Source organism: Hippocampus guttulatus, chromosome 10 (genome assembly GCF_054856545.1).
Source record: "Hippocampus guttulatus isolate MCC_2025c chromosome 10, RoL_Hgut_1.0, whole genome shotgun sequence".
Taxonomy (NCBI): domain Eukaryota; kingdom Metazoa; phylum Chordata; class Actinopteri; order Syngnathiformes; family Syngnathidae; genus Hippocampus; species Hippocampus guttulatus.
The window spans coordinates 6,152,834-6,297,012 of record NC_141270.1 but is presented as its reverse complement, the minus strand read 5'-3'; the positions used below and the strand labels follow the sequence as shown (position 1 = coordinate 6,297,012).

Below are 144,179 nucleotides of genomic sequence, written 5' to 3'. Positions count from 1 at the left end.
CTTCAAACAGTTACCACGCTGAGTCATTGGAAACCCCCCCAGAAACACTTGGCAGCTCCTAAATAGTCGAACAAGAATTATCGCACACATTTGGTTGCCTGTGATGATCTCACAGTTATGTTTTAAACCCTGTTCCAATTCTCAAGTAGGCTTTCGTCACTCTCGATTGGTCATGCGGCGGTGGGATGAATTTCTCTCAGAGTTAGTCAGTCAAGCCAGTGATTTTGCCCGTCCTGCGCCAGAGTTACGATTGCACTGGCCATTTGATTGAACTGGAATCGTAAGAAGGGATTGGCAGCTCCAAGTTGAAATATTTCAAGAATTTGGTTGAAGACAGTTTCAAACGTGATTCTTCATGTCTGACGCGCGAGAGGTGATCGGTAGCTTCCAGTTGATCTCACCGTGAAGAATGAAATTTCAAAAATTTGGTTGGCTGTGGCAATGACTTTGCCACGTGGAAACAAGAGTTACAACTACATTTTCCAAACTGCATCCCTTCCAAACCAAAACCTGATTCTTGCTGTCAGATAAGTCAGTGGCATCTCCTTGGTCAGAAATTTGGTTTGCTGCGACGGTGGTCGCGAACAGCTGAAGCAGGGTAACCAACTGGATTTCATCTACTTTGAGTCACTTCATTGTGCCCGTTTCAACCCCAAGGCGGTTTTAAACCCAATTTCAAGTGTTTGGACTTTCAAGAAGTTGAATGGCAGCTCCGATCGGTCTGAGAACAATTAGAAGAATTATGTTAAAAGTAAAAATTGTCAGCAGCAACAGTGATTTGGGATTGAAAGCAGATTTTTAAATCGATTCTAAACGGGTGGACAATCGAGCGATTGGCATCTCCAGATGAGTTCTACAGGAGGCTCGGAGATTGGGAAATCTTGTCCCACTCTATTTTAACCGTGCAAGATCATGATTGTGAACAACCACATTTCTGGAAGAAATACATCTTATTTCTTGGACGGCCAATCGGGAGCTGCCGGTTCCTTCTTGAGTCGGACGACTCCAGGATGGCAACCTACAAACTTTTTTCCCAAAGCTAGCTTTCAAAGCAGAGGGTGATGTCATAGCGACTACAACATGTACATGTCCGGCACAGTCTATCGGGACAGCCTGGGCTTTGTTTACGTTCTTATGTTGCGCGAGTCTGAAAGTTTTGCTTTTCTTGATCCGCCGCCCTTGTAGCCCTGCAGCATCTCTCTCTCTTCCCTCATAACTTGACGTGGTCAAGCCTCATTGCCCTCCGAGGGGCCGGCCAGCGCCAGGCGGCCACAGATGTGCTCATACGGCGTAACGTCCCGTCGTAAACACACACGGCCCAAATCCCACACAACGGCCAAACTCACACTCCGGCGTCTCTCGCCAGGTCCACCACCTGCCCTGGCCTCTGCCGCTTTTCCCCCAGCCAAGGAAGCTCATGCATGGGCACACCGGGCAGCGGCCCAGCCTCTCACATCCCGGGCCAGGGCCAGGAGACGACGGCCAACAGCTGGCCGAGTACAGAGGAAGCCTGGAGGCTTCCACAGTAGATGAATCACCGCGGATTAATATTTAACTCCAGACTCCTGCTTCCCTCCAGCATTTCTCTGTCCTCCCCCTCTTTTTCCTGCTTTCTCCCACCGTCCCCCCACACCCCCATCCCAACCCTGCAAGGAAGTTGGCTCAACATACCTTCACTGGAAATATCATACGGGGGGTTGTGATAAAATTTGGCTTCATGTAGCGTGAGCCAATACCGTTAGGATTTTAGCCTTGTGAGAACTTGATCTGCATTTTCATTTAATATACAGTGGTCCTCGGATAACGGTGGAGTTTCATTCCTATGGTGGCGACGTGACAGGAATTTGAGACTTTTTAAATGCTTGTTTCAGATTTTTTATTAATTTTTTTTGGGGGTGGGGGAAATTCCACCAAGCTGGCAGTTACTTATCATATTGCTTCTGTAAAAGTTTTTTTTCTCCAACCCAATATGGATTTTATATACGCTTACGGTGCATGTTTTGACTACAAAATGGAACGACTGCTGAAAAGATTTTGTTGGAATTTTGGAAAATCGCTCTGATCTATCATTTACAGAGAAGCATTTTTAAGCTTTTAGACGTTTTAGGTGAGGTGCTGTACTTATTTGATTGTTCTAGATTCATGTCCAGTAGATGTTCTTCGTACAAATATCACCTGAAATTATGACATTGCCAAATCCCTGTAAACTAGGGACCCCCTGTATTAACTTGCGACAACCGTAAAGGAATTTGGTTGCTTTGTGAACCAATGGCTGTTCTTAATGCCGGTGAAGGTGGTTTGACCAAATTTTGGTAGAAACGGATAAAAGTGTTGCATCCTGTGACTGATTATTTGTGCGTTTTGTCTATTTTATGGACCCTTAAGAAACCTAAAAGTCAATGGTGCGTTTTTTTATCAGTATTGAATTTGGAATGAACTGATGGACTTTGGATGTTGAACAGAGTAGTGTTTTTAGTTGTGAGCCATTTTTGGGTTTGGTTCGGTAGATATTTTATTGCTTCTCGGGGAATTTCAAAGTCTCATCCTGGGAACCAAAATGACCAAGAAAACTTCAACCATAAGCCTGACTTTCAAAGTGTGGCGGCTATTGATTTTGATGGATTTCTGGAACTTTGCTGATTGACTAGAGATCATAAACGGTTTCGCATTTTTATTTGTGAGATATTTCATGAATCCCGAAGGAAATTCCAGATGACCAAAGAAACTCGAGTGTCAGCGGTGAGCACTGTAGCAGCCTGGGAACCAAAATGACATAAAACTGTATTTTTTTGCAGGTACTAAAGCTTCCGTAAGCCCCATAGCGGTGACAACCCGAGCCATGCGGCCTCATGATGGCATTCCCAGATGGGATCTGCGTCGTGATGACTGCTCTGATTTTGCGATTAAACAAAAAACAAAGCAAAAAAAAAAACCCCCCAAAAAAAAACAAGCCTGCTTCTCTTCATCTTCCCTCTTCTGGCAGACCTTCTTTGTTTCTGCGACGCCGCACTTTCCACTCCCCCGCCGTCTTTTCCACTGTATATGTTTGCGAAGATATTTTACGTCCCCCCTGCGGTTGCCTCTCATTCACATGCATGTTCGGCGAGGCTTGTACATAAATCCACCTCTTTATGGCCCGGCATAAAAGCCAAAAGCGCGGGGTGGGGTGGTGGGGGGGGGGGAGCGGAAGACCTGATACTTCTATGTTTCGATCCCACTTGTAAGGGATCAAGCGCCCGTGTTTAGGTTTTTCACTTTCTCATTAGACTCGTAGTGTCCAAATTATGACACGTGGACCATTTGCAGCCCACTGTCTATTTTCTTTTTTTTTTAGAAGCCAATGTCATATAGTGGCAGTGTTTGAGTAAATCTCTTGAGTAAATTAACTAAATCTCTTATGGCAGTGGTTCCCAACCCCCGGGCCGCGGACCAGTACCGGTCCCTGGGTCATATGGTACCGGGCCGCACAGAAAGAATAAATAACTTACATAACTTCCGTTTTATTTATTTCAGAATCTGAAAGATGTTTTATTTTGAAAAATTACCGGATTCTCTATTACGTCCGTCTACAATATGTCACTCTTGACGCAGCTCAAGGTGCGCTTCTCGGTCACGTGATCGGTTACCGCTAAAATGAAAACCGGGAGCTCGCAAAATGAGTAGAAAACAAATCTCTTTGGGAAGGGGAAAAGACCCAGACAGATTGTTGAATAAGTTAATAGTGAAGAATATCAACATGGCCCTTGCATCGTTTTTTTTTTTTCCTTATGTAGCCCTCCAAAAAGTTTGGACAAACCTCCTTCAGATGGCATTGAACCCTTTCATGCACCCTGTAACCTGATAACATGTTAAACTGTCCACTGTAGTAACCGTTGTCCCTGAAAGGGTTAATCTGCGCTTATATGGATCATGTTGCGACCATGAACTAAAGCGTCTGCCTTCATCTGAATACGTAACCAACCAACGGGCCCGCCGGAATTTGCGGGAGATTCGATGGGAATCGCCATGGGGGTGGAGGTCCCGGCGGGGCCGCTTCCCGTCCGCCCGATTCAGGGTCGCTCGGCGGGTGCCGGTGCCGTCCCGCCACGCAGTCCCGGATGAGGCTTCAGCAGAAAATGAGTCTCTTTTGTGCGCCGAGGCGAGAGCACAATCGGAGAGGCCGCAGATTGTCTTTCAAAGGGGCTCCAAATATGAATATGCATATTCATAAGCAATACCCTCCCCCCTTCTCCTCTTCCTCTGCTATTCATTCCTCTCCTCATTTTCCATTCCAAACATGGCGCTTGGCAAATGAAAGGTTGCCGTGTCACACCCCTGAAGGTTTGACAATGGTAGAAAAATCCTAATTACATCCTTTTTTTGTGATTATTATGCTCTGATTATTATTCCTCCGCACCGAGAATGTGTGGGCCGATGTTTGGTGAGTCTCCACGGAGACAAAAGTACTTAACAGCTCCACTTTAGAGGCCAAAGCTGCGCTATTTTCACTGAACTTGACGCGTGAACACCAGTTTCCTCGTTAAATGCTAAACGGATGCCTTTTTTTTTCATAAAAAGTATGATGGGGGGGGGGTGACAACATTTGGATTGAATTCTGCCTAAGGCATTCAGTTGAGCGTAGACCTTCACCAAGGCCAAATAATCCTGATTTGGATCAGCATCTTCACAGATACTACAGTACAGTACAGTACAAAGTCAAGAAAAAGCCTACTAGAACAGCGTAGCTTCGTTTGGGATTCATCAGCTGCCCTTAAGTGGTGGCAGCTGTGCGCTAAAACAGGAGTTTGAATGGGAGTCGCTAATTCTGAACAAAATCACATCCCCAGTTAGAAGAAAGTATGCACACTCGTGCAATCTCATTATTTCAACCCTTATTTTTGTTCAAATTAGTTTTCAAACACATAAGCTACATTCACGGTGGGAAAAGTTCTAAAATGATTCTGCTTCATCTTGCGCTCGCTTGCTTCCGAATAAATGCGACTACGGCTCTCTTGCGCTCATCCTCCTTCTCGAACCCAAATCACGGCAGTGAGTATTTTTACTTGGTATGAAAAACGATACTTTGACTGCGTCCACAAATAATCGCCCTTTAGTGCCAAAAAGACAAAGCAAGTGTTTGTTTACAGGCGGTGCATCCAAGTGTGCAAAATAAAGTGGTATTTTCGGCGCGTGATGACTCACATGTGGCGTGCGTATGTGTGTAATCACACAGCGGGAGACTCTTTCAAGTGCTCCTGTTCGTCATGTTTAGTCAAAGTACAGGGAGAATAAAGAATTACTGCCCATCCTGGAAAGTGAATTCCAATTTTTTTTCTTTTAAAGATAATTGCTGAAAACATGCCAAGACTGATAACTACGGAGTATGGTGCCAAACTGTTTTTCACCATCTCAGTTATTTTTGTGGGGGGGAGGGGCGGTGGGTAAAACGGGGGCCCACTGGCACACCTTGGCGTAATCGCCCCGCCCTCGAATATAAGAACTTGAGCCCCTTCAGTTGCATCAGCTTTTATCTAATGCACTTGTGGCACACAGTTAGCTAGTTAGCTATGCCTACACCCTGGGCATGCATCTCCCCATTTGCTACGCATTAGAGTGCCTCGTTGTTCGCAGTGAGTGTGCTCACATAAACCAGGAGAAAGGGAGAAGAGCAAGGGGGTGGAAACAAAAACCCAACTTGACAACCAGCGACTTGGACCAGGGCTTCTGGCGCCGTGGCTGCTTTAGAGTGCCTCGTTGTCGGTCATGAGTGCATGCAGGTCACTGAGAGAAAGTGGATAAGTCAAGTCACAAAAAAACCCCCCCAAACAAACAAAAAATCCTATCTTCAATGTACTGATGGGGGTGTGTGTGGACCGATGCTGCAATATGCTCCGAGCGCAAAACTAGGCCAGGATTACTCTACCCAGCTTGTCCCCAGTGAAGCGTGTGCATCGAATGTGTGTGTGTACACGCAGGTGAATGTGTGTATGTATGTGTGTGTATGTGTTTGAGGGGCCCAGGAGAGCAAGCGAGCTTCCAGTCTGTCCAGCACAGCAGTGAGAAAAGTGTTGGGCATATGGAGGCTGGCTATTGGGCCAGCAGGTATTTTTCAACGTCTGCTCTTTCAATCCTCTTTTGTTTCAGACCTTCATGTTTTCACGCACGTGAGCCCGGCAGGGACCTGCAGCCGCCAAAGCTACAAAATCTCTCGTAAGAAACCCTGCAGGAGGTCATCAAAGATAAATGACAAACCTACTATTTTTTGATCATTGCTGCCTTTGTGGCATCAGCAGTTTCACGTGTTTAGGGGGCGGGATTTAGAAAGGAACGAGCATCCGTGTTGGATTTGCTGTTTTTTGCCAATCAGTTTATGTATGCACGGAAAGACCAGAGTAGTGATTATCTTTTGTGTTTTTGGCATATTACAGACCAACATAGTATTGTACCTGAATCAGAATTTGTTTGTGCATTTGCTACATTGTCTATTTGAAGGCCCTCACGCCCCTGTACAGTACGTACACAACGAAATATACTCTCAGTGAGTCACAGGAAACTGAAATCTCCAAGCATTTTTCAGTTCATGCAGTCAATATGTTGCTTTTTCTACAGAAAGAACCCATTTCATAATTTCCTTTTTTTTCTTTGACGTCTCATGTATTTTGTGATCCTGCAAAACATGTTTGTGAACCCAATGCTAATTTGATCACGTGTGGAGAACACGTGAAGATTTTTAAAAAATATATATAAATCAAAAAGTGACACACATACACACGTCCTATAATATCGTCATGGCTTCAAACTAAATTGTTCTCTTAATTAGGTTGCAGATCAGTGCTTATGGCTGCAGGGAACACCAGCATATCAAGTCATATCTCTGCGGGTACGCGTATAAAGTCCATATCAAATACAGTACATGCTATTTCCCGAACGCATCCATTAAGAGTCCTATACCGTGCGCTGTCAATCTTAATCACACACTTGCAGTATAGCCTCCTTCAAGACCCCCATGGAGACCATTTGTGGTCCACCACAATGGAACTAAACCTCACATAGGAGCTGTAGAAAAGGATGTTTATGTTTGTCAACTAGAATACGACCAATGAATGCCTGAATTGTTTTGTTTTTTTAGTTTGAGGCGTCATTGGAGCAAAAAATATTAGCTTCAAAGTCACTGTTCTGGTTGACATGTTGCCTTTCACAAAAAGCTTGTTTTATGGGGTTTTTTGGGGGTGTTTCTGGTGAAACCGACCCATGTCCTCCAGCTGATTATGAAAGAATAGAAAAAGGTAAAAACTAACTTTTTTTTTTGCCCGGTGAAAGTAGAGAGTGCACTCTTTGTTTTCGTAGGTTTGGTGCATATATTGTCACAAAACACAACATTTTTGGACTCTTGAAAGATCAGGGGGTGGGGGGGGGGGACATCCGGCAGTGAACTCTTTCGCTGCAGGAGTGGTCGCCTGCCTTTTTAAGGGGGGGTGCCACAACAGAACTCATTTGACGCCACTGTAGGATAGAAATCGCCACGAGTAGTTTTTGTCACGGAGCTCAGCAATGAAGCGGCAGCATTCGATATGGATATTTTACTTTTTTGTATGTGTTTGTCATCTTGTAAACAGGATGATAGACATGATAGCATATGATAGTTTTGTTCTTCCGTCGTGTTGCTCTTGTCATCTCTGCATTGCGATAGCCTCGATAAGTCTCAAATCACGTGTTAGTCAGTCCATCTCCCGTCCAAGCTGCTGCGTTGACATTTAAAGAGCTAATTCTTGTAATTCTGCCATCTGTAGTGGAAACAGCAGTCAAGTGTTCCTGTGGATTCCGCGTGTCCAGCTTGTAGCGTTTAGCTCTGGCGTAGCGTAGCGGCAGTGGTGGCTTGGCAGGTGAAAGTGTTTAGCTCAAGCGACCTCCTAGCTGGAGGGCCCCCCGCTTCTTGCAGCTGTGCGTCATTACAATCCCTCCTTCTCGCGTTCTTGATTACTTCCCCGTGTAGCATCAGATTAGCCAGAAAAAGGGGGGCGAGGGGGGCATATTTTTACATGACAACGTACAGTGCGCTCGTCTGTGTTATTTTTCTTTCGAATAGGGCAATTAACGAATGAGAGGTTTAACCACTCAAAACGATTGAATGGCGGACGTTTGGGAAAAGTTGCCTGTTCCGCTGACTGTCCTCGGATTGAAGCTAATTTCGAGTCTTTGTATCCAGACTTGAGCTCCGCTGATGGTGGGATAAGACGCTTTTTGTCAGGGGAAGGCAAGCGTGGCGGCTTCCAATCAACTGGGGCGGAAAACACCTGTTCTTGCTACAGGTGCGCAAAGCCAGCTCGTACGCCGCCGCTTCTCCCGCGAAACCCCCCCCAACCTCCCAAAGCCCAAACGATGACCTCCTCTGTTACAGTGTCCTTTCAGAACTCACATTCCAGCATGGGAAGACAAGTGACAGTAAAGAGAGAGAACAGACCAAACCCAGATAACGGCACAGAAAAAAAAATACAACAAGAGAAGCAAGAGAGAAAAGAAAGAACAGGGTAACAATAACACCTGATAGTTCGGAAGAGAGGACAAAAAAAAAAAACAAGAACAAAAGAATGCATTAGTGCTGCTTAAGTAACAAATCTGATGGTATCCGAGAGCTCCACATGGCTCTGCACAGTAAAGATAACGGCAACGGGCAGCAAATGAGAAAAAGACACTGCGCAGATAGATGGACTGATACCACCGACGCAGGAGATGGATGGATAAGCACGCTTGCAGTCGCTCGCTAGAAGATGGCTACAAGCCCTCCACCCTCTTTTCGTCTTCGCTCTTCATCAGAAGCAGGCGGGCTAACGCAGGAAGCGGCGCGTGGCTAACGCGGTTACGCCGCCACTGACGCATGGAGCCTCACGGAGCAGGCCTTTCTGCTTCTTGTCAAGACCTTGCCACCAAAGTCAATTTGTCCGTGCCCTGGCCGAGCCTAATAGTCCACTAATCGCATCAACCAGGAAATTACGTCGGCGGGTCTGTATTGATACCACAGGACATGATTGAACAATCATCTGGCGCATTACTGTAAACCCCGTAAGAAAATACAAAAAAAACGGAGATCTCATTACCTCGCATGACATGACGTCAGCCCGAGTCAAACAGAAGCGCACTTGGATTAGCATCTGGGCTAATGATGTTGATGATGATGATGATGCCATTATTGGTGAACAGCATCTGACAAATTTAACACGTTTGGTTGTAGTTGGCATGAAGACGCGTGCTTCCTCTGTAACATCGGTGCGCCTTAGTAGGCCTCACTTCAGCCAGCATCGGTTGACTGACGGACTTTTTCATTTGAAATAACGTCCGATGGTGTCCAAATAGAGTGAAATCTGCGATAGATGCAAATCTGTTTTGCCCCCCCCCCCCCCCCCCCGTGCTGAAAACACATTTCAAACTACTAAAACACACTGGGACTTCCGACGGACTCTTCAAAGTATGTTTTACTGTCGTCTGCTTTGACAAACACGCCGAAGAACATCAACACCAGCATCTAGCATGTACGCAATCATGCATCACATAACACATAAACGACTTTATTTGGTCGTTCAGTTATTCAGCACGAATAAACCACCTTCACATGAGGCTCATAAATAGTGTTAGCTAGCATACTAGACTTAATAAAAGCAAATAATGAAAGGGGGGGGGTTAAAAAAATCAAATAGGTGAATATGTGAAACCATAAAATGATCGCTTAATAACCTACGATATAGTGGTGGTTCGCTGTAATGTGAATACATCGGTCCTGGAGTGAAATTTCAAAGCCTTCAATGCGAAGGCTCGTTGAAGGTTCCGCCTCCCTCTCCTCTGTAGCGCCAGGAAAAGCTTGTTAAAAGTCTAATAGTTGCTATCAAAGGCTATTGATTAGCTTTCCCGCCCTGTTTGGGTGACAAAGTGAGCATTAAGCCCAAGCTGCACGCTGTAGCGCTTCCTTGACACAGCTCCTCGGGGGGGGGGACACACACCAAAACACCCCTCCAAAAGGGCTCCGTCCACTACACACATTGCGATCCTTTCACCATCCTGCCACCTGATAATCCATTTTACAGCCGGGGATCAAACACTGAGCCCTCTGGCTACCATAACACACACACAACACACGCACACACACTAAATAAACCTTCCCAGAGAAGTTTCTTCCCCGCCTTGTTGTTCATTTTGGCTCCCTGCACCACAGCCGAACATGACATTGCACCAACACAACAGTCAAGTCCTCCTTAAGTGCGTTTTGGGGTATCTTTAGCGGGGGCACTGGTGCAAACGGGAAGAATGGGTTATATCGGGCAAGTCGCTACAACCAAATTAATGGATGTCTGCTGAAATATTCATTTGATTAAACCCCCCCCCGCATTCAAATGTAGACACACACACACACTCACACACAAAAATCTGCATTGATGTGTTTGTGTCATTTTCGCTCGGCTGCACTCTAATGGGAGTGCGGACTCTCACTCTGGCTGCGTGGCTTTATTTGCTGCACTGTGCCACGTTTAAGGTGATTTTTTTTTTTTTTTTTGTGCATTGAGCGAAATATCGAAGTGCAAAGTCAAAACCGCGATTGAACCATGAAAAAAGAAAGGCAATTTTACACTGGGGTTAAAAATGACGGTGCTCCATTGTTTGGGGAGATTGTTGAGGCAAAGTGGTGGTAAATAAGTTCGATCGCAAGTTGAAGTCACCAAAAATTTGGAGGGTTTCGTTCGTGTTATTGAAAAAAAAAATTTGGGTTACTTTGAAATTTATGATAATTTTTTTATTTTTGTTTCAATGCATTTCTCATTCACTTTTCCTTTTTTTCTATCCAGCTGTAAATAGCAAGTAGCATCTAACTGTAGCTTGTGGAGCCTTAAAGTCTACTTTGGTGTGTGTGTGTGTGTGTGTGTGTGTGTGTGTGTGTGTGTGTGTGTGTGTGTGTGTGTGTGTGTGTGTGTGTGTGTGTGTGTGTGTGTGTGTGTGTGTGTGTGTGTGTGTGTGTGTGTGTGTGTGGGTGTGGGTGTGGCACAACAGTGGTAAAAATGTGTAGTTTTAATTTGGCGTTGACGTCGAGCAACAATTAGAAGTGAACTCAGACGATTTGCTGTTGCGTGACGCTGAAGCTGTATTTAGTAGCTTACTAAGAGCTTATTCAATTTATTCATGATCCACACCACACTGTGTGTGTGTTTAGCATGTGTGCGCGGATGCGTGTGTTTGTGTGTGAGGAGAATCTGAAGTGAACCATGAAATGAAAACAGCCTCCAACCATTTCAGCGCATCTCTCAATTAGGACATCGTCTTTGCCCAGAGAGTCTTCACCAGCGTGCTCACTGACTTCTTCGTCTTGATTCTTTTTTCGAATTGTCCACGATTTCAGGACTTTAGTCGGCATCGGTTCTTCCGCTGGATGCTGGCTTTCATTTATCTTCAGGTTCCATCTTCCGTCGGGGTGTAGGACTGTAGGGAGTCCATACCGTCATTGGGATGAACTGGTTCTTATTTGGTCCAGGGCTACGTTTCTGAGTTCTCATTTGGTCTTTATCTTGTTCTCACGTAATTCCTAAACTGAATTTTACCGAGTCTTTACCTAGTTCTGAACAAATTCTGATTTGGTCATGAACGTATTTTCATTTGGTCCGAAACATGTTCGAACTTTGGGACTCACTTGGTCATAAATCGGTTTCACGTAGTCTTCATTTGGTCCTGAATTGTCCTCAACTGGTCCAAAATGGTTTCTCACTTTGTTTTCACTCGGTCCTAAACTATTTCTTGCTTTCTCTTCAACTGGTTTCAATTTGCTCTTGAACTGGAACTCAGTTTCCTCGAAAGGGGTCCCCACTTGGTCCAAAATGATTTATCTTTTTGTCTGAAACTTGTCCTAACCCCATTCTGAACTGGCTCTCTCTTTTATGTTTTTTTTTTTTTTTTTTTTTGCACGGATAAATGTTCAAAAGATTCAGAGATTGAACACAAATTTAATTCTAATCCAGGGCCATTAAAAATGAGGTACAACCTTTGAATATTTTTGGGCTATAAATCATTCTATGATTTCGAATTTCGATGGCACTGAGCACGCGATCCCCCCCCCGAGCTCTCAACAAAATACCGGTGCCTCCCAAAACCATCAAGCATGATCATCTGTTGTGCACATAAACTAACTTTAAAGAATCTACTAGTCACCAGTGTCCCCCGTCTGGTCCAGGTGTTGATGTGTTCCAAAACAAATCCCAGCTGCGGCCCACTGGAGTCCTCTTTTGGAGCTTCAGGCCCACTCTCTCCCTCCTCTTATATTTTATACATGAAGCTTGCCACTTACAGTCTGATGAGCAAGGCCGGCTTATTAACGACATGGCGCTCAGCAAATACTCATGTAAAATTAAACACAATTTGTTTACACGGCGCCTCCGAACAAGCCACTCAAGGGGTTTTGTTGGAAAAAGTGTTTTGATTAGGCGTCAGGCGCTCTCCGCCAAGGGCGGTAGCCATTTGCTGAAGAAAGAAAAAAAAAATGGTGATGTTTGAGAAAGGCGATACTTGCTTGAGTGTTTGGGACGTTCGCATTTGTTCAAGGATGCGCCGCTTGAATGAAAGCCCAATGACTCGGTGATGGCTCCACTTTGGAGGAATTAGGCTGAGTATTATGATTGCTATGCTAAGTATGATGATTGCAGCTGGTTTGGCCTGGCGCAGGCTGGTGGGGAGCGATCAGTGTCGGTCACTTGTGTCAGATTACCACCGCGGCACCACTTAAACGCCAAAAAGACAAAGGCACCATCCAAGCAAAAATAGCATCCTTTGAATGGTCCTAAACTGGATCTCACTTGGGCATTAATGGCTTCTGGTTCTCACTTGGTCCTAAACTTGTACTCACTTGGCAAATGGATTGGTCCTAAACTGGTTCTGACTCGCTCCTTAACCCTTTCATGCACCCTGGAACCTGACAACACGATAAGCTGTCCACTGTAGTAACCGCTGTCCCCGAAAGGGTTCATTGGTCCCCAACTGGTTCTCACTTGATTCTTGATTTGCGCCAAACTGGTTATTTGTTAATTTTCACTTGTTCCTAAACCCTTTAACACTTGGTGTTCAAAGAATTCAGTGATTTAAAATCCACAGTCTGTCCATCCGGCATTGTTTCCCCCGGTTTTTGTGTCCCACCAGACGCCTGCTGTTTACCATCTTGATCCTATCAATGAGGCTCGATAGACGGCGATTCCACTGTGCAAAAGTAAAAGTGTCCGTTTGTCAGTTCTTTGACAAATTTGTCATGCTTGTAAAAAAAGATAATTACGGCATCTGGGGAAATGAAATGATAGCCACATTGTGCTTCTGAGGAGATAATTGCTGTGTGGACTATCGTATGGTAGCACCAATTAGACGCACCGATGACACCAACAACCCTTTCTACATGTACGCCAAGTCAGTTTGCGTGGCAGGACACATTTCCCCTGATAGTGGCAAATGAAAAACAAAATGATTTTTTTTTTTTTTTTTTTTTACGTGCTGCGTGTTATTACGACCAGCTCGGACCGGAATAGATGTGTTTAAAAAAAAAAAAAAAAAAAAAAGGAAAAAGATCCTTCACGAGGGAGCTCACGCCCGCCTTCGCAGGTGCTGAGGCAGGTTGTGATTTAGGTTGATTGACAACTAATCAGCAAATCAATTAGGCCTTGACCCAAAAAGCGAGACAAAAGGAGTGGAAATTCCTTTCTTCCTTTCCCTCCTCTGGCTCGTGCCTGTCTCAGCTCGGACCCTCCGGTGCCGCTGATGGCTCCGATTTGAATCCTCTTGGCTCCAGAACCTATAGTTGCTTTTTAATGGATCTATCTATCAAAATGTGCACTAAAAATTGCTTCACGGACGCTTTTCTTGATACGTGGGGGGTCTCTTCTGTGATCTGTGACTTTTGTGGCTTCAGTCTGAAGCAATGTAGTGATTCACATCGTCATTTTTTTCCAAGGAGGTCTATCCGATGTCTGCCGGAGACACTTCGGGTGAACCCTGTTCACCTGGAGAACGGGAATGCGTCTGCCTCCCGCCCGCCCGCCTGCTTCCTCCTTCCCCCCACGCATCTTTCAACCCCTCGGCTACGCCGGCATCTGCGAGGAACAGAGCATCCGTTGACAGCGGGCCTGCTTCTCATGCCCCCGTGGAGCACCCTCCACCCCTTGTCCAGGAGACCCCCCCCCCCCCCCCCCCGAACCGAACCCCTCTCTCTATCCAGTGCAATCAAAGAAAGCTTCATTACCTGCTGACTAATTTGCCCGCTGCCCTCGAGATGACTCGCAGGTAATGGCGGGGCAGGTTGGCCTCTTTCGAACCTGACAATGGGGCTCTCTCAGGGCCCTGCTACACCCCCCCCCCCCCCCCTTCTCCTGAATCTTCAATCCAGAGGAAGAAGGCAGTAGGGGGAAAAGAAAAAAAATCTCGGCATCGGGGAGCGAGCCAGCATCGGGACACAAGATTTGAATGCGTGGACCGGGAGAGGCGCCGTCGTGCCTCTCCAATGAAATTACCCAGTAGACAAAGGCGAGGCCCGAGGAGCTGACACTTCCTTTGAGAGTGTGTCAGCAGCTTTGCGCCGCAGCCACCATTTTCCATTCCCCCCCATAAATAAATAAAACAAAAGAAAGAAAAAAAAGCTTTGCTCCTGAGGGAAGCGACAATGGCAGGGACAATCCTTCTAACGCCATTCAAAAAAATAAAGAAATAAATAAAAATGGGGATGAGATTTAGGGATTTGGATCCTCTACTCGGGGAGTTGAGTGATAACATGTCTGACAAAATGGGAAGGATGAGTTATTTACAAGTGAAAATCACATCGCGGGGAAAATAATAAAAAACACTTTAGCCCGTCACCTCTGCTCAGTATGAAGAATCGTTCATCCTTGATCTTTTGGATTCGTGTGCGCTCATAAAGATGCGTTTAGGGTTGGGTTAAGATTTGGGCTAAGAGGTTAGAGGTTTTGGTTCAGGGGTTGGGGTTCATGATTGCGGTTAGGGTTCAAAGTTAGGGCTCGGGAGTTCATGGAGATGAGGGTTATGTTTAGGAGGTTTGGGTACAGTGTTGGGCTCAAAGCTCAAGTTTCGGGGTGGAGGGTGGGGTTAAAAGTTACAGACAGCGGCTTCAGGGTTTATGTTTTGGGTTTGAGTTTCAGTTTTAAAGTTGGAGCTTGCTTTCTAGGGTTTAGGGTTAGGTCCATACATCGGGTGTTAGGTTTAGGAGGTTTTGGGGGTCGAGTTATGGTGGGAGAAACATGATGCAATATACTGTATGTTTGCATCAATATATGTTTGCACCCCCTCTCCCCCAAAAGAAAAAATATGTCATCATTCCAAGGACTCTGGGGTGAGCTCCATCTCTAATCAATGAACCCCATCTATGGGGGAAGCCAGTATCCCTGGTGACGCCGTTGCCAGGACAGTTGTGCTTGGCAAGCAGCGGATTCACCGTGGAGATGACCCCCCCCCCCCCCCCCCCCCGATGCCATGTGGAGGCTCGCTGTACTTGGAGAAGATTTCCCATGAACAGCAATGTTCTATAACATCCGTAGGACACAATTATGTTTCCAGTACCCCTGGTAATATAAACATCAGCCATTTCAAACCAAAATGGCCAATGTTTGCATGTCCCCCCCCCCCCCCCCCCCGTGCTCACGTGGCATGTTTTGCCTATATGCAGTGTTATCACTGCCTATATGCAGTGATATCACGTTTTGCAATTTAGCCTCGCATATCTTCTTTGAATCAAAATCAGAGACTTGAGGCTTCTTGAAACTTTTTTATGGGTCTGTGATCATCACGCCGAGCATTTTCCCGCCTCCTAAATAAGATGGGCTTCAGGGGGCTGAATTTGTCGGTTCTTCTTTGAAATCTTTTGTGAACTCTCTGTGTAAAACAGGAAAAAAAAAGTCATGGAACTGAGTTTTTTTTTGCGAACATTTCTCCGTCCATTCTGCTTAATTTGGTTCTTTTTGCCGTAACCTCTCCTGTAAGATGGCGACAAACTTTATTTCTTCTCTGTCCCTGCCTGTTTTCCAAAAGCGTGGCTTTGACCATTTTGTTCTGAGAAGGGGCTTTTCCTTGTTTACCCCCACCGAGGACTCCTCTGCTGAAAAGCCCCCCCCCCCCCCCCCCCCCCAAGAGAGCTTTAAAAAAAGGGAAGTGCATCTTTTTCCAGCACTCTTCTCATTGATGAAATGTTTCCTTTTCCTCTTCAATTATTCAGAGCGTTTTCATTGGAGAAGTCCCAGTGGTGCCCCCGGTGAGATTTGCATCTTGATTTATTTGTCATATATCCTTTCTGGCGCTAAATTCTTTATACCTCTCGGGTGGGTGCCACCCATGCATCTTTCATGGGGGCAAACATGCCCACATTACACCTTTGCTCTTGTAGGCTGGATGAAAAATGCATTCGGTCATTAATTTCTTTTCTCCCAACTCCTGTTTTTCTTTTTTTTTTTTTTGTCAGGAGTGGCACTTTTCTGCTTTTCAGACGCTTGGCTCTGACCTGGAAAATGTAGCCCATGATGAGTGAGTGACACAATTAGGTGAAGACGACGCTACCCACAGGGCAAAATGCATTTATTTATCAAGCACATTCCGCTAAGTTCATCTAAAGTGAAATTTGCTATTCCCGAAACATTGCGATATCCCACACCACTAACGGTAAGCAAGGGGATGTAAACGGTATGCTTAACATTTGTGTTCAGTTAAGACTGTTTGGAATACTGTCAAATGAATGAGATGTCTTGAATTTGATTAGTCGTCTAATAAAATGTTTTAAAAAGTCTTAAGTTTAGTTTCCTTTAAACTTACAAGCATAAAATGAACTTTTAATTCAGTACATGGAATCATATCTCAGGCAATAAAACATTACCTGAGCTTACATCGGGGTTTTTTGCATGCTAACTCCTTGTTAGACAAACAGGATGGACAAATTCGCTCGAATGAAATTCAATCTCTTATATTTGATCATTTAAAAAGGTGTTAAAAGTCTTAAAGTTGGGTAATAGGTTCCCCGTTATGACATGAACTCGACCACTCGTGTTATAAACGCATGTCAAGCCAATTGGAACTAGCCGGTTGACGTTAGCGCAAGAAGCTAACACGGTACTCTTCATCAGACCCACCAAAAAGATACCTTTCAAAATCGTTTGTTCACAAAAACCATTGCTGTCGTACGCTGGCTCGACCTGAATCATATCAAGCCAACGGAAATGGAAGAAAAACAAAAAGTTGAAGCCTACCGAAATGAAGAGCTGAAAAATCTGAAAAACTGGCTAACATTGGATAAAAGGACTTTCCTGGCTCGTAATTTTAAGACAAATCTTTGGCCCAAACTGAGCACATTTAAACAAATACGTTTTAACATACACATTCAATAAATATTCATTACTATATTATTAACAAACACTATCATGTTTGTAAATGGAATGCAGTTGACGGGCCTTAAACTTGTATTGTGCTTGCTTGTCACATCGATGGACACGAAACGGCAAATTTCAGAACTTTGCGGCCGGCTTGCCAAGCGCGAAGCTACCGTTTTGCCCCACTCTAACTGTATATGATATTATTTTTAAAATCGGGGGCATTGTTGTGGCAGACCTCAAGGATTATTTCTTATTTTTTTTCCTTTTGTTGGGCTGACAGACAAATTCCAGTAAAGGAGACGAGCGGGTGACAAAGCTTTGAACCGGCGTCACGCAGTCAACACTTGAGCCGCAGGATGAGATAAACATGTTTGCCATGGCGTACATTTTATTCCCACATCTACGCCTCTTTCTCTTTCTCTTTCTCTCTCTCTCTCTCTCTCTCGCCCTCACCGGAGTTCGGCAATCCCGATGGACTAATTCCCTCTCAATTATCTCTCCCATCCCTCCGCCTCTTCCTCCGGATTTCTTTTCGTGCCCCCGGCCTTCGGCTCATGAGTCGGTGTGCAGTGCAGAAGGCAGATCGGGATGCGGGAATGCGCCGTCAAGCCTCACAATCTCCATCTGTGGGTCCAAGTTGGGGATGAACGAGGGATGGGAAGAGAGCGGAATGATGGAATGCGTATTAAATATACAGCAGACTGCTGAGAACATGTTGCGGGATGTTTATTTTTTTTTTGCCTTATCTTGGTGCATCGGGACTTTTTTTTTGTACTGCTATTGTCCTTTTCTGGTCTTTCTGAGGTTTTTATAGGGCAATGAGTGATTGAGAAAAATCAAGCTAAATATGTTGAATATAAATTTAAAATACTCGAAAATTAGTGCAATAACCTGGCAAGATATTTTTATGTTAGTATGTTTTCTAAATGTCATATTTATATTAATAGTCACTACATTTATTTTGCATGTGGATTAACTTTTCGTATTTTACTCGACAGAATCTTTATAGCAAAGTATGTTGGATTTTTGCTGCCAAATTTTTTGCCAAATACACAAACATTTGGTTGTAAAATATAAAATAAAATATATTCAAAGTGTGGCAAAATGTTTTTGGACAACATAAAAATTTTTTTTTAAAGGAAAATATAATATATTTGAGGGCAGAATAAACAGTTTTTGTGAGGCAAAATGTACCGACATGTTTTTTTTAACACTGAAATATAATTGTCCAGCACGCTTGTGCTGTTTTTGCTCCATGGATGGCATATTTTATTTTCTAATTTTTTTTCTTGCAGGCTTTCTTAACCCCGCTTATTGTAAATTGGTAGAAAGAACTAAAACAACAATATTTTGTTAAAAATCTTGAGGGTTGGGTGTGGGTACAGCGACGTTGCGCTGTGCTATCGCATCATTTCTTTTATCACTTTGTCTTATTTTATTGAATCCCGCCGCAGTGTTCCTTCTCCAAGTGGAAAGTCTCTCCGGATGCATGTCCTGTCTTCATGACAGCTCGCTAACGCATCTCCACATCTTTGTTGTGTTTGTCATCTGATTCACACGTCGGCTGAGAAGCTGCCTGAAGGAAATCGGATGGTAAAACATTGTGAGAACATCATGGGATGAGGGTGTTGCCGAGCGGGGGGCTATGTGGGTCACATATGCGTGTCCGGATCACTTTCTTTTTTCTGGTTGGAGGGACGGTGGGCCTCTGTCACGAAATACTGAACAATGTGTGTGTGTGTGTGTGTGTGTGCGTGTGTGTGTGAGTGTGTGCGTTTGTGTGTGTGTGTGTGGCGCGCTAGGTGAGCCTGACTGGAAAAGCATGTTGCTCTATTTTTAATTCATGCCGTACCACCTGGCTAATGGTGTTTTTGGATCCACCCCCCCTCTCAGAGCAGAACTTGCTTGGGATAATCAGACCTCCACCAAATGCGTCCAAATTATTCATGGCCATCCACATTATGCGCCGCTGATCATAATATCGGAATATTCAAGCAAACGCGGGGGGGAAATGTCAGGTAGCATTAGGGTGCACCGGTGACAAAAACAAACAGCCCGCGGTGGGCCGATTGATGGAAAAATATGTTTGTTTCTTATTGTCCTCAGGTGATTCCAGTGATTATAGTGAGCAAAAGGAATCAGGATTATCGAGATTATCATGATATTGCTTGAAAAAATGCAAAATGTGTGTGTCCTGCCCGGCAAAAAAAATGTGACAAAATATACAACATTTTAAAAGGATGTATTTGTTTGCGCGGCACAGTGGTCAACTGGTTAGCACGCCCACCTCACAATGCTGAAGTGCTGGGTTCGATTCCGGCTCTGGCCTTCCTGTGTGGTGTTTGCATGTTTTCCCGGTGCCTGCGTGGGTTTTCTCCGGGTACTCTGGTTTCCTCCCACTTTCCAAAAAACATGCATGGCAGCTTAATAAAACGCTGTAAATTGGCCTCAGTTGTGAGTGTGAGCGCCAATGGTTGTTCGTTTGTGTGTGCCCTGTGATTGGCTGGCAACCAGTTCAGGGTGTCCCCCTCCTACTAAGGATCAGAAAATGGATCAGAAAAGGAATGGATGGACAAAACGTGTGGCAAAATCTACTCAATTTTGGTGTCAAAATATACAAAGTCTTTTAAAGCAGAATATAAAAATGTTTGTGGCCAACTATAAAAATAAAATATGTTTTGCTGTGGCAACATTTCTAAAAAATGTGTCAATGTTTTTTGTAGCAAAATATGAAGCCGATTTGTGCACTTCATTTTGACTCACTTGGTTCAGGGCACAATTCCACAGAATTCTTCACGATCGCTTTTTATGCCCATTCCTAACGGTGACTTTATAAGCTTTGCGGGAACTGACGCAACAACGAGGCAGTCACGTTTTAAAATCCAAAGTTGCACTTTGCCTAAATGCTGACAGTGACATGTGGGCTAATCCTCTTAGCACACACTGTAAAGCTTTGTTGGTAAATAGTGTATCAAGTTTGTTGTGTTGACAAGGCGACATTTGCGCGTGCATTCCATGGAAGAACGCTCGCAAAAGTTCAAGCCTTGTTCAAAAAAACAAACTGCTCTTTGCCAAGTTTGCGAGACTCCAACAATGCGTCCGTCGTGCTCGCAGGTTGAATCATTTTCCCCGAGATTTGCATGCGTGCTTTCGTTGAAGCACGACTAACAGCTGTGATAATTGCTTTGACAGACTTGGACTGATAATTTTATCTTCACGTTCGTCTCATTTTACATTCTCAGGCAGCGTGAATCAAGATAAAGATCGCCGATGAGGACCAGTTAATTTTATGATAAAATACTTAAAAGAGGGTTCAACAAAGCACCAACTGTGTTTTTACTCATATTTGTTGTGTTTCATTTTGTATTGTGGCCAGTTTAATTTTGAAAAATGAAATTTAGTAGGCGTGTTTATCATGAGCAGACCCCACAAAAAAAGTCTCAAAAAGCCATGTCTGAAAAGACAAAGGAAGTCTTGAAATGATTTTTGTCCATTTTTGCAGATCCAAACTTATTTATTTGGAAAAATTCAGCCACCAGGGCCAATTTTATTTTGCATAATGGAATTTGATAAATACTGTATGTCTTTCATGAGGGAATATACCCACAAAAAATGTCTCTAGACCCCATACCTGAAAAGACACAGAAAATAGCTCCTGAACCCAGTTTGCCTTAGCAACATAAAACTTGATGAACTTGTCTCTAATGTGTAGACTCACAAAAAAGACTCGAGGAACCTTGCCCAAAAAAACTCAGGACGTATGCCATTTTTGTTTTTAGCGCCCAATTTGGTGTCATTTCCAGGGCTCCTTTCATGATGAACTTGTCCGATGGAAATCTTTTGAAAATTCAGCCCCCGAAGTCAGTTCACTTTATGAAATTTGGTAAACTTGTCGATCATGGGAGGACCCACAAAAAAGTTTCAAAACCATGCCCAAAAATTGACCATTTTGGTTCCAAGCAGCCAAATGATTGTCATTTCCCAGGGATCCTCCAGCATTGAACTTGTCTAAGACATTTGTTCAATTGCAACCACATTTGAACCACGCAAACTCAACAGATCATTTACATTCAATTGAATATTGTATTTTTTGTCATTGCCTAGTGGACAGAGCATAGTGGCCAAGTTTGATGACTCCTCCTAAAAACACAAAAATAACAACTCCACAACCAGAACAGCGGTCTGGACGGCCACAACTGAAGCGGTCGGTTGTCCATTTACTTTTCCAGAAGACCGCTCCTATCAATATTTCATAACAAGGTCATACCGTATACCGCGGCTCAATGCCGCTTAATGCTCTCATCTTATGTTAAAGCGAAGCGGTCAACGAGTGCGGGCTTGTTTTCGACCAAGATGACATTACCGGAGGACTGTTTGCCATCACCTCATATTCATGATAAGAGATTATGGCCATTCAATATTGAATGGTGTGATTTAAAAATGATGAAGGGGAAGCTTGTGGAGTTTCTCACCTGAAGGCAAACACGTTTTCCCAGGAAGGCCTTCTTCTTCTTCCCTTTTCTTCTTCTTCTCTCCCCTCTCGTTGATCCATTATTTAGCACAATTAGCCTGTGCCGAGCTCTTTTTACAAGCATCTATAAGGTAGACTCGACGTACATAACAATGTGCATTTCACTGCTGGGTTATTTATTTGGCTCATTAATGCGTAGTTGGATTGCTATCGACATAGCTTTTATAGCTTCACTTATTGAGTAGGGCTTCTGTTGCGGAAGCACTGTTATCGTCAACAGCAAAAATGACTTAATTGGATCTTCGGACCCCTCACGTCCCGAGAACTCACTTCATAGTGCTCCTTTGGAAAATGTGAAAAATTCCACTCCCAACACCAGTTTCACTGATGGATACGAAATTGGGTCGACGTGTTTATCATAACGGGCTGCGCGAAATAGTCTCAAGAATCCATGCCCAGAATTGAACAGGAAATGGACTGTTTTGTCTTCAAATGTCCAAAACAGCTTTTCAATAGTTGTCTTACAGTTGTTGTGACTTAAGTGCTTGATTGACATCAACATACACTTCGAGAAAGAGAACAGCTTTTGAAAAGCTACCGATGCGCTATGTAACGTTCTAGAGGTCATCGCTGTACACCCTTCTCAGTTACATATTGAAATTGAAAAAAACAAATACGACTTGAGACGAAAACAGCTTTTGAACAGCTGTCCACTGGAATGACCACTTAGCACAAAAGGGTTAAATCCCCACTCTTGCCTCGGAGTATGTCCTCCCCCGTGGGGAGCCCCGGAGGCTTTGATCCGGCTCCGCGCACCCCCAGAATGCACCCCGGTTGTAAGGCCACATGAGGGGGTCAGATGAGAGGCAAAGAATGAAAGAGAAAAGGGAGGGGTGGGGGGTCTTGTAAAGATCAACTAGGGTTGACTAAAGGGCTGGATAAGTGGAAGGGGGTGGGCTAATGAATCCTCTCATACCACCCTAACACCCCCCCCCCCCACACACACACACACACTTTAGTAGCCTAATTACCTGCCTGATTAGGAGCGATGACGGCACCTGCGAGGAGGGGTCAAAGAGCACATGTGCGAGGTGCCAAGCGCCACGCTAACGAAGGCCTCATGCTAATTGAAGCTAATCACGCTCCGCGTTAGCACGGTGCTAATGCGAGTCAGAGAAGATCACAAAACCGTCCTTTTTCATCTTGAAAGTAGCGCGCCGCCGCCGGCCGGGACCGTTTCAACAACGACAGCTATCGGGCCAGCGGACCATACCGCGTAGAACACGCCGGTTCGTGCGCCGCAGCTTCAATCAGGCTCGTTTGCATCGGCCGTTGGGAAAGCTCCACTTGAGGTGCATGCATCTGCTCTTGAGCTTAAGGGTTGAATTCTTACAATACAAAAAGCATTTTGGACTTCTTGCTAACCTGTGTTGGGAAGTAACAAAATACACATGCTTTGTTACTGTACTTAATTAGATTTTCCTGTCATTTATACTTTTCTTGAGTATTTCTTGTATTATTAGAAATATACAGGTATATTTTTAACTTTACTCCCTACTTTTAAACACTTATCTGTACCCACTTTATACCTTTTCAAGATATGACCCACCACCTTGGCACTTTTGTGTCTTGGCTTGTGAGCAAAGTACCGTCAGTATTATACTGCCCCCTTGTGGCCAGGAAATGCACACCAGAAGGAGCAGCACAATGTCAATCTGTATTGAAGTATGAAATCGTGGCGCAGAAACTATTTCATTCTTGACATTGTGTTGTTTTTTTTTTAAATTTTTTTAACTGTATGATACAGTATAGTGTCATCCTTGCGTTACTGTGCAATAACATCGAGCAGTGGTCTCCAACGACGGCGCCGCGGGCCATCTAGTACCAGGCCACACAAACTCACTGTACTTCTGTTTTTACGCAAGTATCTCTCCATCCGCTTCAGTAGAATGTGTGTCTATTGTTTATTGAACATATCAGGATGCGCTTTGGGGTGTAACGGGAAGTGCGAGGCGGCTTTTATCCGGCATTATCAATGCATTTCTCCGATAGCGGCACGCGCCTCTATCGCATCAAATCAATGCTCACTCGGATAAAATGGCACTTTGATAAAAGTGCGTGTGCGTATGTGTGTGTAATCCTTGCTTGAAGAGCGGGGAGAGAGGAGGGGGGGGGGCAAGCAGTGCCTGAGGCCTCACCAGAAATGGAGGCCAAGTTTTAAAGAGGGGAAGCCAAGTGAACGTCATTAGGGAAAGTCAAAACATTAGGGACACCTGCGTGCACATCCGTTGATACCCAATGCAAAGATTCTGCTCCATTTGAATTTCTTTTGTACTTGACTCATCATGTCAAATTTGCGTACTTTTTTATACAGTGGACCCTTGTGGTGCGTTCGAACCAAAGAACGGGGAAGCCCCTCAGTCTTTAATCCCCCTAATGAGGAAAATGAGGACCACCTCCTTACCCCGCCCAACCCCACCTGTGGCTGCTTTTCTCTTTAATGAGGTTCGTATCCCTTTTAAAGCCATTTTGTTAGTTTGCTTGTGGTGGATTTGTGCGAGTGGCGTGACGTGTATTCAAGATGACAGAGGCATCCAAAACAACAAAGTGCTCTCTTGAGGCTAACAATATACTCTATGTCTCTGTCGGTGTGTGTGTGTGTGTGTGTGTGTGTGTGTATATGTGTCCATGAAGACCATGTAAGTGTGTGTGCATGGGGAGGGTTGGTGGAGGAGGTGGGGTGGGGGTGGGTGGTTGACAGGCGCAAACGCTGATACTCTGTGGCGGCAGGAGCACATCTGAGAGCACATGGGCGGCGTCCAACTGGGAGCAAAAATGATATTCATTGGTCTTAAACGGCCCAGGACAGAGGGAAGTGTTGCCACCGCCTGTGTCATGTTACATTATGACCTGACTGCAAGGGAGACCAGGAAGGACGGCAGGGGAGTGCGAGGAGCCAGATGCTGACAAGACCAAAAAATAAAAATAAAAAAAATAAAATAAAAATTGGAAACAAAAAACCCCCAACCTGTCACTAGTAAGAAATATATCCATATTTATGAAGCCATTTATTGTTACATATTTCATAGAATAATATATAAAATGACAATGCAATTAAACACATATTGAAAGTGATAGTACTCTATCTTTACCATCATGCAAATAAATGTCAAAAATGTTTGCCTTGTTCATCATGTAAATTTTTCGTACGGAACCCCCCCAAAATTGTGACATATAACCGTAACTCACAAGCTTTGGAATTGCCATCGTTACAAGCAGCTTGTGATCAATCAAAGTGTTTGCAATGTTAAACTTAGGACCAAGAGTGTCACAAAAGGAGAGAGAAGATGACAGAGATGAGTTAAATTTCGAAGTAGAAGCGATGACGCCGACATACAAAAAGCTTGCTCTCTGCTTTTTTTTTTTTTGCTCCAAAATAGGCGATTTGCATGACACCAACTCATTTTTTTTACCGCTGATTACATAAAAAAATGCAATAAGGTGAAAACAACTTTTTTTTTGTGATGGAAGGTGAGTCTAATCTTTCATTTGGTAGTTTTCTGTATTTCCATAAAACACCGTCGTCTGTAAGGCTTGAAAGATCAGTCAGAATGCTCAAGACCTTCTGTTTTTGAAAATGGCCCCCCAATGAAAGAGTTCATAGTTTCCATTGCTTGATTGTGAATTGCTCCAGTGTGCCACAATTTTGCATTTTTGATGGTTCTTATAGTTGGGACACCCTGCATGCACCAAATGCAACAAGTCTTGCGCCTACTTTTGATACACACTCGTGTTATCTTCGAATGCGACACACCGTTTTGCAAAACAAGTTCAACCGAGTTTTTTTTTTTTTTTTTTTTTTTGATGGGGATGGGTGGGAGCAAACAAAAAGCTTGAGCACAAAACAATCAAATCAGGGTAAAAACAAATGCTGGTGTTTATCGGATTGCGTGGCATTGAGCGGCAGACATTGGATTGGGACAAAGAACAGCTGCGCCGCCCGAACTAAGATGAGACAGCACAAGGCCCTCCATTGTCAGGGCACACCTTGACACCTGTTGTCTTCATTATGTCGTTGGTTTTGAACAAGTCAATGGATTTGTCGTCAGATGTCCATTGTTTTGCCAAGTTCGCATCTCTCGCTTTCCGCCAAGCCCTTTCATCATGTCACAAAGCGTTTTTTTTGGCAGGGTTTCTCGGAATTACATTCTCACGAATGGAAAGCCTTGATTCTTAAAAACAATAAAGAAAAATGACACAAATCATTATAGATGCTATTTAAAATGCCAAATATCTTGTCCAGTTGTGTTCCTTTTTTTTCATTTATAATATAGAAAAGATAGATTCATGTAGTTCACTTTGGAAAATATTACTAACCGCATGAAAAATTACTTAAGATATTGTTTTATTATTTTGCCCACTCTTGGTGGTGGCATTTAACAGAGCAGACATTTTCAACTGAATGAGAAATCTTCCTTAAATCGTCGAATTCCCTGATGTAAAAAATATTTTATAAAAAAAAAAAAAAAAATGTTGGATTACAATAGCAATCCATTTGCATCTTCACATGTTTTGTGGCTTTAAAAAGTCATAAATGTCGCTTCCTTCAACTTGCTGTCTCCCTGCTGCAGAAAATATGAATTCAAAAATTCTTTAACTATCTTAATGAATCCATATCGGCCACTCCTGGTTCTCATCTTTACTGAAGGAGAGGTCTTAAATTTGATCCGAAGTGCTTTTTTTCCCCCAAGATGGCGCCCGAGTAGGCAGCCTTCGGCAAGTGCTCTTCAAGAGCCTTGCTTTTTGTTGTTGTTTTTGTTTTGTCACATGTTGTTTGTTGTTTCATCGTGTGGACCTGATATGGACTGTTTTCAGCGTTTTTTGGCCACGACATTCATCAATGGAGAAGTATCTGTGCTTGGTGGTTGTGCCTTCTCGGCCTTCTGTGTACCAGCACAGATTTTGATTGGGGAGGGATGTCGGTGCCATTGACTGTCGGTGCTGGACAGACCTGGGGCGCTTGTGTTTTTTGTGCCTGTAATGGGCAGCATTTGTCACAACCCCGTTTTGTTCAGTGGAGATGGGGCTGTTGGACAGTCGGCGTTGGTGCGGCTGGATGGATGGCTGCTGAAGTTGAGGATGAGGAGGGAGGAGCGTTGGCGCAGAGCGCCGATGCGTATTTGGAACCGAGAGTCACCACTTGGAATTGAAATGGATTTCCATGGGACAGGAGAAGTGAACCAATCTCTTTTTTCGTCAATGGATGCTACAGCTTCTTGTTGACTTTGAAACTTAGCTTGTAGCCGACGTGTGCACATTTTGAGCATGACGTCTCTGATCCATTGGTTAAAGGACACTTTGATTCTCTCCTCTTTCATCTATAACTGCTTCAAACAACAAAGCGTGTGACGGAAAAGTGGTTAGGACTGCACGACTGTCTGTGTTTTATGTTATGTGTTGTGTTTATTTTACTTTATGTTAACTGTTTTGTTAAGTGCTTTGTTACAGCTGCCGCTGTTGTGAAAGCGCTATATAAATCAGCATGTATCAGCATGTTTTAATGAGTCTAAAACCAGATTTCCTTCAACATATATAAATACATCAATATGTTTCATATGAGGGCGGCCCGGTAGTCCAGTGGTTAGCACGTCGACTTCACAGTGCAGAGGTACCGGGTTCAATTCCAGCTCCGGCCTCTCTGTGTGGAGTTTGCATGTTCTCCCCGGGCCTGCGTGGGTTTTCTCCGGGTGCTCCGGTTTCCTCCCACATTCCAAAAACATGCATGGCAGGCTGATTGAACACTCTAAATTGTCCCTAGGTGTGAGTGTGGGCGTGGATGGTTGTTCGTCTCTGTGTGCCCTGCGATTGGCTGGCAACCGATTCAGGGTGTCCCCCGCCTACTGCCCGAAGACGGCTGGGATAGGCTCCAGCACCCCCCGCGACCCTAGTGAGGATCAAGCGGTTCGGAAAATGGATGGATGGATGGATGGATGTTTCATATGGTATAGCAAAAATTCTTCTAATGGTCATCTAATGAAGGGAAGGTCTTAAATTTGATCAAAAATACCTTGAATTAAAAATAAATCAAATTTCCACTTTTTTTTTCTCATATAATCTCGGCCATCTATTTCCTCAGTTGATCAAATGACTATGACATTTAATACGTTTATTAAGGGGGAGGACTTTATTTTTCCAAGTGCATTCTTATAATTGTACACAGTACATCGGCTGTATTTCCTCCATCCGCAAACACAAATAAACTATATGGGGAGGGGGAAAAAATCCAAGCGTTGGCTTCCATGGTGCGCCTCCCCACCGTCTCGCTCGTCTTGCGTTAGCATCTTGGGCGCGCTCGCAGCTGTGCTAACATCTGTGCACCTGTGTTCTCCATCCGCCCCGCTCCCTCCAATAAGGTACCGGTGCCATGACGGGTATGAATAAAGGACGGAACAATCTGGAGCCTCAGCTTGCACAAGCGGCCGCCAGGACCTGGAGCGACTCAATAAACCATGAGGCCGGCCGGGTTCACTTTTTAACTCGGATTCCATCGATGGACCACTTGGTGAGTTTTGTGAGGCCTTTGTTATCTCGACTGTTTTGGTTTACAGAAAGCTAAAATTTCGTGGCGCAAGGTAAATCTTGAAATCAAAATATACTGCAGCTTTAATTAAAATACAACCCTTGTAATTGGTCCAAAATAGCAGTATTACTATTGTAAATAGTTGAGTTTTTTGGCCATAGATTTTGATCTTTTTTTGGGGGGGGGGGGGGGTCAACTCATGGTAGACATGTCAACCAAATCCTATGTTGGTTAGTGAAAGAGCCTTCAAGGCTTTGAATGACCCTTGAAAATGTCCATAATGGCATCTCTAAACCAAAGTGGGAGACTTCCTGTGTCTTCTTGACCATGGTTTCTTGACATTTTTTTGTGGGTCTTCTCATGATGACCATGCCAACAGAATTCTACCTTGATTCAACGGTCATTTTGACCATTTCCAGGGTGCTTTTAGATGACAAATTTTCCCACCGGAATATTTGGAAATGTCAGTCTCTGGAGCCAGTTTCACTCAGCAACATGAAATTTGGTAGGCATACCGATCATGAGTTGACCCACAAAAAAAAACCCCTCAAAAAGCCATGCTAGAAAAGATATCAGAAGGCTGTCATTTTGACCATGTCCGGGGTTCATTCAACTGATTTTGTCACTGAATTATTTGGAAAATTCTGACCCAGAAGCCAATTTCATTTTGCCACAAGAAAAAATAAGTTTAAACCTTGGCGGAGTTCTATAATATCAGCAATTATGGGTTGCTGGGCTTTTATTGCGACATTAACGCTATTAGTGCCAAAGAAAAGTGTCTATTTGTGTGTGTCGGGAGAGGCGTTTGTACAATTGGGCTGGCACTGGTGCTCGCCAGCGTGGGTGGGCGGGGCCACATTAATATGGTGCGAGCCCGCTAATGGCTTTATGATTGGATAATTAGAGGTAGGTGGGTAATTAGGAGTGAGTTGTGTGTGCACGCTTGGCCCGGCGCACTGTAGTGAGTGGGAACAGGATGACTCCCCGCTGGCTGCTCAAGGGTGTTTATGTGTGTGTGAAGGGGGTTGTGTGAATGTGTGCGTGCGTGCATGTGTGTGTGCGTGCATGTGTGCGTGCCTCTCACATCCAACAGCTTGTAGAATGGGCACTTTTGGAGGTTCCGCTATAGAGTGAAAACCACCCACATTTTATACCTTTAATGGGTTTGTTAAGAAGATATTCATTCCTTAAATTGGGGGATTAAATATGTCTGCATATTTTTTGGTTCTTGCAATGTCACTCAATGGAGTTGCGATACGATTCACTCTAATGGGGATATGATATAATGAGAGATCATGTGCTACCATCCAATGCAGTGCAAGATGAGTCACTGGAATTATGTGATCTGATCAATTCCAACTACGATATGATCTGATAGAATGCCAAACAATTCAATGCAAGACGCTAAACTTAATGAGGATGCAAAGTGATACAATGGGATACCAGAGGATTCAGCACCATTAAGATACAACGTGATGCAATATGACTAACTCCAACTATACTTTTATGCGATACAATAATGCAATCCTGCTCTGCAATTGGCTGGAAAACGGTTCAGGGTGTCCCCCGCCTACTGCCCGAAGACGGCTGGGATAGGCTCCAGCACCCTTGTGAGGATAATGGATGGATGGATGGATGGATGGATAATGCAATGTGATATCAGGCGATTCCCTCCAAAATACAATGTAACAAAATTCACTTGGATTCTGGAACACAAATTATGACACAATAGAATACAACATGATACAAATACGATATTTAAATTACCATTTAAAATACTACGCCCCCCAAAAAAATCGGAATATTGATCCATATATAAGGCACACCGGATTATAAGGTGCACTGTTGGCTTTTGAGAAAATGGAATGCTTTTAGGTGCGCCTTATAGTGTGGAAAATACGGTAGAATGAGATCTGATATGAGGCAATACGATATGATCCGAATCATGACACCATTTGCAATGACAGTGTAGTATGATAAAAATGAATTCTATTATGATATGATATGATCCGGAACAATTTGCTCCAATCATGATACAGCGTGGGAGCATGTGGTCTGATGTGATATGATTCACTGCAACTATGATTCGATGTGATACGACTGACGTAGCTGAACTGGCAATCTGGCACTGCAACAGCATAGACAACAATTTGAACTGAAATGCACATTTTTTAGATGTAATACTTTTGTTCAAATGAAACATATTGCTTACTGAAGCACCACTTTTCATTTTCACACTTTCCGTCATTCGCCCGTATGCCTTAAAAAAAAAAAGATGCGAGTCAACGACACACTGATGCTAACGACGTCTGCCCTACCTTTACGTCCCAGTCCAGCGTCTCCAGACATCATTAAAAGGCGATGCTGTAGCCGTGGGCTTCGTGTGAAACCCTCCTTCAAACTGTACACTTTATCCATAATTTAGCCCCCTTCTCCCGCCTGAATTATTCACGCAAATAGCGAGGCAAATAATGGAGTTCACAGAATCTTACGTACACATCAAACTATTTAAATGTTGATTTGAATTTTTGAGGCACTCTGATGCGGCTGCAAACGACTAAGTGGAGGTGTGGGGGGCTGAATAAGTCAATCGCACGTATGAGAGAGATAAATGAATAGATTAAAGGTGCTATATCATGCTATTTTAAGCGTGTCACTGTTAACTATAGGCATATACTTGTTTATTTTTTTACTTTTGGCACAATGGCGATCTAATTTCGAATGAAATAAGAGTTATTTTGCTGGCTATTTTTCTAACACGGAAGAAAGATGCCTGCTTCACACAAACCCCGCCTCTCCGAGTGTGTGGCTGCGCACCACCCACTAAACGGTAATGAACAGTTGCGATCACAAGGCGGACTAGTGTCGCTTTTCCATTCCATTATATACATATATATATATATATATATATAAAGAAATAAATATAAAACATGAAGAAAAATCTTTTTATCCATCTCAGAGGCGGCCATTTTGCTCCTTGCCATCGATGAAAAATGACATCACAATGCCGTTGAGAAAAAAAACATGCCATTTGCAAGCTGAGTCCTGAGCAACTGTGATGTCATTTTTAGTCGATCGCAAGTAGCAAAATGGCCGCCTCCTGCGATGGATAAAAAGAGCTGGGTTTTGCTGCTTAATTCATATCCCACAAACACAATATATCAGAATACCATGTTTAAACTAGTGGGGGCACATAGAACCTGTTATTGTAAAGACCATTTTTTTTGCTTGAATCCCCCTTTAATTAAGACAATTATGCTCTTAGGATAACGACTTGTGGGTTACGCTCCACATCGCTATGCGGACTCAACACTGAGGTGATCAATAAAAATGTTAGTTCCACCTTTAAACGTCGACGCTAGCGGCACATCTCACCACTTCCTGCATGCTCACGCGAGGCCTCCCCTCATGTTGAAGAGGTACGGGAGGCTAAATGTAGCTGTGGCCCTGACTTGATACCATATCAGCAAAAGGCTGAATTAACACGAGTTGCTTACTTACCATATCGTGAATCATTTACTCCCCTCGGAGTCCGGGAACGGCATGCAAGTTTTATGGCGGAAAAAAGAATCAGAATTCCCGGGATAGCGGCGCAGGGGTGGCTCATGCATAAGTCAAACTTGCGCGCTACATGCTAGCACTATAACCTTGCTGGGGGATTTGGCTGCCGGCGTATGAGAGTGCTTCACTCAGAGCTTTTCATGCACCGTCTTGTGCGCCGGAGAATATCTGTGGATAAAAAAACTGTGCTGGGAGGTAATGAAGTAAAATATTTCATTGTTCTTGCGTAGATTTTTCAGTTATTTGTTTTATGCGTTACTCCCTAGATTTGTACGATGGTACCTTGATTTGCCATCATACAGTATATCAAATTCACTCTCCCTACCCAGTGTTTTCCTTTCTGAACCCTGACTGTAAATTTCCCCATTGCGGGACAAATAAAGGATATCTTAAATCAATGTTCCTCATTGAAATGAATTGAAATGCCATTGAACCGTTACAGCCCCACTATCAAAAGACAATTTTTTTTCAGTGTGTTATCAAGAAAGAAAAATAGAATGGCATTGTAAAATATAAATATAAAAACATAACAAAATAGAAAGGAATTGAACTACACACACATGCGTTCACATTGTAGTACATTCATGTGTTGATGTGTGCCTTTAAAGGGCTGTGTGTCCAGTTGGGCTGAAAGTGCATTGGTGGGGGTTTTTTTCTTGTGTTTGTTTTGTAAGTCACTCAAGTGACGTATGTGTGATGTATTTTTGTTTCGTATTTTTAATTTGTCTATTAAAAAAGACGAATTTATGAAAGTTGTTTCTTTATGCCCACAAATAGTACAAAGACATTCGAACACATTGTTTATTGAAAGAGAACAAGAGCAAAACTATTGTACTGATCAGTGTGTTTACAGGACTGTGAACAATTATTTTCAAAGCTCACAAACTTAACAGATCATCTCACAAGACTTAAAAACAAAATTTATCTGTACTTCTACATAATTACAGTGTGAGTACTTTTGCCACCTCTGGTCATACACACAAACTCACTCACTCCTGCTTATTCCCTGTTTTGCGCCATCCTCGTGGCTTGCCTGTCTTCTTAACTGTCTTTGATACAACACACATACACACGTGCACTGCGGGGACGACACGCGCGATGAAAGCATCTGGGTATCATGTGAACCCAGCACTTTAACTTCATGGCTCATCCCAGCTCAAATGGACAAACTGGAGTGAAACACTTATTGCTCAGGCGGCGCTCTCATTAAAACTCCAGTGGACTCGTTACATCACTCTGACCGCTTTAAAATATTTCAGCACTCCACTAAAGGAAATAGAAAATGGGAAATTTTTGTTTGTTTTGTCTACATGGCAACAAGCTGGAAACCCAAACAATTATGATACGTGTGTCTCAAAATAGAAGTTTCACTCCAATTACGATATCGTGCGATACCATGTGTTAAAAAAATGCAATGTTGATCAGAGATGATTCGTTTTCATTATAATACAGTCATGCGGCACAATATAATACGGTGCGGTATTTAACAACACCATGCAATAAAATACGTTTGCAATGCAATGTAACGTGCGAAACGGAAGACGTATATGAAATGAAGCAATTCGGATTTGAGGAAAGGACGCGGTGTAGGTCGCGGGAGGCGACGAGGGGGCGTAAGGAGCTAAAGATCACAGCCAAGTGGAGAGCAAGGAGGCGACAACCAATTTGACACATCGGGACAGAATTCCAGCAGCGTCTGCCACCATCAACACGTTTATCCTCCTCGACTCATTGCCGCCGGAGAGACGGGCCTCGCCGTCTGTCGGATCAGTGAAGACTCATACGCAGGATCAAAAAGCCAGAAGAAAAGCGTCCAACTTCACGAGAGATGGCAGGAACGGGATCCTCTAGTCCTCTGCTTTAGGATTTTTCCAATCGCAAGTGCAATTTTAATGACAAAGACAAAGGCATAAACCTTAATATGTATAAAATGCATCTTTATTTATATAGCACGTTCACAACAGCCGCAGCTGAAACAAAGCGCACGTAACATAAAATAACACTAAATCTCCGCATTTGTGACTTCCCATGCGCTTTTTTATCGTTCCTCTTTAGCCTTAGCACAAAAAATGTTTTCAGCGAATAACGGAAAATCGGTTCCACCCCCAAAAAAAATCCATGAATAGTTGAATCAGGAATCGCGACGTATGCCGGCAAACACTTGACTTGGTTTTCATCCGAGAGCAACGATTTCAACATTTGAGGGGCGCACGCGTCTTCTCATGCCAACAAGTATGAACCAAGCGTGTTTTGCGGGGGTCTGAATGTCCCCCGTCAACAAAGCACCGCAAGCTGTGTTCGCAGTAATGGGTGGGGGTGCGCTGAGCAAATTCGTCCTGCGGGTTTTTTAATGTTTAATGCTAGCGTAGCGGCGGTGCGGGAGTATCCCGGTGTGTGCGCCCGCATTCTGCTGTGTTCCCGAATGCGTCGTGGGATTCATAGTTCATACACTGGATGAATATTGTTCATGAAATACTTAAGTGAGACGACGTTTTCGTTTTCCATCATAAAAATCGAAAGAACGTGAGTTTAACGGTGGGAGCTCAGTGTCAGCCAAGCGTTAATTTACTTGGCGAAACCATCCCCAAAAAATGAGTGCAGCGTGTTGGAGGTGTTCAACAACAGCTGCAAGTCGCGGCATACGTTGTGTCATAAAATTATGGGAAAGAGGTGGTAAAATGTTTTAATTGTACAATAATATGACAAACCGGAGTGGAACAATTTTCCCACGTGAAATAATGGAAAAATGGATAATCTGTTACATTCGAGGCTTGTAATCAAAGTTACTTACCGATATGATATCAAGAAAAGCACAGGCGGCTCTAATTTTGATACTGAGGATACTGATACACACATGCAGACTGTATTAGAAAATATGTGCAGATATTTTACATTTCGGTCAAAATCTACAACAAATTTCCTTCATAATGCCAATGCCAAGTAATATACAGGCTGGTATTGCCAAAAGGGATATTTATATCAATATTTTGCATCACCATTAATATCTTTAGTTGTAGTTTTTATCATCACTGTAGCCTGTGAATTCCATTATCAGGGATCCCTGTTTTGTACTCTGTTGTTTGATTACTTTCTCCCGGGTAATATCTGGATTGCTGGCAACAGAGAGGCAGTATTTCAGTATCGATGCAAACAATTGTATCATGAAATAATATTACTTTATATTTCAACACTTGAGTGGGAAATTACTCATATGAAGCTCACTCATAATGTCGTTCTAGTACGATACCAAGTAAAATAATAACTAGTATCACACTGATATTGATGGTGATGGTTCACAGAATGTCATATATAAATGAGCTCCTGTAACCTGTCTTCTTTCGTAGTTATGACATAAATATGAAAATCGAATTCCAGTATCGCGACGTAATGATAGGATACCAAGTAAAATAGAGGTTGGTATCACCATTATCAATATTGATATCTATGTTCCATAGAGAGGACTCACAGTATCATTTGCTGCAATACGTTGACTTGAATAACTCCAAGCATACCTCTAGCTACGGATTTTAGTACAGAGGAGGCTGTTATCAAAGTATCGATATTTCCGTATCATTCCAATCTGATCTCTAATCTAGTTTGTATTTTCCAGAAGACATTTGATTTGGTTGGTATTATTGTGTATGTCTGTGCGGGATGAACAGGCTAACTGCTGTCCTGCTCAGAGGTTTGTGGACATCTCCCAAATGTAAACACAAAGACAAATTCTCATCTTGACCCGAGGTTGGAGGCTAATTCGCTAACTTCCTGAGGTCCTCCTCCTCTTTTGGAAAAACATTGCAATGAGTATAACCTTTCACATATTGATTATCTGGTTAGTAAGAAAAAAAAAAGAGCCAGTGGCATTAAGTTATAATGATAAGCAATTTTTAAGACCCAGGGGGACCCCAGCTGGTTCCGGGTGCAGACATATTGGCCTGTGATGAGCTAAAGTGAGACCATTTGCACACAAACACATATGCATAATGGACAAATAATGGAATCTTCTAATCATTTGTTTGGGCTGCGGAGGGAAATGACATGAACCCTGTGGCCTAACACCATTAGAATTTCAACTATGAAGCCCCCATCCCCAACCCCCCACCCCTTTACCTCCCCCTCCCCCTTCCTTTTTCTTTTCGTCTGGAGATGGATTATTGAGATTTGCCGCCATGATTTTTGGCTCTCTTGCCAACTCCCCGTGACATTCCCTCAGTGTGACACGTGTCTGCCAATCACTTTGATGGACAGCTGACACAGAGAGCACACAAAGACCATCAGTTTGGGCTCGAGTGACACCGATGTGCGAGGAGACCTTCCCCACGTCATCCCCTGCACTTTTGTGATGGACAAAAATCTTATTCACTGCATTTACAACCGAAGCAGTAACATGCAAAAATAAAATATAATATAATTTAAAAAAAAGAATATATAATATAATTTTATTGGTACCTTCGGTGGATTCATTTGTCAGTAACGTTGATAATGTTTAGTGTGGCAACACATAAAGAATGATGGACTCTGGAAGTATTAGCAAGCGAGCACTTGGGATGTTAAAAAACGTTTATTTGCCTGCAGGGGCCCTAAACTCCGCTTGCGGGCCCATGTGATGATGTCACGGGTGGATTTTGGCTTTGGAGTTTTGGGTAATCTCTGTGTTGGGGATGAGGCCCGCTGGGAGCCAATGAAAGTTGGAACAGGATCTCTGTGTGAAGGTGTTACCCGCCCTATCCTCCTTCCTCCTCCAATATGGCATTGGTGGGAGATTAACACCAATGCCATATATGAAAATGGGGCCGAACCCCCCTGCCCCTCCCCCCAAAATTTTTTAAAAAAAAATATCTGTGGATCCCATTCAGCTGATCAGATTTTTGGAAAGTTTAGTATTTTCCCTAATACTTTTGTACTTTTTGAAGATGAAGACAAAATGTCCTACTTTTTTCCTGCTTTTTTTCCCCAATATTTTTGAGTTGTCATATTTTTCTACCGTATTTTCCGCACTAAAAGGCGCACCTAAAAGCCTTCCATTTTCTTAAAAGCTCACAGCTCGCCTTAAAATCCGATGCGCCCTATGTGTGGCTATTACGGTAATATTTCAACCTCACAATGGCTCGTTGCTTCAGACATGCTGACAACGCAGAGTTCCAACTTAAGGCGATCGGGTTACGCAGTTGAACACGGAAATAGAGCAGCGGCAAGAGAGTTCAACGTTGACGAGTCAATGTTATAACTTGCTGCTGGTTAAGTGAACCGTGTCGCTGCTTTATTCAATAAGTTTTACTGACATCTGATCGATCTGTTGCCGTTTCCTTGAGCATAGCTCCATCTAGTGGATGCATTATAGATTGCGTCTTATAATGCGGTGCGCCCAATGTATTAAAAACATGACAAAATAGGCCATTCATTGAAGGTGCGCCTCATAATCCAGTGCGCCTTTTATTGTGGAAAATACAGTATTTTGTATTTGTAATATTTGTATTTTTTTCGCCTTGTGTGTGTGAGAGAGAGAAAGAGAGTGAGAGAGAGAGTGTTGCAAGTATATTGCTGCAGTAGCCCAAGAGAAGCCAACCCTGGCTTGGTGTTGTACTCAGAGAGGCCTTGCAGTGGGGAAGCTCTTCTCATATGTCCACGCACACGCACATACACACACACACACACACACACACACACACACGCACACACACACACACACACACAGAATCAGGAGTCAGCTGTCGGGGCCTGTTTCTCAGCTCATTAAACACAATCCTGATGACGGGAGTGAAGAATTTAAATTAGAAGGCCGACTTTGATGTGTCTGTAGTCGGGACTTTTTGGCTTCCAGCAGGTAACTCCTTTTGTCCCACGTTCAGTGGCCTCTACTGTATTTTTACATCATTTGAGCGTAAGTGTAAATCCGACATAAGCCCTTTTGTCCCCCCTCGTTTTGGCCCCGGGTTTGTCTGCTCCTGGCAGAGCGAGAGGCCCAACAGAAATTGGCCAACTTAAGTGTTTTAAGCACGGAAAATATAGGAATTAAAGACTGCCGCTGAAGGACGGTATGACCGTTTCAAATTGAGCCACTCTAAACTAGAATGGGCAAACTCCATTTGTCTCTTTTCTGATTTCAGTGCAGAAATAAACAGAGAAAAGAGCATAGCTTCCAGACGGATAATGGTCAACGTCTAATGTTTACTTTCGTTCCAGTTTTGTATTTTGTTCAATTTAATGTCACCTCAATAACCTTTTGACCAGGGCGGCCCCAAAAATATTTGTCGGCGGCGCCGACGTGCTCATCGAAAGTATTTTGTTGACTTGATGACTCGTAGCGGGGCTTGGTGGGACAAAATGGTGTCCCCCATGGACGATGGGACCCGACGTGCAGTGTGTCATTTGCGTTCGGAGAGCGGTGGTCCTGATTTTGACGCCGACTAAACGGAGGGTTGCATGACATTCAGTTAGCCTCATCAAACTATAAAACCTGAGACAGATTTTTGTATACACAGTACAGTATTTTTGCAAATTTGCCCCTTTCCAAGTCCTAACAACGTGTACTTTACCTCGGTCGCACTCTTTTGAGGAGGACACATTAATAGAACATAAATCAAAGTTTATCTTGTAGACTTTGGCCGGGGGGGAGAAAAACACTGAAGACTCTTTCAGTGACATGAAAGAGGACGTCAGTAGATGTAAAAATCATCTGGTTTCTCTCATATTTTAATCGTTTATGAGGCTTCTGCAAAACATCTTCCTTGGCCTTCTCCCTCGCTCTCTGTCTGTCTCGCCCACTCGAGTCACCTCTGAACTTTTCTCCTTTTGCGAAAAACAGCCGTCGTCCGATTCACTCGCGTCAGGGATTTACCGCCTGGATCCCACGAATCAAGCAGAGGGTGGATGCCCATTGTGCCCCAATCAAAGCACTTCCTCTTGAAGTAATCCCTCCATCCCTCCATCTGAGCAGGAAGAAAGGGAAGACGAGAGAGAGGGGGGGGGCAGGGGGCATCAATTCTATGATGTGATTTATGCTTCCTTTCTGTCTTGATTCAACTGTTTATTCCTCGACTGAACCGGTGTCCTGCTCTCGTGAGCTTCCCTTTTCGCGTCTTCGCCGGGTGATTGACGTGTCGCCAAAAGAGACACAATTAGCCGCGTTCGTCAGGTTAGCGCGACGTTGGCATACGCCGTTACGGGTGGCAGATAAGCCGCGCAGATTGTCTTTTGACGCGACGTTTGACAGGCATTGTGTCGTTGTTTTTGACAATTATCGTCAAATTCGCGTCTCTGGTGTTTGTCAATAACGATCTCCAGATGGGAACTGGAATGTCAACACCATCATCGCTCGATAGCGACAAACAAAACATGTCAGTGCATCTGTTTGTGAGCTGTCAGATTTCAAGTTAAACCATTCATGTCAATCGGATTTTTTTTTTAATTCAACTTTGATCTTTTTTTCCATAGCACCTTTTATCCTTCAATTGGGTCAAGGTTTTGATCAAGCTTACTGTCAATTTTCAAACTGTCAAAAAGTTATGCTTGCAAAACACTCACCTCTAACATTATTTTTTTTTACGAAATATGCTTAAATGCCTTAACGCAACGGATATATGAACCTAAAGGATGCAGCGACGCATGAAAACGGGTATAGTCTTTATCCCCTGCGAAGAACTACGGACATTACTGAGGCTTACTAAGTCGGTTGTGGGCAACGGTTAGGGACATAATGTAGTCATATCGCAGTACTAACAGTATCGTGAATGTGTCGATTATCGCGCAACACCTTATCGTGATACAGGCAATAGTCATGTTTTTATTTTTGGGGGAAAAAACGTCAAAGTGAACCAAGTTCTGGTTGGCGTATATGTATTAATCATTTCATTTCAGGGGTAGATATGAATTCTCGGTTTCACTATGGATGTAGTCGATTTTAACAGAGGTGGCCAGCGTCCTTGGAGGTTTAAGGCACATTTTATCGATTTATTTATTTATTTTGTCAAAATATAACTTAGAGCATTATTTTAGGCGCCTGACGATAAGGTTGTTTTCGGCTGTCCCTGGTTAGTGTACAACATCCGTCTCCCAAGTGAAACGTCTACGGGCTAAGTGCACCTAAGACAAAGTGGCTCACCTTGGTGTACATTGAAGGCCTTGACATTTACGACACCACTCCAAGCATCGATGCATTATCTATATGTCGGAAGAGCTATTGATTGTTTGATGGTAACCTTCTTAAAGTTCACCTTCCGAGTGCTCGACTCATTGACACAATAAACTTGACTTCACGATCATCATCATCGTGCAAAATGCTTGTAAGTGTCAAAGTTCTTGTTCTAATGAGACAGAAAGTTTGTCCGACGCGACCGCGGCCAGTGCCTAAACCACATTTTCCAGACTGTGGCGCTCTTAATAAGTTTTGCTGTGTCTGGGCCAGCACAGATGTTGCTGTTGTGTCTCTTGGAACTCTGAGTGGCTTTTGTGTTTTGTCTCTGTGGCAGCTGCTGCTTCTGGAGCGCTTCGCTCACGCCCGTCCAAATGTTAAAGTCCCCTCAGGACCAGTGCACAAGACAGACGTCAACACTAAAGCTGTTGGCTAAATGTCACGCCCTCAGAAAAGGCAAACTGGCCAGGCGCTAGTGTAAAAATGTGATACGGTTGTAACTAAAATGCTAACGTCGTAGCCTGATATTTGCTTTTTGAATTATATATATTTTTTAACTAAAATGTTAGCATTAGCCAAGCTAACAACTCAACTCAAGTCTGAGTCATGCCGAGTCAAATGCCAAAGAATACAAATGAGTTTCCTCGCTGCCCATCTTTAAAACTCGTCTCAAAACTCATTTGTATTCTTTTGCATTTGACTCGGCATGACTCAGACTTGATCTTATTTTTACTGTTTTGTGCTTTCTACTGTCTTCATTATTAATGTATTGTGTTATTGTTGTATATATGATATTTGCTACATGTGCAGCACTTGGCATACAGTGGTGGTTGCTTTAAAGTGCTCTATAAATACAGTTGAGTTGAGTTGTTAGCTTAGCTAATGCTAACATGTTAGTTGAAGCTTAAATAGAGTTCATATAGGCTTATTTCGATATTCTTTTGGAATGACAGTCTCAGTAAATATATATTTTTGTAACCACTATTATGTAAAACCAACAAGGCTATATTCTCCTGGTTTCGACGTTTTCATTATCATTTTGCTTTTTACGTTTGAATAATCATCACACAAATTGCGTTTATATTTTTGTCGCCAAAAATGTCAAGTTCATGCGAAGCTCACAAGGCTAGCCCGTTGCTATTTGCTTTTGAAACTGTCATGTAATTCTACTTTCACGATGCTTCGACTACTATTCTTCGCAACCAAAGTATTAGCGTTATGCTACATTTTACAGAAATTGGATCTAAATCTCCCAATTTTTTTACACAGTCTACTATAATCACATAACACTCTGTGTTGGTGTTCCTGTTTTGAAATCTTTGATGTTGAGTTCTCGTCAGCGTCCAATATCTCTTTTCCCTACGGATCCATTGATGTGGTGTAACCCAAACTCCTGGTAGTCTGCTCGCATCAATTGATGTCATTGACCGCAGCCGACGGAACACGCAACCTTTACCGGCCTTGTGAGCTCCTCGAGCACAGGAAGTCAAAATAGACGAGTGGATTAAGTGGGAGGTGGCGTCCCCGGGAGACTCATTAGAAAGGGGGAGAGCGGGATATCGGAGGACCGATCCCAGCTGGTCGGACTTCCCTGCACATGTGACCTAATCGCGGACGTCTGCCGGGTCAGTGACCATCCACAAAAAAAAGACACAAGATGCCCCAAAAAAGAAAAAAAAAAGAAAAAAGCAACACCTGACTTTTATTAGCATGGACAGCAATGGTTTGTTTTCCACTTAAAACGGAAAAAAAATGATGCTGCATTGAACACATCATAGTCATAGAATAACAACAAATGAGGAGAACGAGGGTCTCCGCGGTTTACATTGGCATGTGGTTCTTGTGAATTGAGGGCAGCTTGAATATGGAACACCGTAGTTAAGTGAAGACTGTGGATTGTAATCCTTTAGCCATGAATGCTCAAATGCTGTAACGACAATTTTACCGGTATAGCTGAGAGGAGACTGAGGGTAAGTAAAATGGGCTACAGCGGCAAAATGGAGATTGTGGAGCGTTATTCAACAGCGTAAACTAAATTTGATTGTTTTTTTCTTTTCTAGCCGCCGATCCTCAAATGTTACAAGGACAGCTTTTATATGCGAGAGGAGACTAAGGGCATCTAAAAATGGGCAAAAACGGCACAAAATAGAGACTGTGGCGTATAATACAAGGTAAGTTAAGACGTTTGTTTTTGATGCCTTTTCTAAACTTGTATCTCGCTTCTGGAGGAGACTGAAGGTAATTAAAAATTGGGCTACTACCCTGAAAAAATACAATTATTATTAATATTATTATTATTATTTTGAAAACTGCTCGAGCAATGAGGGCAGATGTGAAATCTGTGCAAAAAAATGATCTGCATCCAGATTTCAAAATGTTGTTTAAAAAAAATAATAAAATGTTGTTTGTTAGTGTTTTTTAATTGAATGACCCAGATTTTTCTTTTTTAGATGTTCAAAGCAAAAATGCAACCAAAATGGTTTATTTCCTTGCACTTCAGCACTTCCTAAGTGCGTCCATATGTGGCCCACATTGAGCTGCCTGATGCGAGTAATTGTGGCACGCTGGGAAACGGCGCATTAAGGTTTACAACTTGTGAAAAGAGGTACAGTACCATCACCTGCGTTGGCCCCCGATATGGCGCCGCGCTCGTCTGTACTCGCCAACACGGCCGGGCTTCAATTTAAAATCACTGTAACCGTTCAGTCCAACATGCTCGCCAGCTAGCATGCTATTTTCCTACGCCGCCTGAAAGTGGCCTGGCCTCCTCGGCCGACCTCTTCCTCCCTCCACTCGCTGCTTTCAAGCCCAGATCAAATGTTAGCTAGCCCCTTTAAGGAGCAAAACAGTTTGATGTGGATCAGCGACTGCCTACGGAGGATTTTAATCTGCAATGCTGTAATGTATTTAATTTCACACCCTCTTATGCCCCTGTTTAGGATTACCCACGGGAGAGGGGGCACTTTGTGGGGTGCGAGCACAAGGGCATGGTAGCGTTGTTGGGGGGGCGGCGAGGGTGTATGTGTGGGGGGGAGGGCGGGGGGAATAATGAAGAACAATTTAGGGAAGAGAGAGACAGCAATTATTTACCCAACACTATGTCAAACTAAAAGTAATTGTCAAAGTTGGTCACCAAAAAGACATTTTATGACACAGTGAACGGCTGTGTTTTGTTTGTTTTTTAAGCGTAGAAATGATGTAGCACAGAGTAAATTTGACGCAAAATACAAAGAAACAAAATCGGGTGTTACCAGATTGTCATCGTGAAAATAAAAACACATCGGGGGGAAATAAATAAATAAATAACGCACAACACACACACACACATATTTTTGCAATCACAATATTGCTCGCATCTCCACAGTCTCCAATTTGCTGCAACTGCCCACATCTTTGCTCTCAGTCTCCTCCCTTAGAATCAATAGTTACGTCAGGGTAATGTTTGACAAGATACCACAAGAAATGAGAACTGTAAACCCAATTGCTAACATTAACTTCCCCTGCTGTTGTGCTTTCACTCTTGACACTGCAGGATTACACTCCACAGTCTCCACCTTTATGAGCTGCACAGTTCTTTTTGCCCATCGTTTCCTGTGGAATATAGGATTGTCCCATCATTGTAACATATGAGCATGCATCGACTAGAAATGTCAAAATGAAACACACGTGCTAATGTTAGCTTACATCGTTGCTGTGCCTTACTCCACACTCTCCACTTGGCTGCAGCTGCATGGTTTCTTGCACTTTTGAAAATATATTGTCTTACGTGACATCGCCAACTACTGGCCTGGCATGCAAACAACTGTTTTCTGTCAAGATCCGTGGGCAAGGAACTGCTGTTGTCATTCTATGAAACTTCCCCGAAAGGAAAAGGAAGAAACTTTACTTTGTGTTCCTTGGAAGAGAGAAGAAAAGAAGTAATATGTATATCGTTGGACCAAAGGGTCTGCGGGGCGAGCGAGGCAGGAAAAAAGTCTTTCTAAGAGTAGAAAAGAGAAAGAAAAGAAAAGAATACCACTTAACGATTTGGAATGCTTGTATTCAAGCGGGTGGCTGCAGCTGGAAAATCCTATTGTGCAGCTCGGGCAGCAACGGATACAGTCTATGAGATGAGCATCTATGCGGCCCCGACACGTACACAGGGGGAGAGCGGCAATAATTCCCCGGTGACGGGAGCGCACACTAGCTCCTTTATATCACCCCCCCCCCTCATCCCCCTCCCCCCAACACGCCTAATATCCAATTTACGGGCTCAGGCCCTCGGCCAGCGCGGCCCTCCAGAACGCGGCGGCCCCAACGCCAGCGTGAGATGGAATTAGGGCCAAGTTCTTTTTCTCTTGCCAAAAAGTTTGAGGCTTACAGAAATACGAAACTGTTTTCCTCCTTCTCCGTCCGTTCACCCGCTTTCGCCTTGGAAATCGCCAAAGAATAAGCAACTCGTAATGAGATTAAGAGACTTTTTCTTTTCTTCTCTCTCTCTCTCTCCATCTAAACGACACAAATGTTTGTGTTACTTGGGAGATTTGTAAAAGTGGGTAGGGACGAGGTAGGGGTTAAGGTAGGGGGCAGTGAGGAGAGTCCATCATGCTTTGATGAGTGGGGGATTTATTTTGCCCCCCCCCACCACCAAAAGTAAAAGTTAGCAAGTGTATACATGCTTAAGAGGCGTGATATCCCCCCTCTGCTGATCTCCTTATCCTCTCCTTAGCCTTCCTAAGCAACACACACACACACACACACGCACACACACACACTGGAAGCTTGCCTCCAGCTCAGTGAGCCTGTGGCTGTATTTACTAATAATAAGGGCTTAGGTCAGTAAGAATATACTGTATGCTGATTTATGCTGTGACCACTCGAGGATTATGTTGCTTATTTTTGCACTTTGATAAGTCACACAAACACACACACACACACACACACACATGTATTCATGCACCCTACACTTCATCATACAAACTGGACGCTGCAGAGTTATACTCCGCAGTCTCCACTTTGCTGTTTTCTGCCTGTCTTTAGTCGCCACTGCGATATGAAATGGTTATGACATTTAAGGATACACGGTTAGAAATTACACATGCAAGCCTTAGTTTTACTGTTGCATTGGATCCAGAAATGTTACATTTCGCATCCGCAGTCTCTACTTTGTTGCAGCAGCCCACTTTTTTGATGCCCTCCGTCTTATCTGAAACATTAAATGGCCGTGTCATCGTAACAGTGGAGGATACATGGCAAGAAATGTCCATGAATGCACTCTAGCGTTAGCCTTAGCCTTAGCTTCGGACACCGCAGAGTTCTTCTCCATAGTCTCCATTTTGCTGCAGCTGCCCAGTTTCTCATTAAACTCAATCTGCTCTCAAAATACATTATTTTCATTTAAATATCAATTCTTTAGTGTCATTATTCTTGTGTCCATCTAGCCTCTCCTCCTTAGACCACTTTAATGAAAAGTTGACTCATATTTGTGGGCTGCACAAATGAGATGACCGTACAGGGAGGAGGGGTCCGGGGGGGAGAAGGAGGGGGGGGGGGGCAATGTCTTGCAGAAGACGGGCGGCGGCGATGAGCAAAAAGGTACCGAAGAAGAAGAGCAGGCAAGGGCCAGCACGGTGCCATGGAAGGTTGCTGCTAATTCTTCCATATCTAAGCCTCTTTGCACAAACTCGCTTTGTCTTCCAAGTCACAGTCATTAGAGCCTAATCCTATCAAGCAGGGGCTAATCTGAGGCCACGGGGTTCAGCCCCCACAGTTCCGCGGGCCGGCCCTTTACACGCACCATACGCGCACACACACATGCACACACGCACACACCGAAAGATGCCACTAGACTCTCTAACAACAGTTGCAACAGCTGCAACACTTTGTCATCCGTTTCTCCCCTCATGTCTTGAGATGGACTGACACCACTTTGTTAAACTTTTAAGTGCTCGTCGATACGAGTACCGATACTTGATTGTGCAATATTGATCATGGTGCGTTTCAGTTGTCTTAAAAGATGTTTCGCCTATTATCCGAGTAGGCTCCATCGGTTCCTCCAACTCGGGCAATTGAGTGAGAACTCATTTTAGCAAGCAATCGAGGGTGTATCTACTTCTTGGCCGAAGTCAGAAAAAAAATGTTGGGATGTAACAAAGTATTTAAAAAATTACAAAATAAAATAGGGATGGGCAAGTAACGATACCAGCCTCATTTTGAGGTAAAAGTCCTTAAACTGTTCTAAGAATAAAAATGAACAGTGATTCCAAGACCTAATGATGACGTAATTAAAGCAGAGATGTCATCCATCCCAAAAGTTATTCAAACTTTTTTCAAAGTGTGTGTGTGTGCGTGTGTGTGTCGGCGGTGCATCAATTCCCCTCACATTCCGGCACAGCTCGCGCTCTCCCTGGGCCATCATCATCACTCTGGTCTTTATTTCAATGTGGACGACGGGCCCGAGATTAGTTATTGATCAACCGACATATAAATTATGCTCAAGTAAAAGCCAACAACACAGAGACTATTGATCGGCTATCGACCCGCTCCGATTTATCATCCCATTTCCACGACGACGCCCACGCCCTGCCTTGGGGGGACTGAAGAAATACCGGAATAATGAGAGGAGAGGGACGTTTACGACCAAGCCCTGACATTCAGTTTCACTTCTCAGACGTCGTCAGAATCTGTGAAGAACACGCTGCATTGAATGTGTCATCCAGATTGATAACCGCTAACAAACAACAAAAGATGGATATATATTTCCATTTCATCCAAAACGAGGTTAAGGGCAGCTACAGTAAAGTGGAGACTATGGGTGGAATATTATAGCATCAGGAAGTCAGGCATAGCGACTAAATTAAGGTTCTACCTATTAACACCTTTGGGGACAGCGGGTCACTACAGTGGACAGCCGATCATGTTATCAGGTTGTCATTATTGGTGCATGAAAGGGTTAAACATTCTAAAATATGGATTTCTCTATATGCAAAAAAGATAAAAAAATCCAAAATATATGCTATTGATATGAAATGTATCCTGTCAATGCCAGAAATGGTTGAGTTAAGTTAGTGAATACAAAAACATGGCGAATTCTGTTGAAAAATGGAAGAATTGTTGACTTTAATGAGGCTTTTCTGGCAAACAACAAAAAAAGAAAGAAAAGAAAACAACAATAGACAACAGCTGGGAGGAAAACACGCATCAATTCTCCAGGTGTTGTCATTGACAACTTGTGATTTTCTTTCCCTTCAAACAGACACCTGGCGTTTTGGCGTCTCAAGGCCGAAAAGAAAACGGCGTAATTAAAGCCATGCGGGCGTGCCACCGTAACAAAGGATGTCAAGATGGATGCCTGTCACACGCCAACGATGGTCGTCGGAATTAACGGGAAGACAAATCAATCACAGTCGCCTCGACTTGAATGTCTCTGTGCCGCGTTGGTCTGCGACGGTCTCTCGCGCCTTGGGAAGATTCCTTCTTGGGACCATGGTGGCGTGATTTCGGGTCATCTGCGACCTCTTCGAGAGCTTCGCAGAGGTAACTTCGGGGGGGGGGGGGGCTTCGTTGGACATAACATTAGGTATACCGGCCACTATATGCAAATGTATTAGTGTTGAGATTCGTGCTTTTTTTGTGCAGAAATTTGAAAAAGTCAACATTATGGATCTGAAATATTTTTCAAATCAAATAAAAATGAAGATTTGTGATTCAATCTGAGAATTTAAGTTAAAAAAAATTGTGTTGTGAGATTTTTTTTCTCTTGAAGCGAGATAACAATCTTGTATCCAATATCTATTTATTTATTTTGGATCTAATAGTAATAATAATAATAATAATAATTCAGGACAAGTCCAAAAAAGTCGGAGAAATCAGTGTGACGAATTTTTGATTCTGCTCCAATATTTATTGGATTTTTATAAAAAGAGTAATAATAGAATAGCAATAAATAATAAATTTGTGCAAATATAATAAATCTATCGTAATTTTGAAAACCAACAAAAAAATATGAAGAAATCCTGAATCTGCAACAATATTTACTGATGGTGACTTGAAATAATATGATATATTATATATAATATATAATATGATATATATCATAATAATATGATATATGAATAATCTGCTTTCATCTTGAAAATCATAAAATCATGAACAATTGTTGAAAAGAGAATGCCATTCCACTTCCAGCCCCCAGGGGCGCTCACACCAGTTTGGCACCAGTGTTCTCTAGCAACCAGAAAACAACAGCAAAGAGTTTAAACCATAAAAAAATTTAAGTACTGACTTAATACAGCTGTAAAAATCTGATGAATACGCCACTGCATTTTTATATTTTTATATTAGCTAAACGGCCATCCAAAAATAAGAGTAATCTGGCATTTGGTTTAAAGACCCATCTGCTGCACAGTCAAACAGAGGGCCTTTAAATATGAAATTATTACTTGGCTTTGGAAAATTACAAACCTTTCCCTAGACTAAAAATAGTGACTTGCTTAACAATAAAACCTGAATTTTTCTGTGAGTTTTTTATTTTTTTATTTATTTTTTTTTTTGAGGGGAGGGGGGCCATTAAAAGTTTAAGATTAGAAGTATTATTAATGGGAATTGCACCCTGAATCATGATACGATTCTTGCAACTCTTGGCCGTCATTGCTAGTGGTATCGCTGTACGGCCGTTGGGCAATTGATGTCCTGTGAAAACACCATTTGCCACATCACCACAGCACATCTACCGCTTAATCTGCTGCATATAATGAAAGCAAACGGTTTATAGAAGGATGTGGCGTAAATTGCAATACGATTTCATGTTTTCCAATGATATCGATGGGATCGCGATACAGCGGTAATTTATGTATTGCAAGAAAATAATCTACGCTGCATGAAATCACTTAGGGTACATTAAGTAACAAAACTTTTTGATGTTTAATTTTTAAGACAATGCAATTCACTCCAATTACATTGCAATACCATTGTCCAATTATGATACAGTTAACTGCAATTTGCAGAATATTATAACAGATATGCAATAAAACATGTTTTTATTGGTGATTTATATCTCAAGTCATCGCATTGCATAAATTTGGATATTTTGATGCAGTCTATACAATACGATATTATTATATTTTGCGATACAGTGATTCTTGTATTAGTTTTGTATTGTTACATTCAAAAAGTTGTTAATTACATTCACAAGTGAATGCAAATCATTAAATCATTAAAAAGCAACATTTTTATTGCACGCGAATGAAATATGATACCTCATTGTCATGATACGTTGTCGACAAACTTAAAACTGTCATTCAAGTGTACATACTAGCAATACTTGATGCTCCATATGACACTGCGATATTATTTTGTGTAGATGTCCAATCCGAACTCAAATCATCGTCCGTTTTTTTTTTGTTTTTCTGTTTTTAAGTCCGGCAGATTTTTGACACTCATACCTGCCGCCATGAAAAGATGAATCTTCACACCACCATCCTCTTCTTCCCTCCTTCTTGACTCAGCCTCTCGCCTCACGTCCTTCCTCACTCTCCTTTCTCACATGTCTTCATCCCTGCCTCCCTCCCTCTGAGGTGCTGATCAATTCACAGCCTCCCTGCAAGGTGTGACAACCCCTCACCCGTGCATCCCGTCTGTCCTCACCCTCAACACTTTTTGGTGAGGGCGGGGGGGCAAGAGAGGATCTTCCAAGCGTGTGAAGCCATTAGAACACCTGAAACAAAAGCTGCAGTGGCAAATGTTAGGTGGGGGTGGAGGGAGGATCGATGGAGGAGGGGAAAGACGGGTGAGGTTAATTCGGCAGTCTGCTATGACCCGATTGGTCACAATGTGAGAATGGATTTTATTTCGATAAGCAAAAGGACTGATGCCGCTCGAGGCTGTCCATTATACCACTCATACCACACGTATAAATATGCTATACTGTAATATACTATACTATACTTTGTATATTAGAGCTCGGGCTTAGACCCAAAATCCTCGTCCACTACTCATTTACCATTGAAGCAGCAATTTCCGAATTGTACATTTGCCCAAAAGTACATGGTAGTCCAAAACAAAATGAAGACTCCATTTTGATTGTAACACTAAATGGAGTGCGCTTATAAAGCGCTTTATATTCACCATGTGTGTTCAAAGGCGTTTGTATCAAGCCTTATATTCACTCCTCAGGAAACACATTGGAGTGTACACCGACGTAGCCGTGTCAGCCTATGGGAAGGCATTCCTTTTTAGTTTAAAATAACTTACTTTAAGCTCTACACTGGCCAAATGGCAGAATCCAGTGTTATCCGTTGGATCAATTTTGAATCAATTCGCTTGCGTCATACCTGCTTCTAGCTAGCGCTAAGCTAACCTGGGTATTTCTGTATTTTGTCTCCCTTGCGAGGACGGCGTTGGGAGGCCGACAGCGAGGAACAAAAGGTGTTGAGACACGGCCGAGCTGGACTTTAGTGACTAACTGCTTCACGGTTGAATTTAATACTCATTTGAAGGCGGTGCGCTTTTCCACATAACCTGCATTGCCTATGTAACATTCTCTAGCAAACTTCACATGTTCTGTGGTTTCCTATGGTCTGGGCAGATACGATATGATGTGAAGAGATACAGAAATGCAATACGACACTTAGGTTATAATTCACTTCGATTACGATCCGATTCCTTTTCCATTTACGATGTTATCCAGTTCGACATCATACGTAATAATATACCCCAAATAAGATCCAATGTGACTGCAATCACAAAGTGATACGATGCAATACGTTATTTTACAATTACACGGAATGATACGATGATCCGTGTATTGTCTCACTATGCTATTGAGAACAGTTGAGCTTTTAATGTTGCCTGTACACTTTTATAACGCCATGTTTGACACCAAGCTAGGCAAAATTTTCAAACAGTACCCACTGAAGTTAGTTACTTTGTCATCTATTCATCAAAATTGTGCCATGCATAGCCAAGCTAATATATTTGTGTGTGTGTGTGTGTGTGTGTGTGTGTGTGTGTGTATGATGCACTGATGCGTTGGCACTCCTTTATCATCAATGACGCCACACCTCGCAGCGTGTTTGACACGTCGCGTGTGCACTTCACAATTAATCTGGAATTGGGTTTCCAAAGAGAAAGGCATAGCGACAACTCTGTGTGTGAAAGAGTGTCAACTGCCGCACCAGATGTTTTTGTTTTTTTTCATGCCGAGTAAGCAAGTTAACTTCACGGACACGCTTGACATTTGCAATGAAAAAGACAAACACACGCAAGAGGCTCCGTTAAGACTTTTTTTTTTAATTTGGTTTAAAGATCAGAGGACAAACAAATTTTATTGAAACGAGCCAGACACGTCTTTAGAGGGCATCTGCACCCTGTAAAAATTTGCAATAGAGAAATGTTGTCTTTATACAGATAATAATACTCAGTTTTGATCGTATTTATTACAGCAAACATTTAGTTACATGACTACACACGTACAGACACATGCTACTTGTACAAATAACCGTATCCCACTTAATGCGATTTGCACTTTATGAGTTGGGGTTACGAATCTTTGGGTCTCTCAAAAAGTACATTTTTTTCTTTATTATTATTGTTATATGTCATAGTACTGTAGTTTGCTGTGCTGTAACTTTAGTTGGCACCATGAAAAGTGCTTGATAAAATGTAGGTTTTTTTAATGTATTAAAAAAATATTCCAACTGTGCAAGATTTGTATAAAACTGCAGCTCATCGTTCTGACAACTGTTCCTAATATTTTGGCCTGAAATTACTGATGGTAACCAAGTAATTAGGGACAGCTCTCAGTATGACACTCTGTAGTTGTATACTGATCATGCAAACTTTTAATTGTTTTTTAGTTAATTACAGGAATATATACAGGAGGAAAAAAGTTGTTGTTTTTATAGGATTTTGTCTGATCCATTATCTTCCACGTCTACTTATCCTTGATTTTTCTTTTAAAATAAATTTGCGCCCTATGTATCCATTAAATGAATACTTCTCTGGCGGTGTCTAACAAAAGTGAGTATTGTAACGTACTGCATGCACATTTTAGACTACTATTGTGGCTGGGTGGCAATCCTGTATTTTACATTGCACCGGGGTTGCTTGTTTACGCTGGGTGTCATTCCCAACTACTCCGCTAGGAGGCGCACACGATTAAGTATTCATGTGTGTGAGAAGCGAAAGGAGACGCACTCAAACGCTTCAAAAAGAAGCCAAGCAGACGTTCATAAAATGGAATGAAACAGCAATCATGTGAACACGATTTACACGTTGGGATCATTAAACCCAGTTGCATTTGTATTATTTTGCGCCCCCTCAAAAAACTCACAATACTTCATATTAAAATCAATGGAATTAAAAAAACAAAACAAAAAATACCTAAACACTACGTTGGAAATGGTGCCATCTTATATTGCTGTTATTGTGGCTTGATTTATGTTAGTATCTCAAAGTAAAACAATCCGGATTGGAGAGGGGGAAAGTTTATACCTCTATTTTTTTGTTTTCCATTTTATTTAACTTTTGAGGTAAAGACTGAGAACTTTAGTTTGAGAGTCGGGGTGCATGTTTGCGGATCTCCAAACGTTTGACCTCACTTTGACTCCTTCCTGCGACCAGTTGGTCCTGCGGTATGTCAAAAATGCATGCAAAACTCGTCGAAAAAAAGTCATTTCATTTGACTTGCATTATTTTTTTAAAATAAAGGACACCCCCCCCCTCTCCTCTCAAAATAAAATCACACCTTAAACGCAACACAATTCTGACTTGCATTATTTGTCTTTCAAGCTGATTTTATTGAAGCCATTGCTGTCTCGTTGAAGCCCCTCAACGAGGCTGGAGAAAGTGGAGCTTGGCGTTTATATAGACGCTAATTGAAGCCACCTAATGACTTTCAAACGCCTTTGGCTTGACTTTACCGCCCGGCCAGCAGCTCATTGGACCCCCTTTTGTGTCCATGTCTAGCGAGACCTCCCCTACAATTCCAGTCCAAACACATTCGGTAAATTTCAACAAGTTAGTCGTACTTAATATGATTTAGAAAAAAAAAATCTAAATGGCGAATCATACTCACTCACCAGTTATTTCGAACCTTGGCAATTCGATTGGGCGTACAAGTCCATCGTGCGTCTTGGTCGGCTCCGAGAGGAGGACTGAAGGAAGAAGATGAAGAAGGAGCCCTAACACGCCTCTTCCCCGCGTCCCTCGTCGCCCCCGTGCCGGCCTTCCTCGCAGCCGTCGTCCCTCGCTGAATGTGACGGACGACTTTCAGCAGCCTGGAACGTACGCACCCGCCCCCACATTAATATTAGCATAACTATCATGATCAATAAATGCATATCTCTACGCTAAGTCCTATGATGACGTCACGCAGTGCACTACAGGAATGACATTTATTGCACTTTGCACCTTTTCTCATATATATATTATACAATATCAATAATGCATACGCTGGGGGGATATGACGTCACTGGTTAAAATCATGACTTTTTGCATTTTGCAGCTCTACGTGAATTTATATACTTGTAAAAATTATGACACCACTGTTTTAAAGTTCTGCCTACCAATCTATCGAGCTATCTGTCCACATAAAACACACTTCGCACACTACCTGCATATTTATTAATTTATATTCAGAATATTAATCCATATGATGGGAATTGTGAGGACAGAACTCGTCAAAAGCCTATCTTCATACAAAAATTACATTTATTGCGGTTTCCTTCTTTATATTAATAGGCTTGGAAAGCTGCTGAAGTCACGAGCGAGTGGAATCTGACTACATGCAGAAGTCACATTAATTGCATTTTATTACCTTAATGCAGGAAATATGACTTCACGATCACCTTGTCACTAAATATCGCCTACAAATTAGTTACATAAATGCAAATGAATTATGGCGTCATAGGTTAAAGTACGACCCAGTATATCACATTTATTCTATTTTACTTTCATGCTTACTACTTTATATGGAGTATCCTCAGAAATGTTAATTATGTCGTTCGAACGATCGATGTGCAGCATTTTAGCAGTCCACACATTTATTGTACACGCATTTATTGTTTTTTACCAGCTCAGTTCCAACTTAATACGCATATGAGGAATTGTGGTGACGTCACTTTGTATATATCAAGCACCATAACATGAAGTTATGGGTGTTATCGTCTTTTTGCATATGAGAATAACGTAATTATTTAGGCAATAAAGTGCAACTCAGTGACAACTGAAAGTATTTCGAATGCATTTGAAGACAAAAGAATACTGATTTGTAAGTATAAACAGATTAATTCAATGAGTTTGCGTGCAGTTTAATTGGGTGAATTGGGGTTAAAAAAAAGTGAAATCACATGGGACAATTCTTTTCAGTTGTGCATTTATTATCGTGCGTTTATTACAACCACACCCACTCCATCAAATTGACCATAAACAAGCGCCACAAAGTTGTAAATAAACTGAAAGTGTGGCCTGGTGATGACGATAATGATGTGCTTGCTTTTGCACCTTCTCGCCAATCACCTCGGACCAATCAATCAATCATTCCGCGGATCGATCGCTGAAGGCAGCCAATCCCAGCGCCTCCCTCCAACAGCCCCCATCTGGGGCCCGCTATCATTGGCCAGACCGCCTGGAATGGACTGACCGATTCGGCTCACCGGCAGGGGTGGAGGAGAGTGAGCCAGTTGGCAAACTACTTTCCAATTATGATTCAACTACAAATGAAGCCAACAAAACATCTTCTGTGAGGTATCTACACTCGATGGACTCATTTTTCAATTTTACAAGCCGCGAAACCTGACATGCAAAAACTTTGTAGCACCAGGCAACGAGAGCCCCCGAAACCGGCCAGACAGGACCAGTTAGATGGCAAGAATGTCACGCAATAACACATCACACAACGCATTATTTGCAACAATACAGGGATGATTTATGTTATTTAGCAGCGTTGAGTAGTGGCGATTGATTCGGCGTCCCTTGCGACGACATACGTGGCGAGGTTTTGCTAATTTTGGACGTAAATGAGCTCATCCGGGTGCATGAAAATGGCGAATTTTTCAATGGACTCTGGTTCCCCCCCCCCCCCCCCCCCCCCCCCAAGAGTGCGGACCACTTGCTGCAGCCCGTCTCCACTTGTTAAGGCCAGTAGTATTTCCGGGTTCGAATCCACACACACTAACGCGCACGCACAACGCCTTCTCATCCCCCCCATTTAAACACGCCACACGGCTCCTTTAAGAAAAGCCTCGAGCCGGAATGATGAGCCCTCCTCCTCCTCTTCACCCACCACCACCTCCTCCTCCTCCTTCTCCTCCTCTTGAGCTCTTCCACTCGTCTTTGCATAAGTAAATCAAGCCGCGGGAGAGCGGGCAGCCAGCAGCCGCCGAAGCCAGGAAGAGACGCTTCATTCCCGGCCGTGAGTGGGAGCGCCGAGCCGGTGTTAGATCCAGCGGACCAAAACCAGTGAAGGAACCCCGCCGACGAGCAAGCAACGCCGGACACACGGGGGGGTGGGGAGCCTAATACGAGCCATGAGAACCACCGGGTGTCTTTTAAGGCTTTGAATTTATTTTGTTTTTTGGGGGGGGGTTGGGGGGGGGGGGACTCGGAGCGAGAAGGAGATCCGAGGATCGTCTCTCCTCGGCCGGCTTCAACTTGGCCGGCACCGCGGTGACTGGCTGGAGGGGAGAAGACCCCCCAAAACCACAATCCCAAAGGATTTTTTTATTTATTTTGCATTATTTTTATGTTTGCTTTTTTAAATGTAACCCCACCTCCCTTCAATTTTTGTTTGGATTTGCTCATTTGCCGTGCAAGGCTGGCTTCCGAGTGGATTTAAGTGGGGGCTGGAATCACGAACGGCGGGCAGCGAGGAGGCTTATGGCTCAAAGGGTACGTACAACCAAGCAAGCAGCCAAACACGCGTGGACTTCATGAAAAAAGTTACTTTTAGTGTCTTTTTTTTTTTTTTTTTTTTGGTAGGGGGGGTAACAACATTACGCACGGACGACCTCGCTTTGCATTGCACCCCCACCCCTCCTCCCTACTCGCACACTCATCCATCTACACACTTCTTTCGTGGACGTGTTTTTGCAGATGACTTGTGACAGCACTGCGTGGATTCTGTTGGTGACAAATCTCAAATATTTTGTCTCGTGACTTGAGATGTCCACGCAACCCCCACCCCCGCCAACATCCTTCCACTAGCTCATAAAATGCACCGAAACGTACGATTAAAAAGTCATATTTCATCGCGAAATGACTACAAATATAATTTGATTGACGCTCTGTGTGCAAAAATCTGTCACGCTGATTTGCTTTTGCACCTGGTCGCCTGGAGGCTTGTTAGCCTTGTTTTCCAAATAACTTCCCAATCAACACTGGAAGACTTCGTTTAAAATGTTCGAAATAAAGCAACACTTTGTCCAAGGCAAGTGAAGATACTGTTCTTGCAAAAAAAAAAACATTTTAGTGGCAAAGGTGTGTACCTATTGCACTATTTTAAGACTTTAAAGCTTCGGGGAAAACTCTGCGAAAACAATTTATTGCTGGCGAGTTAATTGTGCAAATTCCTCGAGTCCAATCTTTGACGTCGCGGCATCAAACAAAAGCTACGTGTGAAAAAGTTGGATTTTAGGAATAGCCTGCTGCAGTTTGATTTTAAGCGGTTCCAAAAGTAACAGTCAGTGGTTTGAATTAAATCACTTGGCGTGTCAGCATCTTCGGCTCCAATACTTCCTTTTTTCTGTTTTAAAATGCTTAAAAAGTTGGTTTATTTCCTACGCTCGCTCCTTTTTTTTTTTTTAAATTGAGGTAAACGCTCCTTGATTAATAATTACATTTGTGAGTATAATCGTGCAATTCTCGTGTGTGTGTCGTTCCGGTGCAGTACGAAGACTTGCCCCACTACGGGATGGACGGGGTGGGCATCCCGACCACCATGTACGGAGATCCGCACGGCGCGCGCTCCATGCAGGCCGTGCACCTCAACCACGGGCCCCAGCTGCACTCGCACCAGTACCCGCACACGGCGCACACTAACACCATGCCCCCCAGCATGGGGTCGTCGGTGAATGACGCGCTCAAGAGGGACAAGGACGCCATTTACGGGTACGGGGCTCCGGAGGGATTTGGGTGAGGGACTTCCGAGAGGTTCGGCGGGGAGCTCGGCTTGCGTTGCCCGCGGACAAGTGAGGGCTTGGCGGGCTTGACTTGTTCGGCGTGTCGCTTAGTCGGGGTGGATTTCTGTGTCCATTTTTTTTCAACCGGACTGATTATATTTTACCATTTGGGATAATATACACTTTTATGCGTTGTTATAAAAGTATATTGCGCATTTAAATAATAATTTAAACCAAGTGGAAGTAATTACAGTCTTTTGCTAATTGAATTAATCGTAGCCCATTAAAAATGAAATCTGCGTTTCGTTCAGTCTGGTGCTGGCTGTTCATGCACTTTTTTTTAAATGTCTGTTTAGAATTTACGGAAAATGTATTTTTGTGACATAAAGTAACGGATTAAAATATATCTACCTAGTTTCCAACTTGTTAGCATTGCTCAACCTCACCCTATATGTTCTGTAGAAGAAATACACTTAAACGTGCATACAACGCGCAGAATTTGTGTTTCGCTTTGCAGCCTCCCTGCACGCATGAATGCATGCAGGCTCCCCACGGGAAAATCGCTGCAAAAATAAAACCATATATAAATACATATATAGGGGGAGGGGGGCACGGCTGCCCAAATCCAGCCTGCAGTCGTCTTGACCCCGGCGCTGACATTTGCTATTGTGTGCTCATACTCTCCAAATGTGTGTGTGTGTGCGTGTGCGTGTGTGTTACTGTGCAGACACCCCTTGTTCCCTCTGCTTGCACTGATTTTCGAGAAATGTGAATTAGCGACGTGCACCCCCAGAGAGCCCGGCGTGGCGGGAGGGGACGTGTGCTCGTCCGAGTCCTTCAACGAGGACATCGCCGTGTTTGCCAAACAGGTCAGCAAGCAGCCCCAAAGCACTAAAAATCAACTTAGGAGAAAATTCTTCGGGGAGGGGGCTCAATGTCTTTTAATGCCAGTGTTGATGGTATGTGATCTTGGTTTTTAGATTCGTGCAGAAAAACCTTTATTTTCATCAAATCCAGAATTGGATAATCTGGTAAGTCACTTCAAGTTGTTTTATTGTAACGTTTGTGTGTTGCACCTTTTGTAGCCTGCACTTTATATGACTAATATTAACCGCATGTGACGTCACTTCACCTGAAGTTTAGTTCAATGAAAAGGAGGCACTAATTGGCTTGATTTGTGTTTTTTTGTTTGTTGTTTTTGCAGATGATTCAAGCCATTCAAGTGTTACGGTTTCACCTGCTGGAGCTGGAAAAGGTAATAAAAGGAAATCTGATTCCAGTTCTCTTTCTCTCGCTTCCTAATTTGCATCACTGTATTTTTGCGAGTCGCTTATAATTAGCGTTCAAATCAATCAATCCACTTTTTATTCCCCCCTCCTCCGACCTCATCCTCTCCCGGTACGTGTTAATCAGCGTCGGCGGACAGGTTTTTTTCTTCAAGTCTTGCTATATTCTTGATTTGGGGTTGGGGGGTGGGGGGGGGGGCAGTCCAGGAGTGCTCGAAATCCGATCGTCACGCGGGGGTGGCTGCTGGTGGGATTTTTCACACGCGTGTTGAGTGCGTCGTGGCCCGTGTGAGCCCTCGTGTCACTGCCAATTTTCGGGGATATCTCCATCCTTGGGGGGGGGGGGGGTGAAATACAGTCATTTTGCACCGCCCTGGCCACCTCATTAGGTACACCTGCATGCACAGATCGAGCATCGTGCCGAGTTGTTCTTTGAGAGATATAATGATCATCATTTTGGCTGTTAGGTGCACAGAGGGTGTCAAAATATGAGAAAGACGTCATTCTTGCACACGTTGTCAACTCGGATTTATTGATTGCTATTCAGAAAAGACAGTGCAGGTGTGCAAAATAGTTTAACTGGAGATCAATATGATTGTGAATTGTAAAAGAAACCTGTTCTTGTATATGAGCTACTCCTCTTGTCGTATGCTGTTATGTTGTTATTTTTGGTTTGATAGACAGCAAAGCGAGTGTGAGAGCCATGACATTACAAGCACCCCTAAAACGTCACACCTAATTCATTGTCATGATCCCTTTTTTTTTTTTTAGCTCCCAAGATTGATATGTGTGCCAAATTGTTTGACCAATGATTGGTGTTATTTCGATGGATTAAAAAAGAAAAAAAAAGTTGCTTGACTATTATCTCCTTCCGTCATTGTGTTTCAAATGTTTGATTTGACAAATTTCTTGTGGCTTGTTTTATAGTGCGGGGGTGTCTGTTTGAGGGCTGCTCCTAAATAATTTGGTTGACACACTTTGTAAAGGTTGATCCTTTTTTTTTGCCTGAAATTTTGACCGGTGATTGGTTTTATCGTCCTGAATTTTAAAAAAGTAAAAAAGTTAAAAGAGTAGAATCTGCTCTCCATTTTGTGTTGCCTATATTTTATCAAGTCTCTTTTTTTTTTTTTTTTTGATGGTCTGTTGTTTGTCAGGCTGGTCCTAATATTTTGGCTTGCGGCACAAGTGCGAGAGAGGAGGTTAAAATGATGTTTTTGTCTTGGTGAATACAGTGCAAGTGTGCCCAGTATGGCAGTGATTTATTTTATTGTTACAAATGTTTTTCCCCCAAAAGTTGCATGAATGCAGTCGACTGTCCTTGTTGTGTAAGATTAACTTTTATGGGTAATTTCTTGCAGCTTGTTTTGTGGCTTGGAGGCAGTTTCGAATATTTTGGTTGAGACTCTGTGTGAAGTTTGATTGATTATTTATTTATATATATTTTTGAAGTGGTAGCTCATGACATGCCGCTTTGGGATACTTAATATTTTGGCATTTTGATCAGTAATTATTGTTATTTTTAATGATTTCTAAAAATGCTTGTTTCAAATCATCTGCTCTCATTTTTGGGTTTTTTATTTTTGTTAATGAGTAATTTCCTTCAGCTTATTTTGCGGTGCAGATGGGCATGATTTATTGATTTATTTATTTTTTCTCATGAGGTACAGTGTAGGTGTACCTAATATTTTGGCCTGTGATTGGTCCTACAGATTTTTAAAAATTTATTTTTAAGGGTGCTTAAATATGATCTAGCAAGCTTTTGAAATACGTATTTTTAAAATTCTAGCTTGTTTCATGTTCTGTAGTACTGATTCACGACACAAGAATGAATGTGTGAGTCGAAGCTTTTGCAATATGATGCAGGTGTGCCTAATCTTTTGACCGGCCGTATGGAGTATTTTTACGGATTTATGAAAAATGTTGTTTGAGTATAATATACTCTCATTATCGCGCTAGATTGATTTTTATGAGTCATTTCTTGTATTTTGTGGCATCGGGGTTGTTCCTATTGTTCCAAGTTTGTTTTTTTAGCTCATGAGACGCATTACGGGTGTGCCGAATCTTTGGACCAGTGATTGATATTTTATTTCACAATTTTAAAAGAATGCCCCTTGACTTGAACATATTCTCCATTTTTGAGTCAGATTGAATTTTGCCCCAATTTCCCACCTAAAAAGTGCATCTGATTGCTGTTGGTTTGCCCCACGCAGGTGCACGAGCTGTGCGACAACTTCTGCCACCGCTACATCAGCTGCTTAAAGGGCAAGATGCCCATCGACCTCGTCATAGACGACCGCGAGGGGGGCTCCAAGTCGGACAGCGAGGAGATCACCCGTTCCTCCGTGGCCCTCGACCAGGTACATACACACACACACAAATGATCCCCCCTCGCCACCCCCATTTCCTCCAATCATCCCCTCCATCGGAATGAGACATTTTCTGCATAAATGCTCTCATTGGCTCATTAAGACTTGACCCGCTTTCCTGTCCATTTGAATTTGCGGGGGCCTTTTCCCCACCCTCCACCTACCCCTCACGCTGGCCTCGCTCAAGCCCAGCAGAGCGCGTCCGGCGGCGGGGCGCAAGGCCGAGGCGCTCTCCCCGGTCTTGCTTCTGCTTTGGTCCCTCCACTTTTTTTTTTATTTTTTTTTTCCCTTGGTCGTCCTGCTCCTCCTCCAGTCCGTGCACGCTTCATTAGGCGTCTTGTCAGTGTTTCTCCTCAAACATGAGTGCACATTGCTTATCGAGAGACCACCACCACCACCCCCCCCCTAACTCTCCCCACCACATCACAGCTGCTTTTGTGGATTGCGGTGCAATAAGCAAAGGTGGGGAAAGTACTTACACTTAAGTAGAGGATAGCTAATGATAACTGAAAAAAAAAATACACTTTTTCTTTCTTGACATGACCAAACATAAAATGTAATGAATAACACCCCCCCCCCCCCCCAAAAAAAAAGCACAGTGATTTGTTTTTTGGAGCGGTTGCGTCATTTTAATACAGAAAGTAGCATTTTATTGTTTAAAAACATAATGAAAGAGAATGTCAAGACATAATTACTATACTCACTGTAGTGTTTGTGTTTTGGATGTGTGCCCTTAAGGGGCGTGGCCTAGTGAGCGACATCAGGAACTGTGCTATTAGTGTTTGTGTGAGTGTCTGGGAGTGAGTTGTGGCCTACAGCAGCTCCGAGGGAGTGCATTTGTTCTTTCAACTGGTTGTCTTATTCAATTATTGGCAGCGGCGGCTCTCCTTGCCCACATGTGATGGCATTACACAATTTCTTTTTTTCCACTTGACTCAAACGACGGCGTATATGGAGCGTGCTCATAAAGACGAGAGAAAAAGCAGTTCTCTTTTTTTTTTTTTTGAGGGAGTCAAAGTAAAAAGTTGCACAAATAAATATTCATCTTCGACGCCTGAAATATTGACTTAAGTGCGGTAACGAAGTACTGGATTTGTCGTTTCCCACCACTGAGAATCCAGTAAGTGTGCATTTCCTTTTTTGCGCGCAGGTCCTTTTCGTTATGTTGCCACTCCGGGGATGACCGTGCTTGTGTGTGTGTGTGTGTGTGTGTGTGTGTATGCTCATGATCCATATGCTGGCTGTGGAAATCTAGTGGGATACAGGTCATATTTTGCTTTTGTGCACGGCGCAAAGGTGCTTGCAAGTGAATGAAATTAACGGCGCATGCGACATGAAAAAAAAGTCACCAAGCTAAATAATTTAAATCTGCGCGGCGTCCATATGGGTGAGTGGCTGGGAGAGGCTGGATGGCAGGGCTGGGAGCAAAGGCGAAGGGGAGGGAGGAATAGGGGGTGGGGTATTCTTTGTGTGTGGTGTGTGTGTGTGTGTGTGCGTGTGAGTGTGATTATGGAAATGTGGATCAGCCGGCAAAGATAACACGGCGGCTTTTTAATCCAGAAAAAGAATGAAATAACACACTCGTAAGTGTCTCTTTGAGGGGGCTTCGTGTATCCTCTGGAGAGTTTCCTTTTTTTTTTTTTTGTCCAAAGTGGTCCTTTCTTCTAGAGATGGCGCAGGTCAGTCGGAGCAACCCCGCTGTTGTGGTGCGGGTCGGATTGACCCGTTTCAAAAGTAGTTTTTTTAGGTATGGAAGTTCAACATGGACATTGCACCTTATAATTAGTTCATTTGACATTTTTCCCTGCAAGGTTTATAGTCTCTCCCTTTCTGATCATCAAACAGGCCCTGGGTCAAATTGACCCAGGAACATTATTGCTGTTCTAGAAAAAGAAACTTGACATGAGAGTGAAAGACTCCTCAGGTTTTAAAGGTATATTAAGACGATGATGAAGTGACCAACCATCCTCAACTCAACTCAAATGTATTTGTAGAGCACTTTCAAACATCGCTAGTATGACAAAAACGTTCATGGGTCAGTCTGACCCGCTTCCTTGTTTAACTGTCTAAAAAAATGTGACATTTCAGTTCCCTTTTTAGTGTATTGTGTCACTGTCATTTCAATATATTGAATACTGTATGCAAATAATAAAAAAAGATTAACAAAAATCATTTACCTGGGTCAATTTGACCCTTAAAACAAGAAGAGGGTATTTAAAGACACTTGTTCTGTGTTCCAAGGGACTCTCTGATGCAGATATGAATCCATTTTGTTACTTTGTTCCTTTGGTTAAAATGCTTATGGGTCAAATTGACCCACTGCATGTTTAACACAAAATGTCTGCTCCTCTTTAGCCGCTTGTGTAGTTAATTCACCCTTAATATTCAAAAATATATTTAAAAAAAAATGTCAAATACAATACTATTAATAAGGGTCAATCTGACCCAAAACATAATCAGACAAATAAAGACCACTTGGGTGTATGACGAAATTTGTTTTGCGCAGATCTTTATATAATAACTTGTAGAATTTAAAAAACAACTTTCTGACTTGCAAAGTTCTGTAAATTTTTATTTTGTGCTCGACGGTATTTTTGCGTGACATCTTATCCGCACTGGTGACATCCTTAACGAATTGGCCTTGTGTGAATGGATTCGTGTGTGTGTGTGCACGCGCCCGCATTATCTTGCCCCCCCCCGCCCCTCCCTCCCACATATGTATTTTTAATATATACCCCCAGGCATAAAGTTGAAGAGCAAGAGCGGCCGGCAAATTTGCACAAAAGCAGCAATGTTAACAAGAAGGCACATTTATTCATAAAGCAATTTATTCCGGTGCGAGGCGAGTGTAGCAGAGAAAAGAAAATGTCAGGGAGAGAGAGAGAGAGAAAAAAGACTTTGAATTTATTCAACATTTTCTTTTTTTTTTTTTTTTTTTTTTTTGGAAGGCTTGACAGTGTTCAGGAATTATGCGTCCGCCGTGCATGTGTCACGGCGCTAATATTCGGAATATTTAAGCTGTGTTGTTCTGAGCCTGCCTGAGCAGGCCGGCGTGCAGAGGTGAAAAAGTCAGAGGAGGCTGGTGAATGCCACCAAGCCAGTTTGCTACGTATGTGTGTCGACAAGTGTGTGTGTGTGTGTGTGTGTGTGTGTGTGTGTGTTGAGACTGGCCTGATAAATGCAGCACCCCCTCAGGTGCTGTGTTGAGTGGAGCGACTGCTTAGCACCGGTCGGACTGAGTTAACCCTTTCCGCGCCGCCGTTCCTTCTTCTATCTGGAGGGGATTCCTAACACATCCGCGTCCACTTGCACACTCTCGCAAATCCTCGCCAATTCCAAGTAAGGGGGGGGAGGCTTGAAAAGGCTCGGATTGTCATGCGCTAGCATTTTTAAAAAAATGTGCACGTAGAATTTAATTGTGCTTTTTTACAACCCGGACATGAGAAGAAGGTTGACTTACTGTCGAGGGTTGCCGCAACTTTCGTGCTGGTTTTTCATCTCCCAGTGCTACACTCAAAAACACAACTTGTATTTTTTTTTTTTTGGGGGGGGGCGCTAAAACTGTTATTTAACCCTTTGAGGGACAGCGGTCATTACAGTGGACAGCTTCTCATGTTATCTGGTTACAGGGGTTATGAAAGGGTTAAACTGCAACAACTTGAAAATATCACTTTGTGACATTGATGGCAACCGTGTTAGTTAGCACAACAAAACAAGCAAGTGGTTTGCTCCAAAACAATTTTACTAAGTTGTTTTGACTTCGAGCTTGAAGTTGGGGAACCAGAACAAGGGACAATATGGTACGTAAAGTCCCATTTCTTGGTTGAAAATGCAGGAGAACCAATATATACATGAGAGTAACGTGAAATATTTTGTTGGCTGGCATTTTAAGAAGCTGGAGAAAGTGAAATTTGGCATGTAGAAGAGGTTTGGAATAAATTTTCCTATGATAATGACTTAGTCACAGCTAATGTGAAATGTTAAAATCAAATTTTTCGGTTCTAAATTGATGCACTGTGCTCCAAATTGTCAATCGTTTCTTTGCTGATGCCTAAAATGCATGTTTATATCCCTTTAAATGTCTTCCACTGTTCCATTAACGATCATCATCAACCAAAGCCTTGACTATAGATGCATATACATGCAATTGAGGTGCTGGGAAAAGTTGCAAATCTACCTTGAAAGCACTCAACAATTGTAACGTGTCAACTTCTACTTCGACCAACAGCGTGGCGACCAATTATCGACAGTCAACGGTTATTCTTCAAGGTGTTTCTGGCTTGAAACAGCCTACGGTTAAATGATCATTTGAATCCATTCTGCAGCTTGGAAAAGTCTCCTGAAGTGCCTGAACCCTGACCTAAAAGCAGACGACTCGCGGTTTGTATGCAGAAAGTCGCCTCCGGTGCCCTTAATTGTGCATGCAGAGGGTGGGGGGAGGAGGGGAAAGGGAGGCGCGGTGAGGGTGGTGGAAGCGGCTAACGAAGTGGGAGAGGGTAGCTAATGACGCTAAGGACTCTCTGGGTGTCTGGAGAGTCTCCCCACTTCATCAAGTGGGACTGGAAATAATTGGAACTTCCCTTTCAAAATATTCCCACCCCAGTTCATTGAAGAGCCAGGAGGTATTTTGATTACGCTTGTTTTTGTCGAATGTAACGTGACCCCCTTCCTACTTTCAGGATGTGGTTTGAGTCCTAGGTTAGCCGTTAGCTTAGCCCAAGGACTGCCAGCGGTTGATGTGCTGGTTTATGTTGGTGCTGGTGTCCATTTCAAATCATGTAGAAGTTACCAAATATGGTTCCTTGGTATTTAAAGGGTCAGAATCTAGATTTCAACAAACTGTGCTGGGGCGCACCAGATTTTCAGTGTTTGTACAAAATAAAAGATTTGTTGTTCATTTATTTTGGGTAGGACTTTAATCCGACATCTTGATTCTGGTTGTTGTTGGCATCATCTTTGAAATTGTGGTGTGCGCACCACTCCATAGTGTCTGTTTCCGCTTGTGTAAGCCCCCCTTGTTATATATTTTGGTCATTGATAACAGCTTTAAAACTGAACATGATGCCTTGAATATAAAATATATACATATATATTTTTGTAGTTAAAAAAGTCATTTATTTATTTTTCCAAGATTTGATTTATATTTTGTGAAAACTGTGAAACCAAACAAATGTGTAATCCTCTCATCGAATTATGACATAAACACATCGAATTGATGGATGAAATCGAAGATTAAAGTATAATAATTTGTGTAGCATTAAAAATTCAGACAAAACTTTAATTAACGTTCTGATTTATTCCACATGACAATTTGAATGTTGGAACAGATTTTAGCAAGGATCACGGAAGTTGACACATGTCCACAAGATAGGATGTGATGGACCGGATCTGGCCCTCGGGCCTTGAGTTTAACACCTATGTTTTCAAGTGTTTTCTCAAATACTTATTTGGGTGTATCAATTTTATTTTAAGTTAGGTTCGGTTTAAAACCAAACATGCTGCCGTTATTGGTGTGTGTGGTGTACGGGGGTGGGCAACTCTGTGGGGGTGCGCCCCAGGAACTGTTGCTTTAGCACTATCGGGCTATCTTTCGGCAACAATTGGCTGTGCAGTTACGCAATGCATCTTTCCAGGTCAGCAGTGTTGGTTTAGGTAACGCCGCTGGTCAAAGGGTGAGCCACCCCGACCCCCCTCCCATCCCAACACACCCCCTGAGTCGAAAGGGGGAGAGGAAGGGAGGTGCGTCATCCACCACCATTTTCCTAATCGGGTCGGCCTTGCTATTGCTAATCTATTAGCTTGCCCCTGCCAGAGTCTCATGCGGACTTCTTTTTGTGCGCCTCAAACGGCTCCTCTCAAAGCAAACTTCTGAGTCGCGGCAGGAGGCGGTATGCTGTGGTCCTGGTGCGGGGGGGGGGGGGGGTTGTCTGTAATGGCGACTTTTGTGGCGGCATAAAGGGGTGGTTTGACCCCCCCCCCCCCCCCCCCCCCCCCCCATCCTAACCCTCCCTCTGCCTTTCGGGGTGGCAGATTCAACAAGTGTCACAAAGGAGAGGCGACCACGTGACTTGTGTGCGTCTTAGCCCGCTGGAATAGCAAGTAGGTTCATTCATAGGAGGGGGTCCTCTTAGTCACCCCCCCACCCTCCGAAAAAAATGCAAAAGACCATTTTGTATCCCCAAAGTTATGATGGCTGACATGTGGCCATGTTTGAAGTTGGCGCAAACAATAACGTGGCTTGTGTGTACTTAGCTAATGGAACCCCCCCCCCCCCCCCCCCCACACACACAACCTCTTTCCACACTCCCCAAACTAACCCCCTGCTGGCCTCTCACAATGGCCGCTGTGGCTATCGTGCCGAGCTAGGCTAAGCTAATGAGGAAATGGGCAGCACAACAACATGTCATTCACAAATCTGGTCTTTCCTTGAAGGGGGGGGGGGGCAAAAATGGGAGATGTATAGTATTGAGGGATGGGGTTGTTGGGCATGGGGGAGGGTTCCCAAAGTGTAAACAAGCAGAGAGTGGAACTCAGCGATGGACTGAGCACGCTCCGTTTACTTTTTCTTTGGCTGTTTTTGCAACACTTACTCCAAAGCGAAGCAGCGAACGTACGTGATATCGAATACAATTTGTTTTTTTTTGTCATCATTTGAATAATGTGATGAGACTCGACTCACAGGCAGATACGCTAAGCCGTCTCACTCGCCATCGCGACATATTCTTAGAGTTGGGTGACACTTGGGGACAAATGTCAATTTAAAAGATGATCATAAACTTCAGAAAAGGGATTGTTGATGGCCACGCAGTGACTGGCGGATGGCACGAGTTGTGAGGTTCTGGGTTTGAACTTGGGCTCTTATATGTATAATGTACATATTTAATTTGTTATTTAAAGAGTGTCTAGATCATTTAAGTGCTTAACTCATTCACTCCCAAAGACGTTTTTAAACGTCTTTTCAGACTTGGTCCAGAATTGGCTTGTACTGAATGAGTTAAGAAGTGCAGTCGAAGTGTCGTTTTGTGGAACATGAGAAGTCGACTGTGATAAAGCCACAGATTGGTTTGCGTTATTGCCGTAGTCGGATTTGTGACTTACCGACGCTGCAAGTCAAAGTATAATTGAAATTAAAGTTGAGAAACTGTCTTTCGTAATAACCCTTTCGTGCACCCTGTAACCCAAGAACATGAGATGCTCTCCACTGGAGTAATCGCTGTTCCTGAAAAGGTGAATTAGACAAACGTTTATGTTTAACAAATTGGATATTGTTCCAGATAAATTAGTTCCTCAATCGCAGTATTGGGGGGAATCCCAATTCCATCATTTTTAAAATTTGTTCAGCCATACTGCATGATTTCCTTTTGATGGGGAACACAGCTGCAGCAGCAAAGCATTCTGGGGGATGCAGTTGCGTACGTGTCATCTTCGATTCACGTGGGCTGCCGCTGAAGAATTTGTGTGCGTGTGTGTGTGTGTATGGTGTGGCGGGGATTATGTCTATTTACGCCTGTGCCTCTTAAGTATGCACATATGATTATTCCTGCACCCTGGCCGCCTGTAAATAAGCGGAACGTCTCCAAAAAGATTTCACCACCTCAACCTTAGCCGTTATTATTAATATTATTATTACTGCAAATCAATCGGCGAGGCGACGTTTCTTCTTGCTTTGCTTGCTTGCATGAGGAAACCCCCCCCCCCCAACCCCCCTCGTCACCTCCCGCCCACATGCACACACACACACGGAATGAGAGCACACCGGATTGGAATGCCGAATCACAATTTCCAGCAAGAGGAATCTTTTCATGGCGAATTAGGGAAGAAAAACGATAAAAAAGTGTGTGTGGGGGGGGGGGGTCTTAACTCAGGATGGGGGGTTGCTTGCATGCGCTTCCCTGGGCGGCAGATTTAAGAAGTTTAGCGAAAAGCGAGGCAGAACAGAAGCAGGGAAATTGAATTTACTTGACAATTAAGCGTTGGAATACAACCTAGTGCACATGCAGCAAAGGGGGGGGGGGCGAGGGGGTTCGGTGGAGGGAAGGATTTAGGGAATATGCCGAGGGAGGAGGAATGGCGGCTCATTAGGAGAATACAGAATAAATCAAGTGTGTCGCTTTGTGTGCAGTCTGCCCGTCGCCTTTTTTCTGCTCAGTTGACGTCAGTGCTGGTCAAACTTTTGAAATTCTGCGACTTTCGACGTGCTCAACACACGAAAAGCAATCCAATGCGCAGGCTTGTACAATACTCGAAGGAGCCAAGCACATTCCAACTTTGGTGACAAAGCCAGTCAGTCGCCTTTGGTGTTAATGTGCTATCTGACATGTTTGAGGTATTTTTTTTCCCCCTCATAACGGTATATTTATTTTATCGGCCTTTATTTTGGCTTTAATACTCATTTGTAATGATCTGGAAAAAAACACTGGGCTGTTCTTAAATTCTTTATTTTTGTCATTATTATTATTATTGATTTTCATATGAATATTTTACTTGTGGGGGGGGGGTTGCCTTAATACTCAATCTTTCACTTCAAGCCGTGCATGGCTAATATTGATTTAGCATTTTATTATTATTAGTTTTTAAAATGATTTTCATAGTTAATTTGATTGATTTAATTTATTTTCGAAGTATATTACTTTGCATTCCTATGATTGGTTTTCATTGTTCATATTTTATTGTATTAAATAATTGTAGAATTTTCTTCTTTTTTCATTATAAATGTATTATATTTTTTTAAAAATCCAACCGATTTTTGTGGGCCAAATCTTTTTATTGCTGATATTTCAATTTTATGCAGCTTGTGACTACGCGCTGTTTGTTTTTAAGAGCGCAAAATATTCTTCATAAAACACTGATAAATATTCAACATATATTTTCTCCCAAAATATGAGAATGGGGTTGGAATTTCCTTTTATCCATGTATTAAAAATGACAGTATATCAAGAACACATTTTTTGCACGTTATTTTTTTTGATCCATATTTAAAAATAACTTATTCCCCCCCGAGGAGGTGCGTTGTCCTATGTGGGCCCTTCACGAGCACTGATGAAAAATTCTGGCCCCCTCCAGCATGAAGTTGCCCGTCCCTGTGTGTGCACAGGGCGTGTGTTTGTGTATGTATGCACTTTGCGGTCAAGGTGTGTGTGCTTTTGTTAAATAGCAGGAGGAACGTGTATATATGAGTGTGTGTACAAAACGTCCCTCCATTAAATACATGAGAGAAAAACGTCTGTTGTAGTGTATTTGCCAATGGGTGTGTGCGCGCACTCTGTGTGTGTATTGGCATGTGTGTATCTGTGTGAATGTGCGTGTGCGCGTGTGTGTGATCTCTGAATTAATTGCGCGTCAGATCAGCGCTTGCATCTAAGGGTGGCCTGTGTGATTATAAATAAACTCCTCCCCCTCCACCCCTCGTCCCCACGGAGATGCCATCCGCCCCCCCCCAACCCCTCCCCTGTTTCCCGTGGGGCCTAAGCGGCCACCTCCCAGCAGGCACTGCGCTCTTTTGTTCAATTACAGCTAATGCACAACTTTGCCTCCCCGCACTCCGTCCTCCGTGTTCTAATTATATTTTCAAATTAAAACACAAAGAACTTGCACGCAGCGGGCTCTCGCGTACACGATTAGCACGTCTGCTTCGCAGGCCTGAGATTCGGGTTCGAATCGTTGGCGCTTTTCAACACTATGCCTGTTCACTTCATTAAAGAGGCTCATTCAGAAGTCTTTTGGAAGAAATGAACAAAAGTGAACAAAAAATGTTTTTTCATTGGTTTAATCGACAAGTTATGTGCTAAACGTACGAGTGGTATCGGTTACTTGGTATCGGTGAGCAATCAAGTTGAATTTCCACTTAGCCGCCCTTCCCAGATGCAGAGTCACCCCTGTAACCTCACAACTGTTTTTGGCCAGCACACTCATAATCAAAGATAGAGAAGAAGTTTCGAAGGCGGAAAAAATTAAGGTCAGAAAGATTTTTGTTGTTGTTTTTTTTTAAAATGGGAAATAAAGGTGGAGTCGTGAGCTTTATGTGGAAATCAAGTGTGGCAAAATAAATCTGAGCAAAAGGTTAATGAAATGCCTTCCCCACTTCGTAGGAATAGAGAGCGCACAAGCTCCTTGTGTGTGTGTGTGTATTTTTTTCCAATGCTTTTAACTGCCACACATCAGCAAAATTGAGCTCATCGCCATTTCATAGGAAAGTCAAATTGAGTCTTTTTGAAAAAGAGATGAAACAGGATTGCACTGAACAGCCAGGACAGAAAAAGACATGTCATATGAAATAAGTTTCACTCCCAGTTCTATGGTTATTGTCACTGTTTGCTTTCTGTGGTCTAAAACCACTGCACTTCATATGCCCATTTCAATCCACATCTCTCCACTCTTTTATTTTATTTTTTTTGTCCTTTGCACTGTATTCATTCCGTGCAACTCATGTTCTGTGCGCCGAGCTTGTAGTTTGAATAAGCTGGTGGTGGTGTTTTATTATGGGGGACTTTCATCGTCGTGGACTCATTTTACGGTAAACAACTGCGATGTTATGCGTGATAAAATCCTTCAGTCCGGCGACATCAAGCCAACCGCCAATGTTTTGAATTTGCAGCACGCTGATGTTGAATATCATCTTTGTTGTTCCCTCATTTTTAACGCTCTCCAACTGTCTCCAGTTGCGCGGCATAAAAGGATCCAGATTGAAACAAGTTGATGTGTTTTTTTTTTTTTTTTTAAATCCTGCTCCTCGACTAACCCTTTCGTCCTCCGCGAGGTCTTCCATCACTCAATTTGGGGCCTCAAGGGAAAAAGAAAAATCTGTATCAGCTTGGTTTTGACTCTCACAGGTGGTACTTTGTGTGTGTGTGTGTGTGTGTGTGTGTGAGAGAGAGGGATGCCGTGATAGCTCCCGTTTGAAGTCCCCTCGTCCCTTTCAGAAGCGGAATAAGAGGTAACATCTGGTTTGGTTGCAGTGTGAGGCGGCCACATTGGAGGAGGCATGTGTATGTGTGTGTACTGGTGTACAACTGCAGCGTACACACACAAAGTGTATGTGTTTGTGTCTGAAAATAACACGGTCGATGAGAGGTTCCCCCGAATTCAGTCACACTTTGGCAGCGTATGCATCAAACTTTCGCTTCAGTTTTGTCCCAAATAGTTCTGGTTCTGTTGGGGGAGGACTTCCTCGCTTCTGGTCTGGCTCTGAGGGGTATTTTTATGCCGCGGAAACCTTTTGGGGTTTTTTTTGAAAAGTTTGGTCTTGAGAAAATAAAAGGATTCATGCAGGCTTGCAGAAACTGGAAACATTGGAACATGGGTTATAGAATGTGACGTATGTAAGTAATGCCGAGTCCACGGCACACTTTTGTGAATTTGCACTTTTGTGCCTTTCACGCAGAGATTTTATTTCGCGTCGGTGACAGAAGAGTAGAGCGGTCTTTGTCTTTCACATTCAGCAAAGTTTGCGACTTTGTAAATACCAGGAAAGGCCTACTAGAACAGCATGAACTTTGTTTGGGTTTAATCAGTGGCATTTTAACTGTTAGCCGTCCAGAGGGTGTGCATATTTTTGCAAACATATCCGTTTTTATTTTTATTTTCCTGCTCTGATTATTATTATTACTTTAAAATGTTAATCGTGGTTCTTTTTTTGTCGTTTGCTAGTTTTATCCGTTAACACGTGTTAGCTCGCATTTAGCGCTGTCATTTTTACACTTTTTATGCGTCTACAGAGCCATATTTCTCGACGCAGCTCTTAGGCAGCGCTGTATACATTTGAATTTATTTCTTTGCGGATGACATCACTTTCGCTGGTTGCTCGCTGTGCTTGTTGTCATCTGCTAGCAGTTTGTCCCAAATGGAGACAGGCGTGGATCGCATGCTTCACAAAGCTGGGAACTCATGCAACATGTTGGCTTGCTGCTTTCTTTCTTTTTTTTTTTTTTTCCTTCCTCGTCTTTCCCTCAGCCCTCATTCCATATGATAGTGTCATGCACACTCGCTTGTGCCTGCATGCCCTTATATGAGTGCGAGACTCGCGCTGTATGCAGAAAAAAAAAAAAAGACATGACAGCACTCGAAGTAGAGCGGAAACCTCCGCCAAGGCTGAGTGACATTGACGCACAGTGCTTTGCGTTGTCTTATTTCAACCAGCTCATTTGCTGCAAAAATCGGACCGCCGCATATCATATTTTCCTATGGCAAGTGCTGTTAAAAATAAAAAATATATAATAAAAAAGCATGTGGCAACAAGCCAATTAAGTCCCCGGGCATCCATTTTTTTTTCTCTTGAGTGAAATAATCAATTCATTTTAACCAAAATTAAAAAGATACACTGAACGGAATAAGAAAATAAATTTCAGTCCATGACTTTTGCTTTGTGCTCTTCCACTCCAGCCCTGTAGTTGGCAGTCATGTTTATTTTTGAACTCATTGTTTTATTGTTAATAAAACTAGAGAGAGAAAAACTTTCAAATGAAGAAATACTGTTTTGCTAAAATCCATCCAGCCATGCAATTTCTTCCACTTGTATGGGGTTGAGACGTTTTGATATTTCCCCAAATGAATGTAAACATGTGCTGTGTACCCACCTTGTTTAACACATTCACAATAAAATGAAATGCATTCTCTGTTTCTCTACAGACGTCCTGGAACCGAGACCACGACGACACGGCGTCCACGCGCTCCGGAGGCACGCCGGGCCCGTCCAGCGGCGGCCACACGTCCCACAGCGGTGACAACAGCAGCGAACAAGGTAAGGAAGGGCCGCTTTGTTGCGTGTGGCGCTCGCCGCGTTACATCAGCTGCCTCAAGCTGAGCCAGACGGGCGGCTTGCAGGCCCTTTGCAAGATTTGCTGCTCAGAAAGCCTTGTGGACCCCCCCCCCCCCCAACCCCCCCATGACACCTCCTTAAAGTGACAGTAGCCTGTTGATTGACCAAAGAAAGCGTGATGGAACCTTCTGGTGTTGTTGGAATGGTGTCATTGGTATGTGCTCGTGTTAAGATTCATTTATAATTTACGAGCAAAACAGGGATGTCCACAGTCTCCGTTATGCTGTCTGGTTCCTGACTGCCCCCAGTCTCTTCTACATTCTAAAATTGTTGTTTTATGCAATGCATGGCAAAGAATGCAGACAATTTCAAGACGCATGCAAATAGTAATGTATCATACTCCATAGTCTCCTGGTTGCCGCAATAGTCCGCTTTGTTGAAGCCCTCAATCTCGATAATACAATTGCAGAGTGATTGTGATCGTTGAAAAATCAACAAAAAATCAACTTGCATGCAAACATGTCTTAGTGCTTGATACTGAAAGAATGTGCCCCATAGTCTCTCATTTGCTGCCCTGGCCCAGTTTCTTATCGCCCCCAATTTCCTCTCAGTGAGAAGAAGTAAACTCACATGCCTTGGTGCTGGACACTGCAGAATTATGCTCCTTAGTTTCCACTTTGGTGCTGTGGCCCGGTTTATTACTGCCCTCTGTCACCAACCGATCAAACAATTTTGGAGACTTTTTTTAAACAGTTGAGGATAAGGAGCTAGAAGTGACAAAGAAAATGAATACAAACATGTTTTAGCTCCCGATGCTGCAGCATTATGCCCCATAGTCTCTTCTTGCGGCTCTGTCAATTGTAAAATTGTGGCATTAGAAGATTCATGACTCATAATTACGTTAACGTAAATTTATCTTGCCATATTATACGCCACAGTCTGGTTTCTTGCCACCTACAGTCTCAATTCAACTGTAAGATTGACACATCTTTGTAACATTTAATAATTAATTGAGAATGATAAACACACATGCTGACATGCCTTAGCGCTCAATTCGGAGTGGTATTAGACTCCACTTTGCTGCAGCTGCCCTCATTCTCATCTTGAATATACATTTTCACTAATGATGACCCCCCCCCCCCCACCCTCCGAAAAAAATGCAAAAGACCATTTTGTATCCCCAAAGTTATGATGGCTGACATGTGGCCATGTTTGAAGTTGGCGCAAACAATAACGTGGCTTGTGTGTACTTAGCTAATGGACCCCCCCCCCCCCCCCACACACACAACCTCTTCCCACACTCCCCAAACTAACCCCCTGCTGGCCTCTCACAATGGCCGCTGTGGCTATCGTGCCGAGCTAGGCTAAGCTAATGAGGAAATGGGCAGCACAACAACATGTCATTCACAAATCTGGTCTTTCCTTGAAGGGGGGGGGGGCAAAAATGGGAGATGTATAGTATTGAGGGATGGGGTTGTTGGGCATGGGGGAGGGTTCCCAAAGTGGTATTAGACTCCACTTTGCTGCAGCTGCCCTCATTCTCATCTTGAATATACATTTTCACTAATGATGTCACATTTAAAGATGTATATACACATAAAAACGACAAGAACAAACACACCCTAGCGTTTGCTGAGCTTGTTGTTGCGCCTTAGCTGCCGATGCTGTTGACTTCCATTCTGCAGTCTCTACTTTGCTGCAGGACTGCCCTCGTGTCTCTCCCCAGTCTGTTAATTGCTGCGTCATTGTAGCATTTGATGATACACAACTAGAAACGACACACTTGTGAACTTGCCTTTGCTCCGGACACTGTTGCATCATACTCCGCGGTCCAGACTTTGCTGCAGCGCTCCGTCTTAAGTTCCGTAGAATGAATGGCTCCCTGACGGCGTCGGTCCAAACCAAGCATTGTGATCTCAAACAGTTATGAGAGTTGCTGGGGTGTACCTAATGAAACGGCCGATGTTTAGCACTCCAGTGGACGGGAGAAAAAAAAAATCAAATTCATATATTATTAAAGATGAGTTTGCAGGGTGAGCCAGTGGCAGAGAAAACATCACTGCCACTACGGCTTCTGCTCCAATGAGTGGACATTTTTTTTGTGTGCGCGTGTGTTTGCGTGTTACCGTATCGTGTCATCGTTGTCATTCCTGGTTGCAAACATGTTTGGAGAGAGAGAGCTCGTTCCACCTGTTTGCGTCGTTTTGGTTGACTTCGCTCTAAAGGTGTAAGAATGTGGACCAATTCTGCTTCAGACTAAACTATTTGCTTGAAAGTGTGAATGTGAAGAGTTGGTCATTTGTTTTCTGCACTTCAAGAATGCGGGGAAGGGGAACCATTAGGTTGTCACGATTCAATCTGTTTCAAATCGATTATTCGATTGATTGCTTGATGGAATAATTGAGTCATCTGATGGATTTGGTATCATTGCCTTTTGCAGTACAGTTTCCGATTTGTCAAATCTCATGATGGATTTTATCTCTGCGTTTATGTGAAACTCTCAGCAGATGGTTCTTTTTTTTTTCCAGTTATCGCTAGACGGTCGATGTCACCGTCAGGAAATGATCACCATCATATGTTGTGAGATGAGTGATTGTGCAATGCCCTATCACTAGCTGTAGAATCTACAGTTAATTGGGTAGTTACTGTTATGGTAGTAGGAATGTTGAAATGTTACTTCTTTTAAATCCGGGTAGAAATGCCGATACTGTGATTTTTGATATCGTTATCTGCTGCGTTACTATATCGATGCACCCACGCCAGATATCAATATTGCCGCCGTGCAATTCTCAAACCTCATTTGAAACACTGTTCTTTTTTCCCTTTTTTTAATATATCACGCAATCGCCATATCACAATACCGTCTATCATGAGTTTGAAACACTTGATCACTGTTTTTTATTTATTTTTATAAACCATTTCAGCTACAGCGGTTACTACGGTGGACAGTTTATCATGCTATGTGGTTACAGGTTACCGTTATTGGTGCATCAAAGGGTTAATATATCACGCCATCACCGTATCACGATACTGTCTATCATCCTAAAAATATCACCTTAAAGTTTCACAGAGAGTTGCTGTGTGATTTCCAGCCAACCGTAGCTAAAACAAAGCCTGTGAAGTTTACAGTGAATTTGTAATGTTGTCATAGTGACAGCTGGAGTGTGTTTTACTGTACATATACTTTGTGTGTCTCGTACTGTCGTACGTTTATACTGTTTATAGGGTTCCAACCCTTTCCTTCTTGCTACATACAGTAATTATGACATACAGGAACTTCATAAGCTTGTGGTGGGCCGTTGTCCAAATATTTTTGGCCCGCTGGCATGTTTTCATTTGGAACCCCTTTCAATTATGGAATGGGTATATTCCCATACATCTTTCCACTTTCCAGTTTCTAATCATGTGCGTGGCTATATTTGCTGCGTTTCCCTGCTAAATTCTGCACACTGTTGTGGTTCTGCGGCGTGAGGCGTTCAGGCTCCCCTCGTGCTTCACGTGAGTGTCTCAAAAAGCCTTAGAACGTGCAATATCATCAGTGTCATAAAAAACATAACATAAAAAACACTGACTAAACTTTTAAATACACTTCAGGAGTCATTTCAAAAAATAAATGTAAAATAGGTGCTTATTTGCATGCAATAACATGATCCAAAATTTTGTAAAAATTCTACCCTTTTATTGATATATATATACAGTATATATTATGAAAAATTCTACCCTTATTTTTTATGCATATACTGTATGTAGATAATGTAGACAAAATTTCAATCCATACAAAGCTGCAAGGAATGTCAACAATGAAAAAGTGGACATGCAGTACATCCAGGAGGTGTGTACTTAGCATGCATTAACATGATTATTCTTTAATTGGGTTAGAGGCTGTTAACATGTGTCCAGCATTGTGTATTGTCTTCACAGGGTTCATGTTACATATGTTATTGGTACACCGGGTGGTGTGTATTACACACACACGCACACACACTCATGCAGGGACAAGAGTAAGTACCGGAGGCCATGTTGGACGTGTTTCAGTGTTTATGTGGGTTAAGAGTGCTCTCCACCGCGTCATATTTGCCTCTGTCAGTCACTCTGTAATCCCGCTAAGCTGGTTATTTATCTGTTTGTGGCGTCCCCCCCTCCTCACCCCAAACGCTTTCATCTCCCACCTCCTCTCCAGTGTCTCGCTTTCATTTTGCCGCCGATTGTTCGGCCTCCCACTCGCTCCCCGAAACGCCGCCTTTTGTTTATCTTCACCTCACAACTTGCTCCCTCCTCCTCACATTTGCTTCATGTCGCCTTCTTCCTTTTGCTGCTGCTGCTGTTGTTGTTTTGGTTCTTGATTTCTTCTCTTCCTTCCACTCTTCCGCCTCTGATTGAGTTCTCCCTGACCTTTTCCTTCTCCCACCTTTTTCGTCAAACCCCCCGCCCCCTCGCCCCACTTTCTTCTGGAGGGAAGATGTCGGCTCCTGGTGTTTTTATTTTATTTTTTCTCTCCCTGTGAACGCCTCACTGGACAATGCCGGAAACATCCACTCTAGTGCAAGGGTGCACAGCTTGGAATGACATAAATACAGTAGACTTGCATGCAAACATACCTTAGCACCGTGCGCTCCACATTCTCCACTTTGCTGCAATACGTTGTTTTCTTGCTGCCCTTAGTCTCCTCTAGATTGTGACATGGCAACATTAGAGGATATATGGACAGAGAAGACAAAACATTGGCTGAATTTTACTCCACAGTCTCCACTTTACTGTCGTCTCCCGGTTTCTTGCTTCCCTCAATCTTCTTTTGTTTAGGAAATTGTCATCCCATTGTAATAATTGAGAACACATGGCGAGAAATGAAAAAAACAACAACAAATACTAACTTGATTTACTGCTGGATGCTTTGTGGTTACGCTCCACTGTCTGTAACCTGTTTTTTGGGGGGGGGGGTTTCTGCCCCCAGACTCTTCTCAGTGATGAAATTGTCACATTATTGTAACATTTTGCGGGTACATGGCTGGAAATAACAGAAATAAACCCACGTGCTAGCTGGATGTTGCAGGATTACTTTCCATCATCTCAGTTTTGCTGCAGTAGACCGTTTTTTTTTTTTTTTTGCTGCCGCCAGTCTTCTTTCGATTTTCAAATTGTTACATTTTTGTAATATTTGATGATACATGGCTAGAAATAAATACACGTGACAGCTGGACGTAGCAGAATTATGCTCCATAGTCTCCGTTTTGCTGCAGTAGCCCATTTCTTTCTTGCCCACGTTCTCCTCTTGGTTATGAAATTGTCACATTATTATAACATTTGCGAATGCATGCCTGGAAATGGCAGAAATAAACATACTGTACATGCTAGCTGGATGTTGCAGGATTGTGCGCCATAGCCTCCATTCTGCGGGGGTAGTCTAGTTAGAAATGATGAAAAATAAACCATCCATCCACCACTTATCCAGTCTCAGGTCGCAGTGGCAACAGCTTCAGCAGGTAAGGCCATACCTCCCTCTCCCCAGCCACTTCTTTGAACTCTTCTGGAGGGAGCCCAAGGTGTTCCCAGGCCAGCCAGGAGGCAGTCTCTCCTTGTGCATGGTCTTCCCCGGGGCCTCCTGCCAGTGGAACACCTCACCGGGGAGGAGCCTAAGAGGCATCTTATTCATATGCCCGAGCCACCTCATCTGGCTCCTCTCAATGCGGAGGAGCAGTGGCTTGAGTCCCTCCCAGATAATCGAGCTCCTCAAGCACACATGCTCACATGGCTTAGCATTGGACACTGCCTGATTATGCTTCACGGCCACCACCTTGCTGCTGTCACCCGGTTTCTTGGTGTCTTTTACAGATTTGTAAATTCCCTTTTGGGTGCTTTTTGGGTAATTGGGGGCTCCCCAAAAAGGCAATTCATGGGATTCTTACTCAGCTGCTGTCTTGCATCTTTGGTGAGACACACTCAGCCTTGCACACTCCAGTGTAACGGCGAGCCTCGCAGGGAGCTGTTTGCCTTGGCTCGTGGCCGGTGCTCTCCTCTTTTACAAATGCTGTGGGTAATTGGTGATACATATCTAATACGGCCAGTCATCACCTCGCTCCCTGGATGCTTCTGACAGACAGCGGAGGAGGGAGGAGGGAAGAAGGAAAGCTGTGTGGCGCTCCAAAAAAAGAGACCAAACACTCGGCGGTGTGTTCTTCTGTTTCCCCTTCGCACGCCAAGCAAGAATGAGCTCTCTATTCCCTCCGTGGGGCAGCGGAAGTGATCTGATTTAAACGCTCCTAACATGCCATCCGAGTGTAAGAGAAGTTATTAGTGTTGCCCCGCCCCCCCCAAAAAAACATAAAAAATTTAATCCAAAGAAAAAGCAAAAGGCACGAGCAGAGTTAATCATTTGATCCTCATGAGGGAAGATTGAAATTCAGTAAGGTACCACTTCAAAGGCACTCATTTTCCAAAGTCATTCAATGTAAGGAATGAAAAATAAAATATAACCGTTTGTGTAATTATTATCATTTTTTTTCTTATAATAAAGGAAATATGATATCTGCGATTGGTTGGCAACCAGTTCAGGGTGTCCGCCACCTACTGCCCGTAGACAGCTGGGATAGGCTCCAGCGTGCCCTGCGACCCTTGCGAGGATAAGCGGTTTAGAAAACGGATGGATGGAAATATTATGTATGCAGCCAAAGCCTTGACAAATGGGAAAACGGTCATCGGTATCAAGGAAGTATGTTGAAGTGATACATCTCAACTGAGACTGAAATAGTTGCATGTTGGGGAGGAGCTAAGTTTAGCCTGGGTTGTTTGCAGAAGTTGTAGAGTCCGCCACTTGTCCACTCTAGTTTGCATATTGACCACCAGGGGGCAGCACAATACCTGCATACATAAAATACACGAAAAAGACGGTCGCAACTAAGTGACGAAGTTGCATTAAGATTTTTTTTCTTGTAAAAGATAAAGTATATATTCCTGTTAGCATTGTTAAATTGTCTGTCTACTTAATGTTGTCGCACCGTTTGTATTCAAATATTCATTGGGACAAAGTCGATGCTGCTTTTGTTAGCCCTTGTATCGTGTTTTGCATTGAGTGTTAACATAGCGCTAACAGACTTTCCCAAGCTATGTGGTGTGGTTAAATACACAACGTGTAATTCTCCCTCCGCTCTCTCTCATATGTGAGCTGTTAGCTTTGACTAGTGCCAATGGCTTTTTTACAAAGGGCGGACCGATGGCAGCGGCCTGCTGGCAAACAGCTGGGCTAATAGAGAGGGTCTAATTAACGCCACCATCACTACCATCGCTGCTGCTGCCAGCGAGGAAGGGGTGGGGTGGGGGGGAGGATCTGAGGAGACGCTCCCTTTTTAATGACATGTGCCAAACAAATGTGTTTTTTCGGGGAGGTGGGGTGGGGGGTGGACGTATATGCCAATGGAATCCAGTGTGCGCCTAGAAAGAAATAAGGGGGAAAAAAATGGCACGAGTAGGTTTGTGGTCAAGACATAAACACCCAAGCTGGGAATGCGGTGTGGGAGCCACCAAAAAAAAAAAGAAAGAAAAAGTGGTTCTCCTAATTGCTCACAGCGAGACTGCAGCAGCGCCGTGTGTAAAAAGCCTCGTTAAAGCTGAGATTTTATATAAAGTCACATTAGCAGGCTTGCGCTTACTTATGCCTCTCTTTGCTATTTCAAAGCGCGGAAAAAAACGCGCTGCATTGAAGGCATCACGAATAAAAAATAGAGTTCTGATGTTATACCTCACTTGAATGTTCACACTACAGTGGACCTGATGGCCGGCATTGCCCGCATAGACTTTACGACCATTTACATGCATTGAGTGCTGGTGGCGGGGTGGGGGGCATTCATCGGGAGTTATTGTTTTACTATAAACACCCAAAAATAATACAAAAAAAGCTTGAAAATATTGAAAAAAAATTGTTACACCTTGGTACAAAATACACAATGTGAATCTCTGGGTGTCAAACCACAAGTATGCGGACTCCTCTGTGTAGTGCGAATCTTGCTTTTTTGGGGGTGCTAGAGCCCAACTGATTAATTGGCTGATTGATATATTTGGTTTATATTAGCTCTTTTGAAATTGGCAAAAAAATTGGCTAACTTTTATTGTGAAATTCAAACATCCCTCCCCCCAAAATAAAACTACTAAAGCGCAAAGCATTTTCAAACAGTCAAATGCTCTGCCTGTGACTCCTAACTTTGTTGTTGTCAACATTAACAGACCAAGAAAATAAGTTATTTTATTCATTACACATTTTTAAAATTAATCAGCCGATTAATCGGTTATCGGAATTTTGTTCAACCAAATATCGAAATTTGCATGGGCTTCATAGAATCCATATTGGTAACCACTACAACCTCGCATATTTTTATCCCAGTCCCTCCATCAAAACTCATCGGCTTTGGCCTCCCATCGATCCGGCCAGGCTATTTTGGATCCATACCCTCTGACCTCCGCCAAGGTCAGCCGTGGCCGGATCGAGCTCGTCCAATGGCTTTGCTCGGCGTGGCCTCTTCAAAGTGGCCAATTAATGGGTGCCGTTGTCCAGCAGACTGGAAGAGAGAACCCGAGTGTGTGTCTCGCACTCTCTCCCCGTGGGCCTCGCTCGTTCGCTCGCTCGCTTTCTCTCTTTTGGAATCAAAGCGTGTGGAATTAGCTCCACTTTAACAGGCCATCGGTGTCGAAAGAACACAGGGTTGGCCGCCGCTCAACCGTGGTTTTGGCGGACGTCCATGCTTCCAACGCAAACACGACTGCACTTATGGAAGTAACAGTAGATTTTCAGGCAAAAATAAGCTATTACAAGGTTGAAATTTGCCTTGGCCCGCGCCTTCTTACCACCCTCAAGGAAGTTATGTCGTCACAACACAATCGATCCCGTCGGAAAACAATGTACTGCCAAGTCAAATGATCTGTTTTCCGAATTAAACAGAAACCTGCGTGAGTAAATTTTTTTAAGTCACATCTGCTCATTCTCAACTGTCATACAAATAATTCATATTCAAACAGTTCAAAATAAATTCATATTAGTTTATGCTATGTAGACAGTTTCTCTAATTCAATCAGAGTATTGAATTATATTACCAAACAGGTGAGGAGAAAACATAAATCGATAAACCAGATTACAACAGAAATGCAAACAAATCTCTGTCTTTATCACTTCAATTTTTCAATATTTCATGAAACAATGATACCCAAATACGGGTACAGCGTAGCGCCAGGTGTGTCAATCAAATTTTTTGTCGCGGGCCACATTGACGTTACAGTTTCCCTTCGGAGGGCCGTTATCACTGTGAATTTTGTTAAAACCATATCAATGTTTAACCACCTCCGCATATTACATACCCAGCGAACAACAAATTGATGGATAACTTGTTTTGAAATCTGAAGTCAAGAATAATGGCTTGCTCAAACATTATTTTGGATTAGAGATGACAAATTTGAAATTTTGGTTCAGACTTTAGCAAGCATCATGGAAATTGACATGCTTGATTTGCTTTCATGGGCCGCATAAAATGCTGTGGTGGGCCAGATCTGGCCCACGGGCCTTGACTTTGACACCTGTGGTATCGCGCTCATCTGCATCGACATCTTGAGTGTTCATGACAAAATGTAGACACGCCATTAGGCATGTACTGCGTATGTGAATGTGGATCCAATTTACGATTGTTTGGCCAGGGCGGAGGTCTGTGCAATACTCACAGAAATATTTGTTTTTATACACACACATATACATAATATATATTTGTCTTTTTGGCGTCCATTTATGGAAATAGTGTCTTTAAACATGATCAGATAAAGCTGAGAAAGCCATAAAAGTCTTCTCATTCTTTTTGCGGCAGCATCAACGCTTTTGAGGAAGCTGCCGGCGGCTAGTAGTGTTGTTTGTCTGGAATTTAGTGCACGGCAAACTCTGTTGATAAGCTCACCTTGGCAAAAAATTTAAAAAAAGACAATTTACAACTTCTCTGTCCACGCTGGAAAAAGCTTCCAACACAATGAAATATTTTCCATGACGAGCAGAGCGATAAGGCGGGAATGTAGCAAGCGGGCAATATGTGCGCAGGGTGTACTTAATGAGTGGTCCAAGTGCGCGCGTATGGGTGTGAAGTAGCTCTGTGATGACTTTTCACACGACGGTGCGGTTGTAAAAAGTGAGATGGGGAAAAAAAAATGAGGAAACTGGGGTCAGGTTCTCACACGGAGGGTTTGCCTGTAGGACGAGCAGCCCGGAGGAACACAACGCAGGTAACCGGAGGCTCGTCTCGCTTTTCTCGTAGGCCTAGACGGCGAGCAAATGTGAGGGAGAATCGGACGCGTATGTTCATGCCGTTTGCATGAGAAGCGCTGGAAGATGCCAACTTTCAATTTCTCCAGCCTCTCCGTTGTGCATTCGTTCTGGCTGACTCACCAAATGATTCGAAACAGCTGTCGGTAGGCTGGAGTGCAGTCGCACGTGACGTGAAACGATAACCGTGATAATAAGAATTTGAATTGATGACATTATTCCGCCTCTGACCGAGCATATCACAACAGAGTAGTTTCCAATGCATTTATTTGAAATATATTTTTTCATTTGTTTTTCGGATGAATAAAAATAATTTTATTTTAGATGTGCTATGAATTACATTTTAAAAAAAATCTCTTTTTTTTAATGAGCATAATTTATTTATTTTTATGAGCACACATCCATCCTTCATGCATAGATATTTAGATGAATAACTGGCAAGCAATCGTATGATTTTTATTTATTAAAGTAACTTGATATTACAGTTTTATAACATGAAAGTTGAATCAGATATTTGGAATTTAATTTTTTTTACAAAATCTGTCTCTGCCTCTTTAATATAATATATAATATTTATATATAATACTTATATATACGTATATTCTAATTTAAATGGCATATTTTTAATTATATAACATTCATGTTTAAAAATAGTAAATATAATAAAGGCATAATTAACATTTTAAAAAACTAAAATTAACACCTTTTCAGTAAATTCATGGATTATATTTCATTAAAAAAATATATAAAATCAATATTTTCTATGAGTTAAAACAAAATCAAGCTATTCTAAATTAATTTTATATCGAATTTAATAAGCAAAAGATGGTCACATTTTATTTAAAAACTTTGAAAAACGTGTGATGCAAAATAGGCCCTTGAATGTGTTCTTTTGCTTTATACACATTTAAATATTTTTCAAATCGATTTTGAATTTCGTGCCTTTATACGTGAATGCAAACGCATTTGCACTTTTTATCGTTTTATGTCTTGCAATAAACCAAAAGTCTCTAGATTTTTTTTCAATTTGTTTTCAGCATTGTGCGTGCTCCAATGACTTGTCCTTAATCGAGTGGCCATTGAGCAACTCTTCAATTTGTGAGCTGTTGCATTCAAGTTGGAGGAAAGAAATAAAAGCAGGATCCACTTCGTTTATTCCAGTGAGGCAATGCTCGAGGAGGGGTGTGGATGGGGTTACCCACGCTATAAAGCGTATCTTTAGCTCCCATGTTGTAATTGCGGGCCCGCTAATGATGTACGCGTATCTTCGCTCGTTTGTTGACAGGAAGCGCTCTTCTTTAATTTGAGAGCGCTGGGCCGATATCTAATTGCTGGTGTTTTGCTCAAAGATACTATTTCCACGCAGCAGAGTTCAATGCGCAGCAAAGCCCAATTGCGGAATGAGACGTTTTCCAAAAGTGTTCAATTCTTTTATTTCATTTTTTCGGTGGACGCGGCACCATAATTAGCGTGCTTCTTTGGCCAAATGACTGCGTGTGAATCGTTTGATTGTGTAAATATAGGTCCATAAAATGGTTCAAATGCGGTGCCATGCACAAGTGAAAAGGTCAAAGTGGAGCTTCAACTTGTGGGAAGCTACCACAATGATGTGAGTTTGAGATTTTCAATTGTACTTCATTTTTAATCCGTTTTGACTTTTGTTTTAAATTCAATTCATTGTAATTACGTTTTAGGGCAGGTATGTTGTTGGGGTTTTTTTTAAATCTGTTTTTATTTTGTGGAAAGTGATTTTTTAAAATTATTTTGATTAGTTTTAGTATTAGTTTTATCTATTTATTTATTTTTAAAAAGGCGTATGTGTCAAATGCAAGCTTAAAAAAAAGCTCACTAAGCATTGTCTAAAAGTGTAGTAAACTGTAATTCCAATTCGGTTTTTCTCTTGTACGGATGTACAGCAACACTGAAATTAAAACATTTAAAATGAACTATGAAACCTTTGCTTTAAAAATATAATTTTAGTTAGTTTCATTATCAAAAGATGCTGTAGTTATTCTTTTTTTAACCCTTCCATGCACCCTGTAACCTGATAACTGTTGATAAGCTGCCCATTGTAGTAACCGCTGTCCCTGAAAGGAAAACAAGCATTTTAAATTTATTTATTTATTTATCTATTTATTTTATATTACTTTAATTTTTTTTTTCAAATAATTTCATTAGTCTTCATTGACTATACAACAATAACCTTGGTAAGAACGTTGGAGATAAAAGTGGAGGAATTGAAATAATACCACGTACCAGGACTTGTACTTTTGCACAGTTCAGCAAAACAGAAAAAAAAAAACGTGTGCTTGCTTCATGCTGTTTATGAGTCAGACCAGTAAAATATGGACAGTGTTTTTATGTGAAAAGAGAAAAAGTCGGGCGAGCGCCCTGTGATAGACTGGAGCATACTTTCTTACACCCCACAGAGTAACAGTCCAGCATCTGATGCTGCTATGGAAGACAAAAGCTGAAACAAGTCTGTTTGATTTAAAAAATAAAATAAAATAAAAAAATATATATATATATCCAACCTTGTGCAGCATATTTAACACCAAAATGTTCAAGCAAAGCACTGAACTTCATTGAACAAAAGTCTCTTTGCTTAATGCTGATCTTATCAGCATCCAGGTATTTTATGCAGGTTTAATTAATATCAAAGTCATCATTTTGGTACTGTGACAACACTACTGCAGACCCCAACCAACAGTTCCCTGGACCCCTCAAAATCAGTCCTGCTGACCGCCGAAATGGTCTCATCCACCCACTGATTGATGGACTAAGTGCTTTATCTCAACACTTGAGTCCACATTCGCACTGAATACCTCTTGCCTCACACACACGGTGCACAAATGTTTATTTAGCCGTTTGATGAAGAGATTAGCGCCATCGTCATCCTACGCTCTTAAACCAGCCAAGGGGGGGGGGGGGTGCTTAAGACATGGACAAGGGGGTCCATGTTGAGGAAATCCAGGATTTCCCGACACGCGGGGGTCTCGGATGCCAAAACCGTGACGTTTGCGAGACATCCACGCGTCTCGAGATGACCGCTCTGGTCTTGTCCTGGTACAAGTTGGTGAAGAAACAGGAAGTGGTTGTGTCAGCTGGGTTCTTCTTCTTCTTTTGTTGTTGCCGCTGTTTATTATTAGGCCCGTCACAGTGGTCTGGCTTAGAGCTACAAACAGCAAAGTGCTAATTTTAGCCTCCAAAGAGGATGATGAGGATAAATAGCCTCCTTGCCTCCCACTGTGCCATATGCTCCTCTCGCCATGATATTGTCTCGCGGTATTTGCACCCCCCGACACCATCTCACTCACTCACTCATATCATATGAGATTACTTAATGAGATCACATACACGGACGGTATGGAGCTTTTCAAGCACAGGAGCTGGTTCAAAACTTTTAGATGACAATTGTGTGTAGGGGCTTCCATCAACTATTTTCTAAATGTAGTTTCTGTGGTCATTTCCCAGCGTCAAAATAAGACACTATTATGGGGTAGTAATGTTGAGAGAACCAAGAGCCTTTGGTGTGAGACGTACTTCAGGAACAAACAAAAAAAAGGGGGTGTTGGAAATTGACATCAAGGTGATCTGGACTTGGAACTCAATTTCCAGGAAATGGGAGTTGGTCTTGGTAGTTTTTGGAAGTGCAGGGCAGAACCCAGCCCGAAAAGTTCCTTTACCGCTCAAAAGTACTTCGGTCCTTGTAGCCTCCTCTTTTGGTAAAACTAAACGTAGACGGAATAGTTCCTGCTGTCCAAACTGAGCGTGACCCGGATACGGGTTTTAAACTCTATCGTGGTCTCAAGTCACAAAGAGTGGCTCCAATCGGAGGCCAGTACTTCAGATTGACGAGAGCGCCACCTATCACCCTTTGACAAATCTTAGCTAACATTGATATGTTGCTGTGACTCTGCCTTCAAATGAATAGTAGCAACTAGCGACAAAGTTTTAAGTCTTAAATTTTGTCTACAGGAACTTGGAACTGAAAAGCCTCTCGTCAGATCAGTTCAGAGTAGAAAATGTCACCCCGAAAGGCATCTTGGACCTCTTGAAAGTTCTTGCCCCTGCTAGCAGGGTCTTCCAAATTCCCCCCTGAACTAAATGTACACAATAGTCCCCACAATCCAAGTACACAATGGTCAGTTCCGATGAAAATGCTTCCTATGTTGCGCCTAAACTTCAAAAAGTGGCTTCATCTATGGCTCAAAGTGGATTTTTTTTCTTCGAAAGTGGCCCTAGTAGCATAGCGGCATTTCGCTTTCATCTGCTATCGCTTCCAGCTGCAAGGTAACATTGCCGACCCGCCGTGCCCCCCCCCCCCCCTCATCTGTAATCTCCCGCAATTTACTTGATATTCCCACTTGTAAATGGGAGCCTGCATTGGAATAGAGATGAGCTCTCTCCCTCTCTCCCTCTCTCCCTCTCTCCCTCTCTCTCTCTCTCCCTCTCTCTCTCTCTCTCTGTATTATTCTCTCACATGCTCGCCCTCAAATTGAAATAATTCAATTTATGGACACAGTTCCAGACCTCCCCGGCTAAGACCATTATGCACGGACCCGCCGCCCCTCCCCTCTTTTCCCGACAAAAGAACGGGAGAATTTACCAGCGGGCTCTCCAAAACGACACCCACGCAAAGCCAATTTCATGCCAGCCCAGAAGACCCGCGAGAGGCACCATTTTAGCAAACCCCCGCAGGATTGTTTTTATCATCCGATGTGGGTCGATAGCGCTTTAAATGTATTCTTATGGCTTATTTTATCACCTCGCTCCGTCACATAGCAAGGGGGTTCCTGCTACGATGTCGCCGGCTTGATCCGCTCAATAATCACCTGATGTTTTTGACTCACTCAAGACAAACCTGACACTATAAAGGTGGAAAGATGGCACCTGCTTTCGTGGGAATTTAGTAGGATTTTCTGCCAAAAGGGTACACGTGATCCCCCCCCCCCCCCCCCCCCAAAAGGGAGGCCACAACTGACCTTCAAAATGATGCTTTAAGCTTTAATCCCGCCATTCGGGCGTCTTAAGAATGCAGTCGGGCTATATAATGCTTGGTAAATATAAATAGAAAGATTTATACAATTTGCATAAATAAGTGTAAAATTGTGAAAAGAAATTGTGATTTAACATTGAAGCCATATCACCCACTCCGAGTCGTCACATAAAATGAAGGAGAGAGTTTAGATATCATCAAAACTGTCCTTAAAGTTGGAAATTGAATTTCTTTGAACCTGAAACTAAATATTTCATCTATTTTTTTCAAATTAAGATATCCTTTATTTGTCCCGCAATGGGGAAATTACAATCAGAATTCAGAAAGGAAAATGCTGGGTAGGGAGAGGGAAAAAAACCCCACGCTCGAACTATCCTCTTCTGAGGATAATTTAAGTCCAGGATAAAAAAAAAGACCCTAGCACACAATAGAATAAAATATATGTTTAAAATTACAGTGGATACCTGAATAACGTTTTATTTATTTCTCTTTTGGTGTATGTGTTTATTTTTAAATCCCCATCTACACCCTGCTTATTGAATTTTTGTCAGCAATTGTTGATGATTTTTTTTTGGGGGGGCTTAATTGTTTTTTTTAAAAAAAAAATTGATTTATTTTACAACTGTAAATGTGTAAAATAAATAGAATATAGTATATCTAAATATACTGTAAGTATTTGATATATCATGCCTTAACTCTCCTTAGCTGTTTTTAGATTTATAGCACAATATGACAAAATATCATGTTTTCAGTGGAAGCCATGTTTACTGAACATTTTTATTGATTCAAAATACTAAATTGTCATTTTGAAGGAGGTTGTCCTGGGATGCTTGCCGCTCATGGTGAGAGTGTGTGTGCCCGTCCGTGTCCGCCGAGCCAAAGCTTGACCTGAGGCTGACCCTCAGCAAACAGGGAACCCCCTCCACCCTCACTCTCCTCACCTTCCATTACCTCCCTTAAGGCCTGATCGCCTCTCCTCGTGCTCCCTTTGACATGGATAGCAGCTTTTGGGCTTTAAGTGCGAGATAAAGACCTGAGTGAGTTGTGTGTTTAGAGGAAAGCCAGGGCCAGATAACAAATACCTGTAGGTAAACACACAGGGGGGGGGGGGGGGGTTGTGGTGGTAGTGGGGGTGTCTTGGGGGTTCCTGTTTTGTTTGTATGTTTGCAAAGCAACACAGGGCAGGCCACTTGTGATTTGTGCTCCACACATTAGTATGTAACCCGATCATCTGCTGCTGTTGCTGGAGTCAGTGAAACTCTCAGAGATAAGAGATGCTCACCTGAGATAACCTCTTGACACAAACACACACACTCACGCAGGCACATGCAGGGGTCATACTATTACAGGAAGTCACCCCGCCGCCTCCAGGAAGTGACTCCAAAGGGCCAAAATTCCGGGGGGTGATATCACTTGTTCCACACGCAGGAAGTTGGTCCGTAAAAATCCCAACTTGCTTCCTGTTCCTGGTTGAGGCCGCCTATGATTGAGGAGACTTGATAGGAAAAAGTACGATCCCAGCGTCAGGGACTTACTTTGACTCCAGAACGAGATTTCATCACTAACGGTCTGAGGAAAGTGACTTGTTCTCGAGTAAAGCTCCTCGTGGATCATATACTGCCTAAAGAAGCATTTGTGGTTTTAGTCCTTGCCCCACCCAGAACTGAATTCAAACAATCATGGTCCAAATTTACAATAGTCGTCCAGACCTTTCTAATTGCTTTGTTTCAGGTGCAACCTTACGTTCCCGGAATAGAATAGATGGCGTAACAGTGCTGTAGACTCCCTTCCAAAGCTTCTTGGGTTCCTGCACCTCTCAGAAGTCCAAATGCAACCTCAATTACTGAAAACTTTTCATTCCTGGCATTTAAAGTCTCCAATGAGATCTCTCAAGCCATACAATGTCCACCGCAAAGGTTCCTGGACCTCTCAGAAGCACACTCCCCTTGCCGGGTTTTCTTTCAACCCTGATAAATTACTCCACAACTAAATTTAGACACTAGTACTATGTCTCAAGCCAAAACAAAAAAACAAAAAACAGTTCTCCTGAAGTTCCTCTGTCACTCCACAGAGTCATTTGCCGCCCCCACACAGGGGTCGTATCACTCTGTCCACACGCAGGAAGTACGCCCGTAAAAGCCCTGCTCACTTCCTGTTTCTCGACAAGTCCTTATCTGGTACGCATGGGGAGCCTTGATAGGACTACAAATCCCCCACCGGCCTCTCGCCGCATCCTGCGCCCGTCAAGGACGTGCTGACAGCGAGGAGGAAGTTGAAACGTTATGTTTAATCCACACACCGCCGCTCAAATGTAAATGAAAGGACAAGATGCGAGGCAGCTTAGCAGGTCTGACCTGTTTGTCCGTCCCACTTCCCACACTGAACATTCCTCTCATTTGCTCAGAATAACTGGCACTCGGCACGATAGAAATAACCAGAACAACCAGAAATCATCCCAAACAGTGAACCGGCACGTACGCGCACGATATAAGAGCCGTGTTGGAAACAAACTACAAATAATCCCGTCGAGTACAAAACAAGGACAAATCTCGGCCCAGTTTGGCACGATTTGAAAGACGTGATGTGAAGATTTCTCGATGAAACGAACCTTCTCACGTTTAACTCTCTCACGATTGTTTGGCCCCCTTCTTAGATGGCTTTTGACACCTCCAACCCTTCCGAGCAAAGAGTGGTAGATAGCGAGGGAGGGGAGTCAAATGGAAAAGTGGAGGGTGTGGGGGGCAGGGGTGGGAGGCCATACAAAAGCCAAGAGCACTTAGCGGCACAATGGCACGGCGGCGGGCCTTTTTCCAAAAGTCAGCTGACAAAGTTCTTGAATGCCGACGTGGGACAAAGAGGGAGAACCTTCGGGCTCAACTAAAATAAAAGGGGAGGGGAGGGGAACCCCCCATTCCGTTCTTCCCCCCGATTCGATTTAGTCATGCGGGTGCTAGAAAAAGATGAGAAACTGAATCACATGTGTCTCAAAGAGTCAAGGACACAGACTTCCACGCTGCCTGGAATGAAGCCTGGATGTTCAGGGGGGCGTCTATCGGCGGAGGTACTCGGGGAAAGTCACGGCTAATAAGGCCGGACGGACTTTAGCCCCTCCAGCTCTGCTCACCTACCAGTTAGATACTAGAAGCTCAGGCGAATCGTATTATATCTCGTCATTGTGTTTATTGCAATCAAAAGTATTGCTGAGCTTGGAACGGATCAGGGCATTTACATGGAAAACGCGCCTCGACTTACAACATTTTTCTATTTAAGAAATTTCTTCCAGAACCAATTAATTTCATAAGTAGGGGTACCACTGTATTCATTTTTGAATTTTGAAATCTCCTGGCACAACCGAAGTCTGGACAAATGGTGCCATGGACTTTTTGTGGTTTTGGATTTCTAATCATCCTGATCATTTTTGTCGTGCAAGGTGGCCGTTTTCATAAATAACCGGTGAGAGGAGTGGTCACCTTCATTGTAACGTCCTACGTTGTGCCTGCTCTGGACCATTCCTTTGATCGTGGATGATTTCAAGTTGTTCTGTATTTCTATTGTGCACGGTGGCCGCTATCACAAACACAAAGGCAAGAGCGGTTAAAAAAAAAAAATCAATAGCCGCACGGCAAAAGTGCTCGACATGAAAGGGTGAACTCATCACCCGACAATTCCATCTTAGCTTGTACCGTCGGCCCCTTTCTCCCGGAAGTGGGAATAAAAGCCAGTGACTGTGTTTATGTGTGTAGCCGTGTGTGTGTGTCGTGTGTGTGCGCGTGTGTGTGATAGGTTTAATGTCATGTCGCTGGCCGGCGCTCGGGGCCGTTTTGCGGCGTGTCAAGGCAGGCCCCTGGTGATGACCCTTTACGGTGGGGAGGGGGGGAATGGCACCGAGAGAGCAGTCACATTTACGCTGACATTTTTTGCCGTCACCTATGGCGATGTCAACAGGAGCCCACTCTCACTCCCAACCTTTCCCCCCCGTCCTCACACACACACACACACACGCACGCACTTCATTGTCATAGATATGAGAAGAGCACACATTTGATGCCGTTTTAATCTCAATTCCTTAACAGTCATTATGTGGCCACAATATACAGAAATAGTGATGACCTACATTCGGTGATAAAACACACCACCACGCACACGCGCGCACGTGGCAGCTGACCTTTTGCTACAAGCGTAAAAGCGTTCCACTGCCTCCCTTTCAATGTGTGTTGTAGCTCTGCTTAAGAGCTGCCACTTGATGTAAAAGGGGCTACTTTTTGCAGGGTCTCTGTGTGAAACAAGTGACGGAATCGCCATGTTATTGTCTCTGGTGCTAAGTACGTCAAAATCAAGTGTTCAACAGCTTCAGGCACAGGTGTCAAACTCAAGGCCCGGGGACCAGATCTGGCCCACCACATTATTTCATGTGGCCCGCGAAAGCAAGCATGATAACTTCCATGATGCCTGCTAAAATTTCAAGACCAAAATTTCGCACACCAAAAAATTTAATCAACAAAAGTCCACGTGTGACCACAACATGCCTCATACAGTCTGTGACTCAGCAATGAAGTGAAGAAGTTGACCCGATTGCACTTTTTCATCATGACAACTCCGCTCCATTTTTTTTAAAAGTTTGTTTTCATGTTGCGCAAAATGAAATCTACCCCTGGCGGAGGGATGTGATCGGACTGCATTGCGATCCCAAAATAGTGGCGTGGCTCTCTGGCGCGGGCAGGAAGGGAAAGTCTAGATGCCGCCGTTTTGTTTTGTCCACAGCGCATGTCATTATGTGCACCCAAAGCTGCGCAAGTCGGTGGGCATTTCTCTCGCTTTTCCTCTATCCGCCGCAGTGAAAAAAAAAAAAAAAACTTTGGTCACAAAGAGAGTTTTGTGTCTAAGAGTGTGTTGTTTGGAATACTTCTAGTAACCATTTTTGGAACGTCGCCTCGTGGAACATCCCGTGAAGAAAAAAAAAAGCGTGTCTGTTCTTTGGTGCCGTAAAAGGAGAAAGTGTACCCCGCCTTTGGAATCTCCCAGGAATTCCAGCATGTTCAGAATATTTGGGAGAAGGAAGGCTCCCCCTATCACCCCGCCCAACCCCCACCCCTCCCGCTTTAGAGCTTATGAATGGCCAGAATACAATAAGCGCCAATTTTTTTTCTACCCCACTGCCCGCCCCCTTTTTTCTTGTGAGCGCTGCATCACCCAGCGAGGATTGCTGGGAATGCGTTGTTTGTGTATGGAGAATTTGTTTTTTTTACTTCTTTCTTTCTGTTCACATTGCGTTTATCAACGTGACTTCAAAACACCGTCCACTTTAACTCTGGTATAGGATGGATTTTGTTTCTGACAACCTGAATCAGAAACCTTTCATTGCAATTAAAGCAACAGTTGCGCTATCTGCCTTATAATAGAAAGCTCAATGTGGATGACGTTTGGTGGCAAGAGTGTTCGTCAAACTTTTAACCCGGCAGTGGTTTCCCCTTAAATCAGGGGTTTGGAGTTATGTCTTCCCTCGGAGGGCCGTTACGAATAAATGTTTACATAATCATCTCATTGTATTATTACTTGTACACATCAAATTGATGCATTACTAGTTGTGTAATCACTCAAGTCAACAATCTGTTTGTTAAATTAGGTTTAAAGTTTCTTTTTTTTCCAAGACATTGGTCTCGAGAAAAAATCTTACCTAGCTGACTATTTCGGCTGTCACTTCAGCCTTCGTCGAACCTGTCACTGCTTCCTTGTGATGCTCTTAAAAACAGCTATTTGTTTTTTGTTTGTTCGATTATTGGTCAAGTGAGTGTAAACAGGGTTACAAAATCCTTTATTACACAATCACAATTTGACATTTCGGCACAGACTTTAGCCAGGATCATGGAAGTTGACACGTGATTTGCTTTTGCGGGTCACATAAAATGATGTGGCGGGCTGGATCTGGCCCCCGAGCCTTGACTTTGACACCTGTGCCTTAAGTGAATGCGAACGGTTAGCTAGCCAGCTTTAAATCAATTGTTCAGCAGCGTGGTCTAAATGAAGCTCCATCTCAGCAGTGTTCTCTCTGACGCCGTTACGCATGGCAAAAAAAAAAGAAAGAAAATGAAATCCGTTTGCCCCAGAGAGAATGTCGCCTCAGCTAAATTAGCTTTACCTTTCGTATGCCGTGGATGACTGCCAGTCTGGAGGATTTATTTTGTACGTCACCAGAACCGATTTGGATTCAACCCTTGGCCACAGTGTGGAGCGGGATCCATGTTAAAGTAAGCGATTTTTAACTAAAAAGTCAAAGGATTTTGACGTTTTAGGAGTTAAACGAGCGGCAGGCAGCCACCAGCATGGAATACAGCGCCCGTACTACTTTACACTTCAACAGATTTTCTATAAAAGTTTGCAATTTGACACTTTTTAAAGCTCTTTGGACACCCACCATGTGATGCAGCTACACAGATATTTAAATCACACTCCATTTACCATTATAATCCAATAGGATTTTTCATTTTTTGGATTATGACAAGGACGGCAAGTGGTTAGCGCGTCGAGCGCACAGTGCAGAGGTCGTGGGTTCGATTCCGGCTCCGGCCGGGCCTGCGTGGGTTTTCTCCGGGTACTCCAGTTTCCTCCCGCATTCCAAAAACATGCATGGCAGGCTGATTGAACACTCTAAATTGTCCGTCGGTGTGGTTGTTCGTTTCTGTGTGCCCTGCGATTGGTTGGCAACTGGTTCAGGGTGTCCCCCGCCTACTGCCCGACGACAGCTGGGATTGTGAGGATAAAGCGGATCAAAAAATGGATGGATGGATTATGATGGGGGGGGGGGTGGTTTCGGAAAAGCACAAAATGCGAATCGATTCTAATGCCTCTCAACTCGTAATCGATAATCACATAAAGGATCGTTATTTTGCAATACAATCTCCACCTACACTGACGTTTTTCAGTAGGAGGCAAAGGTGAACGCTTTGAACGCTACTTTTGAATTGCCATTTTTGATGTCTATTTTCCATCAATGTCAAATCAGATTTCAGTTTGCTTCAACAAACGACCCTAATTTCGGTGGAAGGGTGCGCTTTGATGGAAAATGATACGTGGACACATAAAGCAGAGCTCGTTTGTAGCACAGTCGAAACTGATTGGAAATGATCTTCTCTAGACGTCGTTGTTATGTTCTATCAACGTCGACAGGATTTCCACACCGATCTTTTCCAGATTCGACCGCATGTCATTGCCAAGAAAAAGTCACACGCGCGCGAGCGAAAAGAAAATCCAAGCTGGTTGTGATTTTCCCCGCCGCGTGAATGTTGCCTCTGTGAGCGGCACCTGGATTTCTACTGGGTTTTTCACCTGCTACACAAGAGCCCGGCGCGTCTCCCATGTGGAACACGATAGCCAGGCCCCGAGGCCCGGGTCTCGCCCGGTCTGGCCTGCCCGCCGTCATGTGAGACGCTCTTCTTGTGAAACTCCAAAAAGAGCCGGCCGGGGCCCACGGGAAGCGAGCTCGGCGGAGGTCACTTGACAACGCAGAAATGAGCCTTCACGTGATAGCTCCTCAAAGCACTTCTTCTCCCTCTCAAGTCCACCTCGCGCTCCATAAAATCTCACACAAGCATCTCCCCCCCCAAAAAAGCGCTTCGCCATCTGTAAACTATTCCCGTGCTCATGACATCTGGCACAAAGCTAATATTCATCACCCTTTGCGCTCTTGGCACTTGTGGGGGAAACAAATGGGTATATTAGAAAGCTTAAATGTCATAATTCTCCCACGTGGCGCCGGAAGCAAGACGGCGCACTTTTGCACATGACCAAGTGGCAGAAATTGGCGACTGTTCATTTATTTATTTATTTATTTTTTTCCCCAGGCGGCTGAAAAACGTCCGACACCTCCAACGTGGCGCGGCGCGAGCGACGACTCGTAATCAGATCGTAACAGATTAGCCTAGATAGCGCTCGATAATGTCAGCGTTTGCCTTGAGACGTAACACTAAAGAGATGAAGCGTCATTAGTCTTCTTGATAGCGCTGTTTTGTTGAAACCTTCCCGTTATGTACATTGGAGATGAAAGATTAATCCGCGCTTTGTGTGTGTGTGTCTGTGTGTGTGTTTTTATTGCGGTGAAATAAGGTTTGCGAGGGTATGATACTTATGAGATCTACAGTAGTAGGCACACGTGTGTATTTGCAACAAGATAAAAGCTATTCATGAGATATTTTGGCCTACGTTTTAGCCCCTTATGTCACTGCTAGTTGAATATTTTCATGACACCAACATATGGGGGTCCACAAGCCAGAAAAAAAGTATTTTCATTTCATGCGTTGCACCCTCAAAAGGATCAAAAATTGTAGGAGAATAACCCTATCTATCTTCTATCTGTAGACGGGATTTTCCATCAGCGACGCTTGGATTTGGTCCATGTCAACACACAACTCGAGCTAACGAAAATTTATGATAAAAACTAAAATTGGCAAAAAAAAAAAAAACGAAATAAAACCAAAAAAAGACTTCTTAAGGTTAAAAGACTGATTATAGCAAAATCACCCTTTGTTTTTGTTTTGTACGTGTGTGTGTGTGTGCGTGTGCGTGTGCGTGTGCGTGTGCGTGTGTGTGTGCGTGTGTGTGTGTGTGTGTGTGTGTGTGTGTGTGTGTGTGTGTGTGTGTGTGTGTGTGTGAGAGTGAGTGAGAGGCGATTGATAAAATATTCTTTCCCTTGGTTGGCCCCGGGGCATTTCAATTGCCCCTGGCTCCTTCCAGTCACTGGCCTGCTCCTTAATTGCCACACACACACACACACACGCACGCATGTCCATACACACAACCAGCGTGCTTGGAAACACATGCATAAAGAAAAGGCCGTACGCACACAGACCGATGCACATCTATGCATGCATGCATGCATGCGTGTTGCACTCACACACACACACACACACATACACATACACGATCCAGCCTTGCACCCCCACGGCCGAGCACCACCCTTCATTGATTCGGCCCTTCTTCAACCTCTTCTTCCTCTTCTTCCTGCTTGTTTTCGTGTCTTGAGCGTGTTTGGGTCGTTTTGGTGCAAGACCGGCCATCTTGAATGTGGACACTTGACGCTTGATGACGTCATGCTTTTGCAATCTGTTTATTCTTAGGACATACAGTCGAAGAAAAAAAACAAAACCTCAAAATGCTTTGTTAAAAAAAAAAAGCTCAGTGAAACCACTTCTTTCGTTAATGGCCCTAGTTAAAAAAACACATGTGCAGTATATATATACAGTATATACATGATATGTAACATTTCCTCAACATGTCGACCACCTTCCTTCCCTCCTCCTCCTCCAGAAGTAGCCTTCACTCTTCCCTTTGCAGAAATTAGCCCCAGACCTGGCCGAGGTGATCGGTATCAAATTGCGGCAGGAACGGTAATGCTGATAACATTGACGGCACTTCCTCCGCTTTCTGCCTACTAGGTAACTGTAAGCATTAGCATCACTGAAACCAAAACCGTTGGCGTAAGCGTAACCGGGTTGCGCGAGGCTCACCCTGCGGAGGACAAGTCAGGAAGAAGGCTTTGAGTTTCAACACAAAAGCCAACTTGGTAAATGTATTACGTTTGTCTAAACCACCTTTTGAAATCTTATTTGAAAACCTTACTCTAAAACCTTACGCCTAGTTCGATACACCTTGATACTTTTTTAATCCTAACATGAATTTGAAACCCAAATTTATAGTCCTCAACCTGGTTTGAAACACAAAATGTGCTTTGAAGCCCTAATTTGTAATCCTAATTTAGACACTTGACCCTGGTTTCAAACCCAAATTTAAAATCATGATACAAGCTAGAAACCTAAATATGAAACACTCTGCTTTGTTTGAAACCTAACCTTGCCTTCAAACAAATGCGGCTTGCAACCTTAATTCGTCACCAACATTTCAAACCCTTACCGTCGTTCAAAACCGTGACATGAAATCCTAGCCCTAAACCCTAATGGCATATTAAAACCCTATTATGAAAACTCTGTCTTTTGTTGAAAACCAAACGCTGTTTTTAATCCCGACCTTGAAACCACCACCCTGATTTAAGACCCTAATTCTGAAACGCTAACGTTTGCTTGAATCTCTAACCCTTGCTTAAAATCCTGCCTTGAAACCCGAACCTTGATTTCAAACCTGAAAAGGTAACCCTATCTTGCATAAAACCCGATCCTAATTCCTTCTTGAAACCTAATTTGAAACCCTAACCCTGGTTTGAAAGCCCAGCCCGAGCTTTGAAACCCTCCTTTCACTTCCTAACCCAACTTTGAAAAGCCCGATTTTGCATTTTCGATGCCAGGATGGGCTTTGATAGTTGGTTTCGATGTGTTAACATGATGTAAGAGAAGGCACCAAAAACAAGGCAAGGGTCTTTGAACGCGTCGTTTGCGATGCTTCTCGTGATCCCCTCTTTTCCCTCCTTCTCTTTCCTCCCTCGGACGCTCGCTCGCTGGCTCACTTGCTCGCGTTCACCAGCGAGACATTTGCTTCTGTTTTCCCAACTCGCACGGGACGAGCCCCTGGGTTTGTTATTGTAGGCTTTGCTAAACATGAGCTGGTCTTTACAGCGGATTCAAGAGCATTTGCTTCCAATGAAAATCTGCTCTTGGATTACAAACGCCTCGACTGCACGGACGGACCCGCCCGCACGCTCAGGCACCGTCTGAACTTGAGGCTGCTCAGCCCCCCCTTGAACAAAAGTTTGATTTTTTTTAAATGAAATTATGACAACGGAACACTTTCCATGTGCCTTTTTACCCTTTGAGGACACCCCATTTGCTCACAAACAAGCCTACGAGATACAATAAACATACACCGGTGCGAGCGTGGGTATTAGCTACATGACTCCAGACCTGCTGTTGCATTCTGGGAATTGTAGTTTTGGTGTGTAGATGTTATCATCGGAAGATTTTACAGGTGTGGGTTTGACTTCCCGGCATCCAAAATCACAGTGGTCCTTCAAAGGTTACTAGTTTTTGTGGTCGTGATGCCTCATGGGTACAAGTCTGACAAGTTTCATATCTACATAAATCTAGTCGTGCCTGCAGTCCAAACACGCAATGATTCCCTGAAAATTCCTGCTTGTCAGGTTTCTGCTGTAGCAGTGCCAGGAACTTCTGGCGACTTTATATTTCCTGGGACTCAAAAGGTCCATTTGCATATTTTCATATGCCCGTAGCCTGCCCCCAAAGGTTTGGTAGGCTCTTCTTTTGGCCGTGCTGAATTGCCCCAGACCTAAATTTTAGATCAAGTTCCAAATAGGCAATATTTATTCAAGCGTTGATGTTCCTGCCATTGACGTGCTACCTAAGCTTTTGTTGTCGGTATTCATTCCTGGAATAACATCGAGACAAAAGTAACTACATTTAGACTCTCTGCAGTCCAAACCAACAATGGTCCTAGAAAAGTTCCTCGTTCCCATGGTTGACATGCAACTTGGATTCAAGTTTGACAATTTATAGAGTCGTTCCTGCTGTCCGAACATGTGCTTCTCTGAAATTCTTGGTTCTGGAGGACAGTTTCTGCTGTTGAAGGACTTGATACTTATAGTTCCTGTAGCTAGAAATAGCCAATCAGATATATTCAGAGCCCGGCCCAAAGTAACCCTCCAGCAAGGACCTCTTTCATACCTGTAAAATTTTCCTGGTACTAAATTTGGACAATACAGTAGCTCACAGTGGCCCCTAAAAGTTCCTTGTCCTTGTAGTCGAAACCTACCTTTTGGCTGCAAGCGGTGCGTCCACACCCACCACGGCTGTGCCGCCATCTTCCTGCGCCTATGTGCGTGATTAATGTTTGCACCTTTGTCTCTGGAACCTTCTTTTATCACCGCGACATCATTAAAAAACTCTCCATATGTGCGCATATGCATCTTCGTATAGAAGGAGCTGGCAGTACGGATCTGGGCGAGCTTACTAGCCTAACGGCGTGTATAATTCAGGTGCCCCGCAGGCGCGCTTTCAGAAATTCTTTTGCCCGAGGTAATGGGGAGCAAAGGCCCCAGGTTTTAGGCCGCTGATTATTCCGCTGATGGCGGCGGGCGTGGAAAAAAGTCATCTCCAGCCGGATTAGCGCCAACAGCCCCATTAATTATCAATGTGCTCCGGGTTTAGCGAGGTGTCGCTCCCGCGCCGCTGGAAGCCTTGCGAGCTTTAGAAGTGCTTTGTGTGTAATCAATAAATAACCGCAGCCAATTCTCACAGCGCTTTTTATTTGTATATTTTTTTTTCGTCTGCACTCGCAGCTCAGCTAAGTCGCTTGTTTACCGCTCCTCGTGTTTCTTTGATGAACGTCATCTGGCTTCTTATTTAGAATACCGATAGCAACAATTAGGTCCATATGGAGCGCTAACAGTAATTGGTGAGATGTGCTTGTGGATATCTATAGGTACAGTATATGAACGAATGCAGAGCCTTTGAAAGCGCCGCCCCAACCCTTTTTAAGCTGTCTAGCCCCTCAGGTGAGGTGAACTGGCCTTAATATAGCGCCTTATCAAAGCCCTACAGGTTGCTGTAAGCATCCGTGACACCATTGTTATGAAAAGCAGCTAGCTTTGTTAGCGCCATTTTTTTTCACGCTACCTTTTATTTGGCAGTCTCCCCTTTTGTACCGCCGTGTTACTGTTTTCTAGCGCGAGTCAAATGGCGGAATAACTATCACCCCCCGCCCCCATATCCCCCTCCACATGCAGGATAATAAAGACTAAATCTCTCTGTTAGTTTCAATTCTGCGCGGGCCAGGATGGCTGAGTGGGGAAATGCGACCTTACAAGTCCTTTGTGCTGGGATGCGCGCTGTGTTTTGACTGTGAGGGTTATGAAAGGCAGCGATATTTATAAAAGTATTAAAAATGAATGCGTTTATGACGCGCTATTCACTTTGGGCTATTGTCACGTTTGCATACAAAGCCCGACTCCCCCACCGCCATCGCCCGGGAATTCCTCGCTATTTTATTGCCCTTTGAGGTGCTTGACGTCAACAAATAGCATGTCTAATGTCTCGTCTTCTATTTTTTATTTTTTTCAGGTGACGGCCTGGACAACAGTGTGGCCTCGCCGAGCACGGGCGACGACGACGACCCGGATAAGGAGAAGAAGCGCAACAAAAAGAGGGGCATCTTCCCCAAGGTGGCCACCAATATCATGCGGGCGTGGCTCTTCCAGCACCTAACGGTGAGTTTGGATTTAAAAAAAAACCACTCCCTGACTCGATTTTTTTTCAAAAGTAATCCACTATTGCATTCATTCAGTCAGCATGTAGTTCTTCCATCTCTATGACTTTGGTTTCTCTTTATCTCTTTCATATCAAAAAGTTTCTGACTGGATTTTAAAGTTATTTTAAAAACTATTTTAGAATTCTATTTACTCAGTCGTCAAGTGTTGCTCTGCGGCACAGTGGTCGGCTGTTTAGCACGCCCGCCTCACAGTGCAGAGGTGCAGGGTTCGATTCCGGCTCCGGCCTTCCTGTGCGCAGTTTCCATGTCGTGCCGGCGTGGGTTTTCTCTGGGTACTCCGGTTTCCTCCCGCGTTCCACAAACATGGCATGGCAGGTTGATGGAACACTCTAAATTGTCCCTGGGTGTGATTGTGAGCGCGAATGGTTGTTTGTCTGTGTGCGCCCTGTGATTGGCTGGCAACCGGTTCAGAGTGTCCCCCGCCGACTGCCCGAAGACAGCTGCAATAGGCTCCAGCACGCCCGCGCCCCTTGTGTGGATAAGCGGATTAAAAAATGGATGGCTGGATCAAGTATTGTTATGCCCTCTGAGACTCGGGATTCCCTTTTCTCCAAACAGAAATGTTTTTCTTCAAAAATAATCATGAGAAAAGAAATTTGTGGCCTTGGAAATGTTTCCTTTCACTTAGTCGGCTTGTGGTAATGCCAGTTCTGTCATTTGGGTTTCTCTTCTGTCCATACAAATAGAATGCTTCCCGCTGAGACATGAGAATTCCATTCACTCATGATGCACACATAGTTTCTCTTTCCGTGACTTTGGTTTCGAATGAAGTCCCGCCTTCCCGTATTGTCACCGATGTCACTGTCACTAATTAGATTTGAAAAACTGCCTGTTTTCTTGAATTTCACTCTTCCAAGTATTGTCATAAAAGTCATTCAAAGGGCAGTCACCAGTCAGATACAAAGTATCATATACTAGATTTTGTTCCTCAGTTGCTCTCAGCGTCACATTTCGTGTGAAAACATCTCGACGCGACCGCAGCCACTTTGGTTTTTAGCACGCCAACCGACACGTCAATGTTGGCCGGATCACAGCCCCTACTCATTTTTCTTCTTCTACTGTCACGCTGCATCTCTCTCATAAACACACACTTGTGTTGTCATCTGCTCCAAGCGTGGCACCCCCCCCCCCCCCCCCCCCCCAAGCTAGTGGCTTGTGTAGATGCTTTGATGGAGCGCTTATTAAAAACAAATATGTCATTCTTTCAAAGAGACCTAAAATGGTGAGAAGCAGCTTGTGATTTCACTCGATGTGCTGATAGCAGCAGCGGCAGCGGACCACAAGATCACGCCAGGGCACTTCCTCGCTCAGTGAGGACTTGATGGGGGTTCATCTTTACACTTGAACTCATCTAACCCAAAATGTCACGCCAACACCGCGGGCTAGCTTCATTCCCTCAGCGTACAAGGCTGGGTTTACACTCCAATTCTAAATGCCCAAGAAATATGTAATTATAGCGCAGTGAACACACACCCCCGCCCCGCCCTCCCATTAATCGCGGAGGGTTTGTTGCAGACCCACCCACCATATGCAATATGCAGAAACCATTTTTTAAAAAATGGAGATAATTTTTCCCATGGCACACTGTTTAATGATGTTGAACTGCATTAAACGTGTTTGAAACAAATAACATATGCATGTGCCTTTTAAGAGGCAGCTGAAAAGTGCAAAACGACTGGGACTTTCCTTTCCCACTGGCGAAGGCATTCCAATAAGTAAATATCCTGTTTAAACACATTAAAAAACCCAAAAAAAGAACGCTTCAAAAAAATATGATAAAGCGACGAGTGGCCCGGTGGTCGAGTGGTTCGTGCATCGACCTCACAGTACAGAGGTAACGGGTTTGATTCCAGCTCCGGCCTTCCTGTATGGAGTTTGCATGTTCTCCCCGTGCCTGCGTGGGTTTTCTCCGGGTACTCTGGTTTCCTCCCACATCCCAAGTACATGCATGGCAGGCTGGTTGATCACTCGAAATTGTCCTTGGGTGTGAGTGTGAACGCGGATGGTTGTTCGTCTCCGTGTGCCCTGCGATTGGCTGGCGACCGGTTCAGGGTGTCCCCCGCCTACTGCCCGAATACGGCTGGGATAGGCTCCAGCGCGCCCCGTGACCGTCGTGAGGATATAGCAGATCAGAAAATGGATGGATCGATATAGCGGTGATGTAAACCTTGATGTAAAGTCTTTGTGTCATTTTCAAACAATGTAACACAATGAGGGGAAACAAAAGAACCAACGCTTGGAAGAGCTAAAGTCAGCATACGTGCCCCACCTGAGGTCACTCTTGGGCGGACATTATTCTAATATCGCCTGGCCACTTGGCTATGGAAGCCACAACAAAGTTTTCCATGAAACTTTTTCGAGAATTAGTTTTACTGAGAATTTGTATAAAGGCACAAATGACACAAATTCCTATCACGCCGAATTGACAGTTCTCTATGGATGGATGGGCGGATCGTACAAGTGAGCCCGTAGTTGTGAGCCGTCCTGTTTCGAGGAAACGGGACGACCTGGCGCTAATACGTGAATATCTGCACTGGCCTGGTTTTATCGCATGCCTCATTTTTTTTATAGGATTGCCATCATTTTAATCGCGCTACTTTCCAGTTAATGCCACCCTTACTGGCTGCCTCAGTGTCTCAGCTTCTGCTTTTTGTGTTACATCAATTGCACACATACAACCCCCCCCCCTCCATTATCTTTCAAGTGTATTTAATAATTGAGCGCACATGCAGGAGAAGTTGTTGATACAGCAAAACCAGACGAGAGCAGTGGGACCCTCCCCGCTCACGTTCGGGCCCTCAGGGGGAGTCGTCGTTGTGCCTGAGTGGAAGGGAAGGTGGGTGGTGGGAAGAAGCTGCCAGGAGATGGAGTCGGAGGTGGCAGGAGACATTGTTTCGGCATCTGATTTCAGCTTTTGGGGTTTTCGGCTGATGTCTTAAACCCAATTCCAGCAAGAATGTAAATAATTTGGGGGATTAGTGGACCTTGGATGTCATCAATAATTTCGATCAGCGATGAGCAACCTGAATGCTGGAGGGGGCACAGGTTTTTTTCGGTGCTATGGGGGGGGGGTCACAGACCCACGCACTTTTTTAACCAGATGTATTGCAAAAAATGCTACTTTTTGGGCATAAGTGTCAGAGCTGCAGCGCAGGCCACTGAGGAGGAAACACGGTACTGCCTCTTCAAAGTATCCCATCATGCATTTGGAATCGACACCTTGCTGCCCCGAACCCCCCTTTGCCTTCATCCAAATGGTATTTTCTTGTTTAATTTAACAAGAAATGAGTAGTAAATGAAAGCTCGGGCCTCCGACGCGCCCCGTGCTCCGCTCTCCTCTCCCCTCTGAAAAGGCAATTTGTGAAATTACGTGATGGAGTAATTAGATGGAATTCACAAGCACGGCTCAAACCCCCACCCTGGCATCACCCCCCCCCCCCCCCACCACCAACTGTTATTCACGTTCATGGCTGCCTGCCTCAAACAGGGAGGGTGTTAGCGTGTTAGCTGGCAGACTGGGACACGATCTCGTCGACATTATCGCTCACGCTCCCGTCGCTGGCTGAGCTCCCCGCCTATTTGTACACGCTGGCGGCGTAACGAGAGGCAGCCGCGATCGCAGCTCGTAAACACAGCAAAAAAAAGAAGAACCCCCCCCCCCCCCACAATGCAACCACCTCTGCCCCCTCCCCACCAACGCCGCCACCTAATCTTGCTTTTAAAATGTATAAAACGCACCAAGAGAGCGTTTAAATAAAAAAATAAAAATCCTGGCATAATCCACCGTTAATACAATTAGAGGCGAATTTAAGCGCTCGTGTACCCACATGTGCTACCCTTACTAGCTCAAAACACACACACACACACACACACACACATTGAATAGAAACAAAAAAGCCACATCATTCATTCAAGCACTGGAAAAGGAGCCATCATGTGCAGGAGAATTTACTAGGGGTGTCACGATTCTCCCAAACTTGAATTTGATTTTCGATTTTAGGGTCACGGTTCAATTCATTCATTTTCCGATCCGCCTTATACTCACAAGGGTCGCGGGGCGTGCTGGAGCCTATCCCAGCTGTCTTCGGGCAGTAGGCGGGGGGACAACCTGAACCGGTTGCCAGCCAATCGCAGGGCACACAGAGATGAACAACCATTGGCGCTTACACTCGCACATAGGGACAATTTAGAGTGATCAATCAGCCTGCCATCCATGTTTTTGGAACGTGGGAGGAAACCGGAGTACCCGGAGAAAACCCACGCAGAGAACATGCAAAGTCCACATAGGGAGGCCAGATTCGAACCCTGCCACTGCACTGTGAGGCGGACGTGCTAACCACTGGCCCACCGGCTGATGTAATGAAGTGTAAGATGAGGCTGTGACAATAGCGATATTGAAGTTTTATCGCAAATTGTATCGCAAAGCAAAACGATGTGATACCCCGAATTAGCGGTTACTTTCTGCTTCTCAGTGGACTGTATTTTCAAGGTAAAAATACTGAGTCTTACTTTTGAAATTGCATTTTCCACGTCACGTTTTCATCTCAATGCACAAAGCTTGCCCATTTAAGCAAAGCCGAAGCCCCGTGAATCTATTAGGAATGCTTCTTTTTTTTCTCTCTGCGAGCAGCAATTTCAAGGAAATGTGCCACTTCACAAGAATTAGCCATCCGTGGGCCGTGCGAGCGGTTTGCCATTCGTCACTCTTCGCGACACGTAATACGCGGGGACGATCGGGATCGCGCCGATGAGATCGCCGCGGATCTGCCGAGCGCTCCTGCGGGTGCCGAAAGAGGCCAAAATCGGCCTCAGACGGCGTCAGTCTGAGACTGTTTATTGCTGGAGCCTGAACATGTCATCGCGGCGGTCACCTGGGGCAAGAACATCAGTGCGCCCTCAAAAGAGCGTCACTTTTGTGCTTCCCCCCCCGCCCCCCCCTCTTCGTTATAAGGGCTGACTTTGTAGACATAAGTCCTCATCAGTCGACCCTTGTTGCCGTTCCTCCCCAATCTTCATTCTTCATCTTACCAAGAAATTTGCGATGTTGCATTCCACAATGCTGGAAAGACGATTAGAGGAAAAATTGGGGAAAATAAGAATAAATCAATAAATTGATAAATAATAGAAACCCAGTGAAAAGCTACGTTTAGCTTAATTATTATTATTATTATTATTCATAGACAATGAGATCATCATTGAGCTTCAACCTCCATTTAAAATCTGCAAATTGGTGTGTAGGTATAATAAATCAATAATTGTGTCAGGTCATGTTTCACAGTTGGATGAATGAATGGACCAGTTAACAAACGATACCACATTTTATTTGGCGTTTTATGTTGACGTAATTTAGCGTGCACCAAAAGTCTTTTGAGTTTGGGGTCAAATTAAAAGAAATATGAAGCAAAATTATCTAATTTCCTGAAATAAAGGCTTTTTATTGTTCTTAAAAATGACACTTTGTCCTATAAATGTGCCATTTAACGGTCATGCCGCAGTGTGTCTAATTTGCATCCACGGCTTCATTAAATCATGTGTGCCACAATTATGAGCGCCAGCAAAACGGCACCTAATCTTTTCCGAATAATGTTTCACTTCGACCATTTCCTCTTTGCACAATCTCTCGGAGTCATCCTCATGTCTCCTTTTAAGCTCGCGCCACAGGTTTTCAATGGGGTTGAGGTCTGGGGACCGCGGTGGCCGTGGGCGGAGCTTGATTCCGTGTCTGGTGAAACATATGTCTACAATTTTCCATATGACACTATACAGTTGAATTTATTTGAAGGACTTTAATTTATCTTAACCAGGGCCAGTTTTTTTTTTGTCATTCCTTTTTTGTATTTAAAGATACAATGGTACCTCTACTTATGAAATTCATTGGTAAGACATTTCTTAACTAGAAAATTTTGTAAGTAGAGACACGTTTTCCATGTTAATGCATGGGGCTCGAAAAACAGGTTAATCAGCTAACCCCACTCGAGTTTTCAAGGCTTCCAAAAAGGCTTTTCAGCTCTCTTAAGACTTTGTTGATAGTCTCCCTTGTCTGCGGTTGACTGGCCACGTGTCCCAGTGCTGCTCACCCCATGATTGTTGTTGTTTTGTCAGAGCAAAGAGGGGAAGGGTAGGATGGGGAGGCGAGACTGCACAACATCAGCTGACCGTCCGTCTTTAGCTCCATATCAAAGACAAACAAAGACGCAATGTCCATTCTCCGCCGCGTGCTGCGCAGTCACATCTCCCCTTTGTTACGCGATTGCGATCTTAATGCAGTCTAAGTGGCCGTCGGAATCGGAGGCGCCAGCGCTTTGACGCCTTTCAAAGAGAGGGCAGACGGCGGCGCGCATGTGCCAGCGACCTAGCGTGACGGCCGTGACGTCGGAGAACAAGCCGCAGTTCTTTGCACGCTCTGAGATGCTTCATGTGAGGCGGTGGGACTGCCTCTGGGCTGTTCGTGTGTTAGACCGTGTGTGTTTGTTTGTCTCTGGTGTGAGTTGCGCTGTCATTGGTACGGCGCGGAGCGGGGGATGAGAGGGGATGATTTGATGTCTGGCTGGGCAATTTATCAATCTGATCCATTAATTAAAGTTTATTGTGCATGGCAATCATTAAAAACAAAAAATAATGGATGTTTTTTTTTTTTAACTTATTTGCAGCCTCCATAATTTAAAGCACTGGTTCTCAAACCGAGGGTCGTAAGTCCTGGCTTTGGGTTCTGCAAAATGGTGAAATTATGTTCTGGCGTTTAAAAAAACAGTGCATATCTACATATGGGCCCTGCTGTGCCAAGAAAACAAACAAAAGAACACAATGACTCTTCCTTAGCTTAGCTTTAGGTCAATTCCCGCTGATATGCCGTGACGCATCGCCAAATGATTCTGACTTTCCTGCACCGACTAATAATATATTTTGACCAAAGGCATGTTATGACAGGAATAAATTTATATTTTTAAAGTTCACTTGTAAAATCTTCCCTCATTAAGCTATCAAAATATGACTTTTCATCCCAACAAATGTGTCTTCGTCCTTTTGATTGATTTACTTTTTTTCCTTGAAAAAAATATACGTTTTATTTTTCTACAACAAAATAAATTATGGTAACATTTTAACCATCAAAGACAGACAACTTCTGAATTACTCTAGCGTAGTTAGGTGTTGAAGTTTGATCATAAAGCAAACATGATGTTCATGTCATTGTCGTTTAGGGGGCCGGGGTCGGGGGGGTGATTAAGATCAAGAATCGTCTTTTTGTGGGGAACAAAAAGAACATTCAGAGAATTTAGTTGACGGCTGGAACACCCAACCCAAATTGAAGGTATCAGACGCCACTTGGTGTCAAGCAAGGAAGGCAGCTGAGTCAACCTCCGACACACACACACACACACACACGTACGTGCGCGTATTCTGTGGTGCCCAACCCCCACATTGGCCCACACCTTGAAATGAAAACATCATCAATTATCCCTCTTGACAGGCCCTAGAGACCAAAGGCAGACAAGGGGGGCATCTTTTTTGTTGACTGACCCTCACACACACACACACACACACATTAAGATATTCACACAAACGCTTGCTTTTTTTGTGTGTGTGTATCAAAATAAAAACAATAGTACGATGAGCCATCTTTGCTGAATAGTGACCCATGGGAGTGTGCGTGCAACTGGGAATGATCCAGTGTCTTACATGGGGTCTTAGTGTTGTGTGGGGGGTAGTAGTATGACCAGGGCAGTGGGGTAGCGAGCGGTCCCGACACAGATTACATGAAAGGCCATCTGTTCTCTGATTGATGGACAGAATGATGGATGGACCTTTTTTTCTGCTTTTTTTTTTTTTTACAGGGGCACGGGAGCATATTTGGTAACCCGAGTGGGAGGTCATGACGGACCCTCGCTATGTGACCTCTCCCACACAAAGCAAAGAAATAACTAATAAAGCATATGTTTATGAAATTTGTGGTAGTGGTCGTGTGTATTGATGATAAAAGCGTCTCGGTAGGGTTGCAGACTTGACGTTTAGTACATTGAAATGGATGGATAGGCAGAAGAATGGATGGATGTGTAGGTGGATGGGGTTGTCGGGTGGAAGGAGTGTGGATGGATACATGGAAGGTGTATAGATGGATCGATGGACAGAGACGGAGAAGTGGATGTAACAAAGGATGGATGGGTGGGTCAATGGATGAGTAGTTGCATGGAAGGGTGTGAGGGGGGTAGATAGTCAGGAGTATGTCGGATAGATGGCTAGATGGATGATTGATAGAAGTGATCAATGGGTCGATGGAAGGATAGATGGATGGGTGAATCGGTATAATGGTAGATTGAATAGATGTACAGCTGGACGGACGGGAGAATGAAAACATACAAAACATATATTGCTACGTTCATATTGTGTCTCGTTCTACCGTTGCTTTTATGTTTGTAACAGTAGCATAGCAACATGGCCACCATAGTGACACATAATTAATAGTTAATTTGTCCACTTGCATCATCATAATGCTTGTGTGTGTTTGTGTGTGTGTCTCTCTGTCTCATCAGTGACATGATTGATGGCTTCATGCACATGCTCTTTCATAGTCTTTCTCGCTTTCATTATCAACTGTGTGCTGGGGGGTGGGGAGAGACTAATAACTCGAAAATAATAAATCATTCTAGGTCGGGCGCTACTGCATTACAGCAGATACGCGCGCTCAACTATGACATCAGCGCATGGGTGGGATGCGGAGTTCCCCACCATCACTGTGGTATTTATTGGAGAGCGAGTGGCAAGTCCAAGGGTGGAAAATACGGTCAAAAGTTAGCCATTCAGCTCGCCACTATCAAAACATCCAGCTTGGCTTTTTTTTGGGGAGAGACCTCCGCCAAGGCTCAACAATCCTAATTGGAATTAGCAATTCCTTCAAAGTTGTCATTAAGATTTACTGTATGCATTAGTCACCGAGAAATGATGACATCATCAATCCAAAGAAATGATTTAAAACACATCGTAGATAACATTTCATGGCTGGCAAGATTCGACATATGGCGAAGACTTTCCATAATTTCCCCTAACAACCCAGGCGAAACTTAGCTTTGAGGCCATTTTATGGTACCTTTGGGTGTTTCAGAAATAGCACAAATACCGTAAATAGACAAACAACACAAAAAGATGAATTTGCGAGTATTGAACCACGATAAGCTGGGAGGTTTATGGTATTGCAAGATTGGAAGAACATGGTTTGAGCTGCTCCTTTATCCAGATACTCACCAAAATGTCAGCATTTTTCTCGGCAAGCTTCAGTTGAGTTGAAAAAATGGATTACGCACTTTTTCATGCTACTTTTATTTATCAAATCAGCAGTTTTACATTAAAACGTCTTAAAATAAGTTCAGCGGCTTTGAAGAAAGTTTAGCATAGCCTCAGTTTGTGTGCGTGCGTGCGTGCGCGTGTGTGTGTGTGTGTGTGTGTGTGCGCGTGTGTGTGCGTGTGTGTGTGTGTGTAGCTTGGTTGTGTTCAGCCAGCAATATATTAACTCTGCTTTAGTGTGAAATCACATTAGTGCTAGCTGTTAGCCGCTATCCATTAAGGCTGTTTTGGTGATCCGCGGGATTGTCGGATCTTTTCTGGCTGGAGTCAGCAGCTCAATACCTTGTACTTATAGGGCCACTGCCCCCCACCCCACCTCCCACATATACTTCATTTATTTGTGTGCGTGTGTGTCTTTGTCAGTGGTGTTATTTATTCGTGTTTGTGCGCGCAAGCTGATAACCAGATATGCTAATACATCAATGGCTTTGTGTTGCTAGATTGTACATCATCTATCTATCTATCGAGCTATCTCTTGAGCTACCTGTCTATCTAGATATATATCTATGTATAGATAATTAGAGAGAGAGAGAGAGATGAACCTCAGTGAAACTAGCGTGAAAATAGCACACGCGTTTTTGTGAAAGGAAGCCAAAGTAGTTTGTACCTGAAGAAAAGCTACACAAGCACAGGGAGTATTTGTGAACCCACACAGTAAGTTCCAAACTCAGATTTGAACCCAGAAACGTAGAACTGTGAGGTAGATGTGCCAAACACTAATTCACAGTGCACCCTGCTCCTGTGACACAACCTCTCAAGCCGGTGTAATTGATGGATCGCGTGTGTGTTCAGTCTTGTGAGCGGATTCCTATATCCAGTCAAGCTGGTGGTGAATGTAGACGAGCAGCACGTCATGATGGTGGAATTCGAAGCCAAAACCAAAAGCATGACATTTTCCTGACTTCCTCTCATGATGTTATTTTTTTGTGTTTTCTCAACAAAATCGAGTTGTCTTATTTCTTGACTCTTGTTAATACCTTGCACGCTTCACCTCCGCCCTGCAATCGGGAGATGAAGCAAGTGCTGCTCACTTGTTTGTTACGACGGATTAGCTCATTGATTTGTCATAGTGGTGCACTGATGGAGAAGATGAGCAGGAGGAGGGGAAAGGAGTCCGAGCTTGGGCACTTAACAGAAACTTAACAAGAGGAGGAGGAGGCAAATGGAAGGAAAATAAAAGTGTGTGTGGGGGGGGGGGGGTGTTGTAGCGCGAGACAAAAAAGCTAAATATAGAGCAGATGCATGGAAGAGGGCATGGACAGTTGCGAATATCTACTGTGTGTGGATGTATTCGAATGAGACGTCACCGAGCTTCATCCTTTGGAGCATCAGGGAGCAATTGTGAAATTACCTCACCTACTTTTCAGCGTTTACCAGCCCTCCCTAAAGCTGACTTTCTAATTAAAACGTCAGGGGCAAAAGGGTAATTATGCTAATAACGTAATAATATCGGCAAGGTTATTAGAGTGTGCCCAAATTGCTTCCTCAGAGGGATCGGCTTTCGGCGGCAGTCACATTTCCTTATAGTCGAGTGAAATGAACGAAGCAAAATAAGCCAAAAAGGCAGGAAAGCTGGACTAATGCAGTGTTGTGAAGTCATGAAGCGATGACACATTCAAACAAACTAGTGAATGTCACAAACGCAGTGTTCTTACCTTTAAATACCCTTAAAAATCCATTTATGAATCACCATAATATCATATACAAACTTAGCTTTTGGTTTCTACCATGGGCGGAAACAATGACATCATTGACAAAAGTGAAGACCTCTGCCAAGGCCAAACAGTCCAGCACCAACTCCACTCGAGATCCAGATTTTAAAACTGTATGGTTTTGATAACTAGTCACAGAACAGGCATTTTTAGCTCCAACAAAATAGCAGCACTAGCAATACTAAGCTAGCATTAACACTCAAAACAAGCTAGCGTTGATCATAGCGCCCATGTTGGTAGCATGACTTATTTCGTTTTATTATTGTTGTTCTCTCTCTCTCTCTCTCTTTCCGAACCGCTTGATCCTCACTAGGGTCGCGGGGGGTGCTGGAGCCTATCCCAGCCGTCTTCGGGCAGTAGGCCGGGGACACCCTGAATCAGTTGCCAGCCAATCGCAGGGCACACAGAGACGAACAACCAACCACACTCACACCTAGGGACAATTTAGAGCGTCCAATCAGCCTGCCATGCATGTTTTTGGAATGTGGGAGGAAACCGGAGCACCCGGAGAAAACCCACGCAGGCCCGGGGAGAACATGCAAACTCCACACAGGGAGGCCGGAGCTGGAATCGAACCCGGTACCTCTGCACTGTGAAGGCGACGTGCTAACCACTGGACTACCGGGCCGCCTATTATTATTATTATTGTTGTTTGTAGCTTTATTTTTCTAACTAATTCAAAATCCAAAAAGAGGTGAGGAACTTGCTTGTCAAGCAGAAATGTTGCTAACCCATGTCACTTCTGAATCCTTTGCTAGTCTCATGCTCAGTTGTTAGCAAACAAAGGGATATTCCAGAGAATTTTTCTTCCGGGGCAGTGGTTTCTTAAAAATCAAATTAGAGATGAATCTGAATCTGAATAAGGAAGTATTTTTAAAGCGCAATAAAGTACGGTAATTTGTTTGAGCCAGTGGTGGGGTTTATTTTTTTATTTATTTTTATTAAAGCTCTGCTGTACTATGGGGTATCCCACTGTTGCCCCCCAGGGCGGCACACCCCCACCTATCAGCCTTCCACCTTCATGGTGATCCGGCCCCCCGAGGCGACAACGGCGCACCTCCAGCTGTGGCTGCCGTTCACCGTCACCTTTTGGAGTCCCCCCCCCCTTGTTCAAATAGTTAGTAATTAGGGGCTTAAAGAGGTTTAGTGGTCCAGCAAACTACATAATCACCCCTTGAATTAGCCCCGGCTCATCAGGCGCAGCCCAACGAGCAGCCCGCCAGCGTGCCATAAAGGGGCGGCAGGTGTGGCGAAACGTTCGGCCCACCTCCGACGATGTCCCCTCCACCCTCTCTCGAATGGCCCCAGCTAACGCAGGGCGCCCTCGTTTTTAGCATCAACCAATGCTTTTTCAACACTTCAGTCTCATCGTTCATTTACGTACATGCCAGAATCCTCTGTCTATACAGAAGGCAGCTGAGGTGGCGAGAGTACTCAATGCAGTACCATTGGCCATTAAAGACTGCTAGCTTAAGTTTGTTCAAAAGTAGGATATTATTTCAAATTGAAAGTGCAGAAAAGGCACGTACATAATGAGACAACGATTGCATTTTTTGTTTGGTCGGTCGGAAAATGTATGCCCTGGTTTTCACCAGTTAAAAGAGGATGTTTGCAAATGTCTTATTATGGAAAAAAAAAAACCCAAAAGATAATCCAGTCTGCTTTCATCGAGGAATCATGACATCGGACCATATTTTCTGTTTAGAGGCTGAAATTCTGAGCATTTGGACCATTTCAAATGAAAAAAGATCTCTAAACGATTACTCACATTATGTTGTTGTTTTTTTACACCCTGAACTGGTTGCCAGCCATTCGCAGGGCTCACAGGAAGGCCGGAGCAGGAATCGCACCCTGCACCGCTGCACTGCGAGGCTTGCATGGTGTGCTAACCAGTCGACCACTCAGCTTTTGTTTACTTTACCTTTTTGTCTTTTTTCTGTCTATGTCGTGTTACCATATTCAGTGGTGAAAAAAAGTAAAAAGCCTCCAATCATAGAAAAATCTGCTCTAGTGTTTGTACTTTACTTCCCACCCTTATGAAGCCCGATTTTGCACGGCATGGAGGGTGAATTAGACAAACGCTGCCGATGATGATCAATTACCCAAGATGAGCTACGCTTTCCACACGCCGCTAACTCCATTTGTTTCCCAAAAGGCCACAAAGCATTGAGGGAATTCCCTAAACCAACAAAAGCTGTTTTTTGGTTGTGTTTTTTTGCGAGGAAAAGCGCTCATTAATGCATGAAAACATCTGTTCAACAACCCCCCTCGCCCCATCTCCAGGAGATATGGAGAGACACTCGATGACAAAGTGCCAATTGTTGAATTATTCATGTTACAAGCTCGGAGACGTCTAAGCGCTTTTCTTTTTTGTTATTATTTTTTTGAGTGTCCTTTGTTATGCTGCATTGGAGCTGGCCCCAATCAGGGGGAATTAGGTTTGGGGAGGGCCCTTTTTTTTTTCTTGTTTTGCTCGCTCTTTCTTTCGCTTCAATCCTGTCTTTTTCTCCCTGGCCGTGTTTGTGGGGTTCCCCCTCGCTTCCCTAATGAAGTCAGTGGAATGTCACCAGATGTCGGCAGACACGTCCGACCAGTCTTGTGTACACTACCTGAAAGCAGAAAGCAGTACTTGAGTAAAAGTACGAGCAATTTCTAAGAAAATAACTTTGGTAAGAAGTCACTCTACAATATGACTAAAACTCTTAAAGTATCAGATATTTGTTACCAAAAATTGAAATCAAATGTTCACTCATCTGTACTTAACGTTAGGTATTTATTATTCAAATTTCACTCCACTCAATTTTCGTCAATAAAATGTGTGCTTTGGTTTTAGAAAATGATTCGTAATCACATCTTCTGACAGCAAATGTACTTGGTAGTAAAAGTAAAAGTATTAATAAAAAGCGAGTGGTTAGAATTTTTCAGGTAGCGCCGTTTGATAGAGGGCGGGTATGCAAAATGTGCTTCCAAAAAAGCGGGCAATATTTCCAGTAAATCAAATTTGATAGTAACCTTCATGAATTAATATAATGCTGTTTCGAAATGAACGTTTTGTAAGTAGCTTCTGGAGTTAGCGCATCTATAACTGGTGAAGTACTGTAAATGCTATCGTCCTGTTACCAAGGTGGATATCAAGCTAATGGCTAATTAGAGTCATGAAGCCAGTTTGGGGAAATTTATCAATTAAAAGGATACATTTTATTTAGGAAAGGCACAGGAGTAAAAAGGAAAGTGGACATACCAAAAAATCTACTTAAGTACATTGACAAAGTGTTTTTTTCCCTCCCCGTTACAAAACTGTGTGCAGCTACAAGACAACTGAACAGGAAGCAAATGTGGGGAGCGCGCACATCTTATTTTGGAAAGTCTGCACTTGCTCAGAGTCTTGGCATAACAATGTGCTCACCTCCACAAATATTTAAGGCAACCTCATACTGGCCTGGCAGCCCTCGCAGTAAACAGTGCGTTCCTGAATGTGTGTGTATATGTGTGTGTATCTAACCCTCGGGCCAAAAAAAAAAAAAAAAGACCCCCCGGATTAGCCGTCTGGGAGCGAGCCCGTTGCTCAGCTTGTCGCTCACCTGCCAAGTCAACAAGAGGAATCAACGTCCCGCTTGTGGATTGTTTACAAAAGTCTCTCCGAGGCGGCCATTAGCGGCATGCTAGCGCTTGTCAGCGTAACACCATTTTGATCCGGCCGGGACACCCCAATGTAAAAGGGATCATGGGCCAAGCAAAAAAGTGAGAGTTCGTAGCGTGCTAAAGAAGTTAGCATTAGCTGGTGAATATGCAGAAGTGGGGAAAGTACTCTGAATCTGTACTTGTGGAGAAGTCCAGATATTTGTGTGGGGGAAAAAAGACTGATCGAAGTTCTGTCCAAACTCTGAAATGTACCATTCACAGCCTGAAAGGTACTACAGTAAAATATGAACGATATGAATCAACCCCCCCCCACCCCCCCCCATCCTTGCGCTCCGCTTTTTAAAAAATGTCGAGGCAGCACACAAGCTAGGGGCGATTAAAATAGAAAAGATGCACGGCGCTGTCGCCACCACGCTAACAAGCGAGGAGGCAAGACGAGGATGGAGTTTTCAACACACGAGGAGATGTCGTATGACGTAAAAAAAATAAATCGCGTGCATATACGCCATTTTAAACATCACAGACGGCTGTGAAGTTGACTGGATTTGGTGACATCGGCGCTTATGTTTCTTGTCAAAGTCTATTTTCGGTACTCCTCGGGGGGGGGGGGGTTGTTTGTGCTGACACGGCAAGATGAAAACGGTGAAATAATCCTCCTCACTGTAAACTGGAGCATCACCGCAGCAAAAATAAAAAGTCGGTTTAACATGTGATACTTAGCTCCCTGTAGGGAGGAACGTGGTTTTATTGCAGCATTATGAAAATGTGACACTTTTTCTGTACGTAATTATTAATTTTCCAGTAACTTTTATGAAAGGATTTTTTTCTTCTATTAATATGTTAAGCCTGTGGGCTCGTATTCTTTCTGATACTGGATCAGGGAGGAATGTTTCCGCCAAGACTCAAACAGTGAAAAGGCAAAAGTAAGTCCCCTAATAAAAGGCGAAGAATTTGCTGAGTGGTTTTTGAATTTGTTGTCCATTTGTTGTTAGCTAGCAGGCCACTTCCTGGTTTTAGTTAGTGGGATCGTACCATTGTGGTTCCTAGAGTAGGAAGAAGTGTCTCCTGCTTGTCTCAAAACAGTGACAAAATTAAATACTCTGATGAAACTGAATGATATCATGAATTGTCTTTGTTGTTGTTGTTGTACATTCATTGTTTGTTAGTAATTCACGTACAAATGTTACAAAGTGGGATCATACCGTTGTTTTCATTTGTTTGTTGCGTTGACCAGCTCATTCAGGATCAATATTCATCTGGCAACATGACAGTAGCATAATATATTTTAATAAAATAAATCATACTCATCAGAAACGTTGATTATTCAATGTATTAATATGTGCAGATCGCTACAGATGTGGCTTACTCTAATCAACCAATCGGAGGCTGGAAAAATGCTGCCGTTGTTGTTGGCCAGCTCAACTGGCCTTGTCAGAATGGATTTTAAATCTCATGCTTCAAGAAATAGTCCCAATCCCTAATGCATTTCTAAGCTAAATTGGCCTCCACTGCTGATTCTGGAGGCCCTGGGCAGATTAGATTAACATAGCAACACATAGAGGCCAAGATCTGATTGGACAAAAATATCTCGGCCGCATCCAAGAAAAATACGATTTTGGACTCATCTCGCCTTCTTTTTTTGCCAAAACTCAAACATATACATGAGCTGTGAATCTGCAAAGGCCTTGGTGGAGGTCTGCGCCTTTCCCCGTTGTAGTTTGATTTGGCAAAGGCCCACTTACTTATATTAACAGGCAAAATAGCACAAGAGTCAGACTGATAAGATGAGGGAAAACATAACCCTCCCTCGCGTCCCTCCCCTCTGTCCTGGCAGCCACATGCTTGCAGCGAGCAGGCTGCGAGTTCTCATGAAAGCGGTTGTATATTTGGAAAAGACGTATCATTAAGATAGAGCAGAGGGAGTGAGGAGGAGGAGGAGGGGAGGATGCGCCGAAACTTTCCATCTGCTGCTTTCAAGAACACGTTCCCCCCCCTCTCGCTCTCTCGGCACGCTGAATCCAAGCCAAAGGCCATTAGGAGACGCAGTATCACACACCATATTAAAACTTCACAGTTGGGACAGATTGGAGTTCGTTTGGCCCGCTACAAAAGCATGAGGGGAGGATAAAAACACATTGCGTGCATCGGTGGACTGTTTACGTGTGGCGTTATTGGAGAAAGTCGTGCTTTTTTTGTAATTATTTTTACAGTTTTGACTTGGCATTGTTTCATTCTGTTTGCTAATTTAGGATGCCGACGTGCGTTTCATCACAAAGTCACCAGTCTATGGCGGCCTTTCCTCAAACCTCTTAGTTTAGTTTTAGCCGTCTATCAACTACTTTGTTTGCATGTTTTGTTTTTTTTAGAGTTTGTGCGGATGTAAAAGCTGGTCCACCTCTCGAAGAACGTTATAAAGTCTGGTCCCAAAGAAGCCGCAGGATGTGTGTCCGTATGCGAAGCGTAGCCACGCAAACAAGCTGCATTTGTTCTGCGCGGGTGTAGCCTGTGGCGTGGACCCTCCCCCCCCCCCCGCCCCCCACCCACACCCACCCCAATGCCTCCCATAATATATCACGAGTGAGACTCTCCTGCATTGGCCGCATTTGCCTTTTGTTCTCCCTACCGGATGACGTATCATCATACGCTCACATGACGAGCTCCGACATGCTAGCTACATCATTTGTACCGATGGACCCGAAGCAAAAGTCCAAACAATTGCGTATTAGGACGTCCCATGCATGCAGACGTCAGAGAGGCGTCCCATATCAGTTGTTCTTGTGTACCTTTGTTGTTGAAACTGTCTTCTTTTTACATATTATGATTTTCCTGTATAGAACGTTTTGCCCGCAGCATAGCAAGTTACCGCACTAAACCCGTTAAGAAGTGTAACTACCTCGTGTTGTAGCCGCAATCTGTCAATAAAGAGAGTGCATCTCATCTTCAGGCTGGTGGCCGACATGGCTTGTAGCATGCTTATGGCAGCATTTCAAACTTGATAACTCATTTTTGTAATAATTCTGACTCATTACTGTATTTTAGTATTTATTACAGACTGCCTACTCTGCATATGTGACAATTTCCCTTCTTGGTTTTGTGATATATGGTGATGCCCCCCCCCCCCCCCCCCTGATGTTGCTGGGGCGGCCCGGTGGTCCAGTGGTTAGCGCGTCAACCTCACAGTGCAGAGGTACATGGTTCAATTCCGGCTCCGGCCTTTCTGCACCTGCCCGCGCGGGTTTTCTCCGGGTACTCCACTTTCCTCCCACATTCCAAAAAACATGCATGGCAGGCTGATCGAACACTCTAAATTGTCCCTAAGTGTGAGTTTGAGCGCGGATGGTTGTTTGTCTGTGTGTGCCCTGCGATTCGCTGGCAAGCGGTTCAGGGTGTCCCCCGCCTACTGCCCGATTACGTTTGGGATAGGCTCCAGCAACCCCCGCGACCCTTGTGAGGATAAAGCGGATCAGAAAATGGATGGATGGATGGATGGATGATGTTGCTGGCAAACTATCTGGACTTACTCTCACTCTAACTGCAACGTGCTTGTTTGAATACACACACACACACACACACACACAAAACACAGGGTGGACAGCAGTTTTGCCAGAGGGGACAATGCAATTATAACTTACTGCATGGAATTAGCCTTCATGTATTCCTCCTCTTTACTCCTCCAACTCCTTCGCCACAGCCCATCACATGGACAAGGGGAATGCTGGAAGGCGAGGGGGGTGGGGTGGGGGGTGACGAGCGAGGCTCCCCTCTGCTGTCTGCCGCCCTTCAAACAAAACAGGCATGTTCATTGTATGGCATGAAAGCCTTAAAAAAAAAAAGAGAGAGAAATAAACATGCTGGCGCCACACCAATTTTACACATCCGATTGTTGTGCTCTGTGAGTCGCTCGGCATGTGTCGGCATACTTTCCGTGTGTCATATTTGAATATGTATTGAAAGGATTTTCAATACATCTCGCCAGACTTCTCGCCGGAAATATACACTTCTGATTGGGATGTTGAAATACATGAAGCCCAAATATAAAAAGAGTGCGGTTTCACATGGTTGGTCATGATTTGAGTTGTGAACACATGCTTGCTAATGGGATGATGATTTATGCAAAAAAATACAAGACTGAATCTCGAAAGAAGTGTCATTTCATGGCATTAATACAATCATGAATTTAGGCCAACTCCAGGCACCGATCCATGAGTTTGAATCGCTATTGCTGTTCTTTTGTTTTGTTTTGTTTTCTCCTGCGTGTGAGTTCAGTTGAGTCTCAACAAGGGTGATTTCACATACTAGAAACTGTCACAAATTTAGCTAAGTTCCTTCACTTTATGGCTTGGTGGAGGTCTCCGTCCAATCACTCTCAAAGTCAAACCCGAGTGCACGAACATTTGGGCGTGAATATTGTATGAATTAGATTCGCTTAATAATTCATTTGAACCTTAGGGTAGGATGATTATACAACATACATCTTCAATGATTTTTTTTTTCTAAAAACAAGTTGGAATTTATGATGGATTTTCTCTAATCAAGAATGATACATATACAGTACAGGCTCAAATATACGCATACGTTGATGTCAATCTTTTAACGGGTGTTAAGTAGGAAAGTTCTAGAATGTCTTTGAACTTGACAAGCAATAGTTGGATCAAGCAATTTTCAGAACCATCTGAGAAGCCGAAGAAGTTACAAAACATATTCCAATCATGATGCCACACGAGGCAACGTTCGCGTGAGCCCACCCGAGCGAATAAGCACCTCCCTTGACAGGAAGTGAACTCAAGTGCGCTTATTTCTTTTTTGCCGTAGCATCCGTACCCGTCAGAGGAACAGAAGAAGCAGCTGGCACAAGACACAGGCCTCACCATCCTACAAGTCAACAACTGGTAAGAGAAGCTCAGCATCATGCGTATACGATCTCATCCTTCCCTCAGGCCATGCCGGCTGCCGGTGATCAGAATTAATACCGCCACTCCAACATCAGCCCCCCCCCCCCCCGCCCCCCTCTCGCCCACTCCCCCGTTTCCTCCGCCTCCACTCGTTCCCAAACACAGTCCCACTACGCTTACGGAATCACGCTGGTGTGGATCAATCCAGACAGATATGGCCTGAAGTCATTTTCCGAAAAGCAGCGTTCATTAAGAGTCAAGCAAGCATTGGAAAGCATTCAAAATAAAATAATCAGGCGTGCAAAAAGTTAGCAGGTTAGCACAGAACATGTGCGGTTTTTAACATAGGCTCATTTTCACATTGTGAATGCTACACGTTGAAACGCCCCCCGCCCCCCACACTTGTCTGTGCGATGTTTAAATTAGCTTAATTGCTTTGTTTTATATGGGCTTTTTTGTTGTTTGTTTTGTTTTCTCAGAGCAAAAAAATCTAAATTGACCATGGATGATGATTAGCTGGTTAGCTTAGCTCCATCTTATCAATTACGGAGCTAGCGTCAGGGTCATCTGTCATTGAAACAATCTTCTCCTGGGCTTCATTAAGACTGTTATTGCCCAATTTCAATTCCCAGAGAGTTTTTCATTCACATTTCTTTTGTGTGTGTTTTCAAGGGATTCCATGAGACAAAATATGTTGTGAATACATTTTTTTTTCCAAAAGCCTTCTCCTACCTGCACTCAAAATTGTTGACCGTTAATGATATTTCTTGGAAGATTCACAACCTATCTGCTTCAGGAATTCTTCATAGTCTTCATTAAGATTCTTCCCTTGCTGGTTAGCTTTGCTTGTAGCGACTTTTTTTTATTTATTTTTATTTTTTTAATTGGGCTCCAAGTTTGATGCAAAGCAAGGTTTATAACCTGACCTCGCTTTGGGAAACGATAGAGCGACGTTGTTCTGTCTTTGCGACAAGCTTCTCTTGGGCTGGATTTACACTTTTCCAAATCCGAGCCTTTCTTCAAATGTTTGTTTATGCACATGTCCTTCCAAATGTTTCCAATTTGAGTCCGTCTGAATCCTTGCATCTGTTTCCCTCTTCACACTTTACCTCTAAATTGTTGACCGTTGATGAGATTTCTTTGAAGATTTGCGCCGTTTCTGCTTAAAAATTCACCGTATTATTTAGTAAGATTCTCCACTAGCTTGTTAGCTTAGCTCGAAGGGGCCTCTTTCTTTTTTTTTTCCCCCCCCACCTTTATTTTAATTGGGTGCAGAGTTTGACTCAAAACGAGGCTTTTAACCTGAGGTAGCGTCGGGGGAAAAGGTAGAAAGAGGGTCGTCTTCTCCTGGTCTTATCAGAAAGATGCCTATCAGCACACGCTCGCCGTTATTAGCCGCGGCTAATTAAAGGTTCTGGTGCGGTCCGGCTAAGCGTGGCCCCCATTTGATCTGGGAGGGGAAAAAAAAAAAACGAAGGCTGAAAAGCGAGGGAGAGCCAAATTGAGATGAAAAGAGGGAAAGAAGAGAAGATAAGCAGGGAGGAGAGGAGATTAATCCCTCTAATGATGTTAACATGATGCCCGCCTTTGTTCAACGGGAAGAGCTCCAGAGACAGGCGGCAGATTAGCATGCCAGGCAGTCTATGGAGAATTCATCACACACACACACACACACACACACACACACAAAGGGGTGGAACAAGTACCGCAGGGAGGCCCATGTGGTGGTTATCACATCAGGTGACCTCGCTGAAATCCATCAGGGGATCAATTCTTTTAGCACAGATAAAAGCTGGTCTGTGTGTGCCGCCCGAATCGCCTTTTGAAGGCCTCCACCGGCTTGAAAAACCCTCACCAATTTCGGAAAATGCGAGTGTCCAGGTGAACACGAACCCCTCCAAAATTCACTCAGTAGCGCCCCCTAGAAAAGTGGCAAACATTCTCCCTTGACACAAATTTTGCCGAGTGATTGGACGTTTGGTTCGTCATAAGAGCACACACAGAAAACGTCTCAGGGACCCATTAATAAGGAAAAGGTATACTTGATGTTTTTTTTAAACAGCATATTGTCAAAAGGGCGAGACACACAACCTAAAGGGGTGTGTGTGTGTGTGTGTGTGTGTGTGTGTGTGTGTGTGTGTGTGTGTGTGTGTGTGTGTGTGTGTGTGTGTGTGTGTGTGTGTGTGTGTGTGTGTGTGTGTGTGTGTGTGTGTGTGTGTGTGTGTGTGTGTGTGTGTGTGTGTGTGTGTGTGTACATCGTGGGAGGGTAATCTCTGATCACATTCGTGTGAGGGTAACCGGGGGTGGTTAATCTAGAAGGTATTAGCTGTTAAAGCCAACATGCCCGGATCCTACTGCCCCCTCACATTGTGCAAATGCGCGTTTCTCTGTGAGTGTTGTTGTTGTTGTTGTTGTGATTCCATGCACTGTGGCAGTGAAGCACACAACAACAACAACAAGAGCGAGCAAGGTTAGATGAGGGGAGGGAGAGAGAGAGAGAGAGAGAGAGAGAACTGCCATTTTGCCGACATGTTGTTGTGTTGTCGTGCTGTCCTGGAAGCTCTGTTTCCATTGGATGTCACCATAGCAACCCCCTGGTGATATTACCGCCTGACCCCTCTGATTTGGTGGAGTCAATTTGCCTGGCTGCCACTCATTCACACACACACACACACACACGAATACACACTGAGAGGCATGTAAAAGAGACGCTCAGACGTTTTCCTCGATGATGATGACTGATGGAAAATTTCTACTGTCATCGATCAGTTTTTGTCAGAATGTTTGTCATGTTTCTGAATGAGAAAAATAGCACTCTGCCTTGTTGAACCTAACAATAACATCATGACATGATCAAATAGAAAAAAAATGATTCAAATGTTTTGCTTCAATTCAATTGTGCTGCTCCCTCTGGTGTGCACATCTTGACCACCTGGGGGCAGTACAATGCAGACATACTGATGTGATGTCCAGGAAGCAGGTTTTGGCTCCTCATTCAGCTGCGGTATTATTGGTTGCTCTTCGCAGAGGATAAAGAAATATGCCTGTGAGTGTTATGATATTGTCAGTCCACATATGTTGCGCTGTTGTTTGTGTTCAAAGTTCAGTTTTCTAACATTGTGATGCCGATGCCATTCACTAGTTTGTCTATTGTCTTTTCCCCAAAGTGTATTAGCATTGCGCTAGTAGACAGCAAAGCAAAGTTATGTGGTTAGTGTAAATACACGTCCTTTTCCGTCAAGTCATTTGTATTTAGGATATGAAGTCATCGATCTTATTCAGATCTGCGAGATGTTATTGAATTTTAACTCTAACAATGACACATCCCGGCCCGCCATGTGCCTCGCTTGCACTCGGGCACCGCGTGGATGTGTTAACACACGTCGCTGTGTATTATTGATGAGCCGGCAGCAGTAGTGGAGCTCGGCAGATTAAATAAAAAATGCTAAAGGCCGGCGAGGGGTGCAGATCGCTCATGAATTATTGGCGTTGCGACGCCACACCAGGGAGGTTTCCCCCTTTTGAACGGAAGGGAGGGAGGAACATTTTACACCACCGCCATGTCCTGAAGGGGCCCTGCACAGTCATGTGAACAGTCGGTGCCAAGCCGTCGGTTAGCCTTTAGCTTCTTGACTGACTGCAATTTCAAACATATTTTGGGGAGTATTTAACAAAAAACCCCTGAGGAAATAATGGAAATAGAAATACGGTATACATTTAAGAAAGGCACCGTGAGCGACGCTACCACATGAGTCGAGTTGAACATCAGTTACTTTCCATGATGCTCACCATTCACTCCATGGACTGTCGTCCTTTCTCACGCTCAAGTGCACCTTGGACAGAAGTGATGTCCCACTTGTGTTGTCAGGAACACACTTGCCACACAAGTTAATGAACAAAGCAACTTCGACTGTCGCGAATTGTTTTAATTACGCGCAGACATTTACCGTACACATTCTAATATTTCCTGAGTCCATTGTGTGCTGTCATCGTTATCATGACCTTGCGGCGTGCCGTTCATTCGCTGTCATTAGGCACCTGTAGCGGGAACTGACTCACACACCAGGAAGCGATGCTTGTATTGTAACACGCACGCAAACAAGCAGAGGAGATTTTCCCTAAGTTGCGCTTACATGCTCTGCTGATGTAAAAATCAATGCAAGGGTCATCAGGTTTCTCCTTCCTGCGCGCAATTTAATCACGGACCTTTAAAAGGCGGCGTTTGAGCCATTGTTGGGTCAATAAGGCCGCTTTTAGCAACATCTTAAAAGCCGGGAGAAAGCGAGCGGAGGCTACTTAAGGCGGGAGGGGCCCATCACGGCGTTTCTGGAAGGATCAACACCGGAGAAAATCGCACTGTTTGAACTTCTTGTGTACACAATAGCGTTAAGAGACAATGCACACATCTTTGCCACATTTGTTTGTCCGCTCTTATGTGGTGCGATATAGGTGGGACAAAAAAATTTTTTGTTTTTAGAGGGGACTCAGGAAAACACATCTTGGTGCAGGTCTGAGAAGTTCCTTTTATTTATCAGGGAAGAAATATAATTATCTAATTGATGATATATGTATGTATGTGAAGACACTGATCATGTTAATATTTTCCCACAATTAGGAAAGAGATCTGTGCTGGTGATTGCATCTTTAACTCCCCAACAAAACTAGAAAATTATAACGTCCCATCACCGGTGAGTTGTTTTTAGAACATGCTCACGGACCATACATGTGGTCCTTGGGGACCACCTGGTGACCACGGGCACTATGTTGTTGACTGCTAATCTATAGTATTGATCTACTGTATCTATTTACAGTGTCTATCTGTATTTCTGTGCATCGATATTTTTAGGTCACTGATGTTGATCATTTCAGTTTTCGGTCACCTACCCAAGTCATCTGAGCATGCCTTTTTTTGACTTTCCGAAGAAGTGTGACCCGACACATTGCCCATTCAGTGTACTTGTCCTCCTAGAAAGATTTGTTGATGCTAAATGACTTAGACGTCAGAAGAGAGTGGTGGAGCTGGTTTTATTACATTTCTGCCATTGGGAGGGAGGGGGAAAAAGGCGAGCTTGACTTCTGGCTTATCAGGATTTGACATCAGGTCCCCGGGAATCCCTTGGCCTGGCTAATGCTATCAGCCCAACAAGAACAATGATTGCGGCAAACCGTGAAAAGGACACTTTTGTCGAGACTAGTGCGAGGACAACTGGTTTGGTGAGTCAGGTCATCTGGCTCAGTTTTGCTCGCGTATATTTGTGTGTGTGTGTGTGTGTGTATACCATGCAAAAATGACGAAAAGAAAGTAGTGGTGTTGTGAGTGTAAAAAGTGCCTTTCCGTTTGTCGCCGTGTTTTTGTGGGTGTGTGCATGCATGGATGTGGACTGTCCAAAATGGCACAAATGCCTATTTAATTCGGGTGGTGCCACGCAATGAGGCGAAGACAAGAGCACACGCCAACATTTGTGTGTGTATGTGTGTGTGTGTAGGGTCATTCCGCAATTCAACAAGAAGACAAGAATCCACAGCCTCATTTTTTACGTGTGGGGAACAGCAAAAACTCTTCAGACTATGTCCACAAAATAAAGGTGGGATTGCAGAGGTGGTGCCACACAAGGGTAGAAAAACCAGAACACAAACACAGCTAATTTTTGGGCCCGTTTGTAGGGTGGTGTCACACTAAAATAGAAACAAATGACCGTACACAGTCTAATCTTTCATTTGTGGGAACTAATCAAGGCGAAATAAGGTTGAATGTCAAGGGTGGTCCACACAAACGCAGGAAGACAAGAACACACTGAAACGTGGTTTTCCCAGCGTGTCGACTCGAAAGAGCGGTGTCAGAACAAAGATAGAAAGATAAGAACACAAGTCGACTATTAAGTCACGAACAAGCTTCTTTCATCTCAATCGAGTGTCCTACAACCTTTTAGTCACGTCATGAAACTTACGTTCATTGTCATGAATCAGTGTAGTGTGTGTGTGTGTGGGGGGGGGGGGGGTTATGAATTCCTCTCCTCACTGCTCACAAATCATCTGCATCTTCACGGCCCGCCAGCTCATGGCCTGGCCATGAAGTCAATTCATACCCACGCGTATTAAAACCGATACTGTCATTTTTCTTGCACTATTAATAACTGGGCTGTTTAGCAGAGGAATGTTTCCACATTAATCTGGGGACTTATGACCAATTTCAACATCGCGGATCGTCATGCTTGTCATGAACGAGGTACAGGGTGTTACCTGCAAACTGCAAACCTATAAACAGACACACACGCACACACACACTCATAAAAGGGCACACATATTCAACAGGCAAACTCGTTGTGAGGTGAGGTGGGGGTCACCTGGCTGGGCCCATGCCAGGCTGTTATTAGTCAGGAGGCCTCGCTGGCTGTGTTTAGACATGTGAGCAGTATCTCATACACGCACGCGCACACACACACACACACACAGTTGGATCCAGCTCCTGCTAACAGGAGGCCGAGGATTACGTGCATGCGGTGCGGGGAAACATAAGAAAAGTGTGAAATTTAAAAGGGGCTTTAAAGTGAGAGCTGCTGTGGGGGTCACCTAATCCCCCCCCCCCCACACACACACACACTCACACTCTCTCTCATATGAAATACACATACCATGCACGGCTGCACTTCCATGCATCAGTTCGGCATCCGTTAGAAATGCAGTGAAACGAATGCTAAACTGGTTTTACAGAGCAAAAAGACAAGTTGGGCAACCACACACATACACACACACAGTTGTGTACAACAGTATCCATGACAACCAACTGCTTGAAAAGTAAACATGACTCTTACCGGTCAAGACAATCCGCTGAAACAATTTTCCCCCCAAAGGAAATACAGAATTTAGGACATAATTGAAATAATCCGTTTCCGGGTCAGACTGTTGCTATTATGGAACTAGTTTATAACCGCGAAGTAATGTGTAAAAAAAAAAAAAAATAATAATAATAATAAATGAATAAGCAGCTGTTATATTAAAATTTCAAAATAAAAGAAACTCAGCTCAGGCTGTAAACTGAGATCGGAGGGGAGGGGGAAGGGGGGCAGGCCTGGGCCCCGGTTTTGGAGCTTCTCCAAGCATGGCGAATTCTGTTGCTTTTTCCCTCCAATTTCGGTAAATGTATCCAGAATATATATATATATATATTTTTTTTTGGACTAAATGTATTCATCTATTTCTGTAATTCATTAATTATTTTTATTTTTTTTCATTTGTTTGTCGTTAATTTTTATACTTGAAATTCAGCTGCTGTGGTTGGAATGACCAAAAAAAACAACAACAACAAAAAAACGATGAGGTCCGGCCTATTTCGAATATTCCAGAAAACAAACAGGAAGCTGGACACATGAGTGCTACTCCCCACAAATGTCAGCACGTCTTTTTATGACACACACACACAGGCACGCACGCTGCTTGATTGCAGTTTGGCAAGTAGCCAGTTTGGGTCGCCAAAGTAACCCCAACAACAAATTCACAACATGATCTCATTCGCATGCTGTACTGTATATACAGGCACCATCAACATGTTAGCCGTAACTTTTTGGGGGCATTTTGTCCACATGGCACACATCCATACCTGTGTGTGAGGCAAATGAAGAGAAAAGTAGGCGGAGCCTTGGGGGGCGTTTTGTGATATGACCCCTCCCCCTGCCCCCCAAAAAAGAGGTGCGGACTTCACGGGGCGCTGTTGCGCATACACCTCAATGTTTAAGAGTACAAAATAAGCAAGTTGAGATAAACTGACGCTGGTTTGTTTTCAGCATGTGTGCAGTTTGAGAACTCTGTTGCTGCAAGTAATTGAGACACATTATAAACGTGACTCATCTAATTTGAAAATTGCCTCGGTTATGATGTTAATCAAACTACCACAAAAGACATGATCGCTGTTTATTTTGTTTTTGACTGCGCGCGTGCGTGCGTGTGTGTGTTTGTGTGTGTGTAAGCGCGCGCGCGTGTGTGTGTAAGCGCGCGCGTGTGTGTCTTGTTCTTGTTATTGTTGTGCCCTTGTCATGTTCTTGTGTACCATTGTTGACAAAGTGTTCTGTTACAACTGGTATGTAGACAACTTATCCTCAGTCGATCGCTACAGTTCCAAATGATTGCGATACTATCCGTATCACAGTATCGTGATACTACTGGTATCATAAAAGGATTGTGATGCTTTCGGTGTCGGTTGCAATGTATCATTCATGATGCTGTTGTATCACTGGCAAGACTATCGGTATTGGTGCAAAGTATCTTATCTGCATTTGTGATGAGTAGTGGTCTCAGTGGCAAAAGTATTTTTATTCTACTCAATCTTTAGTAAAGTTCCATTTTGCTGTCTATCATAGGCAAAGTATCACGGTACTATTGGTGCAAAGTTCTCAATCTTTGAATATATGATGATGCTATTGGTTTTGTTGGGAAAGTATCTCAATGTTATCGTTTCGGTAGAAAGCATCATGATGCTATCAGTTTTACGGTATTGTGATAGTATCAAGATATTGTGATGTTCTCTGCATCGTCAAAGTACGATGTTCCTGTCGGTCGTCGGCAAAGTATTGCGATAGCTTTTGTGCAAAGTAGCACAAAACTATCTGTGTAAGTATCGCGATACTATCTGTATCATAAGTAAAGTATCGTGATACTACCAGCACCAGATGTGTTTTGAATCGGTGGCAAAGTATCACAAAACTATATCAGTATTTTAAGAGTGACAATGTTGATTCTGTGGCAATCGATCATGATAATATTGGTGGCAAAAAAGTGCATGGATGTCAAGTATCATGGTCACAATATCGTGATACTTTGAACTATCGCGGTATCGCATAGCCATGTGCCTGCTTTATTGTTCCTTAAGAAAAGAACGTGAACTTTTTGTTGACCTTGTTATGTTCGGTTTCCCGCCCTGATAGTGATTTTATGTTATGCCCAAGTGCAAACGAAACCCTTGTCTTGCTGTCAATTCATATTTGTCCATGAGTGTGACAGACTGGCTACTTTCTTTACTCTGTGTGTGCACGTGTATATTTCAACACGATGCTACTAAATCCCATCATGCGCAAGTGCTATTATGCTAATAAATCATCTCTTTTTTTCCCCCGGTCAAAGTTTAACCATTTTACTGTGACTTTGCATGTACAATGTGTGTGTGCGTGTGTGTGTGTGTGTGCGTGTGTGTGTGTGTGTGAGCAGGAAGCACATGTGGGCGAGGCGTTAATTGTGGTTTGAGGAGCAAACAATGGATGTCATCCACGCACTGACAAGTCGACGATAAGCGCCGATGCCGAGTCCTCGCCTTCTCCTTTTCGCTCTCTTAAATCACCTTGAGTGGCAGCCGGCGGGAGCGTGTGCGTGGTGGCCACCAGTTATTTCCAGCTCTCCGAGATTTTGAATATGCATCGTGCACCTCTGTTGGCGGGTGCCCAAATAGGCCAAATAAGTCCTGCTCAGCCTGTGTGTGTGTGTATGTGTTTGTGTGTAGCTATCTCCTAAAATAATATTGCTAGTGGGCTCTGTGTGTGTGTGTGTGTGTGCGGTGGAAAATGGATGGATGGATGGATGGATGGATGGGCTCTGTGTGTGTGTATGTGTGTGTTAGGGTGTGTGCGTGTCTGGTGAATTGAAATGAGCGAGCTTGCCACGTAACCTTTTGTATCTCCAATCTGCATCTTTCCACCAGCTCATTATTAAATTACTTCGCAATCGGTCACACCACCGAGGCAGCTGATGAAAAAGACAATTTCTTGCTTTTAATTGGCCATTTCACGTGCGCCGCACGTACACCTGTGCGCTTGCGTGTGTGTATAGAACATGTGTGTGATGTAATGAGAATAGGCCATTAGCTTGGCAGTCACACTCGGTTCCAGTCTCTTTTCAGACCAGACACGAGAAATCGCTGCAAAAGTCAAACACAATCTGATTTGTTTAAATTCCAATGTAATCCCCCCCCCACCCCCCGCTGGGGAAATAATGGTAAGCCATTTAAATACAAAAAAAAAAGAGAGAGACTGCAAACTAAAAGTAATATGAGTAGATGGAAATGTTTACTTAGAAAAATAGCATTATTCTCAATATTATTATGCTATATTATTGTGCTTTATTGGAAAAAAAAACATTTAGTCGTGGCATTAAATAGAATGTAAATAAATGACCATTTCAAATATTCTTTGCTTCATTTCTATGGACACTGTGCTGCTCCTTGTGCTGACGTATAATACAAGTATGCGAGTCGACCTGAAGCCGTCTCAGCTCTTTATCGCTCTTCAAAGAGGATAAAGAACATATGCCTGAGTATTGCTGCATGTCTATGCGTGTTGCTCAGCTGCTTGTGTTCAAATATCCATCGCGTAAAGTGTTTTGCAGCGTGCTGAGTGCAGAAACTATCGTACGTACATGTACCGTTTTAAAATGCTTCTCACGGCGCTCCAGATTCCCATTCTTTGCCAGTGCCATCGGTGATTTTCAAATGAAACAAACTTTGAATAATATATTTTTTTAAAGTTTATTTTATTTCTAAAATACTTTTGGGTGAAATTGAAACTGATAGGATGCTGAGGGTGCTTACACAAAAATAGAAAACCAGTCCGGGGGCGACCCGTCGATCGCGATCGACGGGTTTGGCACCCCTGCGGTATGCATTAACATTAAGCTAGCAGACTTTAAAGCAAAGTTATGTGGTTGTTATATAATAAACTGCAGGTCATATGAAACAGCCTGTAGACTTTATTTTTTGGGTTTTCCACCCTGCTGCGGCATCAGAAAGCCAAAGAAAAATGGCGAAAGGCACTTGTGGGGCTACGCTGACGTGTGTGCCTGAAAACACAGCTTTGAGGCCTATTTCCACCCTCGTCACCCCGAAAATATTGGTCCTCCTCCAAGTTGTACACACTTTGAAGGCCTCCGTACTCTGGAGGCGCATCAACAAAGACCGCATGGCGTCCTCAGTTGTGGCGCAACACATGGACGGCATGTGTGTATGTGTGTGTGTGTGTGTGTGTGTGTGTGTGTGTGTGTGTGCCCCTGCTGGGACTCCAAACGCCCAGGCGCTTGGCTCCCACGACGAGGCTACGGGAGTACATTTTTTATTTGGGGTCACCTCGTATATGACACTTCTCTTGCCCCGTTTTGGGCCAAAATAGCCTGACTATTGTGGTCGCGCTTGAATAGTGAGCCTCATTGTGTTGCCTTGGGGGAGGCCATAAACACTGGGCATGTATGGTGGCTTGGGGGGTCGTGCGAAGGTGAAGAGGAGCTCGCCGTTTACTCCTCGTCTTCTCATTCGGCTCAGCTTGTTAACGCTCGCAGTGAGAGCGTCTACTTTCTTTCCCCCTCCCCGCACCTCCCTTCTCCTTCTTTCCATTCTGCCTCTTGTTCCCCCGGCTGCTATTATGAGAGGCATTTTCTCCTATGTTCCAGGCCCCATGGTGCATCTGGCCTCAGATACGGGCACATCGGGGACAGGAAGCTGGTGGCGGGAGAGAGATGGGGTGAAGGGGTGTGTGTGTGGGGGGGGGGGGGGGTGATGTTGTCCAGTATGTGTTGAAACTGGACCGCCACTTTCCACCAGAGAAAGGAGGCATGATAAGGAGTGATAAAACAGGCCGAGGAAGTAAATACATGAAAGGGGGGTGCGTGGGGGAGGGTGGTGAAGGAGACGTAACGGTCCACTCTGAAACGAGGCGTTTTTTCTACAGAGTTTTGTATGTACAGTAGTTCGAGTGCGCACTTCAAAAAAGTCTGATATATTATGACACTATCAATATTCGAGACCCCGTATTTTGATACTTATGCTTTCATTGGTGAAATATCATGATGCTTCTTGGAAATGGTGGCAATGGATCAGAATGCTCTCGGTATCGTAGGCAACCTATCGGAGTACTTTTTAAATTATTGGAAAACCATCATGATGCTATTGGTATTGGAGTTGAAGTATTGTAATACTAACAGTATCGTAATATTGGTATCATTAGCATGGTAATGTCATCTGTATCGTTGGTAGAGTATAGTGAATATTATCACTATTCAATGGAAAGTATTGTGACTTTTTGAATTGCAAACAGAATCGGGTGATGATATCAACAGTTTTGACAAAGTATCAAAAAAAGGCTACTGATATTGTTGACAAGGTATCGTGATGGAATCATAATCCAATGAGTATCATGAGTGTCGCATGTAAAAACATTGCAATCCAAAATATTGTGACGATATCAGCATCATTGCTCAAATATCAAAATACTAACGGTATCATTGGTAAAGTGCACTCTAAAAAGAGGCCATTTTTCTGTATTTGTCATCCTTGCGAGGAAAATGCAACATCATGAATGCCATTTTCATTGCTCTCCAAAACGAGGCAGTACTTTGATGGAGTAATATGCGCACACTAGAAATGTTGTTCTCCGAAAATGATTCACTTTTTCTCTCGTTTTGGATGCGGCTGTCACAGTCTACTACGAACAAACACTTGGCTTTCTAAGAAATGCGCCTTGCCAAAAATTCCTCCGTCTTGCATCACCATGTTTGTGGATGTGCAGCGGGGAAGAATATTAAAAAGGAGGCTTTCAAATATATATATGTATATATATATATATATGGGAGGGGTCTTTGGGGGGGTGGTAGCGAGGGAGTGGAGGTCAACAGTTAGTCAGCGCTGGCCCTCGGGTGACCTTCTGTAAAGGGCCCGCAGAGGAGAGGAGTTAGAGGAATGCTCCTCGACTCTCCCATATCTCCCCCAGCGAAACGGGCCCCCGCCAGGGAGGGCTGGTGGAAGGGATGGATGGGGAAGGGGAGGGAGGGAGGGTGTTGGTGATAAAACTCCAGACGTTCCCTCATTTGATGGTGCTCTGCCATGTCGGTACATTCTCGCATTCCTCCCTTGCTGTCCTCACACCCCCCCAAAAACAGACACAGAATTCCCCACTTTTGATTCCAGCAAAGTTGCAAAACAAGTCTTTGAAAACACCAGCCATCAAAGCGAGTTTCATAAAGCAACGTGACATTGTCTATCATAAGTAGACCCACCAAAAACAAACAAGTGTCAAAAAGACACAGGAAGTCTACCAGTTTGATTTGAAGCAGCCGTTTCCGATCATTTTCTGCAGTCCTTCGAAGGCAAACTTTTCGTACCCAATTTTTTAAAAATTCAGCCCCAGAAGCCAGTTGCATGTAACTACATGAAATTTGATAGGTATGTTTATCTTGAGTAGAGCTACAAAAAAAAAAAAAGTGATGTCCAAAAAGACAAATGAATTCTTGCGGTTTTGTTTCATTCCTTTCCTCGTAGAATATTGTGAAAATTCAACCCCCGAAGCCAGTTTAACTTGGCAACATGAAATTTGGTAGACCAATCATTAGTAAACCAGCAAAAATAGTCTAAACTAGATATTTCTACCACCACATGGGAAATCGGCCATTTTGTTTTAAAGCAGACGGTTTGGATCATTTCCTGGAGTTCTTCAAAAAAAAAAAAAAACTTTTCCTACCTAAATATTTGGAAACTTCTGTCCACAATTCCAATTTAACAGCATGAAATTGCTGCACGAAAAGACACAAAGTCTGGCATTTTGGCTTCGAGCTGTCATTTCATGCTTTCAAGCGGTCAAAGACAAACAAAATAGTTTTCAGCTTGCCACCAAATTTGAACCATGTGTACTCGACGCACGGGCGAGACTAAATTGCCAAAATTTGTTGTGAAACATGGCCGCCAATTTGGATGACTCGCCATAAAACACAAAACGCCAATATCGCAAATCAGTAACTCAAAGAACAGGTTTGTACAAAGTTATTCTTTCTTATTTGGTGGTATGGCGCTTCATTTTTTCATTTTTAATTTGAATTCATTACACATCTCGTGTTTGTTTATTTTTTTTCTGTGAATTTGCCAGCACTTTGTATCCAAAAGGAGTACACGTCCCTTCAAGCAATGAGGGGGTCAAACGTGTCCCTTTTGTTTTGCTCTTCTCCTTCTTCTGTGCTGGGGGGGGGGGGGGGGGGTGGCCCTTGAAATGCTGGGGGTGGTTGGGAGGGGGGGGACTTTTGTTTCTTTTACTTTTGGCTAATGCTCCCCTTACAAGACGTCAAATGCAAGAGTCCGGTGGGGGCAACAGCAGGAACACATAAATCAAGTCCCCAAATCCCCGAGAGGCCTCGCGCTCCTCGGGGGTCATTGCACTGGTCAAAGGGTCGATTCACCAGGGGTTAGGTCACGGCAGGTCAGTGTGTGTGTGTGTGTGTGTGTGTGTGAGAGAGGCGCAGTGAGAATGCTTTTGCTCTCGGTTAAAGGATATATTTTTAACGGATGATTCGACGGCAGTCACAGTTTCTTTGTCATCGGATGTATTTTGGAAATCAACATGAATTTTCCATATTTGTTGTCTTTTTGTCCGCATGTATAGAAGTTCACTGAAGTTGCCTAAAATGTGTTTTTATATTCATTTTTTTTTAATTCACTTTTTGACATTTATAGTATTGTGCGACATATACGCTAGTATATAATATTGTAATATTAAAACCCTTTTCAAATGACATTGTTTAATATGATTTATTTGTTGTTTTATTTTATATCTCTTCCTGTTTGTCAATAATGATTTAAAACGATGGACAATTTACAGAAATTCTTTGGGCCGTTACACTTTTACTGCAATTCAAAAATCAAATAAAACTTGATTTAAAAAAAAAAATCGACATCAAATATGATATTTTAAAATCATTTTCTTCCATGATAGTTGCTACTAATTTGATCATTATGATGACTGAAGTTCTTTCCTGAGTGGCTGGGAGGACATCAGATGTCTTTTAGCGAGTGGCCTTCCTTGACTCCGGATTAACCCCACTTCACTATCAGTCCATTGGTTCGATTCCCCCTTTGCTAAATGTGTCTTTGTTGTTTTGCCATCCCCCCCCGCACATGCTCCCCAGCGGTTAGGAATGACAGCGCCACCTGACTCATTGCTTGACAGGCTTTTTTTTTTCATGGATTTCCATTGTTACAAACTGTCTATTGTAAAAAGTTTTTCCGTGGTTCCAATTTTGACTTTATCTTTTACTTACATCGCACTGTGTGTTTTCATCTGAAGCTACAAGCTTTCCAAGGCCGCCCGAGCAGCTCTTTTAATCTTGTTTTCTCTCTCTTTCCACTCCTCCTCCTCCTCATCCTCGTCCTCCTCCAGGTTCATCAACGCCAGGAGGAGAATAGTGCAACCCATGATCGACCAGTCGAACCGCGCAGGCAAGTCTTTTCATGTATCCAACAAGTTGTTTGGCTTTTTGGCTCCAGAACTCCTTTCCGCAACTCCCCCTGCCATCTTGTCCCCATTTGTGGCCGTTTCAGGGAGAGGTTATACCGCCCCCCCCTCCCTCCCCTTTTACACAGCTTAGTTTGGGCTGCTGTAAACTTTATTACCTGTAATAGGGGTGAAAGGTCAGGGTGGTATTAGGGGCCGCAGTAAAGTTCAAAGGCATCCAGAGGGGGCGAGATCTTGCTTCTGCTCCAGTTGACCCACTAACGGCCTCAGTGGGAGCTAAGTGGATTTCTATGAGGGCGTCACAATGGGCCAAGCGTTCTCGGGTTGCACTTGATTCGCCGAGCGCCCTCGAGTCCGTGCAGGACCCCCCCCCCCCACCCCCCGATTTACGACATGCACACATTGTGTTCTCTCACCGGCTGTTTACATTGAAAGTCAACGTCCAAGCAAAAAAAAATAGTCTTTGGAAATCAATGAGCGCCATAAACTAAAAAAAAAAAAAAAAGTATGTAAAATAAAATCATCCTGTTGCATTTCAATAGCTCATTTGGAATGCCAACAAGAAGAAAGAGTACAAAAAAAAAAGCTACCGACAACAACAACACCCTGTTGGAACCTGGAGATAAAACAGTGGGGGGAAAAAAGATATAAATATCTGCAACACCTGTTGGAACGGAGACCAAAAAGAGAGCGCAAAAAGAAAAAACATTTTTACAAAAGACAACAAAAACAACTACTGGAACCGGTTTTGGAGGAATTGAGAATAAACTAAAAAGAAAAAGCCCAAAAACGAAAAAGGGAAGACTTCAACAAAACCACATGTTGGAACCTTTGGGAACCTGGAAATGATGGAGAAAAGATAGCCAAAGCTTGTCACAGAAAAACCACGCCATGTTGTTCGAACCTGGTTACAGAACCAGCGACAACAGAGTGTAGGAAAAGCGTGCAGAGAAAGCAAAAAGAGAGAAAAAAAACATGTTGAAAACAGCATAAACAGCAAGACAACAAAAACAACACCTGCCGGGACCTGGTTGGGAAACCTGGCAAAACGAGGGCACGGACTGCAATCCTAAAACACAAAAAACACCTGTTGGAACTTGTTTGGAGGTTTGCTGGTCGACAAAGTGAATCATGCGGGAAAATAAACCTCAAGAGTCAACCAAAACTTGATTCCATTATTTCCTTTGATGGGAATCAATGTATGCATTCTCCTCTAGCGATTGCTCATGTCTGCCTGCGTCCTGCAGACTGGAACTAATTGATACCGACTGCTAATGCACACGCTGTCCACAAAGTCTTTTAATGAACTATTGCGTCTATCTATAGATATGTTGATTTTTTTTAATGGAGTGCGTAAAACGTGTGTGTGTGTGTGTCTGTGTGCGTGCCATTCAAACCTCATTAAAGCATTAAAGCCCACCAGGAGCTTAGCGGTGTAAAAAGTCCGTTACAAGACAACGGGTGCTCCTGCTCCTGCTCGTGCGTGCAGCGGTCGACAGATGATCCTGCTCCGGCCACTGAGCCTTAATTACAAGCGCTAATTGACCACCCCGCTTTACCGCCGCCCCCTTTTCCCTCCCCCGCCCCCTTCTCTCTCCCCTTCGATATCTCCTCCATATGTACACACAGTAAGTCAAGGAGCTCCGTATAATCCAGATGGCCAGCCGATGGGGGGCTTCGTCATGGACGGCCAGCAGCACATGGGAATCAGACCACCTGGTGAGGCTTTTTAAAAAAAAATTTTTTGGGTCGTCTTTCTTTCGCCGTTCACCTGCCATCGTGCATCGTATGCGAAATGCGGATGACAGCTTCTTGATGTGGCTAGCTGCTTCAGCTACAAAAATGTCATAGCATGACATCATAGCATGGCGTCATATTGTGATATCACGGCATGGGCAGTCAGCGGGAGGCGACGCCATCCGGTGCGTTAATCGCGCGACATTATCGTGTGACATTGTGGCGTTGCGCTGCGCAAGCTCCGTCAACGGTGTAATTAGCTTGACGAGGTCCCGAGCTGTAGCGTGATGAAGTGCGCTACGTCCTCTTGTCATTTCGTAGCACATGAGGTCCTAGCAAGACGTCGCAGCACAAGGTTGTAGCTTAGCACAGTAGCATGACATCGTAGCATGGCGTTCTAGCATGACCTCGTAGTGTGGCCAAGTAAAGCAACGTTCTTTGGGATGACAACGGGAACATGAAATCATCATGACCGTATGTCATATGCGACGTCGTAAGTGAATACGGCAGCATTGTAGCGTGTTGTGGTAGCACAACATCGTCGCGTGATTTTGTCATACAACGTCCTAATGCGTGGCATCGTAGCGCTACGCCGTATCGTGATGTAGTATGACGACGTAGCATATCGTCGTACCGCGACGCCGTATCATGACATTTTTCATGATGTAATGTAAACATTGAAGCGTATTTTTGTCGTAGCATAAAATCATAGCCTGGTGTTGTAGCATGACGTCATAGCGCAACACTATTCAGAATGAGTGTTGCGTGAAATAGTGTACGATGTCATAGCAAGACATCGCAACGAAACATCATTCTGTCGTAGCGCAGCATAGTAGTGTATTGTTAGCGTATGTTCGACAAGCATCATCGCTGTATGAAGAGGTGTAGCAAGAGGTCATAGCATAGCAACTATTTTAATTTTTTTATTTTGCTTGTTTATTTTTTTCACTATTGACTGATTTGAATGTGGTGTTCCTCAGGACCAATGGGCGGCATGGGTATGAACATGGGCATGGAAGGTCAGTGGCACTACATGTAGCCCCGCCCCCACGCCGGGGCCGACCAATCGCAACAGCGAGGCGAACGTAAGTCTGCAGTCTTATACTCGCATGAGTTTTCATTCTTTGCAGTTTGGGCATAGATTTTATTCAAATACATATCTGCGCGGCCATTTTGGTTGATTGCTGTCGACTGCAAATGACGTCAAAGTGCTTCAGGGCTCATTTCACCTGAGCCCTGAGTAATCGTGATTTCATTTTTCGTCAACAAGTGGCAACATGGCCGCCCCCTCAGAATCATTAAAAACTGCTGGATTTTGCTCCTTAATTCCTAGTCCATGAAGGCAATATTAATCAGAATATTGCGTTCTGTGTTGTTTAGACTAGTGGGGAGCGCATAGAACATATTACTGTAAAGAAAATATTTGACTTGACTTCCCCTTTAAGGCCCCTCTGCCTAACCTCCCCTCACTTTGTAGTACTTCTCAGTAGGTCAGTTTCTCACCGTTTTTTTTTTTCTCGTCACTCTCATTTTCTCTTACTCCCTTTTCCATCTCCATCCTTCCCTCCCTCGCTCATCCCAAGGCCAAATGGACTCCCACGTCATTCCGGAACATACCGTACAGTGTATGGCAAGTGTCTGGTGTTTAGAAAGTGCGCACGTGAGCGTCTGCCAAATGAAAACACGGATAAAATGTTTGCGCGTGTGCGCGCCGATGTATACCCCCATACGTGTGTGTGTGTGTGTAAGTGTGTGTGTGTGCGGTAATAGGATTACTGCTGGCACAGGAAGAGGGAACGCAAACTAGTGCAAAAAAAAAAAAAAAAAATGGAGGAGGAGGAGGTAGCCAGCAGGCTATGGAGCTTAGCAGGGCCTAATTGACTCGATCCAAATTAAATATGCCGTCAACAGAGGTGTGACCAATGGATTTGACTTATTCAGTTTACCGAAATGGACGCCATTAACCCCCTACGCGGAGTGTGGCGCTATTAAAACAAAAAAACAAAGCATCTCATCGTGAGGAAATGTAGTTACGGAAGCACTAGCTATATTGTGTGTGTGATTGCGTGCGTGTGTGTATATGTATGTGTTGGGCGTGCCCAAGTAGCCGCTCTCTCTCCTCGTCCCCGGAAGCAGCTGCTCGCCTTCCCAGCAGACGTCGCTTTAAACAGCCTCAATTTGCCTGCTCAATCCCGTAATTGGGCCACCAGAGGAATCCTGGCCCAGCCAAGACGAGCAAGAAACGGGGAGGGAGACGGGGAGGGAGCCGGGGAGGAGGAGGAGGAGGGAAAGATGGAACGGACCAAAGGGAGGGAAGAAAGAAGGAGGGGGGGGGGGCTTACAGCTTCATCAGCTTGTATTGGTGGCATCTTTTCTAGGTCAATTAAAGGATGAAAGTCTTTTGTGAGCAATTAAATTAATAGCGGATGATGATTGGGGGGGGGGGGGGGTTCCAAAAAAGATTCATTTTGTATCCGAAGCATTTTTCATGAGCTTCTTCAGCTTCTTGTTCATCGTGGTCGTCATTGGCGCATTCGAGCCAATTAGTGTTGCTTTGTGACGTTCCAGTTGCCCCCCCCCTTGTGAAACAATACACCTGTCAGCATGCATAAAGTCGGCCAAGCCAAGCAGAAGACAGACCCCCCCCCTCCCACACTCACGCTTTGAATGCCGTCGAGGTGACTTGCAAGTCACCTTTGGCCCCGTTTGCTCTCGCCAAAGACACCCCCCCCCCCCCGCCCCCAAACCCCCATCGCCGGATCCAAATCCAAATTTCAAGTTTTTCATGATGTAAAATATGAGCCACGGATGCTTGCTAAAAATTTCAAACAGACGATTTTAAAAAAAAACGCACGTACTCCTTTCCCAAGCTGCAAAGAAAAAGAAAAAAAAGTCCACAAAGCCAATAAAGCTTTTTATGTAAAACCACTATTAGAATTTTATTTTTGTATTCTTAAAATTGTTTTCGATAAATGTTCATACCCATCCTAAATATCCTTTTTCATAGCATTTAGCGAATGTCTGCCTTGCTTCGGGGCCACTATATGCCCCCCCCCCCCAACTGAGCGCTTCCCCAAGTGTGTATGCCGTGACTGGGTAGAGGTAGCTGTGCCCGTGAAGCCCCCCCAATGTCGGTCCCCACCTCGGCTAGAGATGCTTTTGTGCCCCAATCCTGGCTCCGATCATTAAGAGCGAATTTGTTAACCCTGGGCCGAGGGGTTGAAGCGCGCCCCCGCCTCCCTGCCATGAACTTCCCTTTTTGAACTTTTACTGTTAACGATGGGGTTCCTGGAGACTGCCCCCCCCGGCCCCCCCGCCCCCCACACACACACACTTATTGTCCACATGAATGCTCGTCCCCGTCGTTTCGACCCCTGCGGACTCCAACACGGGAAGCCTTCAAGCTCCGCGCATCGATTGGCTTATTAGTGGAAAACCTTATTAGCAATTTGTGCTCCTTGCAGCTCTTTATTGGGACTCGACGTACATTGACTTCGCACGCATCGACTCTTGCAGTCAGCGCGTTCTTGTTAAGCGTGCAAAATATGGATTTTTCTTTTAGTGCCACGTTTACATGCTCGGCTTTGGCACTGCAGGTGATGTTTGAGGATCAAGGAAGCGGTCTTACATGGAATTTTCCAAAGCGTGAGGCCTTCATTAGTCTGAAGTATGTCACGTCATCCTTAAATCCGACTTTCAAAGCTATTTAAAAAAAAAAAGGCCACAAATACAATAAGCGCTGCCATATTTTGACCACAATACCAATTCAGCACACTGCAGCGCGGCCAAGGCTTTTTACAACACAAGGAAACTTTCACACAACAAACACAACAAAAATACTGCCATTATCGGGAAAAATACAACTTTTTTGTAATGAAACTGTATTCTTAAAAATGTAATGAAACCAGTACTTTTTAAATACATAATTTCTCTCAATAAAATACAACTTTTTTTTCCAATGGGAAAAATACCTTTAAAAATGACATACAATACAAAAACATTTTCATATGAAGAAAATGACTTTTTTAATTGAAAAAAAATGTATGAAAAAAGTCCAAATCCACCCCCCCCCCCAAAAAAAATCTGACTTACCACAGTATATTATTTTATTTATTTATTTATTCTATATGTAATAATATAATGAAACAATTAAATAATCTTTTAGGTTTTATCGTTGTAACGGCCCTCGGAGCCAGCACTACAAACTTGACCTGAGACAAAAAAATTATTTGACACCACTGGATCTGCTCTTGTCAATTATTTTCTTTGTTCCAGGAAGGGGAAAAAAAGCATTGCCAAAAAATGTACTGAGAACTAGAGTGGTCTCACTCCATATTTTTAAAAAATAATAATAATAAAGTGAAGAAATGAATAGCTCAAAGGCAAATCAATGAAAATGAATGGCTCAAAGGCAAAAAGAAAATAAAAAATAGTGTGAGTCAATGATATCATCTTTCTTGACAGATTTGCAGACTGTTTGAACTTGGATCACGATTGCACAAAACTTGTTGTGGCTGGCGTCAAACTTGAAATCACTGGCGCGAAATGGAGCCAGCCCGCTCTGATATCCTCATTTGACTTTACCATCCAAACAAACACTCTAATGTGACTTTCAACTCATTTACAATCTGCTTCTTGTTACCATTAGCTTTAGCATTGAATTTCATGATTAACCCTCTCTTTTCTGTGTGTGTTCAGGACCGCAGGGCACAGCAGGAGGTCCCCTGCCACACGGGGGCATCTGAACGGATTTACGGGGATGCCCTCCGTCCCGACCGCAACGCCGCCCATCTTCCTTCCTGCGCACTTCCGACACCCCTTCCACTTGTTTATTATCACCCGGCCCCCCTTCGAGGTTCCAAGAGGTGCCCGCCCCCTCCTGGCCCCCCGCCGTCCCCTTTCCCATCTCCCCAAACTCCAAAAAGATCACCTTGACCACCCGCCCCATTTTGTTGGCGCCGCCCTTCGATCACACTTCCAAGGCTCTATTGAAACTTCCTGTGGCGTTCCTCGAAAAAAAAAAAAAACTCTTTGATGGACGAGCAAGACGACGGCGGCGGGATATCAGCGCGAGGACAAGCCAATGTCTCTAAAGCTGACAGGGCACTTAAGAAACCCCAAAAAGAAGGTGCCCAGCTCAAAAAAAAAAAAAAAAAAGGACAAAAAGAAAACAATTCAGAGAAATGCGGCCAAGGGAAAGATACAAAAGGTATAAAAAAGAAAAGTATATGGAGCCCGTTGTTTGGGAAGCAAGCGAAAGAGGAAGTACACTGTCAAGCGGTGTCGAAAAATGCTGGACTCTCACAACAACTATTGTAAATGCTATTGTATTGTTCTGCATATTATGTTGTTTCTAATAGAGTTTTTTTTGTAAAAAAAAAAAAAAAAAGCCTCAATTATTTGTTTTTTCCTCCCCCTTCCATTCTTTAAACATACACGCATGTGGATAACTATTAGGGGCCTACGTCCCTCAAAAAGAGACGATAAGTATCTTGAAACGATTAGCTATGC

At 43.6% G+C, this 144,179-nt stretch overlaps 1 protein-coding gene across 2 annotated transcripts; it reads left to right on the top strand.

The window, feature by feature from the left end:
• Positions 1–55,291: 55,291 nt before the first annotated feature.
• On the top strand, positions 55,292–143,839 carry meis1b (Meis homeobox 1 b). Of its 2 annotated transcripts, XM_086121527.1 has the most exons (14): positions 55,292–55,964; positions 56,962–57,182; positions 57,921–58,062; positions 58,174–58,224; positions 58,398–58,448; positions 60,690–60,836; positions 73,470–73,581; positions 101,897–102,042; positions 119,952–119,981; positions 121,607–121,683; positions 136,857–136,915; positions 138,561–138,650; positions 139,649–139,753; positions 143,367–143,839. In XM_086121527.1, the coding sequence occupies exons 1-13, from the start codon at positions 55,953–55,955 to the stop codon at positions 139,705–139,707; spliced, it is 1,197 nt and encodes a 398-aa protein (XP_085977653.1). In that variant the 5' UTR covers positions 55,292–55,952; the 3' UTR covers positions 139,708–139,753; positions 143,367–143,839. The 2 variants fall into 2 exon arrangements, with proteins under 2 accessions (XP_085977653.1, XP_085977654.1); XM_086121528.1 differs by lacking the exon at positions 119,952–119,981 and having other exon boundaries at positions 55,309–55,964.
• The last annotated feature ends 340 nt before the right edge of the window (positions 143,840–144,179 follow it).

Bases quoted from the DNA above. Each gene is read 5' to 3' on its own strand.
- meis1b (XM_086121527.1), top strand. The intron at 57,183-57,920 runs GTACGGGGCTCC...GTTACTGTGCAG, and splicing joins GACAAGGACGCCATTTACGG to ACACCCCTTGTTCCCTCTGC. The intron at 58,225-58,397 runs GTAAGTCACTTC...TTGTTTTTGCAG, and splicing joins ATCCAGAATTGGATAATCTG to ATGATTCAAGCCATTCAAGT.